This window comes from Saccopteryx bilineata, chromosome 2 (assembly GCF_036850765.1).
Source record: "Saccopteryx bilineata isolate mSacBil1 chromosome 2, mSacBil1_pri_phased_curated, whole genome shotgun sequence".
Lineage (NCBI taxonomy): Eukaryota > Metazoa > Chordata > Mammalia > Chiroptera > Emballonuridae > Saccopteryx > Saccopteryx bilineata.
The window spans coordinates 154,035,932-154,177,573 of record NC_089491.1 but is presented as its reverse complement, the minus strand read 5'-3'; the positions used below and the strand labels follow the sequence as shown (position 1 = coordinate 154,177,573).

The following is a 141,642-nucleotide window of genomic DNA, read 5'->3' as shown; positions in this document are numbered from 1 at the left end:
AATTATTATAGTGGAAAAGGTTGGGGTCTCGTTATTACTAATGTAATAGATGTGTTACCATGTGCTCGCCTACCATGTGCCAGGCAGGAAGATGAATGGAGAAAAAGGAAACAAAAAATTTGCAGTTTAATGGGATAGGCATAATATTTTATATATATATATTTATTCCGAAGATAATCTCCCTCACTACTTTTTTTCCTATTTATCTGAAACAGAACCATCTGCCATTTAATCTCTCCTGGTTTGTTTGTTTTTTGTTTTTGTTTTTTTTTTGTATTTTTCTGAAGCTGGAAACGGGGAGAGACAGTCAGACAGACTCCCGCATGCGCCCCACCGGGATCCACCCAGCACGCCCACCAGGGGCGACGCTCTGCCCACCAGGGGGCGATGCTCTGCCCCCCCCAGGGCGTCGCTCTGCCGCAAGCAGAGCCACTCTAGTGCCTGGGGCAGAGGCCAAGGAGCCATCCCCAGCGCCCGGGCCATCTTTGCTCCAATGGAGCCTCGCTGCGGGAGGGGAAGAGAGAGACAGAGAGGAAGGAGGGGTGGGGGTGGAGAAGCAAATGGGCGTTTCTCCTATGTGCCCTGGCTGGGAATCGAACCCGGGTCCCCCGCACGCCAGGCTGATGCTCTACCACTGAGCCAACCGGCCAGGGCCTCTCTCCTGTTTTTTAAGCCTAGCTTTGACTAGTTTTTTTTTATCACTGTACACTTCCTATTTCTATTTCTGCTCATTGCATTTAGCTTTTATACCCATCAATAAAACTTTTCACATTGCCAAATCCTTGAGATCTTTTCAGACCTCTATTTTCTTTTCTTTTGACAGCTCTGCTACCATTTGACAAAGTTGAACAATTTTATTTATTATTGAAATTCACTTATTTGTGGCTTCAATGACACAACTCTTCCCAAAGGTTTTCAAAGGTTTGCCTTTGAAATCTCTGGCCACCAAATCTTTTTCCACCAGCTTATGAAATGTTGAGATTCTCAAAAGTTTTATACTCAAGCTCACTTTAAACCTTTCTCAGTGTCTCCATTGCAACCCAACCACCCCAAATAAAAACTCCATGGTGACTTATAATGTTTTCTCTCCTAATCCCTACATTCTTGACTGTATGTCCCACATACAAGTACAATATGTATTTACTTGCAAAACCTGTTTCTCCTCCTGTGTTCTCCTCCAAGACAGTACCATTTATCTATTTATTTGTGCTTGAACCTGAGATTCAACCTCTAAAACAATTCACATCTCACCTATTTCCCATAAAAACTTTTATGGAACTAGGTTCCATAAAAGTCACCTTCTAAATAGTTCTCACATATGTCCTTCCATCTCCAGTCCTACTAACATAATTCTAGTTCAGGCTCTTGACATTTTTTTTTGAATACTTTATTTTGTTTTATTTTTCAAAAAATTTTAGGTTCATAGCAAAAGTGAGAGGAAGGTACAGACATTCCCCATATATTCTCTATGCCCTCAAAGGCAGAACCTCCCTCATTATCAACATCCCCCATCAAAGTGGTACATTTTTCACAATTAGTAAACCTACACTGACACATCATAATTACCCCAAGCCAATACTTTACACTGGGGTTCACTCAGTGTTGTGCATTTTAAAGGGTTGGACAAATGAAGGTCTACTGGAAAGTTCTGTCCGTTTCTATCACAACAAGTTTCAACACATAAGCACATGTTAATTTGGCGCATGTGTGCCTCTCTATTTTTATCACTTAATGTATACATACTGACATAGCAAATTAACTAAAACAAAGTTGATTCACATTAGTCTTATGTGTGAAGTGATAGTGTACCCATGGCTACTGATAAAGTTCATTTACGCCACTGTATTGTACAAGAATTTCAACAAGGAAAAAATGCTACAGAGCATGTAGAAATTTATTGAAAGTGTTTGGTGAAGGTACAGTTTCTGATAGGACATGCAGAAGATGGTTCGAAAAATTCAAAACAGGTGATTTCGACCTTTCTGATAAGCCACGTTCTAGGCGACCATCTTTGATCAATGACGATGTTGTTAAGACCGTGTTGGAGCAAGATCCTTTTCTGACAACATCGGAGATCGCAGAAAGGCTTAATTCAGCTCAGCAAACCATTTCGGACCATATTCGGAAGATAGGATTGGTGTGGAAATATATTATTTAATAAAGTTTATTGACGGTAAGAAAAATTTGTATTTTGTTTTATTCCAAAAACGGACAGAACTTTCTGGTAGACCTTATATAATGACACTTATTCATCAATACTGGTATTATAAAGAATATTTTCACTCCCGCAAATATCCTCTGTGCTCTGCCAATTCATCAAGTCTCACACCATACAGCTCTGACAAATACTGATAATTTCTCTAAATAATTTTGTCTTTTCCAGAATATCATGTAGCTGGAACCATACAGTAAATACACTTTTTGGATTGGCTTCTTTCACTTAGTAATATGCATTTAAGATTCCTCTATGTCGTTTTATGGCTTGATAACTCATTGATTTTTAGCACTGAGTAATATTCCACTGTCTGGATGGACCACAGTTTATCCACTCACCTACTGAAGGACATCTGGGTTGCTTCACAGTTTTGGAAACTATGAATAAAGCTTCTATAAATATTCACATGCTGGTTTTTGTGTGTGAACATAGATTTCCAGCTCTGTTGGGTAAAGACCATGGAGCATGGCTGCTACATCTTATGTAAAGTAAAGGCTTGTTAATGTTGTAAGAAACTGCCAACCTGTCTTCCACAGTGTCTGTACCATTTTGCATTCCCACCAGCAATGAGTGGGAGTTCTTGTTGCTCCATATCCTCCCCAACAATTGGTGTTGACAGTGTTCTTGGTTTTTGCAAAATAGTTGTACAGTGGTATCTTGTTATTGTTTTAACTTGCATTTCCCTGCTGACATTTGATGTAAAGCATCTTTTCATATGCTCATTTTCCATCTGTACATCTTCTTTGGTGAGATGCTTATTATGGTATTTGGCCAATTTTTAAAGTCAAGTTGTTTGTTTAATTTCTCAATGTACAGAATGTAGGGCGATGGATTTTTTCCTAAACACTTTCAACATTTTACTCCACTCTCTCTTGCTTGCACGATTTCTGAGTAGAATTCAGATAGAATTCTTACCTCTGTTCCTCTATGGGTAAGGTGTTTTTTCCTCTGATTTTCTTCAGGGTTTTTTTTCTTTATTTTTATATTTTGTTTAATTTTCAAATTACGAGCCTATTTACTTTGGAAAGGATATGCCTAGGTATAGTTTTGTTTTTGTCTTGGCATTTCCCCTACTTGGTGTTCTCAGAGCTTCCAGGAGCTGTGGTTTGTATCTGACATTAACTGGGAGAAAATTCTCAATCACTATTGTTCAAATAGTTGGGAATGCATATGTTACATCTTTTGTGGTTGTCCCATAGTCCTTGAATATTCTGGGTTTTCTTTTCTCAGTCTTTGTTCTCCTGGTTTCTCAGTTTGGGAGGTTTCCACTGAGATATTCTCAAGCTCAGAGAGTCTTTCCTCAGCTGTGTCCAGTCTGTTAATAAGCCCATCAAAGTCATTCTTCATTCTGTTACCGTGTTTTTAATCTCTAGCACTTCTTTTTGGTTCTTTCTTAGGATTTTCATCTCTGCTTACATGGCCCATCACTTCTAGCATACTGGCTAATTTTCTTTATTATTGTTATTATTATTATTATTATTATTTTTCTTATTTGAAGCTGGAAACGGGGAGAGACAGTCAGACAGACTCCCGCATGCGCCCAACCGGGATCCACCCAGCACGCCCACCAGGGGCGACGCTCTGCCCACCAGGTGGCGATGCTCTGCCCCTCCGGGGCGTCGCTCTGCCGCGACCAGAGCCACTCTAGCGCCTGGGGCAGAGGCCAAGGAGCCATCCCCAGCGCCCGGGCCATCTTTGCTCCAATGGAGCCTTGGCTGCGGGAGGGGAAGAGAGAGACAGAGAGGAAGGGGGGGGGGCGGGGGTGGAGAAGCAAATGGGCGCTTCTCCTATGTGCCCTGGCCGGGAATCGAACCCGGGTCCCCCGCACGCCAGGCCGATGCTCTACCGCTGAGCCAACCGGTCAGGGCCTATTATTATTATTATTATTAAGTGAGAGGTGGGGAGGCAGAGAGACAGACTCTCACATGTGCCCCGACTGGGATCAACCCAGCAAGCCCCCTATGGGGTAATGCTTTGCCCATCTTGGACCATTGCTCGGCAACTGAGCTATTTTAGCACCTGAGGCAAGGCCATGGTGCCATCCTTAGTGCCTGGGGCCAACTTCCTTGAATGAGCCATGGCTGCAGGAGGAAGAGAGGGGGTGGGGAGAGGTGGAGAAACAGATGGTTGCTTCCCTTATGTGCCCTGACCAGGAATCAAACACAGGACTTCCACACGCTTGCTCTGCTACTGAGCAAACCAGCCAGGGCTGCGTGCTGTCTACTTTATCCATGAGACCTCCTAACATATTAATCATAGTGGGTTTACGTTCCAGCTCTGAAAATTTGGACATCCCTACTTTGTCTGTGTAATGTTAGTGGCCAAGGCTAGGCAGGTCCACAATGGATTGGGGCAAATGGTAAAGAAACTGCAGAGCCGGAAAGGGTTGGGCCATTACCACTTGATAAAGTCTCACAGTGGTGGATGAGCACACAGGCAGGGGAAAACCTCTTCTCCAGCACACAAACAGCAAGAATCACCCCTCACAGTGGCAGGCAAGCAACCTGCCATCTACAGTCACCCATCTCTCTCGAGCATAAGCACCCATAGCCTTATATAGGTCATATACATGTGGCACAGCCATCACTCACACACCAATCAAGCAAAGTGCTTGCAGCTGGTAACCCCGCAAGCAAGCCTAACACAGCTGCCCCACATTCCACCCCTTTAGGTTTGCTCACCTCACAGTAAGTACATTATATACATTCCAAAAATGACCATTACAAAGGTGCCCTTCACAATGTCTCCCTGAGCACTCTGCCCAGGGAGTAACTGGAGGCCCACCTCCAACTCCCCACCCCACGGTGCCAACAAGGCCACTCATCATAGGTGGGGGGCCTGTATAGTCCAGGGCCATGTCCATTAAAACCAAAAAGTGTCCTTGGTGCATCTCTGCAACTGGGTGAGAGCAGCTTCCCAGTGCAGAAGAGCGTCCACCAGAGCTGCCCCTCCCCATTAGGGTCTCTCATGGTTGCAGTCCAAGATTAGTCCATGATAGACAGCCCAGCTGTCTGTACAAATCACCAAGGTAAAGCTCCATTACAGGCAACTAGGATCACATAAAGCCTCAGGCCTCCCCTCTCATTCCTGCTGTCATGGCAGCTCTGAAGACGTTGCCCCAAGAAGGAGCATGTGGCAACAGTGACAAACCTCTCCATCTCTGCCCCAGAGAGCATGATGCCATATACCCCTATGCCCATTAATTGCAGCAAACCTGCCAGGGGCTCAGTAGGTACTCTTTGCTGCTGGATTTTTTTGCATTCTGGACGACCACTGGCCAAGCTCTGAGTGTGCAGATGGCAGTTTCAGCCCAAGATTCCTCATCCTCAGAAGTGGAGCTGGAAACTCCTGCTCCTGCCAACTCAAAGCCACTCTGCCGGCACAGATCCATCTTCAGCTCCTGTGGCTGCTGGCTCTCGGCCTGAAGCTGAACATGCAATTTTTCCTCCAATAACTGCTGTTGTGTGATGCCAGTGGCCAAGGCCAGGCAGGTTCACATTGAATTTGGGCAGACGGTAGAGAAACTGTGGAACCTAAAAGGGTTGGGCTATTCCATTTAATAAAGTCTCACATGGTGGACAAGCACACAGGCAGGGGAAATGCAAACAAACAGCAAAATGGCCCCTCACAGTGGTGGGCAGGCAATCTGCACATCCACAATCCCCTGAGCACAAGCATCCATAGCCTTTTATACAGGCCACATACATGTAGTGCTGCCACATGCTCAGGCACTAATCAGGCAAAGGGCTTGCAGCCGGTAAACCAGCAAGCAAGCTTAACACAGCTGCCCCACATTCCACCCCTTTAGAGTTGCTGGTTTCACAATTTACATGCCAGGAAACAGAGACTACAGCAACAGCAAAAGTTACACAGTAATTACAATAATTACAAAGATGCCTTTCACAATGTCTCCCTGAGCACTTTGCCCGGGGTGTCACCTCCAGGTCTACCTCCAACTCCCTGCCCCATGGTAGGTAGGAGAGCCTGTATAGTCCAGGGCTGAGTCCATGGAAACTGTAAAGTGTCCTTGGTGCAGCTCTGCAACTGGATGAGAACCAGTGCAGGAGGGCCTCCACAGGTGCCATGCCCCCCCCCCATCAGGGTCTCTCATAGTACTGTCCACGAGCGACATTTCCATCCATCAAGGGAGCCGGTGCCCCCCTCTGCTTGCAGTCCATAAGTCAGTCCATGATAGACAGCCCAGCTGTCTGTGCAAATCACCAAGGTGAAGGTCCATTACAGGCAACTAGCCATACAGCTCTTTATTAATGGACCTCAGTGCCTTTCCATAAGTGCTCTGTCCATTGCCACAAGCCCCATCCAAACCCCTCAACAAGCTCATAGGACCTGGTGGGGTCAAAACATTCAATGCCTGTGTTACCTTAACAGTTCTTTTAGTTGCTGCTGCGATATATAAAACATCTATTACCTTCTAATGCCAACACCTGCTGCACAATAGAGGGGACCAGTGGATTGCCAATCTCACATGGGGCTTCTGGCCCCCGCCAATCCCTGTCAGATGGGTCCCTCAGCCTTCTCCCTAATCAAACTGGGACAAGGGCTTTTGGGGATCCTGTAACCTGAACACCAGCCATTTTCCTGGCAGATGCCAGGGCCACTGGCTTAACCCACTTTTTCAGCAGCTGGAAACTCTGTTCTGACTTAAGCTGCCACCAAAGCTCCAAAAAGACTTTTTTAGGCTTGCTATCTAACTTCTATCTTCCCCAGCCGCAATCAAATCTACCCACATCTGTGTTTGGGTAACTTTCAAAGGCCTGTTTCTCTTGTTAAGTCGGGGATGGGGGCAGCATGGGTAGCAGCCCTCACAGCCTTACAGTCCATCTCTGTTCTGGAGAGCATGATGCCATCACCCCCTATGTCCCACAATCACAGCAAGCAGGCAGACAGGGGCTCAGTGGCTTTCTGCCTGAATTTCACCCCCAACTCCATCAGCTCTTCCTGGGTGTAGGGCTGGACCACAGAGAGCTCCACTACCTGGGAAGGAGGCTATATGGTCTTTACCTTCTTGGTGACCACTGGCCAAGCTACATAATCTGCGCACAGCAGTTGGAGCCTGAATCTCCCCCTCAGAAGAGTCAGAAACACCTGATGCTGCCAATTCAGAGCCGCTCCACTGACAGGAATGCAGCTCATCTTCTGCACTGGCTTCAGCTCCTGTAGCTTCCAGCTCTCAGCCTGAAGCTGACTCTCAAGCTCCTGAACCCACAGTTGTTTCTCCAACAGCTCTCACTGCTAACGTTCAACTTCCAGAGCAAACTGCAACTCATGAACCCATAACTCTTTGTCCAGAGACCACTCCAGTTCCAGGCGTCATTGATGCTCAGCCTGCACATCACACTGCAACTCTTGGACCCAGTTAGCCTCCTTCTCCAATGTTTGCTCCAGTTCAAGCCATTGTTGGTGGTCAGTATGCAGCTTATCCTGGAGCTTTTGACCTCACTTAGCTTCTCACACAGAGTTCTTGGTTTCTTTTTGCAAGATTGTAAAAGACACCCAGCCCACAATTCCCAACAGGAGAGCCACCAGGAACAGCCACTCCTCTATTACAACCCTCAAGGGTGTTGGTGGCTCCATTCCAATCTGCTTCGAATCCTGCCCACTACACCAGATGTAATGCCGGTGGCCGAAGCCAGGCAGGTTCACACTGGATTTGGGCAGACAGTAGAAAAACTGCAGAGCCAAAAAGGGTTGGGCCATTCCATTTAATAAAGTATCACAATGGCAGATGAGCACATAAGCAGGAGAAAACCTTTTCTCCAGCACACAAACAGCAAAAATGGCCCCTCGCAATGGCAGGTAGGCAATCTGCCATCTACAATGCCCCATCTCTCTGGAGCACAAGCACTCATAGCTTTACATAGGCCATATACATTTGGTGCAGCCATGCACTCATGCACCAATCAGGCAAAGTGCTTACAACCAGTAACCCCATGAGTAAGCCTAACACAACTGCCACACAGTCTGGTTCTGAAGTTTTGCTCTGTCTCTTCAAATTGTGTGGGGGTAGTTTTTGGTTCGTTTGTCTTTTGGTGTGTCTTGTAATTTTTTCTCAATAGCTGTGCACAATAGACCAGGTCAATTGAACTGCTGTTAACAGGCCTTTTTAATGTAGCTGTGAGGGGGAGGGGAGTGCTCCAAAGTCCCGCAATTATCGTATTTCCCCATGTATAAGATGCATCTTAATTTTGGGGCCCAACATTTGAAAAAAATTTATTACATAATGTTATTGAACTCAAGTTTTATTTATCATAAAATTCATACAACTCACCACTGTCAGAACTCCCATCCATTAGCTTGTCCTCATTGTGTCTAATGACAAATCACTGTCTTCATATATTGCCTGGTCCTCAGTTCCATCTATGGCATTTGAAATGCCACACTTCTTAAATGACTTGACAATGATCTCATCTTGATATTATCTTAGGATCTTTCCACCAAGGTACAAACTTCTCCTTTAGTTGATTTCTTCACTCTTCCTGCTGGTGTCAAATTGTCCCCAGAAGGCTTCATCCATTGGTTCTATTCGTCTCTCATGGCAGCTTTGAAGGGTTTGTTAATGCTGACATCAAGTGGTTGGAGCTGGATGTCAAGCCTCCAGGTATGACAGCAAGTTTTGTTTTTTGCTCTGCAGCAATCTTCTTTGTGTTTTTTGTTATGTGTGCTCTGAACTGGATCAAGCACCAAGAGGGCAGGTTTGCATAAGAGCCACCTGGTCTCCTTCTCCAAACTTTCTCAAACCAGATCATCCCATCCTGATCCATCCAACCCTTGTCATGAATGTGGACAATCACTCCTCGAGGAATGCCTTTCTTTAGCATTGTTTTGCATTTAAAATCAGCATAGGAAGCAGCTTGGTTCCGTGGGCACAACAAGCTAGAACAACTGTAGAATGGCTCTTTTGATGTCCACTTGTCTTCAGTTACAGTTTTCACCCCCTTCTTATCAACAGTTCTGTTACTTGGGACATCAAATTGAAGGGGGACTTCATCTATATTTGCAATCTGCCCCAATTCAAACTGATGTGTCTTCTGACATTGAATGGCAAAAAGATGAAATTCAAGGACCTGCTGCTCATAGCTTTCAGGCATCTTTTGGGCAAGTCTGGTGTGTGTACTCATGCTTAGTCCATTCTGTTTCATGAACCTGAAGCATCAATTGTGTCCTCCTTTGAAGTCAGTAACTTCTTTTTCATCAGCAATTCTTGCCTCATGCTGAACCATCTTTGTGGACACAGGAGTTCCAATTGCCCTTTGCTCTTCAATCCCTATCTTCAATTCCCTCTCTAAATCAGGCCATTTTTCTGACTTGCCTCTCATGGTTTTCTTTTGTCGTGGTGTTTTCAGTAGGGTTTCTTCTTCCCGTAGCCAGTCTCAGATTGATTTCTCAGCTGGAGGAGGACCAAAGTTATGTTTAGCAGCATGATTTCCACTCACTTTTGCAAACTGGGTCACTTTTAACTTGAATTCAGCACTGTCCAAAAATCTTTTCTGAGCCATTTCTGGGCAGAACATAGCTAAATGTAACTTACATAATATACAAAGTAACAAGTGCGAAACAATGAGTGCAAAGACAACAAGCTGGAAAAGTGGGAAATGCAAGTAAAAAAATCTACAACCACACCGACTTTTTAGACCCCAATTTTTAAAAAAAATTTTCCCCATCTTATACATGGGGAAATATGGTAGGTCTCAGTCTTTTATTGAGCCTATGCCTCTGGACCAGGGGTCCCCAAACTACGGCCCCCGTGGGCCGCATGCGGCCCCCTGAGGCCATTTATCCGGCCCCCGCCATACTTCCGGAAAGGGCACCTCTTTCATTGGTGGTCAGTGAGAGGAGCTTCCGCATCCTGTGCTCCTGAAGTACTGTATGTGGAGGCGCCGCAAAGCACGGCATCATTCACATACAGTACTACTTCCAGTGACGCGTCACAGTTCTGGAAGCACGTCATATCACTTGTTACGGGTAGCAGTGCCAAATATGGAACCAAACATTGACCATCTCATTAGCCAAAAGCAGGCCCATAGTTTCTATTGAAATACTGGTCAGTTTGTTGATTTAAATTTACCTGTTCTTTATTTTAAATATTGTATTTGTTCCCGTTTTATTTTTTTACTTTAAAATAAGATATGTGCAGTGAGCATAGGGATTTGTTCATAGTTTTTTTTTTTATAGTCCAGCCCTCCAACGGTCTGAGGGACAGTGAACTGGCCCCCTATGTAAAAAGTTTGGGGACTCCTGCTCTGGACTGTGAAACTGTTTGTTAGTTTTTTCTCCCTTCAGGTGGGACAGGATGGCTAAATTGGGCTAATGTTGAGTGTTTCCTTTCCCCTAGGCCAGTTAGGCTCTGAAAATACAGCAGGAGAGGCCCTGGTTAGTTTCCCCTTAGGGTAGGCCTCACTAAGAAGAACAGGGCGCTCTGGCATATCTCAGAATGGCTCCTTTCCCCTCACCCTGCTGGCAGCTGGAGAGTCTTCTCCCATAGTTACTGTGAGAAACTCCCATGTTTCCTGGAGATAAAACTCACAAAACTGTGGGTCCCCCTTTTTTGACTGGGTCCTCCTAAAGTTTTTAACTCTCAGAGCTGTCCCCACGGACTGAGTCTCCAGCAATTCCTCAATCACAGCTCAGGTTTACCCATCCAAGTGCTGGTCCCCAGGGGTTTCCCCTCGTCTCTGGCCCTGTAAGCTAGCAGTCCCTGTGTTCGCCGGTCTCTGCAGTTCTGGGGAGCGCTGCGCCCTGCCTTCTCCCTCACCTGCCGTTGCCAGAAGACCTGTTGATTCCTCAGTGTGTTTAGCTTTTCACTGCAGGCCCTTCCCTTGTCAGTTTTCATCTGGTCTGCTAAAATGGGTCCTCTGGTTGCCCTTTGTCCCATATTGTCTCTTCCCTATCTATCTTTTCACATTCTGCAATTTAGCTTTCCTTTTATTCCTCCATGCTCTTGTATGTGCTATTTTCATTGGCCATTACTTCCACTTCTCACCTGACAAAACCTTATTGTACGAGTTAAGATTCTAGTAGTTACAAATGGGAGAAAAGAGAACTCAAGCTGGCTTAAGTGTATAAAGGAAACTGATTGACTCATGGAGCTAAATTTCCAAGGTAAGATGGCTTTGAGACTAACTAGATCCATGGATCAATATTTGTCATTGAAACTCTGTTTTTCTCTATCTCTTTGCTTATCATGCTTTTTGACATGTTTTGACTTAATTCTTAGTGTCATTGCAGTGATAAGTGGCTGTGATGATTCCAACCTCATATTCTTGAGGTTCAAGTGCAGCTAGGATGAGAGAATACTGGCACACCTCGAAGCTATTGTGGGTTCAGATTCTAACCACCACAATAAAGCAAGTATCATAATAAAGTGAGTCATAAATCTTTTTGCTGGTGGAGGGTCTTGCCTTTAATCTGTAGAAAAGGCAACATCTGGACAGTCCAATAAAACGAAGTATGCCTGTAACTCTTTCTAGGCTTCTAAGCCTCTCTAATTGACTTAAGTCATATGAACAATTCTGACCTAATTACTGTGCCCCCAAAAAAGGAAAACATTTTTTGGCTTAGATCTGGGTTACACACATTTGTCGTCCATGAGTCCATCCCACTGTGTTCACCAGGCCACAGGCCTGAGAATGGCAGAGGAATGGATTCCCTGATGAAAATCAGAGACTGTTACCCTACGGAGGGTAAATGGCTGCTTGGGTGCCTAAAACACAATGATCCACTATATTCATTTTTTAAGACTCAGCTTCAGCACCCCAATAGACTGAGATATTTGAGGGCAGGGACTATAGCTGTTTTTTTATCTTGTTACCTTAATGCCTTAAATATTAAGCACTCAGTACATACTGAAGGAAGAACGTGCCTACAGGAAAGCAGTAAAGGTGGAAAATAACTGCTAAGTTGGGGATGTTTCAGAGAAGCGGCAGCACTTCAGCCATGCCTAGCCAGTGAGCCTGGATGCACCAGCAGTGGGGGAAGCAGCAAGAAGGGCATCCCAAAGAAGTAATAACATGGAAATGCATAGATCAGCAGGGAACACTTAAGCCGAAATCACTCAGCTTAGGAGAAGTGGGAGATACCATGGCAGAAGTAATGGACAGGACAGAGAGATGGGGGAAGTTTATAAAACAAAACCAAAAAAATAAAAACATAAAGATTTTATTTATTACTAAACAATGGAGAATTACTGAAAGATTTTAAATGTGCAATTAGGCTCTGGCTGGGTGGGTCAGTGAATAAAGCATTACCTGGCACACCAGCGATCACTGGTTCTACCTCTGGTCAGGTCACATACGAGAGGCAGTGAGTACACAACTAAGTGATACAATGGTTGATGTTCCTTTCTCTCTCTCGCTCTTCAAAAGTCAAGGGAGAGCCCTGGCCGGTTGGCTCAGCGGTAGAGCGTGCGGAGGACCCGGGTTCGATTCCCGGCCAGGGCACACAGGAGAAGCGCCCATTTGCTTCTCTACCCCTCCGCCGCGCTTTCCTCTCTGTCTCTCTCGTCCCCTCCCGCAGCCAAGGCTCCATTGGAGCAAAGATGGCCCGGGCCTGGGGATGGCTCTGTGGCCTCTGCCTCAGGCGCTAGAGTGGCTCTGGTCGCAACATGGCGACGCCCAGAATGGGCAGAGCATCGCCCCCTGGTGGGCAGAGCGTCGCCCATGGTGGGCGTGCCGGGTGGATCCCGGTCGGGCGCATGCGGGAGTCTGTCTGACTGTCTCTCCCCATTTCCAGCTTCAGAAAAATACAAAAAAAAAAAAAAAAAAAGTCAAGGGAAAAAATTTTAAATGAGGGATTAATATATTCAAGTATTTTACTTTAGAAAGACAACATTCTTTCTTCTGCCAATCTATCCTATTCTCTGCTGTGAGAGTCAGAAAACTAATTAGGTCCCCTCCAATTAGATCCACATTGTAAAGTATATGATTGTCTAGCCACTATGTTGTACACTGGAAATATAAACTATAATACTGAATGTAAACTGTAATTGAAAAATTTTAAAAAGATACCGCTTAGAATACTGTTACCCAATCAGACCAGAGACTCTGAGGGAAATCAAGAGAGGTATTTTTAGGAGGTAAAATTAAGAACTGATAGTGATCCCATTCTATTTTAGATATGGAGGCATGAGAGAATGGGGGTAGATCAGGTTGTCTGACCAAGCAGATGGCAATGCCAGGGACAAAGACCAGGAACGAAGGGAAATGGAGGCATGCTGAAATATCCCACTTCTTCTTCTTTGCTGTGCTCTTCTGTGCTGTTTTGCTTTGCAATCCAAAAATAAACAAACAAACAAAAAAACTCTCAAAACATTTAACCCATACTTTATGCAACACAGGCATGCTCTCCCCCAAATTAGTAACTATCTTGCCAAAGCTCTAAGAACAAAGATAGGGTCATATTTCTAGAAACCTGTAGAGAGGGGTTCTGGCATGAATTCACCGCATAGTTATAATTTTCCCCATGTGAGCATGACAGGAAATAGAGAGTTTGAGAAATCTAGCCATAGACCCAGTGGGGCAATGAAGAAGCTGATGGAGAGAAGGGGCAGGGATAGTTCTACTCCTGCACTCACTGACAGTAACAGCCGCCCCTAGTCTTTCTGAGAAACAATTGATACATCACTGTATAAGTCTAAGGAGTACAGCATGATGGCTTGATTTGCATATATTGTGAAATGATTACCACAGTAAAGATAGATACAGTAAAAATAAAATTTCTCTTCGTGATGAGAACTCTGAGGATCGTCTCTCTTTACAACTTTCCTGTGTATCATACAGCGTGTTAGCTATATCACCACGCGTACATTACATCCCTAGTACTTATTTTTCTTATAACTGGACGTTTGTACCTTTTGACCATCTTCCTCCAGTTCTCTCTTCCTCCGGCCTCCTTCCTCTAGTAACCACAAATCCCATCTCTTTTTCTGTGAATTTGGAAGGTTTTGTTTTTGTGTTTGTTTTATTAAGAGTCTACAGATAAGTGAGATTGTGCTGTATCTGTCTTTCCTTGTCTGACTTATTTTACTTACCATAATGCCTTCAAATGTTAGGTTTCAGTTCAGGGCTCCTTTAAATCCAGAGCCCCTCTAAAACTCAAATTCCCCTCACCCAACCTCCCCTTCCCGTTAAGCCCCCCCCCCCCCCCCACACACCCTGGGAAGGTTCTGGGAAATGTCCTTGGAGCAAGACCATCATGAGGGACCTGAGAAAGGGAGAGAGTCTGTAACCAAGGCCACAAACCAGGATATGCTAATCTGGGCATGTCCAGGTGCAGGCAACCCCATGCCAGCAAATGCCTGCAGTAACCCCTACATCTAACGCTCCCTCCTCCCTTAGCTCGGCACTGACACCCTTTGCTGGTCTCAGCCCACTTGCATCCAGGTGCTTTTAAAATAAACTATCCTTTTGGAACACATTAGCCTTGTGTATTTGGTTCTTCCATGGTTTCTGGTGCTGAAATCCAGGAGCTGTGTGTGTGTGCTGGAGACAAGTCGAGGGTCTAACCTCAACCCCGGGAGGGGTGAGGTTCACTCCCAAGGAGCGGTAAGCAGCATCAGCTCATCTCAGCCTAACCCCCTGATCCTGCCTCCCTTGCCTGAAGAGTGAGGGACTAATCTCCTTGACCCTCTGGCCACATCTCCTAAACCCACCTATAAGGGAAACTTCCTTTCCCTGCATGGAGACAAACTGAAAACAGATCACTGGGATCCGTCCTCTCATTTCACCTTGCCACATCCACACCAGGCACCAATCACGTTTGGTTGAGTGAATCTAGCAGCCCTATAATTGGGAACTTCCCGGCCCCTCTGCAGCTCTAATTCCACTGTCCAGCACAGTCTGTTCCCTCCTTGTAGACGGCTAGACGCTCACCCCCCACACATGGGGAACTCTCAGTCAGCCAACGCCTCTAGGCTTTCTCCTAAAAAGCCTCCGGACCCTGAGTTTAGCCCAGGATCTCAGGCCAAAGCGCTTTTTCTACCGCAACACCGCTTGGCCTCAGTATAAACTGGACAAGTGGCCTGGAAACGGGACTTTTGATTTTAATATCCTGACTGACCTTAATAATTTCTGCTGGTAAAACAAAAAGTGGTCTGAGATCCCCGATGTCCAGGCCTTTTTTGCATTCAGGTCACAACCCACTCTCTGTCACTCTTGCTCTTCCTCTCAAATATTTCTTCTCTACTTAAAACCGAAGGATCCGGCCCTGGCCGGTTGGCTCAGTGGTAGAGCGTCGGCCTGGCGTGCAGAAGTCCCAGGTTGGATTCCCGGCCAGGACACACAGGAGAAGCGCCCATGTGCTTCTCCACCCCTCCCCTTCTCCTTCCTCTCTGTCTCTCTCTTCCCCTCCCGCAGCCAAGGCTCCATTGGAGCAAAGATGGCCCGGGCGCTGGGGATGGCTCTGTGGCCTCTGCCCCAGGCGCTAGAGTGGCTCTGGTCGCGACAGAGCGACGCCCCTTGGTGGGCGTGCCGGGTGGATCCCGGTGGGGCCCATGTGGGAGTCTGTCTGACTGTCTCTCCCTGTTTCCAGCTTCAGAAAATTACAAAACAAACAAACAAACAAAAAACAAAACAAAAAACAACAACAACGAAGGATCCCCCTGCTCTGGAGGACTCTTCTAGTGTTTCTCCCTTTGATCCTGCCAGCCACACCCCCAGCCTTGCCTCCTCCTCCTGCTCCCCAAGCTCCTGATTCCCAGAACGCACCGGACACAGCCAGAGCCCCTCCCTATTCAGTGCCGCCACACCCCCCCCCCCATATTTTTTTCCCTCCGCCACCGACCCTTTTTTCGCCAGTGCATATCTGCTCTGGGACAGTCTTCAGCCCTGCTCCCTGCCCTACTTCAGCCCCCATCTTAGAGTGCCCTTTATGGAGGGTAGCTGGGGTCGAGGGCATTGTCCAAGTCCATGTCCCTTTTCCCATAACTGACTTATTGGCGAGATATACCACCCTAGACCCCTCTAGCGCAGAAGGGCAACTAACTAGTCCTTAACGTGAATTTCATTTCCCAGTCAGCACCCGACATCAGGCACAAGCAGAAAAGGCTGAAAAACAGCCCTCAGATTCCCCAACGAGACATTTTAAACCTGGTCTTAAGGTCATTAGCAATAGGAACAAAAAAGCCCCCAAACAGAAACCAGCTCACTTTCAAATGCTAGCCTCTGCCATCCAGGACCTGAGGACCCAACCCCGGAGCACTAAGAGTGTTCCAAAAGGCAAAAACCATCCTATTAACACCCCGCCAGGTGCTTGCTTTAAGTGCGGCAACGAAGGTCACTGGGCCAGCAAGTGCCCTGATCCAGGCAAACCTCGCAAGCCATGTCCCCTCTGCGGAAGACTGCATTGGAAGTCGGACTGTGCGTGGACCCCTCAAAGCAAATCCCCATCATTTCCCAAGGCAGCCAGTCCGTCTCACCCCTGCAGACTGACAGTACCTGGGGACAAACACCCACATCTTCTGAGTCTTGGGCAAAACTTCATGGTGGCAGGTAGGCCAATTTTTTTCCTTATAAATACCGAGGCAATTCACTCTGCCTTACTGGGGTATGAAGGTCCCCTGCGACAGTCTGGGGTCTCTGTTGTGGGGATTGACGGCCAAATTTCCCAGCCCATGTGCACCACACTCCTACGATGCACACTAGGATCCCTCACTTTCACACACACCTTTTTACTTCTCCCCTCCGGTCAAACCCTGTTACTGTGCCGAGATAGTTTCTCAAAATTAAATACACCCTAACTTCCCATAACCTCCAGAATCCTCTTAACCCCTCCTGGATTCAGCTCACGCTTCCCTCCTACTTCTACAAAGCTCAGAGGAAAAAGATCTCACCGCCCCGCTTCCAGACAGTAAAACTCAGAAAAATACAGGAAAAATCCAAGGTATTTAAATATCTTAAAACCTCTTCCTGGAGGTCTGAAAGCTGCTATAGTTCTGAGAACAATTAACATTTCTTCAAACTCTGTGCAAACTGTGCAAGTGGGAGGGGTCCGCCGGAGCCTCAGGGTCAAGGGGGGAAAAGGAGCACTTTTAAAGTCCAAGCGGCCCCATCTCCTCCCCTCTTTTCAGTCATCCCAGGAGGCTGCCAAAAACACATAAAGAAACTACCTCCCTAAAATATGCCTTCCCACCATAAACTGCTTTTAGCTGGAAAGGTTTGATTTAGACCATCCCGAGTGTTTACTTTGGGTCTCTAAGTTTGCAGGGTCCCTGTGCAGGGCTCATCTGGGCTTGTTGGGTTTAGTTCGTGACCCTGTCTTTTATTTTTGTCCACAGTTTATAAAAGTGTCAAGCTAAAATGGCTAATTACTGACTTAGTCCTCACTGAAAGTTAAGGTTTTTGGAAACAGATTTCTGATTAATTGGAAAGAAATTGTATGGTTTTAATGATAGAAGGTATAAGGTACGGAGATTCTTTTGAAAGGACAAGAAAGTAAGTTGTTCTGAAAGACGATTATTTCTGAATAGAGAAGTTCTGTGTAAGCTGCAGACGGTTTATGTAAGTTGTAGAAGGTTTGTGTAAGTTGCAGAAGGTTTGTAGGTTATAGAAGACTTGTGCAGAAGGAGGAGTATTGCATGCCAGCTTTATCGATTACAATTAGAAACATATCATATATCATTTTACTCCACTTCCCCAGAACCACAAATAATCACAACCTGTTCTTCCCTTATATTTACACAGATCCATGATGCATTTCTTATTTTGTCTAAGTGTTATCCTCTCTATAACTTCCATAAATTCCTGGTCCCCATTGTTTCCTCTCCACCCATGGAGAAATAATTCCTTATTTGTCACCACAATAATTCTTAGTCACCAAACCTTTCCTGCCTTAAATTCCAGCCATTGGATATACCATGATCATCCAATGCCCTCCAATTCTCCATATTTAATGGGGGCCCCTGTAATCTCACAGATAAACTTGGGCTACAACCATATTGGACTAGTCCAGAATCCCCTAATATTAGACACAATCCAGCAAACCCTGTTACTGTAATGCCTGCTAATATTAATTACCATCTCTGTTTTGACCCATTTTATACTCTTTGGTACACATGACAAATCCCAACTTACTTCAACTACAGTCATACCCTACATACATTAAATCTAGACACTGCTGCCTGACCAGGCGGTGGCGCAGTGGATAGAGCGTCGGACTGGGATGCGAAAGGACCCAGGTTCGAGACCCCGAGGTTGCCAGCTTGAGTGTGGGCTCATCTGGTTTGAGCAAAAAGCTCACCAGCTTGGACCCAAGGTCACTGGCTCAAGCAGGGGGTTACTCAGTCTGCTGAAGGCCCGCGGTCATGGCACATATGAGAAAGCAATCAATGAACAACTATGGTGTCGCAACGAAAAACTGATGATTGATGCTTCTCATCTCTCTCCATTCCTGTCTGTCTGTCCCTGTCTATCCCTCTATCTGACTCTCTCTCTGTCCCTATAAAACAAACAAACAAACAAACAAACAGACACTGCTGGTTTTAAAATTAAGTGTTGGCCTGGCTGGAACACTACCTGCTGGGACACTTCTGGCCATTCCTCTACCAACTTCAACTTTACCTATAATGGCAATCTTAATGTAGTCCCCTTCTCCTCTAACCCCAACATTATATTTGTAGTAAAACTAACCCTTCCCCAGGGGCCTCCTTTAAATGCAGACAGGAGGCACACTGGAGCTGCTCCTGACCTAATCCCAGGCCACCAGCCAGACCATGCGCTCTCTATGGTGTCTGGGCCATTAGAAATCAGACTGCCCACAGCCCCTCAAGACACAAGAGCCATCCCTTCTTGCCCTGGCCTCTCCCCAGCACCGGCCTGGATGCAGAAGCACTTCTTCTCATCCTGGGGGAAAGAAGAATACTGATGGGGCTCAGCCTCACCACAGGCCCCCACCTCCACCATCTGAATGGCATAGCCTCGGGGAACTCTACAGGTCACCTGTAAGGCCATTTCTTTCCTATTAGATATGAAAGCCACTTATTTGACACTCTTTAAATTTTCAGGACTACTGTTTCCTTCTTCCATATCAATTACTGGGGACCACAGTATCCCTCCAGCCCACTGATCACCCCTCTCCTCTGCTGTCTAGGAAATCACCCCATTACCCACTTCTTCCTCATTATTCCCAGCTGACCAAGCCCCATCCTAGGACAAGATAAGAGAGCAAAAAACCTCACTTTTAAACAGTCAACAACAGTTCTTTCCTCCCAGAATCTTTCTAATTTACTATCTCACAAAACTATACAAACTCTCCCTCCCTCCTGAATTCAAGCCTTTTCCTCCACCAAACTATCAAGGGAAAATCCCTCCCCCTAGAAACCACATCCCAACAAGCTGAATTAGTAGCTCTCACCAGAGCACTCACTCTGGCCCAGGGATATGAAATTAACATGTACACTGACTGCAAATGCACCTTTAACATCACACACTCACATGACAGTTTAAAAACGCTCACCCCTACCCCTCACAATAAAAGACTCTGTTGCTCTACACACTCCCTTACTAACTCAAGCCCCCTTATATTTCACCAGGACCTCAGGGAACACTTCACTTGGCTATCTGCCAATAACAGCATGCAACTTCACTGTCACTCTGCAGTTTCCAAACACACATTAGTCTCAAAAAATAGACCACCAGGTCCCTCCTAAGACAAACAGCCGCCTTCCCCAGCCAGTCTGGTTCTCCTCTTTTCCCACATTACAAGCTTCTTCTTTTAGTTGCTGTTATCCCTCTCTCTCCCTTTTCCCTTGGATCACCTCTCAACCAATGTTTCCTCTCATTTTCACTTACCTGATGCAACAACTACTTATCTCACCCTTTATTGGGGCTGCAATGACATCTACATTATCAGTCTGGACAGCAGAACCCCAAGAAAGGAGCACACCTCCTTATTCTCTTTCTACCTCTTCTCAATTCGTTTCTCTTGCTGCCTAACACAACAGGGAATATTCTTCCTCTGCAGCAAGGATGCCCACCTCTGCGTTCCTAGGAACAGGACAGAAACCTGTTCTCTAGCATACCTCTCTCCCAGTGTTGATCCAGCCCCCAACAACCAGTTCCTGCCTATTCCAGTGACTCAGCAAGTCCAGCAGAGGAGGGCAGTGCAGCTCATCCCTCTCTCAGTAACTCTCCACATAACTTCGGGAGTTGGGACAGATATAGGGGGACTAGTCACAGCTCTACAGTACTTCAAAACCCTATCAGAGAGTCTACAAGAGAGCCTAGATAATACTGCAAAAAGCTTAGTCAATTTACAGGACCAAATAGACTCTTGCAGCTGTTGCCTTACAAAACAGGCGAGGACTAGATCTTCTTTCTCAAAGCCTAAAAAGGAAGACTTTGCCTCTTCCTAGGAGAGGAATGTTGCTCCTATGTCAATTCAACCACACCTAGTTAGAAATGCGACTCATAAGCTAACTGAAAAGGCAGCTAAGATAGGAAAATGTCAATACAATACCTGGGACACTTGGCTAAACAAGATTAATTGGTATGCGTGACTACTCCCTTTCATAGGTCCCATATTTCTCCTCATACTTACTCTAATTTTTGAAGCATGCTGACTCCCATCTGTCACCCTCCCCATAAATACTTCACTGATGTTAACCAGCAGGAAGTAGCTACGGAAGAAGAACCTTTGCCCCTTCACCTTAAACAACAAAAGGCTCGAATGTTAGGTTTAGTTTCAGGGCTCCTTTAAATCCAGAGCCCCTTTAAACCTCAAATTCCCTTCTTCCAACTTCCCACTAGCACTAGGATGACTTCTTCAGTAAGCATCACCCTCACCCAACCTCCCTCACCCCTTAAGCAAGCTCCCCCCTCCCCCTTCCACCCTGGGAAGGTTCTGGGAAATGTCCTTGGGACAAGACCATCATGAGGGACCTGAGGGTTGAGAAAGGGAGACAGTCTGTAACCAAGGCCACAAACCAAGATATGCTAATCTGGGCATGTCCAGGTGCAGGCAATCCCATGCCAGCAAATGCCTGCAGTAACCCCTATATCTAGCACTCCCTCCCTTAGCTCGGCACTGACACCCTTTGCTGGTCTCAGCCCACTCGCATCCGGGTGCTTTTAAAATAAACTTTCCTTTTGGAACACACTAGCCTTGTGTTTTCAGTTCATCTCACAGTTTCTGCCTTTCATCAAGGTCCAGCCATGTTGTCATAAATGGTAGGATGTCTTAATTTTTTATGACTTAATAATATTCCAATGTACGTATTAGAATATATTGGAATATATATATATTGGATATATATATAAAATTCTTTTATATACTGTACTAGTTTATTGACATATGATTTAATCTTCAATTTCATGATTCTATCCTTTTTTAAAAGATTTTAATTATTCATTTTTATTAGAGAGAGAAGAGAGAGGGGGGAGAGAGAGAGAGAGAGAGAGAGAGAGAGAGAGGAAAAAGAGAGAGAACAGGGGAGGAGCAGGAAGCATCAACTGCCATATTTGCCTTGACCAGACAAGCCTGGGGTTTCGAACCAGCGACCTCAGCATTCCAGGTTGATGCTTTATCCACTGCACCACCACAGGTCAGGCCTCATGATTCTATCCTTTTTAAAATTTATTTTCTAATTATAGTTGTCATATAATATTATATTAAATTTGGGTATACAACAGTGATTCAACATTTATATAACTTACAAAGTGATCACCACAATAAGTCTAGTAAACATCTATTACTGTAGTTATGATAATTTTGACTATATTTTTTTAGGCTATACATTATATTCTTGTGACTTATTTAATAACTGAAAGTTTGTACTCCTTAATCCCATTTTCTTTTTCTGCCCATCCCACCACCCTTCTCTCTGGCAAACATCACTGTATCTATGAGTTTCTTTCTGTTTTGTTTAGTTTTTTAGATTTTATATACAAGCAGTCCCCAGGTTATGAACAAGATGGGTTTTGTGGGTTTGAAAATGTTTAAGCATTTATGTGCACAGAAAGGTAAAAATAAATAATGTACTATGTTAAGACAAACATTTTTCTAAGTTGCATTTAATAAGGAAATGTACCTGTTCCAGTGTCGGTCAGATAAGTGGTTTATGCTCACTCTGTTAAAGATGGCTGCTGCTCTCACGTGGTCATGCTCTCATGTGATACAGCTAATTGCCTTTCATGTTTGGGGAGGAGTTTGGTTATGCTAATGTGTGTTGGGGGAGGAACTTTTACATGAAAAGTTTTAAAAGGAGGAGCTAAGAGGCCATTTGGGGGAGAGAGAGAAAAAGGAGGAGCCCATGTTGTAGCAGGGCAGAGAGGAAATGTGGAGGAGAGGAGCCATCCAAAATGGTAGAGTGCTGAAGGAGAAGCCAGTTTGTACAGGAGAAGGAGATGGGGAACAGAGGTGAATAAGACTGGTGGGGACTTTGAATCTTGGAAAACCAGAAAGATTCTGCTGGTTGTGGATGTAAGGTGGTGGGCAATAGGGGAAGATCACATGAGAAACCAGACCTGGGAACTTTGGCTAGAACCGCTCACACCCATGTGCACCAAAAAGAAACTTCCCAGGAGTCCTTGGGAAAAGAGCAACTATCCGTCAGCCAGTGAGATTTTGCCACGTCATATCAACTTGACCACTCTAGCGACCCTTTAAATATCCCCCATGCAATTTAATCCATGTGACTTCTCTGGTCTCTGTCCCAGGACCAGAGAATATCATCCAGGAAGAACTGTACTAAAGAAAGCTTTTATTATTCCACACTTCATGGCTACACCCTTCCTTCTTCCTCAATGGGGAAAAATACCTTACATTTGGTGCTGAAATCCACAAGGACTGCTCCTCTCCCCTTCCCTTCCAAGGAAGAACCAGGATCTCCAACTTTCCACCTTTCCACCCACTTCGGCACACAGTGTGGTAAGTCCCCTACCTCCAGCCTCCCCTCAGTTCTTTCCACCGAGACTCCCTGTCCATAATCGCAACTGTGTCAGGGACCTCTTTTCTGTTCTGAGTGCATGTATGCCTGTGGAGATGTCCTGGGCACATCCACTTTACTTAACCATCCGGTGGCCAGAGCTTGAGTTGTGAGACGCCAATTCTCATCTCTGACCACTCCAAGGACTGAAGGCAGCTATAGAGGCACAGGCTCCTGGAGTACCTTCCCTCCCTAAAGAAGAAGAAACTGTTCTTCTTCTCCACTGTGGCCAGGACACAGAACCTACTGGATAATCAAACCAGGTGACCTCCTAAAGGGACTTTCAGTTTTAACATCTTCACCAATTTAACTATCGCCAAAAGAAGCTGAGATCTGCTTGGAGATCCCCTACATTCAGGGCTTCTAGTTATTCGCACTCTTGTCCTAATCTCTGTGCTGCTTGTTCTACCATGTAGGCCCTTTTTGGCCAGAGAAACCTCACCTAAACCCTCCACTCCTGATATTTCTTCCTTCGCCCAACCCCCAACTCTCTCCCCCTCCTGTCTGAGCCCCGGGGGTGCCCCTCTCTCAGGACCCCTCTCTGGTCCCTCTGAGGACCTCTTTCACTCGAGTCTCTTTCCTCCAGAGATCCCCCTCCCCTCCCTTCGCAGGATCCTGTTTCTCATTCATCTGCAAATACCATTCTCTCTTTCCCCTCCCCTGCTGGCCAGAGGTCCCGCCCTTCTCCACTATGTTCGTAAGCCCCTCCTCCGTCAGGTCATTCTCCACTGGGCCATTGGCTCTCACGCAGATTTGCAGGAATCCTGACCCCATGGCCCAGCCCCGGTCTTCTTGCAGGAAGACCTGGCCTTGTCCTGCCTCTGGCTCCAGCGTTTCTGGCTGGATCTGGATGCTGAGCTCCCCAGAAGCCCCCCTCCTCTTATTCTCAACCCCTATCCAGGACCTGTGAACATGGCATTTAAAGTTTTTAATGGTTGCAACTAGTAGAAAAAGGCCGAGGCTGTTCGCCAGGCTTGAATGCAGCAGAAGGTAACTCCCCAAACCCAGGCTCTTGTGGCAGCCCTGAGGCCAGCAGAGCAACAGGGTAAAGGCACAGGAAGTGCCCACCCAAGTCCAGGCCACAAAGAGAATCCCCACCAGGAGCTTGCTTTAAGTGTGGCAAGGAGGGTCACTGGTCCCGACAGTGCCCCTGCCCCAACTGCAAGCAGCTCAGTCACTGGTGGAGCGATTGCCCCTTTGGGCAACAGGTTTTTCCTCAGTGCCAAATGGGAACCAAGCCAGCCAGGTGAGACCCACATCACCCTCACCAAACCCAGGGTAATGCTGTTACTAGCGGGTAAGTCCATCTCATTTCTTGTGGACACGGGGGCTACCTTCTCTGTTTTGCCATCACACTCTGGGTCTCTAGTTCCCTCACAGGTCTCGGTTATAGGAGTGAATGGGACCCTTTCCTTTCCCCTTCGTACACCACTCCTGACATGCAGTTTTGCCTCAAGCTTGCCCCCATGCAGGACTGCTGGCAGTCGGAACCACTGGGCCCTACCCATCTCCGGCTCACAAAAGGATGGACCCTGAAAATCCTCCTATTGCTCCTCTTTTTTTTTTTTAAATCCTGACAGGACTGCATCCACGAAGTTTCTTGAGTCACAGTCAAACAGATGTTCCTCCTGACTCCCCTCAAAGCCACCTTTCGATCTCCCCTCCCCACGATGCCCCAAACCAGCAGGAAGTAGCCAGACGAATAATGGCACCCCTATTTAACACAAAAGGTCGGAATGTAAGGTGGTGGGCCATGGGGGAAGGTCACATGAGAAACCAGACCCAGGAACTTTGGCTAGAACTGCCCGCAGCCATGCGCACCAAAAGGAACTTCCCAGGAAACCTTGGGAAAAGAGCAACTGTCCATCAGCCAGTGAGATTTTGCCACATCATATCAACTCGACCACCCTAGAGACCCTTTAAATATCCCCCATGTGTTTTAATCTGCACGACTTCTCTGGTCTCTGACCCTGGGACCAGAGAATATCATCCTGGAAGCGCTGTACTAAATAAAGCTTTTATTATTCCACACTTTGTGGCTACACCCTTCCTTCATCCTCAGCAGGGAAAAATACGTTACAGTGGAAACAGAAAAACATGTGAGTGGGTTTTGGTGCCCTGTGTGTTTGTTTTTAACTCCTTGGCCGGTAAGAATCTAGAACAGGGGTAGTTAACCTTTTTATACCTACCGCCCACTTTTGTATCTCTGTTAGTAGTAAAATTTTCTAACCGCCCACTGGTTCCACACTAATGGTGATTTATAAAGTAGGGAAGTAACTTTACTTTATAAAATTTATAAAGCAGAGTTACAGCAAGTTAAAGCATATAATAATAATTACTTACCAAGTAATTTATGTCAGATTTTTGCTAAATTTGGCAGAATAAATCTTTATAAAACAACTTACTATAGTTAACTTTATCTTTTTATTTATACTTTGGTTGCTCCACTACCGCCCACCATGAAAGCTGGAACGACCAGGTTGACTACCACTGGTCTAGAATAAAGAAAAATGGTCCCCCAGTTTTTGGCTCTGTTGATTCTCTATGATCGCCTGGATTAAATGCAAACCTGTGTTGGCCAGGTGGCTGTAATGGTGGCTGCGGCTACTGGTTTTACATCCAGTTTGCATGCAAATTCAACAAACCTACAGAATCTATCTTTTATTTATTTATTTATTTATTTATTTATTTATTTTTGGTATTTTTCTGAAGCTGGAAACGGGGAGAGACAGCCAGACAGACTCCCGCATGTGCCCGACCGGGATCCACCTGGCACGTCCACCAGGGGCGAAGCTCTGCCCACCAGGGGGGATGCTCTGCCCCTCTGGGGCATCGCTCTGCCGCGACCAGAGCCACTCTAGCACCTGGGGCAGAGGCCAAGGAGCCATCCCCAGCACCCGGGCCATCTTTGCTCCAATGGAGCCTTGGCTGCGGGAGGGGAAGAGAGAGACAGAGAGGAAGGAGGGGGTGGGGGTGGAGAAGCAAATGGGCGCTTCTCCTATGTGCCCTGGCTGGGAATCGAACCTGGGTCCCCCGCACGCCAGGCCGACGCTCTACCGCTGAGTCAACTGGCCAGGGCCTCTATCTTATTTTTAACCACAGGGACTGCCTGTAGAAGTGAAATTATATGGTATTTGTCTTTCTGTCTGACTTATTTCACTTAACATAATTCTCTCTAGGTCTGTCTATGTTGTCACAAATGGCAAAATTTTATTATTTTTTGTAGATAAGTAATATTCCACTGTATACATAAACCACATCTTCTGTATCTATTCACTTATTGATGGACACTTTCCATATTTTGGCTATTGTAAATCATGCTGCAATGAAAATAGGGATATATATCTCTCTTCAAATTAATGCTTTGGGTGTCTTCAGATAAATACCCAGAAGTAGAATTACTAGTGTAGTGGCCCTGAATAGGAACTTAAAACAGGGACATAGTTCAGTGCCTTGAGGCAAAGGCCAGGCTACAATGGCTTTATTGACAAAAGTACTGAACACAGTACTGTGCTGAATGCAGCACAATATGGATAGAATTAGCAATTCTGATTAATCAATAAGTGGAGACATTTGAGCTACTTCTCTAACCCTTTAACTTGCTCTAAAGAAGTTCCCCTTCTTGACTTCGTCATTCTCTTCTCTGCTTCCTGACTTCCTCATTCCTGCCCTTGCTTCTATTTGTATGTATCATTAAATACTCCTAAGAACTGGGAGTCTCATGAAACCTGTATAGGAGGGGATTGTGAGGCAGTCTTCCCTAGGTCCCTTGGTACACACCATGTAGTCTTCGAGTAGTCATTGTCTCCACAACATACTGAGTCATATGGTATTTCTATTGTATTTTTAACTTTTTTTTATAAATAAATTTTTATTTTAATGGGGTGACATCAATAAATCAGGGTACATATATTCAAAGAAAACATTTCCAGGTTATCTTGTCGTTTAGTTCTGTTGCATACCCATCACCCAAAGAGAGATCGTCCTCCGTCACCCTCTATCCAGTTTTCTTTGTAACCCTGCCCCTCCCCCTCCCTCTCCCCTCCTCCCTCCTTCCCCCCCCCCCATAGCCACCACACTCCTGTCCATGTCTCTTAGTCTCACTTTTATGTCCCACCAATGTATGGAATCCTGCAGTTCTTGTTTTTTTCTGATTCACTTATTTCACTCTGCATAATGTTATCAAAATTCCACCATTCTGCTGTAAGTGATCCGATGTCATCATTTCTTCTAGCTGACTAGTATACCATGGTGTATATGTGCCCCATCTTCTTTATCCAGCCTTCTATTTTTTTTACAGTGATTAAAAGCCTTTAAGCAAACTCTTGGCCAATACAGCAAGAATCCATAAAAGAGTAGTGTCCTTAGCATGTTCACCAAGTCCAAGTTGGCCCCATCACCATGCCAAATCCCTGAAAAATGCAACCCAACTACAGTTCAGTCTGTTAGGATCTGTCACAGGGAGCAGGAGTCCAGGAAAAGTCCACATCCAGGAAAAGTCCGCATGGCACTGGAATTGTTGTCACCATTCTATACTTTGCAGCTCATGTCCAAGTCCCAATAACCGCTGCTTCTAGCTGGACTAATTTTTAACTTTTTTGAGCAATTGCCACACTTTTCCATAGTAGCTACACCAATTTACAATCCTACCAACAGTGCATGAGGGTTCCCTTTTCTTCACCAACATTTGTTCTTCGTTGATTTATTGATAATAGCCATACTGACAAGGGTGAGGTGTTATCTCATTGTGATTTTAACTTGCACTTCCCTGATGATTAGTGATGTTGAGCATTTTTTCATGTGTCTTTCAGCCATCTGTATGTACCCTCTGCTCATTTTTTAAATTAAATTGTTTGCTTTTGGGGGTTTTTTTTGGGGGGGGGTTGTTTTGTTTTCTTTTGGTGTCAAGTTATACGGGTTCTTTACATATTTGGGGCATTAATTCCTTATCATTCACAAATATCTTCCCCCATTCAGTAAGTTGTCTCTTTACTTGTTGATCATTATTTTTACTGTTCAAAAACTTTTTAGCTTGAGGTAGTCTCATTTGTATATATATATTTTAGATTTTATTTATTCATTTTTATTAGAGAGAGAGGAGGAGAGAGAGAGAGAAAAGAGAGAGAGAAAGGGAGAGAAGAGATAGAACAGGGGCAGGAAGCATCAAGTCCCATATGTGCCTTGACCAGGCAAGCCCAGGGTTTCGAACTGGCGACCTCAGCATTCCTGAGCCACCACAGGTCAGGATCATTTGTATATTTTTACTTTTTGGGTTTTGTTGTTGTTTTTGGTGTCTGGTTAAAAAATTCATCAAGACTCATGTCATGGAGCTTAACACCTATATTTTATTTGAGGAGTTTTATGGTTTGGGGTCATACAAATGAGTCTTTAATCTATTTTGGGTTAAATTTTATGTATGATGTAAGATATTTATTCTTTTGCATATGGCTGTTTAATTTTCCCAATACCATTTATTGAAGAGACTGTTCTTTTCCCATTAATATTGTTGGTTTCATTGTCATAAATTAATTGACCATATATTTGTGGTTTATTTCTGGGCACTCTATTCTGTTCCATTGATCTATGTGTCTCTTTTTATGCCAATACCATACTATTTTGATTACTATAGTTTGTAATATAGTTTGAAATCAGGGAGCATGATCCATCCAGCTTTGTTCCTCTTTCTCAAAATTTCTTTGGCTATTCAGGGTTTTTGTGGTTTTATACAATTATTAGAATTATTTGTTCTATTTCTGTAGACAATGTCATTGGAATTTTGATAGGGATTGCATTGAATCTGTAGATTGCTTTGAATAGTATAATATTTTACCAATATTCTTTCAATCCATGAGCACAAAATACCTTTCCATTTACTTCAATCTTCTTTAATTTCTTTTATTGATGTCTTACTGTTTTCAACACACAGGGCTTTCACCTCTTTGGTTAAATATATTCCTGAATGTTTTATTCTTTCAATTCTGTAAATGAGATTGTAGTCTCAATTTCTGTTTTTGATAGTTCATCAGTATATAAAAATGCAACAGGTTTTTGTGTATTGATTTTGTATCCTGCTGTTAGAATTAATCGGAGTTCAAAAAGATCAGTGTAACAGGCTTTTTTTTTTTTTTTTTTACCAACTATTTGCTTTTATTATTTTCTATTCCAAGAAGTATTTAAGGCAAATGAAGTTTTGAAACTATGTGCATGATTTGTTTATTGAATATTATTTTTTATGATAAAAGTAACAAATCTGTAACATATTTAAATAATTGAGAAATATGCTTGCTGTAAAAGTATATACCGTGCCCTGGCCGGTTGGCTCAGCGGTAGAGCGTCGGCCTAGCGTGCGGAGGACCCAGGTTTGATTCCCGGCCAGGGCACACAGGAGAAGCGCCCATTTGCTTCTCCACCCCTCCGCCGCGCTTTCCTCTCTGTCTCTCTCTTCCCCTCCCGCAGCCAAGGCTCCATTGGAGCAAAGATGGCCCGGGCGCTGGGGATGGCTCCTTGGCCTCTGCCCCAGGCGCTAGAGTGGCTCTGGTCGCAATATGGCGACGCCCAGGATGGGCAGAGCATCGCCCCCTGGTGGGCAGAGCGTCGCCCCTGGTGGGCTTGCCGGGTGGATCCCGGTGGGGCGCATGCGGGAGTCTGTCTGACTGTCTCTCCCTGTTTCCAGCTTCAGAAAAATGAAAAAAAAAAAAAAAGTATATACCTCCACAGTCCCATTCTACAGTAATATTATTGTTAGCAGATTCACATATATCTTTTCAACTATTACTTTCTTTTTTTTTCTTTTACTTTTTTTTAAATTAATTTTAATGGGGTGACATTGATAAATCAGGGTACATATGTTCAGAGAAAACATCTCTAGGTTATTTTGACATTTGATTATGCTGCATTTCCATCACCCAAAGTCTTCTGTCACCTTCTAACTGGTTTTCTTTGTGCCCCTCCCCTTCCCCAACCCCCTCTTTCTCCTACCCCACACCCTGTAACTGCCACACTCTTGTCCATGTCTCTCACTCTCATTTTTTTTTTTTTTTTTGTATTTCTCTGAAGCTGGAAATGGGGAGAGACAGTCAGACAGACTCCCGCATGCGCCCGACCGGGATCCACCTGGCACGCCCACCAGGGGCGAAGCTCTGCCCACCAGGGGGCGATGCTCTGCCCCTCCAGGGCATCGCTCTGCCGCAACCAGAGCCACTCTAGCGCCTGGGGCAGAGGCCAAGGAGCCATCCCCAGCGCCTGGGCCATCCTTGCTCTAATGGAGCCTCGGCTGCGGGAGGGGAAGAGAGAGACAGAGAAGAAGGAGGGGGGGTGGAGAAGCAAATGGGCGCTTCTCCTATGTGCCCTGGCCGGGAATCGAACCCAGGTCCCCCGCATGCCAGGCCGATGCTCTACCACTGAGCCAACCGGCCAGAGCCTCTCAGTCTCATTTTTATGTCCCACCTATGTATGGAGTCATATAGTTCTTAGTTTTTTCTGATTTACTTATTTCACTCAGTATAATGTTATCAAGGTTCATCCATGTTGTTGTAATGTAAATGATCCGATGTCATCATTTCTTATGGCTGAGTAGTATTCCATAGTATATATGTACTAAAGCTTTTTAATCCACTCGTCCACTGATGGACACTTGGGCTGTTTCCAGATCTTCACTATTGTGAACAATGCTGCCATAAACATGGGAGTGCATTTCTTCTTTTCAAACAGTGCTATGGTGTTCTTGGGGTATATTCCTAAAAGTGGTATAGCTGGGTCAAAAGGCAGTTTGATTTTTACTTTCTTGAGGAGTCTCCATACTGTTTTCCACAGTGGCTGCACCAGTCTGCATTCCCACCAGCAGTGCAGGAGGGTTCCCTTTTCTCCACATCCTCGCCAGCACTTATTCTGTGTTGTTTTGTTGATGAGCGCCATTCTGACTGGTGTGAGGTGATATCCCATTGTGGTTTTAATTTGCATTTCTCTAATGATTAGTGATGTTGAGCATTTTTTCATATGCCTATTGGCCATCTGTATGTCCTCTTTAGAGAAATGATTATTCATTTCTTTTGCCCATTTTTTGATTGGATTGTTTGTCTTTCTGGTATTGAGTTTTACAAGATCTTTATAAATTTTAGTTATTAACCCCTTATCAGACGTATTGTCAAATATATTCTCCCATTGTGTAGTTTGTCTTTTTATTCTGTTCTTATTGTCTTTAGATATGCAGAAGCTTTTTAGATTGATATAGTCCCATTTGTTTATCCTGTCTTTTATTTCACTTGCCCGTGGAGATAAATCGGCAAATATATTGCTGTGTGAAATGTCAGAGAGTTTACTGCCTATGTTTTCTACTAAGATGTTTATGGTTTCAAGGCTTACATTTAAGTCTTTTATCCATTTTGAGTTTATTTTTGTGAATGGTGTAAGTTGGTGGTCTAGTTTCATTTTTTTGCAAGTAGCTGTCCAATTTTCCCAACACCATTTGGGAAACTGTATGTTGAAGAGCCTGTCATTACTCCAATGTATACTCTTACCTTTTTTGTCAAATATCAGTTGTCCATAAAAGTGTGGGTTTATTTCTGGGTTCTCAGTTCTGTTCCATTGATCTATATGCCTGTTCTTCTGCCAATACCAGGCTGTTTTGAGTACAATGGCCTTGTAGTATAACTTGATATCCGGAAGTGTGATACCTCCCACTTTATTCTTCTTTTTCAAGATTGCAGAGGATATTTGTGTTCACTTTTGGTTTCATATAAATTTTTGGAATATGTGTTCTATATCTTTGAAGTAAGTCATTGGTATTTTAATCGGTATCGCATTGAATTTATAAATTGCTTCGGGTAATATAGACATTTTAATGATGCTTATTCTTCCTAACCATGAGCACAGTATATGCTCCCACTTGTTTATCAATATTTTATCATTTTCTGAGTACAAGTCTTTAATCTCCCTGGTTAAATTTATTCCTAGGTACTTTACTTTTTTGGCTGCAATGGTAAGGAGGATTGCTTCCTTAATTTCTCTTTCTGACAGTTCAGTGTTAGTGTATAAAAATGCCTCTGATTTCTGAGTATTAATTTTATATCCTGCCACCTTGCCAAATTCATTTATCAGGTCTAGCAGTTTTTTGACTGAGACTTTAGGGTTTTCTATATACAATATCATATCATCTGCAAATAATGATAGTTTTACTTCTTCTTTTCCAATTTGGATGCCTTTTCTTTCTTTTTCTTGTCTGAATGCTATGGCTAGGACTTCCAGAACTATGTTGAATAAGAGTGGTGAAAGGGGGCATGCCTGCTTTGTTCCTGATCTTAAAAGAATTGCTTTTAATTTTTGCCCATTGAGTATGATGTTGGCTGTGGGTTTGTCATAGATAGCCTTTATCATGTTGAGGTATGTTACCTGTATTCCCACTTTGCTGAGAGTTTTGATCATGAATGGGTGCTCGATTTTATCAAATGCTTTTTCTGCATCTATTGAAATTATCATGTGGTTTTTCTCCTTCTTTTTGTTTATGTGATGAATCACATTGATTGATTTGCGAATATTGTACCATCCTTGCCTCCCAAGAATAAAACCCACTTGATCATGGTGTATGATTTTCTCATATATTGCTGGATCCGGTTTCCTAATATTTTGTTGAGGATTTTAGCATCTAAATTCATCAAGGATATTGGCCTATAATTTACTTTCTTTGTGTTGTCTTTGCCTGGTTTTGGAATCAGAATTATACTTGCCTCATAAAAGGAGCTTGGAAGTTTTCCTTCCTCTTGAATTTTTTGAAATAGCTTGAGAAGGATAGGAGTTAGTTCCTCTTTGAATATTTGGTACAATTCACTTGTGAAGCCATCAGGCCCAGGACTTTTCTTTTTTGGGAGTTTTTTGATAACCGTTTCAATCTCATTTGTTGTAATCGGTGTGTTTAAATTTTCTGATTCTTTCAGATTAATTTTTGGAAGATTATATGTTTCAAGGAATTTGTCCATTTCATCTAGGTTATCTAGTTTTTTTGGCATACAGTTCTTCATAGTATTTTCTTACAATATTTTGTATTTCTGTTGTGTCAGTTGTTATATCTCCACTCTCACTTCTAATTTTATTTATTTGAGTCCTCTCTCTTTTTTTCTTGGTGAGTCTGGTTAAAGGTTTGTCGATCTTGTTTATCTTTTCAAAGAACCAGCTCCTGGTTTCATTGATCCTTTGTATTGTTTATTTAGCCTCTATGTCATTTATTTTTGCTCTGATCTTTATTATTTCCTTCCTTCTACTACCTCTGGGCTTTACTTGTTGTTGTTTTTCTAGTTCTTTTAGATGCAGGGTCAAGTTGTTTATTTGAGCTTTTTCTAGCTTCTTGAGGTATGCTTGTAATGTTATGAACTTCCCTCTCAGGACTGCTTTTGCTGTGTCCCATAAATTTTGAGTTGATGTATACTCATTATCATTTGTTTCTAGGAATTTTTTAATTTATTCTTTGATCTCATTGTTAACTCATGTGTTATTTAATAACATGCTATTTAGTTTCCAAGTGTTTGAATATTTTTCAATTTTTCTGTTGTGGTTGATTTCCAGTTTCATGCCATTTTGATCAGAGAAAGTGCTCAATATTATTTCAATCTTCTTAAATTTGTTGAGAATGCTTTTGTGCCCTAACATGTGGTCTATCCTAGAGAATGTACCATGAGCACTTGAAAAGAATATATATTCTGCTGCTTTAGGGTGAAAGGTTTTGATGATATTTATTAAATTGAGTTGATCTAATATGTCCTTTAAGTCTGCTGTTTCTTTGTTAATTTTCTTTCTTGAGAATCTATCTAGTGATGTTAGTGAGGTATTGAAATCCCCTACTACTATAGTATTGCTGTTGATCTCGCCCTTTAAATCCATCAAAGTCTGCTTTATATATTTAGGTGCTGCTATATTAGGTGTGTAGATATTTATGATGGTTATATCTTCCTATTGGATTGCTCCCTTTATCATTATATAGTGACCTTCTTTATCTCTTTGTTTTAAAGTCCATTTTGTCTGATATAAGTATTGCTACCCCAGCTTTTTTTCATTTCCATTTACGTGAAATATTTTTTAATCCTTTTATCTTCAGTCTATGTGCATCTTTTGTTTTAAGGTGTGTCTGTTGTAGAGAGCATATGTATGGGTCCCGTTTTCTTATCTATGGAACTACCCTATGTCTTTTGATCAAATCATTTAATCCATTTACATTTAAGGTTATTATTGATATGTAATTGTTTATTGCCATTTTATTCTTTAAAACTGTATTCCTCTTTTGCTATATTCTTTTTCTCTTTTGATCTGTTTACAATAGGCACCTTAGCATTTCTTGCAGCCTTGGTTTTGTTGTAGTGAATTCTTTGAGTTTTTTTTTTTTGTCTGTAAAGCTTTTTATTTCTCCTTCAATTTTAAACAATAGCCTTGCTGGATAAAGTAGTCTTGGTTGTAGGCTCTTGTTCTGCATTACTTTGAATATTTCTTGCCATTCCCTTCTGGCCTCAAGTGTTTCTGTTGAGAAGTCAGAAGTCATCCTTATGGAGGCTCCTTTGTAGGTGATAGTCTTTTTTTCTCTAGCAGCTTTTAATATTTCCTCTTTATCACTTAGCTTTAGTATTTTAATTATTATGTGTCTTGGTGTAGATTTCCTTGGGTTTCTCTTTAATGGAGTTCTCTGTGCTTCTTGAACTTGTGAGATGTTTTTCTGCCTTAATTGAGGGAAGTTTTCCGCTATGATATGTTTGAACAAAGTCTCTATCCCTTGTTCTTTCTCTTCTTATTCAGGAACCCCTATGATGTGGATGTTATTTCTCTTCATGTTGTCACAGAGTTCTCTTAGAGTTTCCTCAGACTTTTTGAGTCTCTTTTTTTTTTCTGCTCTGAGTCTCTTTTTTTTTCTGCTCTGCTTCTGTGCCTTTATTTATCTTGTCCTGTAACTTGCTGATTCGATTCTCAGCTTCATCCATCCTACTTTTAATTCCTTCCATTGTGTTCTTCATTTCTGATATTGTATTTGTTATTTCTGACTGATTCTTTTTTATTATTTCAATGTCCTTTTTTATATTTGCTATCTCTTTATTTAGGTGTTCATAATGACCATCTATTGTTGTTCTAATATCTTTGAGCATCCTAACAATCATTACTTTAAACTCTGCATCTGGTAATTTGGTTATATCTGACTCATTCAGGTCCTTTTCTGGGGATTTCTCTTGATTCATTTGTGTTGCATTTCTCTGCTTTTTCATTTTTTCTGTGTAAAAGAAGATTTTGGCCACTGGATTCCACCCAGTGTGACCTCTGTGTTCTCTAAGTGTGGTCTGTCTGCAGCCCCGCCACCCCCTCTGCTGCTGCTGCCTAAGGCATTCGGGTATTGACGTTGCCGGTGCCTGCCCACTGGGGCTGTTGCTGTGGTTTCTGCCTCTCCTTCATGGGAGTGGCTGTGATCATGTGCTCAGGTGTACAAGCCTCAGTGGCCTTGGCCTTCACCCCGCCCCCACAGGTGGCATTATACTTGGCCCTGAGGGCAGGGGTGAGCACTTTTGCTCAGCTGAGGGTTTCTGCCTGATTTCGGGCTTTCGCCCTGCCGTTGCAGGAGAAGATCGTTTGTGGGATGACTGTAAGCTTTGGCTCCACAGGCTGGGCGGGACTGCATGCCTACGCTCAGTAGCAGGACTCTGCCTGTTCTGGGCTTTGGGCTCCCAAGTCAGGCCACAAACCTCGGTTCCGTGGGCGGGGCAAGGCTGTGCTCCTGCACCCTTGCTCAAGGGCGGGTCTCCACCCATTCTGGGGCTCCTGTCCTTCCCCCACAGGTGAATTGCAGGCAGCCCGCAGCTGGGCTTGACCATTTTTGCACATCCCCTCTTCCCCAGCTGGGCAAGACTGAGCTCATTCCTGGGCCTCAGTGTTGGTCAGCCAGCTTCCGCCCTTGCTGACAGAAACACGCTTTTGTGTCCCACCGCCGCCTGCCCTCAGGCGAGCCCTCAGCCATATGGGTGGGGATGCTGCAGCTCAGACCCTACCACTCAATACTGTAGTCCCCAAAGCTCCCTCCTTCCAAGCGCCTCTGCTCTGAGTGCTGTGGGAGAGCTTGTTTGGCTGGTGTCCTGCTTCCCTTTGCTGGTATTGCTGTTTCCAGGGGAAATATTCACTTCAGATTTGGGGAGTGACTCATCCCAGAGGTTAGGGTGGCTGTCTCTCAAAATGTTTCTCCCTGTGCCTCCTAGATTATACTCTCTTTTTGCTACTCTGGTCCTCTCTTTTCTCCCTGTATCTCAGAGCCCCATGTGAGTGATTGTGAGAGAGGTTTACTGCGCAGTCCCTTTAAGAAGAATCCTGGGTCTGAGAAATCAGTCTCTTTCTCACAAACAGTATCCTGTCTTGTTTCCAGCGAAATACTGTCCATATGCCTCTTCTAGGCTCTGGGGCTTCAGGCTGGGGCTCTGTTCCTGGGACTCAGGACCCTCCCCTCTCTGCTAAACTCACTTCCCACCACACGAGTCTCTCTGGCTGCCATTTGCTCTGGGGAGTTGGGCAGCCCTCTCCACATTTCCGCTTTTCCTACCAGTCTCGGTGTGGTTTCTTCAGTGTTCCTTGGTTGAAGAGTCCTCTTAGTTTAGTCCAAAGTTGGTTTTTCCAGATGATAGTTCTTAAAATTAGTTTGTAATCCACTTTGGTTCTGGGAGGTGGAAGTTGGTACGTCCTCCTACTCCATCGCCATCTTGTCTTCTCCTGTAACAGGCTTTATTGAAAGGAAACATGCCGGGTTGGCTTGTAAGGGAGAATTGCGTGTCAGGCCCAGGCTAAGACCACACTTTTTAAGGGAAGGGTGGTGGGGCATCATCTGATTGGCTGCTGGACAAAGGATGGTCTTTTATGTAAGTTTGAGTATGTTTAACTTTTAGCAGTTTTCAATCATCCAGGACTTCTCGGCTTGTGACATCAGACATTCCTTTGCAGTTGGTCATCTGCTGCAAGCCCTGAAATGAGACTTACTGGCAGGGTTAAAGAAATGAAACCTAAGACCTGCAACTTATCTAAATTTATTTAGTTATACCTCTTCTTGATGGAGTCTTTAAAGTTCTCTCTACATAATATCATACATCTGCAGATAATGAGTTTTACTTCTTTTACAATTTGAATGCTTTTTATTTCTTGCCTAATTGCTTTATGATTTCTAATACAATGTTGAATAAAAGTGGTGAGATGTTGAATTTTGTCAAATGCCTTTTCTGACTCTATTGAGATGATCTTATCATTTTTATCCTTGATTGTGTTGATATAATGAATCACATTAATTGTTTTGTGGATATTGAACTGTTATAAAGTACCGCACCCCAGATTCTGAAAGGCACTGTACCTCACTTCATCGAGTTCACATAGAGACACCCAGTTCAGATGAATTTTGAAGAGTTTTATTAAAGGAGATTTATTAAGTATGCTGGCTGCATATAGCTGACATGGGCAGCAGACCTGTTGGGCAGATAAAATATATTATGCTCACTTTGTTAAAAATGGCATAGCCCACGTGGAAGCCTGTCGACCAGGTGATGATATTAGTTTCCCTTCTTGCTTTTGTGATGGGTGTGATTATGTTAATGTGTGTTGAGGGAGGGCTCTCACGCCAAAAGGTTTGAAAAAGAAGATTGATTACGTTCTAGGAGGAGCCCATACTGTAGGAGAGCAGAGAAAGGCCACGTGGAGGAGGCCAGGAGAAGCAGCCAAAATGGCAGAATGCTGAAGGAGAAGCCAGTTTGTGCAGAGTTTGTGCAGAGAGAAGGAGATGGAAAACAGAGGTGAATAAGGCTAGTGAGCTAGAAACCTTTGATTCTAGGAAACTCAGATAAATCAGTAGCTTTGTGAGCACTGAATGAGTGGGTTTTGGAGCCCAGTGTGTGTTTTTACTTGCCCGCCAGGTGCAAGCTAGGATTAAAGCTAATGGCCCACCAGTTCTTGGCTTCATTGTTTCTTTACCGACTGTCCGAATCCAATGCAAACCTGCACTGACCAGGCGGCTGTGATGGTGGCCGTGGCTACTGGCTTTAGAAGACCCAAATTGTGCAGTCCCCAAAAATAGTTCAGGGGCTGCTTATATACCCTTGATCACACACGAGCGGGGGAGAGCATGACATTAATGGCACAAACTGACAACATTTGTTTAGGGGATACACAGAAACATTAAGACTTTCAAGGTAACACAATCAAAGATGGTTACAAATCTTTTAGGGTTCATCTTCCCTCACTAGCCTAGAGGCATTTTACTCTCAAGATTCCATAAAGGGGGAGGAACTACAGTCAATGCAAAGTGGTATGTAAATTCTGCTTTCTGTTGAAAGAGAAGAAGTTTCTCAGTTAACCTTTATTTTAGATTTAAAACTAAATGACTCATTGTTCTTGCAAGCCAAAAACTTCTACATTCTTCTACCTCCCCTCCCCAAAAGAGGGACGGGACAGGAAAGCCTGACAGGAAAGCCTGACCTTTCCTGTCAGGATATCAATATTAATTTTCAGCTTTTTGGTACCTTATAAGAGAACCACTCTTGCATTACTGGTAAACATTCCACTTGATTATGGTGTATAATTTTTTTTAAATGTACTCTTAAAATTGGCTATACATGTTTCTTCAGGTGTTTTTTTGTTTGTTTGTTTGTTTGTTTGTTTTTACAGGGACAGAGAGAGAGTCAGAGAGAGGGACAGATAGGGACAGACAGACAGGAACGGAGAGAGATGAGAAGCATCAATCATCAGTTTTTCATTGTGACACCTTAGTTGTTCATTGATTGCTTTCTCATATGTGCCTTGACCAGGGGGCTACAGCAGACTGAGTGACCCCTTGCGTGAGCTGGTGACCTTGGGGTCTCGAACCTGGGTCCTTCTGCATCCCAGTCCAACACTCTATCTACTGCGCCACCGCCTGGCCAGGCCAGGTGGTTTTTTATTGTTATGAACTTCCCTCTTAGAACTGCTTTGATTGTATCCCATAAATTTTGGGGTTTTTTCTTTCTTTTTTTTTTTTTTGTCTCAAGGTATTATTTTATTTTTCTTAACCTTTGTGAAAGGCCACGTGGAGGAGGCCAGGAGAAGCAGCCAAAATGGCAGAATGCTGAAGGAGAAGCCAGTTTGTACAGAGTTTGTGCAGAGAGAAGGAGATGGAAAACAGAGGTGAATAAGGCTAGTGAGCTAGAAACCTTTGATTCTAGGAAACTCAGATAAATCAGTAGCTTTGTGAGCACTGAATGAGTGGGTTTTGGAGCCCAACACTCTATCTACTGCGCCACCGCCTGGCCAGGCCAGGTGGTTTTTTATTGTTATGAACTTCCCTCTTAGAACTGCTTTGATTGTATCCCATAAATTTTGGGGTTTTTTTCTTTTTCTTTTTTTTTGTCCCAAGGTATTATTTTATTTTTCTTAACCTTTGTGATTGTCCAAACAGTTGTTTTATTCTTAATCACTCTCCTTTTTTAAGAGTGTGGCAAGACCTGTCTGTGTCCCATTGGAAGGGGTATTCTCGGTCAGCACCTAAATCCAGGCTGAAAGGAAGCTGGACCCTCAGACAGCAGCTTTTAAAGTAGACAGATGTATACAGTCCTATGGGTCCACAAATATAAGCCTTCCTGGCCACAAAAGCAGGCAACACGGAGGTGTCCCCTTGCTGACAGTTGCATAAAACAAGGCTCTGGGTGAGTGTAAACCCCTAACTGGGAGATACCAGCAAGTGTAGTGAGGCAGAGGGAGAGAGAAAAAAATGGATTCCTCCATCCTGTGTTCCCTGGGAAGTACAGTTGTAGGCCTTTAGATGTGTGCCAACTAGAAGCTTGCTCCTGAGGCTAAAGCTCCAGCACAGCAAGTAGACCTCTTCCAGAGAAACAAAGACTGAGAATGTATTTTAATCTATAGATAATGCAGTGCCTTGGACATGGTAGCCTGCCTAGAACTATCTCTCCAGTCATTCCAGGCCCTTGGCAGGAACACAGGCACCTCCTAACTACCAGGAAGAGGTGTTCAAGGAATGTCCCTTGGGTAGCAGCCACAAAAATCAGGGCACCAGACATAAAAATTGGGGCACTAAAAGTATATAAGAGCTCCCCTCCCAGAGATACTTGTGCTCTGATGCACTACAGAGAGCCACGCAGGGAGGACTTGCCCTCTGAGGTCTCTGGTAATGTTTGCAGTCAGCCTTCAGGTGTGTGTTTAGTGACAAGCTTGACTCTCAGGCTTCAGATATAAAAAGAATCTTATAGGCTCTTTCATAGAAAGTCTGAGCTCTGAGCTATTTCCTCTTGCTGTGCCCTGGAGGTGGTAGTTGTTTAAGAACTTTTTCTCCATTGGTTACAGTCCTGTTGGACCCGTAAGCATAACCCCAACTGGGGAAGCCAGGCAATGGAGAGGCCCCCTGGAAGCAGCTGGAAAAAGTAGGGTGCCACACAAGGGTATAATCTCCTTCCTGGGAGATATCAAGGAGGTAGAGCAACGCAGAGAGGGAGAGTGTAAAGACTGTGTCCACTGACCTCTGTTCTTTGCGTGCACCTCCATGGGCCTCTAAGATGAGTGCTGGGGCCCTGGCCGGTTGGCTCAGTGATAGAGCATCGGCCTGGCGTGCAGGAGTACCGGGTTCGATTCCTGGCCAGGGCACACAGGAGAAGCGCCCATCTGCTTCTCCACCCCTCCCCTTCTCCTTCCCCTCTGTCTCTCTCTTCCCCTCCCGCAGCCAAGGCTCCATTGGAGCAAAGGTGGCCCGGGCACTGAGGATGGCTCTATGGCCTCTGCCTTAGGTGCTAGAATGGCTCTGGTTGCAACAGAGCAACGCCCCAGATGGGCAGAGCATCGCCCCCTGGTGGGCATGCTGGGTGGATCCCGGTCGGGCGCATGCGGGAGTCTGTCTGACTGCCTCCCCGTTTCCAACTTCAGAAAAATACAAAAAAAAAAAAAAAAAAAGATGAATGCTGGACCAGAATCCTGCCCTGCAGGCTGAGGCTCCTGGAAAAGCAAATAGGCTTTTTTCTGGGTCTTGGGTTGTGTTTCACAAAGCTGTCAGTGCAGTGCCCTGGGGGGTGGTACAGTCTCCCAAGAACTGTCTCTGATTGTGACCGTCCTGTGGGACCCAGGAATATAAGACCCCTGGCTTCCAGAGCCTGGAGATATAAGGCATCCCTTGGGCTGAAGCCAGAAAAATCAGGGCATCAGACATGTATAAAAACTCCCCTCCAAGAGCTACTGGTGCTGTGGAGCATGGCAGACGTAGAGTGCAAAGATGGCATCCACTAAGGAAAAAGAAAAAAAAAAAAGCCACCCACAGGTTTAAGCAAATTAGACAAAGAGCAGAGCATGAAAGTGGCACCCACCAGTGCTCCATCCCCAAGAGTATCCCAACAGGCCCGGTGCCTCCAGCCAATGCCTGGAGATTAGCAAGTGAATCTCTTTCCCATAAAGTCTGGGTACTTTTCAAAGGCTGCCTCTGCACAGGCCCCTGGGGAATGTGATTGCGCTGGAACCCTTTAAAAGATATTTGCCAATTTGCCACAGCCCTTTGGGCCTCACGGATGTGAGTCCTATTGGTTTTCAAAGCCAGATGTTTTGAGTGCTCATCTCTCAGGTTCAGATCTTAAAAGCTGGGGTGCCTGATGTGGGGTACAAATCCTTTGCTCTTAGAAGTTCCTCCTGATTTCGGGTTGTTGCACCTGGGGTGGGGTTTATGGTAGACCTCGTCTCAGCCTCTCTGACCCACCTTGCTCTGGCCCTTTCCTCATTTGCTGATGTAAAATACTTGCTCAGCTAGTTTTTAGGTCTTTTCCAGAGAAAAATGCTCCACCTGTGTCCATCACAGGAGGCGAGTTCAGGATCCCAGGTGATCATGTTGGACTGTCTTCCCAGTTTTCTAACTCATATCATTAATTATCTTTTCTTGCTTTGTTCCCTATTTTGAAAACTTCAAAGATAATGATATATAATAATGCTAGTAGTCTAGCACCTATCTTTAAATCAAATTGCTTTCATGTCTCATCATTTAGGATATTATTTGTTATTGGTGTAGGATGACTAGACTTTACAGTTTTATTGTTTTACTTTACTAATGTAATGTTTATGCTGATAGAGTTCCTAATATTGAGCCATCCTAGCATTCTTAAAATATGTGGTAAAAATTTCCCTCAAAGTACACTTCATTACATTTCTCTTGCCCTTACTTGAAAAACCCAATTAATCAGCAGTGAAAGGAACAGGAAAAACCCGAGGGGACTGTGAAGTTCCTAAGCCCTGTGGTCAGTCATGCATGAATGAATATATCTCTCAAATGTATTTGAGTGCCTACTACATACCAAACACTATGTTTTATGTGTGCATGTTAACCTTCTTAACAATTCTTTGAGGGTGCTACACACAACTCCATTTTACTGAGGAAACAGGCTTAAGATATTAGTGATTTTTCCCAAATCTCACAACTAATTAGTGGTAGAAGCAGATTTGAGCTGACCTCTTAACAACGATGCAATGCTGTTTCTCAGGAGAGCATTATGAGAAGACCTAGAAATAACAGAAATTTCAAGATGGCAGACAAATCTCATGTGCTATTTATTCAGTCTCAAAATTCTACTTAAGTGACAGTAAACATTTGTAAAAGGGAGTAAATCCAACACAGTATATAGAATAGATGGAAAAACCCAAGTATTTCAGGAATCCTGACAAATCTCTAAAAGACAGAAAGCAAGGGGCATCAGAGTAGAGGAAGTCACAAATCCCTTTGGGGATTTAGTCCAGCCAAACCCCTAAAGGACTCTAAGCTGTGAAATATTTTGTAGAGTGGTACTGGGTAGCTGGCAGTATTCAATTTTACATAAAGGTCCATCTGTGAACAGATGGTCCAATTGGCTTGTTCCATTACCCACTCAGCAACCCATTGGTGACGGCGTGGGGAATAGCAGTATGTGTACAATGTTACCAGAAAGGTGCTTTTTAAAGTGATAGGACTATCTTAGACACATGGATATGTGACCAGGCTCTTACATGGTAGTTGCCCCCTAGATGATGCCCTCTTAGTTATTTGGCAGCAGAAACAACTTCCTGGAATTCTTGACTCAGATTACAAACAAAGAGAAGAGAAGGCAAGATATTCTGGGCAAAAGACATAACTTTAACTTGAATAAAGTTATGAAAGCAAGGAACAGCATAGTGGCTGAAGAAAATACTTTGTTCCCTCAGAGGATAAAAGTTAGTCATAGGTGTGACAGATACTGATGCCAGCGGTGCAGACAGGAGCCAGATCTGAGCTTGTACTTTCCCTATAGGCAAGGGAAACATTGGAGGACATAGTGCAAGGATGTGAAATGGTTAGGACAAGTTTTGGCAGTTGTGTAAAGAGACTTGGGAAGGAGTGCTCTTTGGGTATCTTAATGCTGTGATCCCCAAAGTGTAATCTGGGGGAGGGGTCAGGATCAAGACTAGGAGATTTATGAGAAATGTAAATTAAATTATTGGGACCTACTCCAACCTACTAAATCAGACCCTTTGGAGGTGGGGCCCAGTAAAGTTTTAACAAGCCATCCAGGTGGTAAGATGCATACTAGTTTGAAAACCACTCTTCTAAGGAATACCTCTTCTCTCAAGACATTTCATCTCTTTTATAAACCTTTTCTGCCCAACCAAAGCAGAATGGATCAGATCCTTCATGTTCACCCCCTCTGTCCGTTGTATGTTTGTCATATGGTAGACTTTCTCGGTGCTTTCTTATGTCAGTATTCTCATGGTGACCAGCACGCTTCTTTCTATCAGGTACTCTCTCCTGCCTTTGCAGCCCTTGCAGGACCTAGAAAAATGCTTAGTAAATTAACATGCTAAAAGAATGAACACAGAATACCAACTGGGAGTCAGTCATCTGCAGTGGTCCAATTATAGATAAGGAGAAAATGAGATCTTTAACCAAAAGAGTAGTGGGGAGGAACCTGAGAAGTATTTAGGAAATTGAATGGGTGGAATGCTAGTAAGAGCTAACAATTCTATAGTACTTATGTGCAGGCAATTTTGTTTTGCAAGTATCCCTATTAAATCCTTGAAATAACTCTAAGTTAAGAAGTGAAACAAAGGTAAAAAATGGAAAAGCAAATCAACAAAGATGGCAACTAGTGGAATTCAATAAAATGTTGACTATTATAACCATGTATAAGACTCACCTTTTTTTGAAAAATTTGGGGATCTAAAACCGGGTGCATCTTATACAGTGGTTGCAGATTTTTTTACTTGCTTTTCCTGCTTTTTTGCGTTTGTTTTTGTGCTCATTGTTTTGCACTTGTTTCTGGTATATTGTACAGTAGGTTACGTTTGCCACGTTCTGCTCAGAAATAGCTCAGAAAAGATTTTCGTACAGTGCTGAATTCAAGTTAAAAGTGATCCAGTTTGCAAAAGTGAATGGAAATAGTGCTGCTAAATGTAAGTTTGGCCCTCCTCCAACTGAGAAATCAATCCAAGACTGGCTACGGGAAGAAGAAACCCTATTGAAAATGCCACGACAGAAGGCGGCCATGAGAGGCAAGTCAGAAAAATGGCCTGATTTAGAGAGGAAATTGAAGATAGGGATTGAAGAGAAAAGGGCAATTGGAACTCCTGTGTCCACAAAGATGGTTCAGCATGAGGCAAGAATTGCTGATGAAAAAGAAGTTACTGACTTCAAAGGAGGACACAATTGATGCTTCAGGTTCATGAAACAGAATGGACTAAGCATGAGTACACACACCAGACTTGCCCAAAAGATGCCTGAAAGCTATGAGCAGCAGGTCCTTGAATTTCATCTTTTTGCCATTCAATGTCAGAAGACACATCAGTTTGAATTGGGGCAGATTGCAAATATAGATGAAGTCCCCCTTCAATTTGATGTCCCAAGTAACAGAACTGTTGATAAGAAGGGGGTGAAAACTGTAACTGAAGACAAGTGGACATGAATGAAGACAAGAGTGATTATACAGTTGTTCTAGCTTGTTGTGCCCACGGAACCAAGCTGCCTTCTATGCTGATTTTCAAACACAAAACAATGCCAAAGGAAGACATTCCTCGAGGAGTGATTGTCCACATTCATGACAAGGGTTGGATAAATCAGGGTGAGATGATATGGTTTGAGAAAGTCTGGAGGAGACCAGATGGGCTCTTATGCAAACCTCCCCTAGTGGTACTTGATCAATTCAGGGCACACATCACAAAAAACACAAGATTGCTGCAGAGCAAACAAAACTTGCCATCATACCTGGAGGCTTGACATCCCAGCTCCAACCACTTGATGTCAGCATTAACAAACCCTTCAAATCTGCTATGAGAGACAAATAGAACCAATGGATGAAATCTTCTGGGGATAATTTGACACCAGCAGGAAGAGTGAAGAAACCAACTCTAGGAGAAGTTTGTACCTGGGTGAAAAGATACTGGGATAATATCAAGATTGAGATCGTTGTCAAGTCATTTAAGAAGTGTGGCATTTCAAATGTCATAGATGGAACTGAGGACGAGGCAATATATGAAAACAGTGATTCGTCATCAGACACAGATGAGGACAAGCTAATGGATGGGAGTTCTGACAATGATGAGGAGCTATATAAATTTTGTGAATAAAACTTCAGTTCAATAACTTTATGTAAATTATTTTTTCATATTTCAGGCCCCCAAATTAAGGTGCGTCTTACACATGGGAGCATCTTATACACGGGGAAATACGGTAGATTTTTTTCTATAAGACTTCAAGTATATTTTGACAATCTAGCAGGTGGAACCAGTGAAAGTGGTGTTAAAATGAAAAGGAAGAGATGAAGACCAACTTAACTGAAACCTGGGTCAAAGGCTGGTTTTGAGCTAAAGGATAATTCAGTTTCTGAGATGAGGATATGAGGATGAGAATGGATAGATGAGATTTTTAGGTGGAAGGACAGGAATAATGGCCTTAATTGAATTGATGAAATGAGTCTGTTGGGTAAGTGGGTAAGGGTTAACTGTTCTTAACACTTAAAAAACGATTTAGGGAATGACAGACGGATTGTCTCTAAATGCAATAAAAGGACAAATCATTTTATAAAATCAATCAGGAGCCCAAGACTGGGTAAAGACAGAAGGCTAGGAGGAATGGAGAGAAAACAGTGGAATATATAAACTGCAGGACTAAGATCAGTTTATAGCGAGTGAGAGATTGATGGTTAGGTTATTGTTAGATCAGGATATTAGAATTTAAGTTCAAACAGCTCTGGATGAAAATATCCAAGCTGTAGCTTTCAGTGGCCTGGATGAAATGGTAGAGATGAAGGTTGGTAAAAGCAACAATGATGGGACTGGGATATTAAATGAGTATCTACATATCAGAAAACATTTAAATTGTTGGCACTCTTAGGGAGACTGCGTTTTTGCTTGGAAAAAAATGCACTTAAAATGTGAAAGGGTGAAAAATGCTTAAGATGATTTATGGCTCTGGATGCCACAACATAAAAAGGTAACAAAATCTGTCACTCTGGAAGGAGTGAGGGTGTTGAGAGGGAAGAAAGATCAAGGGAGGAGGGAGAAAAGTCAGACACTGGCACTAAGTAGAGGAAGAGTTTAGGAAGGTGGTTGAAAATAACTTTTAAGAATAGGAACATCTAATTCTGAATTGTTTGTGGTGAAGTGTGCAACGTGATGTAACTCCTCCACTCCCCCGTCCCTAAAAAAACGATCACTACACAGCTCAGCGGAGCTTACTATTTTCACCAGTCTTGCAAATGGTGTTTAGCTGTTAGATGTGACCATGACTTCTTGTCCACCAAACTGTGATCAGAAGTGGTGAATATCATTGTCAGGAGAAAACACTAGAAGACAGCTGATTCTATACTCACTTTTTTTGTCACAGTAGTGACATTCCAAATGGTAGCTCGGCCGAAGAGATGGGAAGCAGACTCCATGCTATGCACAATGTAGAATTATGTTTTTCTAAACTACCTATTTGGGAGTTTGTATTGCAGGATAGTATATAATTCCAATATATGATTCCAATATTCAATCAATTGTTGTCTTGCCCATTTTATCTGACACCCTGAGCAGAACTCCTGCTCACCTGTTACCCTAGTAATATCTTAACTCATCAGCAAATGGCTTTCCTTCCTACCTAAATTGCAGATCTTTCAAAAGTACTAATCTGATCACATGGCTGCTGGCTGTCTCCATGGCTTGCCATCATCCCAGAAATGAAATCCCAACTGTTTATAGGCACCCTATCACCAGCCCTTCCTAGCCTCTTCTTATATCCCAAGATACAGCTATTCTCAGTGTCTGAATACACCATGACCCCATCACTATGCTTTTGCCAATTCTGTTCCCACTTCCTTGGCTTATGTTTGTCCAGATTGCCAGACTGAGAACCCCTGTGCCACAAATCACACAGTATCATGTATTGCCCTATCACATTATTTAACAGTACTTATCTAGTGTGTTTTTCTCCGACATTGTCCCCGATGTCAAATACATGGTACTAAAGAATAGGAGGTACCAAAGGAAGATGGAAAAAGGAAACTAGCTTTGCCTTTGTAGATCCAGTTACATGAATGGAGGCATGGCAATCAATTCTGTATCCATCTTGACACGTAGAGCACTGCGCACAGGCTGTGGCAGTGCACAGACCACAACAGGGCCTCTCATTTCAGCAGCCACATGTCATTTGATATTTGATTGTAGTCATGGGGCCGTTGATGCTGAAATAAATTTCTAAATCTTTTAAAAAAGTAGATTTTAAAGACTGGGGTTCCAAAATCAGCATTCTGAACTTAAACTGCTGACAAGCCTCATTAATGTTTCAGTAACATCATGTAAAAGGAAATAAACTTATTTTTGCTCATGCCAATTCTCTCAAATTGGACTGAAATGGTTCAGAAGTTTGAAAAACAACTGATTCGCTCAATGGTCTTGTTCCAAATAGGCAATTTGTGGTAACACTTCTGCCACATGCTAGTAACCATCAGTAAATTCTCATGACTGGGCATCAAGAGTCATAAAGAAGCACTTTATTGTCTCCAAACATCAACTAATTTTAGGGAAATGGCAAAAATCTGCTATAGTCAGCTTAATTTTAATAGTTGCCCACAAAGTTCAAATGTATGTTTAGGAATTACACAAAAACATCACCATTTGGCATGTCTTTATAGCTAAATAGGAAATTACCCTTTCTAGTTCAAGAAAATAAATTAGTAGACAAACTTTTCTTGGAGAAAATGTAAATGAATAATTTTTACATCTATTTACTCCTTTTATAAGAATTCAAGTAAAATACACTAGTTGCTCATGGCTACTGTTCTTCAACTTTTAAATCTAGAATCTTGATGTGAAAGCACTCAAACTGCTTCCTACTTCCCTATATAGCAGTAGCCGCTTTATAATCATATTTCTGTTAATATGCAGAGCGTTTTATACCCAAGAATAACATTATGGTAAAGAATTTTGTAAGGACCATCCATTTCAGTCAGAGGAGGTAATAGAAACCTATTTTCACTAAATCATGACAGTTCTAAATAATCTGTGGAAGAGGCTGACTAGAACAGTACTTGGGAAACTAAAGAACCGACACTCAAAAATGTCTGAAAGCTTTTCTATATAATTAATCTCAGTAGCTGCTAGCAGTAAGAAAACGCTCTCTAAAACTGGTTCTCAACGGAGGCAATTCTCCTCTGGGGACATTTGGCAATAGCTGGAGACACTTTTGGTTGTCACAGTCGGGGTGAGCGATGGTACCACTGGAATCTAGGTGGGTAGAGGACAGGGAAGAGGATACCTCATAACGCACAGGGCAGCAGCATCCCATGACACAGAACTATCCAGTCCGAAACGTCAACAGTGCCAAGGGTGAGAAACTTTCACCTAAAAAGAACGTGCACTTTTCTATTAAATTATAAATTCTGGAGGAAAAATGGGTTTTTACTTCTAGAATAAGGAACCAGGCGTTTATTTCAATATCATTTCAATATCTTTTAGGAAGGCCTAACTTATCTCATGGATGGTTAATAATTCCAAGCAAGATGCACATTTGTTTTTTAAAATTACGCCAAGTTCACAGTAAGCTACCGCCACACACATTTATGTTGCCCTTACCTACTAAGTAAGCAGTGGATTTATATTAAATGTGAGGAAGAAGGAAATCTTACCTTTTGTGACAACATGGATGGACCTGTAAATTATCAGGCTAAGTGAAATAAGCCAGGCAGAGAAAGAAAAATATCGTATGACCTCACTCATTTGAGAAATCCAATGAACAATGTGAATTGAGGAACGAAACAGAGGCAGAGGTGGGATCAAAGGGATCAGAAGGAAAGCGGACAGGGGAAAAGTAGAAGATGGGATCAGAGAAGGGAAAGAGATGAGTGAAATTATATATACATAATACAGCATTACAGAGAACAGGACAGTAAATGCTGGAGGGAAGGGGGGAAGGCATTGGGAGAGGAGGAAAGGGGGGGTGCTGAGGGGAACACGGGGGTGGGGGAGATATATTCGGTGGGACACTTGAATCTATATAAACACAATAAATTAAAAATCATTAAAAATAAAAGTGAACATCTATGAAACAAAGAGAAACACCTTTGCCAAGTAATAGCATTCTTATAGGCTATTAAAACATAAGGTTGTCATAGCATTATATATTAATCAATTCTGGAGTACAATTCTTTAGACTTCTCTGGTTGTGAGAGCATTCTAGAATAAAATCATTCATTGTGCATTTAGTTACTGATAATGGCTAAATCGACCAATTCTATACTTCCTAATCCAGAAAGAATTTCAATTCACAGAATATAATCTTTTTCTCCTCTAAAACCTAAATGAAGCAATTCAACTTGCCAAAATATCCACTGATAATCATTTGAGATCGGAATAGAAAGGTGTGGAGAGGAAGGTATGAAGACTCCCTCTCCTAAAAATCGTTCTGAGTCCCGACACACACAATGTGATCTAACAAAGTAAAATCACTGCAATATCCCCTCAGGAGTTTTAATTGAAGTTGGTTTTTAGGGTGTTATAAAAAACAAATCCCATTTTGATCTCAGAGCTAACTTTCTAAGCTACAAAGAACAAAAATGTGTACCTGATAGACCTTGCCCTAAATTACAAGTGTTCACAAGTCTTATTTTTCTAGAATAGAAAAAGCAATTTACTGTATCGTAAAAGGAAAAATAATTTCAGTATGCACCTTTCCAAATGGCCTTATCTGGCAAGCCCATGCAGCCTGCCACTAAATATGTTCTTGAACCGTGTTCCATTTTTGCACTAAAGGTGTCAAAGTTCTATTTAATTAACTCAGTTAAATCCAGAATATCCTTTTTCCAAACAGTAAAATGAACGTTGTAGTGTCCATTTTCCATTCCAGAGAGAACCGAATTAGGATTTCAAAAACAGGTATGAATCTGGGGTGGTAGTTATTTAAAAGCTAGAATTCAATTTAAGATTGAGCTAGAACCCAAAATTTGCTGAAAGTTTTAAGCTCTTTATTAAAAATTTATTAAGCATATTATATCTAGAGATTGGCGGTTAATTTTAACAATTTAAGTTTTGGGTAAATTTTAAAGTGATCAGAAATGTTCAACTTTTTATATTGTGCGAGATTACTATGTACTTTGTTGTTTGCTTAATTACAAGGCCTCTTAACCACTTCACTGAATTTTTTAATGACAGAATTTTGTATATTTTATAATTCTGAACTTCAATCATGCCTATATAATCATATTCATACAGTATCTGAGACTGAGCTAAAAACAGAGGTATCAGAACATCCTCGAATTGGTTAAATTAGATATACCCATTAATTCTTTACCCATTTACCCAACAAAAGTATAAAAAAGTGATTAACAGGTTATTTTAACTATGGTTTCATAAAAAATATGTAAATATTCAAACATTTGATTAAGTCATTGTACTCCAACCTTTTAAGAATTCTAATTCCCAGTAGTTAGGAAGCTTTAGATATAATAAATATATGACCACCATTTTAAAAATTATCATTCGGTGCTATCAATCTTATATTTAGGTTAGATCTTGCCATACCAAAATTTCTTCTCAGCCTTAGTTTCACAAAATAACCTAACCTCAAAAACAACACATTTGAGCTTTCTTTAAAGAGGAATCAGGTAGAGCTAAACCACTTAAACATCCTCCAGAAAATCAATAAACAGCTGTTTTCTTACTATTAATTTCTAGATCTCCTGAAGAACTTCCATATGTAGAGATGCTAAGTTGGACTTGCTAGTAATACTGAAAGGACCAGTAAGCAGTGTCCGTGGCGGACTGTGTCTGGGCCTCACACCTTGCAATCTCCACACCGGTATCAGGACACCACCAATAGAGGTATGGAGTTAATCAGTGTGAATTGGCATTTAAAATCTGAGTGTTCTATCGCTTCTCAGCCTTTTGGCTACGATCAAGTGTAAAATCTGAGTGTTCTTCAGTTACTTATTTTATGTATGTGAATATACATTATACATGTAAACCACACTTCCTACTAAAAAGAATTTTTTTTTGTATTAAAAGGCAGAACTTCAGCCATATTAAAAAAAATAGCCATCTTGCAAAAAACAAACAAAAAAACCCCCTTAAAACAAAAGTGCATCTTGGAAGGTTAAAAAGAAGAGAAATCAAATACATAAAAAGTATTCAAATTTAACTTTAGATAATTAACTAAGACATTCACACAACATATGCATGTCAGTCTCCTATTTGGTCCTAGAGCCTGCAGTATTGTTATTTATTGTGAAACCATGTAACCAAATACTTAAATATATCCACAACATCTATATCATCACGGTAATGTATAGTACACATCTCAAAATAAATTTCTATTAGTTTTATGCAAATTATGGTAAAAGATTACCACCTGCCACATTATAAAATGGCACCAACTTCATGTAATGTTCCATGTCAATGTACTAGTCAAAATCCTTATTGGTAATGGTGTTTTACGCATTATCATCTTAATATTCAAAAGTAAGCTGTAAGCTAATAACCACAGTATGTTACTAATTCATATCACTGCATATTTGGACATTAAAGCAGGTAAATAATACAGAAGGAAAAGTATTTCTAATTCACAGTTTCAAAAATAAAGGGTGCAGTTTTCAAATATCTGATTGCTTGAAATTGGTCACTAAATTTAACTACTGCCTCCTTCAATTCATGTAAACTATGTTTGCACAGCATGAGGAGATGTCTTTATTTCAGAAGTTAGTTCTTACTGTTACAGGAGCACCACAAATTTGAAGGAAGAGGCTACAGTGTGAAATGAATTCACTGAAGGACATGTTAAATAAAACTTTAACTATAAGGTACCACAATGCTTTGTTTCCCTCTGCACAGACCCCCTGAATTAGGAAAAGTTTCCCAAATACGATATGTAAATTAGCTCTACAAGAGAGGGGAAAAGCTCTAACCCAACTAAAAGAAAATGCTAATGATTAGCTAACCAACCTAAGATAGCCGGTTTCAGACATTTCCTAAGGCTAAAAGGTAAAAAGCATATACAGTATTTGTATCCTTCAATAAAGGGATGTAGAGAGCCAAAGGGAATGAAAGATAAAACTGGCCTTAAGAATTTACTTTCTAAGTGGCAACACACACACACACAAATGGATGGGTAACTGAGAAAAACTGTATACTTAAAATATTCAAAATTTTAAACGTGTAACAAAATTTATAATAGAAAAAAGTGGCAAACTGTTATTGTGACTTGATTTGTTGGAAACATCTGCAAATTAACACTGGCATTAAGAAAACCAAAGTTTCAACAATTTACTCCCCGCTCTCTCTCCAGGTATGTTTTCTGTGCAAAAATAAATATCTGCAAATTGCACTAATACAATACTTATTTAACTTTTGTATTATGAATAATCTGCACATGCTGCTTTACAGACAATACATATTTGTAAACTTGTTCATGCAAAATTAGTGTGCGCAACAGGGATATTGTTAATCCCTACACTTCAAAAAAAGATACCTTATTATCTTTTTTAAATTGTCAAATCCTCTGAAATTTAACAAATCTTACAGATATTCTTATCTGCCAGCTAAAAGTCAATTTATGTTGCTGAAACAAAGTTATATAAGAAAAATGGTTTTTGTCTTGCAGAATTTTTGATTTTTAAATATGAGAAATTTTATAAAAGAAAGAAATTCATGGTCACAAAATTTTAACACTTTAATCCTAAACATTACAGGGTAAATAGATCCTGGACCCTATCTCCATATTCCATAAATCCTAACTTTTAGTTTCCATTTTAAATGTTGCCTTCACCACTAAAACATTTGTGGTTTTACAACCTCTGGATTATGGAAATACATATTTCTGAAACAAATGTTACAAAAACAAAAATGGAAGAAAGCCAAACTGCCTCCATGAAGGGAAAAAAAGTGGAACATTTTGAAGCTTTCAGACACTTCTCTTTCCATGTCTTTAACGATTAACCTGTCGATTCAGTGCATCATGTGGTCAATGTCATGGTCCCCATATTGAACAAACATCTAACTAGTGTCCATTGATTCCAAGTTGGTGGATGATGAATCTTTTTGGATACTTTCAAAGATGGCTGCCAGCTCAGGGTTAGAGCTGATCTGAGACTGGAATTCACTCATCAGCGGACTCTTCTCTGCTTCTGGAATGGTCAGCAGGGCTGCTACCGCTCTCATGGCAGATCGTTTCAGTTCGTCTTGCTTTTCAAACTCCTGCTTTACTGAGTTTGCCTTTACCTGTAACATTGAGTAAGGTTTTATTATATGCTATAAAAGACAAGCTCTTACACAAAATTTAAGCACCAAAAAATTTCTGGGAAAATAAAGCAAAGCTGCTCTTTCATTAGTCCAATAGTCACCTTGTATTCTAACCACAGTTGTATCTAAACTACTTTTTAGCAATGGGATGTCTCCTTTTCTTCTGAGGGATTATTTTACACATAGCCCCTTACGAGAACAAAATCCAGAGCCACGATGGTTGAAAGAGTGAGAACCTGATTGACCTACTTTGGCCTCCACCAAGAAACACATCATGTACTGACATCTCTGTGTCTTAATTCATATAATTATTTTTATATAAAAGCTTTGTTTCACCTTCTCAATCTAAAAAGACTCTTTAAGGTCCATTTTAAATGTCATCACGTTCAAATGAAGTTTCCCTATGATTACCACCCCTGCCACCTCCACCAGAATTAAACATTTCCTTTTTTGTGAACTTCTTTCATTTTATTCTATATCAGTACTTCAAACTATATGTCATATTGTTAAATAAAAACTAAAAAAAAAAAAAGCATTAAGATGTTTTCTAAAACATCCACATTCAATAAGTTAACTTTTAAAACCTACTGCTAGTGTGGTTAAATTAGGAAAACTACAGTATAAAATCAATGAGAAATTCTGAATACACCCAGTGTGGCCAAAGTTGATGTCTTCAACGATTACCTTAGTTGTACACGTGGCGCGTAATGGCTCAACAAGCCGGTCCAACCTCTGCAGTACTGCACTTGGACAAAGGGTGGAAAGTCTCACCAACATTAAAAATGTTAGCATCTATTATGAATAAAAAAAGACAAAACTTAGACCCTGTATTATTTTCTAAAGAAAGTTCCAAATTCTAACAAAGCTTTTAAAAGGAAAATTACTAGCATGCACCATAAAGTTTCATTTTAATTTAATATGTCACAAAGAGTTACCACAAACCTTAACTGAAGAATTTTAGTTATAAGTACTACAGAGACCTTACCTATAATGTGGTCCTAGAGCACAAAACTAGAAAAGTGGTTCTCAAGCTTGGCCATACACAGAAGTAGGAATTTTGTCCCATTCCCAGAGACTTTTACTTAACCTATTAGAATGGGGCTATAGTTTTAGAATATTTTAAACTCATGTGCTCAAAAATGGAAAACCACTGAATAAGTGAAGTAGTAGAAAAGCTTAAGTTTCTACTTAGATTCTCCTTAAAAAAAAAAAAGACACACACACACACACACACACAACTGGTTATTCAGATTAATCCACATAAAGCCTGATAACCCATATTTTTTTTGTCTCTTGAACTATAAACTGTAGAATTAAAAAAGGAAGAATCTAGCCTGAACAGACGGTGGCACAGTGGATAAGAGCATCAGACTGGGACGTGGGGGACCCAGGTTATAAACCCCAAAATGGCTGGCTTGGGCTCATATGGCTTGAGCAAGGGGTCACTCGGTCTGCTGTAGCCCCTGGGTCAAGGCACATATGAGAAACAGTAAGTGAACAATGAAGGTGCTGCAACGAAGAATTTATGCTTCTCATCTCTCTCCCTTCCTGTCTGTACCTCTCGCTATCTGTCTCTGTCACACACACACACACACACACACACACACACACACACACACACACACACAAAGGAAGAATCTATTATATACTTTCTTGGAAGATCTTTTTAACGGATTGTGGGAGCAGGCAGGTCACTACCACATATTAAAACAAGAAAGTTAAGAGTTCTTAGTCTGGTGACCAAAGGCTATGAATTGAAGGGAAAGAGACTGCACTTACTTTCTATTTTTCAACTCACGTATTAACAGTTCATATTTAAAACAGACATCAGCAAATAAAACAAAGAGCAGTCATGAACAAAGTTCATGCTCTAAACACAAAAAGTGTGATTTGTCTTCAATTTCCTTCTACATACCCATTTCTCCGAAAATAAGACCTAGTGCAATTTTTTTCAAGCTTAGAAATATAAAGCTTTCCCTGAAAATAAGACCTAGTAAGTCTTTAGGAGCAAAACTTATTATTAGACACTGTCTTATTTTCGGAGAAACAGGGTAGTATCTGAAAACAGTTCTTCCATGTTATCACTGAACAAAACTCATGATATAAACCCAGTATATTAGACTGGAAAATAAAAATCTCTCATTGATATAAATATGGCTAACATGCAGAACAGCCCCAAAGACAGCCAAAGAGAATTCGCTAAAATAATGACAGGGAACAAAGAAAACCTTCCATGGGTAATAAATAACTACAGTAAACTCTTAAGACAGGCAAAACAGAGCACAGATTATATTTTGAAAAATAAAACCTGCCTGTACTCTTCTTTGGAGGGAAATCATCTAGGGACTATACACTAAGCTGGCACAGAATTTCTTGGAATTTTCCATCCACTTAGACTGCACTTCCTCCTCAAAAGAAAAGGCTTCTGGATTTTTTTCTATATATGTCAACTGAAGTTATAATTGCTTTTGTATATTATAGTTCGTTGACAAGCAAATCAGTTTTTCTCTTAATATACAAAAAAGTAAATCACAAGGGTAAAATTCACTGCAGCTAAGTCTTCTAAAACATTCTATAAACAGGAACAAACATCTTACCTTAATATCATAATGGTCCTTCAAACCATCTTCAACATGATTTAGAAATTCAAAGATATCTAGTCTATCAAGACAACTGTCTAGAAGTGTGTACATACATTCAAAAGCTGCCTTTCTAATATCCAGGCCGTCATCAACTGTATGCTTAAATGGACCCATTTCTACCTGTTGAAACACAAAAGAATGTATGTATATATTTAAAAGTAAAAACAATCTTAGCGAGAGTATAACCTAGCTAACTAGCTTACCTCTCTTATAAGCTCTTTTCTAACTTTTGTTTCATTGTAAAGATGCGGAAGAACAGTGTCTAGAAGATCCCTTATTAAAGATGGCTTATTATGTGCTGCTGAATTGAATGTGACCAAGGCTACTCTTCTTACATTCAAGTCTGGATCTTCCAACGTTTTTAGGAAATCACCTGAAAAATTGTAACAGAAGCAACATACAATTAAGTAAGCTTAAAATAAAATATACATTATTCTTCCTAAATTGACAGTTTATTTGCTGTTGGTATTGTTATTTCTTTAGGCCAGGTCCGGGAAGAACATGATGGAATGCTACGTAAACTGTAAAGTTTCTTTTTGGCAGCAGGTAAACCATCACATCTCAATGTGAATGGACTTAACTGATACCTATTCTCAAGCACCTATAATACGGAGGATACACAGTGAGAGTCCAGAAAGCTCCCTAATTACTTTTATAGACACATTATAAAAAGGTGAGTTGCAAAGAGAAGTGTTGGGGCCAGTAGGCACAGACTCTAAAAACTTGAATGGCTAAAATTCAAAATAAGATAAACAAGGTGAAGATAGATCCATTGCTTGATAAAGATGAAATACTGCTAACAAGCATACAATATATCCAATGACAAAGAGAAATGTGCCTCCAAAAGTCCATTTTTATTTTTATCTTTATCTTTAATGAGAAACACAATAATTGGTAAGAGGATAAGATACAAAAGGAGGAAACAGAAACCCAACAGGATGAAAAGCTAAAAAGAGCACCAGGGCACTTTAAAACAAATATAAACCTGGTTTTCTAATAAACGTGGGAAAGAAATTATAGCACAAAATCTTTGAAGTCATATAGATGATCCAAATTTCTTCTTTTGTCAACTCTAGGACTTTGGCAAGTTACTTTAGGCAAGAGCCTCGGTTTCTCAATTTATAAAATGAGATTTATAAACCTCTGAGGGTTACTGAGCAAAATAAATATCATGTATACTTTTGAACAGTGTCTGATACATCTGGTATTCACACGAAGCTATTATTGTGTAACCTCAACCAGCAACCTTTTAGAATACACAGGGAGAAAGTGCCAGAGACTTAAATATATGACAATTAGAAAAAAATGGGAGGAAAGAAATACTTCAGACACCACAGATTGGTAAACACAACGTTGACCATTGATTACAGGAAAGTGCTGATTACAAAAAAATATTAGGAGTTAGCTTGGATTTAAAAGAATTTAAATGTACCAGATTAAACCTCCTCACCCACCCACCCTTGTCTGTTTAGAGTTATTAAGATGGTAAATTAGAATACTATTCGAATAAAGACTCTTTCAGTAAAGCATCTAAAATACTGCTATTATAATGGACAAATGGTGACATGGACTAAAAAATCATTGATCCCCAACTCTTTGGTCTAGGAATTTCAGTTTTTAAAAAGCTTCCTAAGTGATTTTAAGATGTTCATATAATCACAACACTGAACTAAACCTTAATTCAATTAGAATGATAATCATCTGATTGAATAATTATACCAATGATGAACAATGACTTGTCAACCTGGAAAGATGTCTTAGAGATGTGGCACAGGTCTTTTCCTTTGTCCTATCTTATACAGTATCAAACATGAATACATATACAAAAGACCAAAAAAAAAAAAAAAAAAAAAAAAAAAAAAAAAAAAAAAAAAAGGTAAAAGGTAAGGGAACAAAGGTAGGACTCTTCTGATAGAGAATTTCTTTAAATTAGTTGTAGGTTCCAGCAATAGTACACCCATTTATCCCTGTGTTCTCCCCCTCCACTCTGAACTGATAAATCGTTTCTGTAGTTCTTTTACATTGTGTGTTTTCCCTGTCTGGTGCATGCAGAATAACCTGACACTGCAAAGCTTCTTCCCCACATCCTTCCCATCCTCTCTGCTGCTATCTCCATTCCTCAAGAAAGCAGAAAAGTGAGTTCTGAGGGCTTCCAGCTACTACTACCAACTCTAGGAAAACTGATGATAAAACAACACAGGGAAGTGATGACATCACAGAGAAACAATCCCAAAAGCTAATTCTTATCTTCACTGATACAGACAGCCCTAGTCTCTCTGGGGTGTTTCCTCTTAATTCTGTGGTAATTATCTTTTTTATTCTAAGGTTGTTCACACCTTGCATATGGAAGTCTCAACAGATCCCTTTGGGAGCTGAAGGATTAAATTAATTACAGAAAATTGGGACCCTAGCAGCTCAAGTTCAGATTCATTTATCTGGAAGGAAACTTTTTCCCCTTATCCATTAGTTATTTTACTCCATCCCCAAAATATGATTATCAAATGTGTAGCTAACTCTAAAGACATCCTTCGTGTGTTTATTAATTTCAGTAGTTTGCAAAATGACATGGTAATATATTCAAACTAAGGGATGAGGGAAAGACAAGATGGCGATGGAGTAGGCGGACGTACCAACTTCCACCTCCCAGAACCAAAGTGGATTACAAATGAATTTTAAGAACCATCATCTGGAAAAACCAACTTTGGACTAAACTAAGAGGACTCTTCAACCAAGGAACACTGAAGAAGCCACACCAAGACTGGTAGGAAAAGCAGAAACGCGGAGAGGGCTGCCCAGCTCTCTGGAGCGAATGGCAGCCAAGAGAGACTTGCATGGCAAGAAATGAGTTTAGCAGAGAGGGGAGGGTCCTGGGCCCCAGGAACAAAGCCCCAGCCTGCAGCCCCAGAGCCCAGAAGAGGCGTAAGGGCAGTATTTAGCTGGAAACAAGTCAGGATACTGTTTGTGTGAACGAGACTGATTTCTCAGACCCCAGATTCTTCTTAAAGGGGCCGCGCAGAAAACCTCTCTCACAACCACCCTCCCAGGACTCCGGGGGACATAGAGAGAGGAGAGGTCCAGAGCAGCAGGAAGAGAGTGTAATCTAGGAGGCACAGGGAGAAACACTTTGAGGGACAGCCACCCTAACCTGTGGGCTGAGTCACTCCCCAAATCTGAGGTGAATATTTCCCCTGGAAACAGCAATACCAGCAAAGGGAAGCAGGACACCAGCCAAACGAGCTCTCCTACGGTACTTAGAGCAGAGTCCTTTAGAAGGAGGGAGCTTTTGGGACTACAGTAGTGAGTATTAAGGTCTGAACTGCAGCGCCCCCACCCACACAGCTGAGGGCTGGCCAGAGCGTGGGTGGCAGTGGGACGCAGAAGCCCGGTTCTGTCGGCAAGGGCAGAAACCAGCTGGCCACCACTGAAGCCTAGGTGTGAGCTCAGTCTTGCCCAGCTGGAGCGAGGGGAGACACGCGAAAGTGGTCAAGCCCAGCTGCGGGCCACCTGCAATCCAGCCTGCAGGGGAAGGGCAGGAGCCCCTGAAGGGGCGGAGACCAGCCCTTGAGCAAGGGCGCAGGAGCACAGCCTGGCTCGGCCATGGAACCGAAGCTTGCGGCCGGACACAGGAGCTGGCTCCTCCCACAGGGGTGGAGTGAAAGCCCAGAACAGGCGGAGTCCTGGCGACTGAGCAAGGGCATGCAGCCCCACCCAGCTGGTGGAGCCAAGGCTTGCAGTCATCCCGCAAGCAGGCTCCTCCTGCAGGGGTGGGGTGAAAGCCCGAAATCAGGCAGAGATCCACAGCTGAGCAAAGGTGCTCACCCCTGCCCTCAGGGGCAAGGCTTGTGGCCAGGTGTGGAGCATAACCCCACCCGCAGGGGCTGGGTGAAGGCCAAGGCCACCAAGGCTTGTATACCCGAGCATGTGATCACAGCCCCTCCTGGGAAGGAGAGGCGGAAACCACAGCAACCCCCATACTCAAACGCCCTAGGCAGCAGCAGCAGAGGGGGTGGCGGGCCTGCAGAGAGAGCACAGCTAGGGAACACAGAGGCCACACCCAGTGGACTCCAGTGGCCAAAACCTTCTTTTAAACAGACAAAATGAGAAGGCAGAGAAACGCAACACAAATGAATCAAGAGAAATCCCTAGAAAAGGACCTGAATGAGTCAGATATAACCAAATTAACAGATGCAGAGTTTAAAATAACGATTGTTAGGATGCTCAAAGAACAACAGATGGTCATTACGAACACCTAAATAAAGAGATAGCAAATATAAAAAAGGACATTGAAATAATAAAAAAGAGCCCTGGCCGGTTGGCTCAGCGGTAGAGCGTCGGCCTAGCGTGCAGAGGACCCGGGTTCGATTCCCGGCCAGGGCACACAGGAGAAGCGCCCATTTGCTTCTCCACCCCTCTGTCTCTCTCTTCCCCTCCCGCAGCCAAGGCTCCATTGGAGCAAAGATGGCCCGGGCGCTGGGGATGGCTCTGTGGCCTCTGCCTCAGGCGCTAGAGTGGCTCTGGTCGCAACATGGCGACGCCCAGGATGGGCAGAGCATCGTCCCCTGGTGGGCAGAGCGTCGCCCCTGGTGGGTGTGCCGGGTGGATCCTGGTTGGGCGCATGCGGGAGTCTGTCTGACTGTCTCTCCCTGTTTCCAGCTTCAGAAAAATGAAAAAAAAAAAAATAATAATAAAAAAGAATCAGTCAGAAATGACAAATACAGTATCAGAAATAAAGAACATAATGGAAGGAATTAAAAGCAGGATGGATGAAGCTGAGAGTCGAATCAGCAAATTAGAGGACAAGATAAATGAAGGCATGAAATCAGAGCAGAAAAAAGAAAAGAGACTCAAAAAGTCTGAGGAAACTCTAAGAGAGTTCTGTGACAACATGGAGAGAAATAACATCCACATCATAGGGGTTCCTGAAGAAGAGAAAGAACAAGGCATAGAGACTGTTCAAACATATCATAGTTGAAAACTTCCTTCAATTAAGGCAGGAAAATGTCTCACAAGTTCAAGAAGCACAGAGAACTCCATTAAAGAGAAACCCAAGGAAAGACACAAGACACATCATACATCTACACCAAGACACATCATAATTAAAATATCAAAGCTAAGTGATAAAGAGAAAATATTAAAAGCTGCTAGAGAAAAAAGGCTATCACCTACAAAGGAGCCCCCATAAAGATGACTTCTGACTTCTCAACAGAAACACTTGAGGCCAGAAGAGAATGGCAAAAAATATTCAAAGCCATGCAGAACAAGAGCCTACAACCAAGACTACTTTATCCAGCCAGGCTATCGTTTAAAAGCTTTCCAGACAAAAAAACTTAAGGAATTCACTACAACTAAACCAAGGCTGCAAGAAATGCTAAGGGGCCTGTTGTAAACAGATCAAAGGGGAAAAGAATACAGCAGAAGAGAAATACAGCTTTAAAGAATAAAATGGCAATAAACAACTACATATCAATAATAACCTTAAATGTAAATGGATTAAATGATCCGATCAAAAGACATAGGGTAGCTGCGTGCATAAGAGAACAGGACCCATACATATGCTGTCTACAAGAGACAAACTAAGGGATGACAGAATGTTAAGTATATAAGATTATACATTATCAATATCTTTCTAATGAAACAATTGCCAGACCCTTAAAAGTATTTTAGTTCCTAGGTAATATTTTTAGTTACTAAAGTGATTCATTTTTTCACAATTAACTATTAAACAGTCAGGATGTTTATCTTTGTTTCCACTTACCTATGCAGTTCTTTAACAGTGGATCAATAGGTTGTGGATGATCAGAAATAGTAAACTTCACAGCTGTGACCACTGAGCTTCGGGCATATGATGAGCCTAATTAAAAATAAATTTAAGTCTACTGATATATAAGCCTATTAAAATCCATACATATCTTTATAATTTTTCAAACCACTTCAAATAATACTAGTGTCTGAATTTTTCCAAATTCTCTTGGGCCACGAAGGGTGTTGCTATCAGAATACTAATGGATCAGGAGCAAAATTTACTCATAAAACATATTCCCATTATATATATTTCAAAAGAAACAATTTCTTCTGGGAAGGAGGAGGCCTGGGAGAGCAGCAGTGGAGGATTTAGCCCTCACAAAAGGGAACTGGTAAAATCCATAAATAGCTTCTATTTGGTCTAAAGGGATTTACACTGGTAAATCTGAAAATTCTTCTAGGATCTTTGATTTGAACTAAAGTTAAGTGCACCAATTTCAGTAGTATAACTTACTACTAGTAAGCTCCTCAGAAGATATTAATTCAAGAGACATCTATCTTTTCCATATTTTAAGACAAAAGAGTAACATTAGAACATAATGAATACTAGAACAGATTTATTTAACCATTATTTAATTACACTCTCTTTATCCTTTTAAACAACACAATGTCACTCAAATATGGGCCCATATTATATATCATAAGGCAATGGGGTCTATATGTTAATAAGATACAGAAATGTTTTCACTTCTGCTTTAAGTATCTTTTAAGACAATCAACTGCTAATAATTAAAAATTTTTTAAATAAGAAATCCTAGGTACGCACCTGATATCAAGTACCCTTTAAGGCGTGGAAGGAGGGTTTCTGGATCAATTAGAGTGAGCTTGCCTAAACATTCAGCAACAACATTTCTGGTTCCTTCTTCTGCACATTCACAGTGCTTTAGCAATAAGGCCCAGATGTTTTCAACATATGGTTTAAGGCCTACCACTGATGCAGAGCTAATAATTTCCTTCAAGGAATGAAGCAGAAGATACTGCCTTTTGGGTTGACTGGTTATTTCTTGTAAGACAAATGGTAGATATTCAGGAAGGTTGCCCACACTAATGCTGCCTAATGCATAAGATGCAGCCGATTTGACTTCTTCACTAGGAGATGAGAAAGCTTCTAATATTACAGATTTTAGTTCCAGCTGCCCACTTAAGTCAATATGATGCCCAACTTCTCCAAGAGAAAGTAGAGCTAATAGACGAATAGAATCTGTAGACCTTGAGTTCTTGACATCTTGAATAAACTGACCTACTACAGCTGGTCCTTCTTTAGGACAAGCTCGAGTAAGGGCAGCTACACATTTGGCAATGGAATAATAAGACTGCTTGTGGGTAAGAGCTGTGCTCTGAGAATAAACTGGACCAGTCAGCATGCGCAACAAATCCATGTATCCTAGATTATTTGTTCCAGTGACAACCAGAGCCTGGAAAAAGTCTAGCATGGCACTGAGAGCACCCCCCTGCAATAAAGGTGATCTCACAAGTCCAATAAGCTCATTGAGAATGGATCCACTTATCTTTGAAAGGGAGGAGGGATACACTTTTGCCAGTGTGGTAAGAAAACTAATAGCCATCTGTGAAACATGCATATCACTTTCACTGATAAGAGGTGGGAGCTCATCTAGAACTGCATCAATCATGGCAGCTGTCAAGCTGTCGCTATAGTTTTTAATTAGAATATCTAGGGCAGAAAGAGTCCCCAGTTTCAAAGCTCTCTGGTTTTTCCTGAGAAATGAAGCAAGGATAGGAACCCCTTCTCCCAGGACAGGCCTCAAATCTATCTTCAGAGGTGACCCAGCAATTAGTGTCAACGCCTTCACTGTAGTTAACCGAGTAATTTCATTCTTTAGTCTCTCCAAGAAAATATGAAGTGTATTAGACAAATCAGAACCCAAATTGTCTCCAAGGTTGCAAATAATTTGTCCCATACAGGAAATAGCCCTTTCCTTGACTTCCTGATCAATATCAGCTGCTTTTAACCTCTTAATGGTACAAGTAAATAGATCTTTGATGTAAGGAGTTGCGTCAAACGAGGAAGGCTGATCTAAGGGGCGAATTACTTTGACAAGCTGTTGAGTAACAAGAAGTGCTTCAGATGTAATCTTGTAAAATGGGTCTCCAACACAAGCCACCACTGGAGGGACCAAAGCCTGAACATGTGGATGGAAGACTTGAGGAGAGTGGTTACAGAGGATTACATATAGACAGGACAAAGCATCAATCTTCAAATTTGATGAGCTTGATTTATCATTCAATGAGAAAATGATTCCTAAAAAGAGAATTAAAAAAATGCAATTTTATGCATAGTTTTATGAAAGAAAAAATTAAAAACTCATCCCTAGAATACTGCTAGGTTCCTGTTTCATCACATTTTCCCTAAACTAGAAATTCCACAATCTATGATAATGGAACCAAAAATTTTAGGATAAGATTTAACTTTTACTTGCAAATTTCTAAGGTATTCAAGATGGCTCTATACCAAAGTTAGTTCTATGTACAAATTAAGTTGTTATAAATTATTTTTGGAGGAAATATTTAAGTTTATCTAAGTCTTAATAAAGTCTAAATTAAGTTCCAACAATGATTTACTATTTCTTTCATACCTGGTACAAGAACAGGAATGTGCTGTGTTAGGGCCCCAGGTAATACATTTACCAGTTCAGTTAACATGTTAAAACAACACTGTCGGGTCTTCACACTTTTTTCTTTCATCTGTTTGTGCAGAGCTTTAACAATGTTGGGAACCTGTAATTATCACACACTCATTAGCTGCCTCAGCTATTGCTATTTCTTTAGTACACTTAACACAAATTACAGGGGATGAAGACAAAAGGAAGAACTCAACGTTTTTTTGTTAAATTCCTAATTCCTTTAACTGCTAACAAGTTAGATATAAAATTCATTGCATCAATTCCGTTCTCTTGTAACTATACTTGCTTGATACCGATAAATAACAGTTATTAATTTTCTACAGAGCAACAAGTCTTTTTTGATTAATTTTTAATTATGAAATTCACAAAATTAAACAAATCTAACAAAATAAAATTTTTAACCAAAAATTTCAGAGCATAATTTATAAATGACTTTTATAAACATAAATAGCACAAATAAGCATTAAAGGGAAAAAGGTAAATTATGGAAAATAAACCATTAAATGATTTCCCTTTTTGCTTTTAGTTGGTTGTTACAATTAAATCAGCCTCATTTCAAATGTTGCTACAAGCAGCAGGGGTATGATTCAAAAATGTATGCATCTAAATTTTATATTCTAATATTCTTTTAGTTAAACCTAAATAGGATATTTACTAGTAAACCTTATCAATGCCAGCATATAAACACATATATCAAAAAATGACCTGAGAACTATAGACCAAAGAAAACACCTACTCATCACAACATCATCAGAATTTCCTGTGATTTACCCAACTTTGATATACTTATTCGACTGCTTATGTCACCCATATACTTTACCTTACTTCTTTATACAATTAATCTTCAATGATCACCTTTAAGTTTACCATAAAAATTTTAAATTGTACTACTTAAAAACTAAATAGATATGGTATGTACACCTCGCCCCAAGTCTTGCTGTTTAGTGTGGCTCACATGTTTTGTAATCTATAAACATGGGCAAATATGCAACCCAATGGGCTGCATAAAGATTACATATATGATGGAAAAATGCCTAGCATGTACCAAATGGGAACTATATAGCTGTAATGTTTAGAATCTTAGAAAAGATGTCCTAAAACAAATACGTGGATTTTATTAACAATAAGGTGCCATTTATAAGTACTTACTATGTACAAGGCACTACGTTAAATGTTTACATATATCATCTTTTCTATCACTACCTTCGGCAGACAGTTCTAAGTAAATCCTTATTACAAATGAAAAGAGTGAGGTTTAATAAATGAATAAATAATCTCTCCAAGATCAAATAGCTAAATTAGTAGTGAAGCCAGTTATGAACGTAAGTAGTCTGTTTCCACAATTCTAAGACTTTTTCACTAATATTAAAGATAAAAATTATTATACTGAATCATAAAATTATTTTAATATAGTTTGTCCAGAAAAATCAAGAATACTTCAATCAGAATAAACTATTTACAAATAACCTAATATGAACATATATAAATTACTATACAAATATATCCCAGAAATTTGTTTCTCTAAAGATGACCTAGAACTCAAATTTCCACATTTAAAATACAATTTTAAAAGTTCAAATGTACTAGCATGACTTTCAAAACCATACTTTTAATCCGACCTGACTCTGAAGCATTGTTAAAGGTGTTTCTCCCTGTTCCATTGCATCAGGGTCACACAGCCAACTTTGCACAGGACGAGTTTGCTTCAAAAGAGAAAGGTATGCATGAAAAACATCTGCCTTTACATTCTCTTCACGCTCTTTAAATCTGGTTATCAGTGCAGGAGAAACAGTCTTGTAGAATTCTGGAAGCATTTCATGCCTTGTGCTAACTACAGCATCCAAGCACTTAGCAGCTGCACGTCTCACTTTCCAGCTCATGTCATCATCATCACTGTATTCATCATCACTCCCTAAAGAGAAGTTTTAATGTTAAGCTATTAATCATAGGAAAAGTTTATCATTTATATTGGAAATAAATTCATAATTAAGATAGTTTTCTAAGTTTTCATGAACATATACAGCAGTGGATAAGTTTATAAAAAACTAGAACTTAAAATCAGATGCAGTTAAATTTACACATAAATTAACCTCTAATAAAAAGAAATCATGATTGTGCTTTTATTTTGTTAAACATTTTCTCATTTATAGTGAGTTATGAGCTGCTTACTAACCTTTTGAAATCATTAACACATTAAACTTCTTTAGGATATACATATTTGTATAGTAAATATCTCAGTCTTTTAAACAATATAAATAACAGTTTGGCCCTGGCCAGTTGGCTCAGCAGTAGAGCGTCTCCCCAGTGTGTTGAAGTCCCGGGTTTGATTCCCAGTCGGGGCACACAGAAGCAGCAACCATCTGCTTCTCCACCCCTCCCCTTCTCCTTTCTTTTCCTTTCTTCCCCTCCCACAGCCACAGCTTGAAAGATTCAAGCAAGTTGGCGCCTGGCACTGAGGATGGCTCCATGGCCTCACCTCAGGCCCTAAAATAGCTCAGTTGCTGAGCAACAAAGCACTGGCCCCAGATGCGCAGAGCATCACCCTGTAGGGAGCTTGCCGGGTGGATCCCAGGCAGAGTGCATGTGGGAGTGTTTCTATCTGCTTCCCTGCCTCTCACTTAATTAAAAAAAAAAAAAAAAGAGTAACAGTTCAATTCAAAGAAATCACTTGACACTATAGAAAAATCAAATCAAATACTTGAGTTTATAAGATAATCCATGAAATAGATGTATGGCTATAGATGATGTGATCAACTTTTCACTGAATTTGTTAATAGGGGGCTACTAGAAACAAATATGCATATTCTCAACCTTCTAAGATACTGTCTTTTAAAATAGATTGGTTGATTTTAGAGAGAGGAAAGGGGAAAGAAAGAGAAGGAAATATCAAATTGCTGTTCCATTTATTTATGCATTCATTGGTTCTTATATGTGCCCTGACTGGGAATTGAACCCGTAATCTTGGCATTTTGGAATAATGTTCTAACCAACTAAGAAACCCGGTCAGGGCTCAAGATACTGTCTTAATATAAACTACACTGTCTCAATTATAACAAGAAAATTCTGCCCATGTAACAACAAAGGATCATCTTCACCAAACTCTTATTATTAAGTCTTAAAACAATACTCCAACCATAAGCATTAACAATTGTCTCATTTATGTATACTTGATTACTTTTGTGTGTGTGAAATCTCTGAAAATTATTTCCTTCTAATACCATCAGATGAATCAGTTGGGTAACATGAAGTCAGGAGGGTGGCCAAAATATTAGCAGTTCTTGGGGCAGTAAAAAATTATCTAACAATAAATGTTATTCTTAGATAAGACTAAAGCCCTGAAAAAATTCCTCAGTAGGGGGAAAGATATCATCTCTTCCTTGATTTATATCCCAATTCGTTAGTGAAAACTAAATGTAGCCAGCTATGCCTTAGAAAATCCTTGGATACACAAAAAAAAGTCCAATCTCCAAAAGGTTTACTTAATTTCCTGTTGAAGACCCAAACAAACACTGCTAAACCTAAGGTATTGATTCATTCACTAATATCTATTTGAATAAAAATTATAAGGTATTATCAAAATAGATTATTTAAAAATAAGTGAAGTTTTTCTCATGGCAACTCAACTATGGGAGTAACTGTGCAGAAATATACTTTATTTTTATAAAAATTCAAACATCCTAATCACTGAAATTATAGTATGTATCGATAAAGCAACTAAAATTGGTTTTTCAATGTAAGTACACTGAAAAGCCAGCAATCAAAACCTGGAACAGCCCTGGCCGGTTGGCTCAGCAGTAGAGCGTCAGCCTGGCGTGCGGGGGACCCAGGTTCGATTCCCGGCCAGGGCACATAGGAGAAGCGCCCATTTGCTTCTCCACCCCTCCGCCGCGCTTTCCTCTCTGTCTCTCTCTTCCCCTCCCGCAGCCAAGGCTCCACTGGAGCAAAGATGGCCCGGGCGCTGGGGATGGCTCCTTGGCCTCTGCCCCAGGCGCTAGAGGGGCTTTGGTCGCAGCAGACCCACGCCCCGGAGGGGCAGAGCATCGCCCCTGGTGGGCGTGCCAGGTGGATCCCTGTCGGTCGGGCGCATGCGGGAGTCTGACTGTCTCTTCTCGTTTCCAGCTTCAGAAAAATACAAAACAAACAAACAAACAAACAAACAAAAAAAACCCTGGAACATACTGCTAAAGCTTTTTTTAAAGGATATTCCTATTAGAAGCTACTATTTCCCTTTATTACTACAACACACTTATTGAGTGCTTACTGTGAGTCAAGAACTGTCCTGGGCACTGGGATAAAGCCGTTAGTAAAACTAACATTAAAATCTCTGCCTTCATGAAGCTTACATCCTATTAGGTAGAAAATAACTCCAAAATGTCAGAAAGTAAGTGTATAAAGAAAATAAAAATTGTGAAGAGAGAGACAAGAGTATAAAAAAAGGGAAAAGCCTGAGACTGGGGACAGGAGGGAATGAGAAAAAGTAATCAGGTATAACCCCAAAGCTTTTGGCCTAAAAAACTAAAAAAGAAAAGAAGGTGCCATTTTGAGATGGAAAAGGCTAAAGAAACAGGTTAAGCAGGAAACAGAAGAAGGTACTTTAGACATCTAAGCAGTAAATCAATTAACACTAGCAAAGAACAAAACATGAGCAACCCCTATGTCCCTTTAAGTGCTATTTCTTTCCAGAGTAAATATCACAAATCATAGATGACTTCAATCTGAAGGGACTTGGAAATGTTTAGGCTATTCATAAATAATCTAAAGTTAAGTGGAGCCTCAAACAATATTTAGGATTTTTCATGAAAGTAATTATTTATAAAACCAACTAAACTGCTCTGAATATGTATCCACGGGTATAGTCATAAAAATAACATTTATTTTCCTCCTTACCAAAATGCTTTTGAGAAAACTTGAAGAAAAAAAAAATCATTTATAACTACTAGCCATGAGAAAAACACGACGTTACATTTTTTTCCTCTGTATTTTTTAAAAAACTGTTTAAAAAACTGCCCAAATGGCATCACTGGTGCTAAAAGCCCATGATACCAACCCTAAATGTAATATCTAATCTAACTGCAGTTTCAACATCTTCCAGAAACATAATCTTAACCAGGTAGTCTGGAATATTTTGGTCAAGCATCAGTAAGGTAATCAACCACATAGGCCCTTTCCATCCTCTAGAGAAAGAATTTGCATAAATAAAACCCCTTTCCCTAAGAAAATAAGTCCAGACCCCAAACAATCCTCCTTTTCTTTCCTTTCACTAATAATTCCCTTGCCCGACCCGTCTTCCTGTGAAAAATCCTTCTACTTTATACAACTCTCATAGAGCCCTTCTAGCTGCCAGATGGGGATACCTTTATTAAAGCCAATTATTTTCAAATGTGCAGAGCTGAATTATGTTTTTTAATGAAATAAAAAAAGACACAGTAATTTCTGTTACCCATTTTTTCACCCAACGTATCAATTGCTTTAATAAACATTTTTCTAGAACATGATTTTTAAAATGTTGCATAGCAGCTCAATGCATGGATGCCCCATAATTTAATCAATTTGATATTATTGCATATTGAGGCCATTTCTATTTTCACTATTTAAATAATGAAGAAACAAACAGTGAAATTTGGGGTAAGAATCAACTCTATTTAAACACTGGGTCCTTCGTGAAAATTTAACCAACAAATTTCTTCTATTTTATCTGCAATACCTTGGTCATCATCATCACCACCATCCGCATCCATGGCATTTTCATCTTCATCTTCATCATCATAATTATAATTTGGATCATAAGTGAGATATTTAAGACAAATATTTATAATGGTAGAAACATGAGGATATACTTCCTTAGGACATCTGAAGAAAGAAACAAAAGCTGTCTAGAGTAATTGTATTTTTCTCCTTGATTCAGTATCTGCCACATTTTGCTTTGTTCCCAGATTTTCCCTCTTTTAATATAGTATAGGAAAGTGGTTCCCAGCCCTTCTAACACCCATGAACCTATATCTTTCTCTCCCTCTGGCTCCACTTTTAAGAGATTTATTTTACTTAAATGATATGGTTAACGTGGGGTAGTACACAGAGAAATCTGTATATAGTAGTCCCCCTTATCCATGGATTATACATTACAAGCCCTCACCAGTGGGTACTGTGGACAGTACCATACCCTATCATACTCTTTCACATATCGTAATAGCCAGCATTACAATTCTTACATTTGGGGGCCAGTACAGTCATATGCTGCATAACCTCTTTTCAGTTGGTAATGGACCTCATGTAGTCTCATAAGATTATTTAATAGAGTTGAAAAATTCCTATCACCTAGTGATGTAAGGTCTCAATGCACTGCACTGCACAAACACCACTGTGTTACAACTGCTTACAGGTATTTGGTAACATGCTATGTAAGTTTGTAGCCTAGGTGCTGTAGGGGAACAGAATTTGTCACCCCAAAATGTCTCTTTGGCATAAGGATTATATTAGGCCGGTTAATTTTAAGGAAAAAAAGAAAAGACATGAGAGAAGCTCTGAAGACAAAATACAGTGTGTCTGTAAAGTCATGGTGCACTTTTGACCGGTCACAGGAAAGCAACAAAAGACGATAGAAATGTGAAATCTGCACCAAATAAAAGGAAAACCCTCCCAGTTTCTGTAGAATGATGTGGCAGCATGTGCACATGCGCAGATGATGACGTAACACCGTGTATACAGCGGAGCAGCCCACGGCCATGCCAGTCGAGATGTGGACGGTAGAGGAAAGTTCAGTGTGTTCTGTGGCTCGCTAAATTAGAATCCGTGACCAGTGCAATGTGAATAGCGGCGCGTTTATAACAAAGCGCCACCACATAGGAATAACATCACTTGGTGGGATAAGCAGTTGAAGGAAACCGGCAGTTTGGTGGAGAAACCTCGTTCCAATAGGCCATCAGTCAGTGATGAGTCTGTAGAGGTTACACGGGATAGCTACCTAAGGAGCCTTAAAAAAACTGTGTGTGTGTGTACTTGACAATTACACCTAAGCAAGACTACAGTTCATAAGGTGTTAAAGAAACGTCTCTGTTTTATGGGGTACAAATTGCGGCTGTTGCACACTCTCAAACCAGCGGATAGTCCCACATGCGTGTTTGCTACAGATATGCTTCATGAAATTGACAATGATGCAAGATTTTTGCAGAAGATTGTGTTTAGTGATGAGGCGACGCTCCATATCTGTGGACATGTTCATCACCATAACGTCTGAATCCGGGCTGCCGAACATCCCCATGCCTACGCTGAGTACGAACGTAACACCCCTAAAGGGAACGTGTGGTGTGGCCTGATGCATAAGGTGATAGGCCCATATTTTTTCACGGAGCAGTCTGTGACAGCAAAGTCCTATCTTGACATGTTGGAATTGTATGCAGTGCCACAATTTCCGGAAGGTGTCATCTTTCAACAGGATGGCGCTTCTCCACACTACACCACCATTGTTCATGAGTTTCTGGATAGAACATTCCCCCAACAGTGGATAGGCAGGGGTTCTGTCAAGCCATGGCCACCACAATCCACGGATCTGATGCCCTTAGACTTTTACTTTTGGGGTTATGTGAAGCAACATGTGTACACTGAATGTATCAACGACATTAATCACTTAAAACAGAGAATCACAGACGTTATGCACTCTGTTACACCAGACGTCCTTACCCGTGTGTGGCAAGAACTTCACTATTGTTTGGATGTGTGTAGGGCAACAAATGGAGCCCACATCGAACTGCACTGAATAGGTATGAAACTGGGAGGGTTTTCCTTTTATTTGGTGCAGATTGCACATTTCTATCGTCTTTTGTTGCTTTCCTGTGACCAGTCAAAAGTGCACCATGACTTTACGGATACACAGTATAAGTTATCCTTAGTAAAAGACATCTACATTTATAAGAGAAATCTCTACTTGTAATGGTTTTTCCTGCTGTACTAGGAAGAGGGGGTGACTGTATCCCTAAAAACTTGTATCAGTGAAGAAGGCTAGGAATAAAATTTGTGTAACAACCTTACCCTTGTTTACTGTGCTTTTCCTGGTAACCTCCCATAAACTGACTTACGCCACCCTTAACACATTGTTGAGTGCTCATGAGTTAGCTCCCTTAACACATTGTTGAGCGCTCATGAGTTAACTCATGTTTGCACTTGCATTAGCTATTTCAATTTTTGAAATTCAGGGTAATAAAGGATTATTGTATTTGTGACTCTTTGCCCTGAGGGTCACAGAAAAACAGCACACACCATTCTATATTCTCATGTGGACTCCTTTTCTTCTCACTCTTCCAGGCTCGAGACCACAAAAACGAAGGTACGATAAACAAAAACAACCAGAGTTGAGCTGTCTAAACTTGGACTATCTTCTAACCCAGGCATGGTCGGATCTGGCCCGTGTAATGAGTTTATGTGGCCCATGATTAAATTTTTAATATTCTCCGCTACTTTAAAATCTCAGCTACTCAGAAGCGGAAGCATCTTTGATTATTGAAAATTGAGATATTGAAGAAGGTAGTGATACGCAGAAAAGAATTCTGCGTGTAACTAATCTAGGATTAACTTCCAATTGGTTGAATGAATTCACGATACTTCTTTATTTTTTATAAAATTCCATTATAAAGATTTACAACTTTTGTACTTGTCTGTACTCGATATGAACTGTTTGACGTTTAGCAGTGATGTGAAACCCACATTCTTTTAGGCGAAGTTTGCCAGTGCGTACCCAAGGTCAAACAATTCGTTATTTTTGTGGTCAAGTGTGCTGAATCAAGTGGCACTGTACATAGACAATAGCTGCAGTTGATAACTGAAAACGTGTCCAGGCTGTTTGTAAAATGAAATAATTGTTTTATTTGCGATATAACCCTTTCAAGCTCATTCTATTAATTAAATATTGTTTCAATTGATTGCAATAGTTGGGATATTTACACAGTATGCAATTATATTTTTATTAAAGTGTACTTTTATTAAAATAATATTGTATATTAAAATTTTTTTCACTCACATTTATTCATAAACAAATACATAATAAAATTTTGTTTATTTAAATCATTTTTGTATTTAACGTTTTAAAATTTTAATATTTCATCCGGTCCGTGAAAAAAGTTCTTTCCAATCTGGCCCGGGGGCAAAAACAGTTGGCCACACTGTCCTAACTGCACACCTGTTCTAACATACATATCAAGGATACTGTAAAATCTTTCTTCGTTGTATTTAGTTTATTATAAAAAAAAGTGACTTTTCTTGATATTTAGGTTTTAAAAGGAAAGCACAACGAAACCAGATATATTTGCAAAACATGTTGTGTAGCATTATGCATAGGTGATTGCTATATAGTATACCACACCAAAAAAAGTACTAAAATATGTAATATGTATAAAATACAATATGTAGCAGATATGTACAAAGTTTCATTTAAATTCATTATGTATAAAGTATACTGAAGTTTATTTAGATTGTTTTACTTTCATACTCAATTATGAAAAATTAGCCGGTGATAAAACTTCTGTGAAAAACTACTGGTCAACAATGTTATCATCTTTTCTCTTCAATTGAAGATGGTATTTAAAGGTTGGTTTCAGTCATTTTGACAAGGAGTTAGTTTTCATTAGTCTCTCTCATGCAGACACAAGGTATACATGTTATTAAACTTGTTTTTTTCTTGTTACATCTGTCTTGTTACAAGAGATCTCAACCAAGAACACATAAGGGTAGAGATAAAATTTTTCTTCCTCCCCTACAGAGTAACAGGCTTTATAAATGATATGGCCTAGGTATATACACTCTATGATGTTTGCACAAGGAGGAAATCACCTAGTAAGAAATATCTCAGAGTATATGCCTGTCATTAGGCAGCACAGGACTGTAATAAGTAAAACACAAGCACTGTAATACTGCAACATGCAACAGTGGATCTGGTAACAGAAGGCTATTAATCAAAGGTATGCCAGCACATACAGCATGGATATGCTGGGCAAAGGGAAGATTTACACTACTGCAGAATGGTGCCAGATTTCATCTGGCTACTCAAAAAAGGGTGTTTACAACTTATAAATTGTTTGCAATTTGAAACTTATAAATTGTTTGTTTCTGGAATTTTCCATTTAATATTTTCAGACCAGTTAACAGCAGTTAACTGAAACCTCAGAAAGAGAAACTATAGATAAGGTGGGCTCTACTATATGCTCAAGTTTTTCAAAATATGACTAGAAGACTGAGTCTACATGAACTTGCTCTTTAACAATAATGGTTATTAGTGAAAATGCCAGTGCACATTCATCTAGACTTGGGTCTTCTAGCTCCATGTTAAGCAGACAGAATGGCCAATAATAGAGGAATGACTTATTTCTCAATTAAAAGCATGAAAATGAACCCCACAATTTCTGATTTTAACAATTTGATATGACTTATAATATTACTTAAAATCATGAGTGGCAAAAGACTGCTGCAGATACCAACCAGTGAAGTCTCCAGACATGGAGCTGTGCTCCTACACTGTCAAATTCTAGCCAAAGAAGGAAAAATCCAGTACATGGCCACTTCTAGTACATACTTGCAGTTTTTATTACTAGAATCAAGGTTTCCAAACTGAGAACTGCCCTAGCAAAATGGATGTGATAGACCTCAAAAACTGTTAAAAAGATATGAAATTTACTATACATTTATGGCCAGATTTCTAGCTGTCAATAATATAACCCATTTCTCCTTACTTACCTAGTCTAGATCTTATTGTTCTATTTTTAAGAAAAATTTTATTTGAAAATATAGAGATCTTAAGAACGTACCTTCTCACAAACGATTCAAAGGCTTGAATGCAGTACTCTCTTAATTCATCATCATCTACATTACAAAATTTTACCACCAAAGGAATTATTTTCTCAAGGTATTCACCTAAGAAAAGCATATTGGTTCTTAAAAACACTCATTAATACCTTTTTTAAAAGAAAACTTGAAAATATTTAAACATTTCTTACCTATTCTATGACCAGCTTGCCTACTAATAGCAGCAATACATTGTATGTAGGTTCTTGTTGTTGACATGGAATCATTTTTGGACAATTCTGACAAAAGATGTTCAATAAGATCTACAAAAACTATATTTCCACAGCTCATAACCAGATGGCCAAGAGCAATAATGGTTCTTTTCCTCACTGCAAGTCTAGGGCTGGTCAACTGGGGGAGTAGACAGGTCAGAATCGAAGGATGAAAATTAACAAGAAGTCCTCCTTGCCTTAAAATAAAATTAAAAAGAAAGAAAATGACAAATAAATTCAAGATGTCTGGTAACTACTGAAATGTCTGGCCTCTGAACTAAATGTATTCAAAGACTAAAAATTGACATGATATAATCCAAAGTTAGAATAAAAGGAACCTGAATTCTTACTATCTCTACCAATATAACTGAAAACTTGAGCTAAGTGAATGAGTTTCAAAATTTGTATCGTTAAATTACTTTCTGAAACCTAGACCTATAGTTTCATTTATAGGCTATCCAACTAATATACTGGAGTATAAAAACAACAAAAACACGATGATCTTATAATTTTCCCTTTCCCAAGTCTCTAAATTATCTTTACCTATTGATAGCTTTTACTCTATTTCATCTCTTTCAGGGTTCACAACTCAAAATATCAGCATTTCCTGACTACCCACCCCCTTCTCCTTATTGTCTTTCCTCTAAACATCTATACCCTAAATTTCAATTATCCTCTTGTTCAACCCTCTCTTTAAAATAAGTTTACATACTTACTATAGTTCAATGAATGAACAGCAGTCAAATATTTATATGCAAAAACAATGCTAGTAAAGGCACAAAGGACAAAAAGTAACTGAATTTTCAATACTTATCATATTAAGTATAAATTCATCACCCTTCTAAACATGACTCCAATCTATCAGAATGACTTTCTTCTACTTTTCTACTCATTCTATATCCTGGAAAACTAGAATACAATGTTCCCCAAGTCCAAGGCTAATGCTGATATATCCTATACTTGAGCATATACATCTGTGCCTTAACCACTATACAAAACTAAATTCAAATGTCACTCTTTCCATAACAAACTTTCTTGGATCCTCCCATTTTAAACCCCCAAACACACTACACTCACAGACAGTATTTAGTCTTATTCTGCATTATAGCCATTTGTGTCCTAATCTCTTATATCTCCTATAGTAATGTATCAGTTATTTGTGTGCCAGGATGATAGCTCTTCTGTATATACCACCTGAAGGCATTCAATTATTTATTTTCAAGTTGAAGTGCACTGGCTACAAATAACAACATATAATGATTATGAAAATCAGGATATACTGAAATTGATAGGTCTTTAAGTTTTTTTTCTCTAGTTGTTTAGCTCAATGTTTTCAACTGCTGTTCCGCGGATAATCTTCATACAACATCAGGGTGATTAACTCATTCGCAGACCAGCATGAAAACTTCTGGTGGACTGATCTCTGTAACTTCCCAAGTTTGATTTCCAGAGGAAAACAGAAAAACAAGAAATGTATAAAGACAAGTTTCTTCGTCCTCAAAATTATACAGCATAAATATGGTTGCTTAAGTTTACTAACAGCACTATATTACTATATTAAGTGGAAAATCTGCCACGCCTACAGGTACACCTTATCTAAGTAGATCATTGTATTCAAGAATATAAAAAACAAAACTGTCAAATATTTAAATCATAAATTTTATTTTTTATTTCTCAAAACTATATAGAACATGCTTGCTATGCAGTAATGCATAATAAATATAATTAGCTTATTTTTCTCCTCACTAAGCAAAAATATTTATAAAATAATCACAATTTAAACATGGATTTTAGACCAAGTTTTATTATACTTATCAGAAGGGATTTTTTAATAAATGCACATAATATTTATATTATAAACAACACATATAGGCATGTTTACCTGCTCAACATATCAGCCATAATATCCAAGGCTTCTAGCTGAACAGAGACATCTTCCTGCTTTGCTATTGCACTGGTGAGACGCCCAGTAATCTTTTTACACACATTAGCAGCTAATGCAGAGCCTGCAATGAGTAAGAAACCAATAATACTTTCAAGGCAAATATGGCATACCTGATATTCATGAAAGTTGCCAAATATTCAACAACTTTTAACTTGATTATAAGAATGATTCAAGAGATCTGTGTCACAAAAATATGTATTTCAAAACAGGTTGTTTCTCAATAAAATAATTTATTAGATATTAACAAAAATTAGAACTGCAGAAGAAGTACGCGATCTAGGGAAAACAGTACCAATTCAGAGAGGCTCCATTGGTCAACTATCCTATGCATGGCATGAATGCCAACTATGGAGTTAGTAATAGCTGCAAGTACTTGAAAATTGGCAATGACATTTTTCTCTACTGAAGTCCTCTTTACCAGTAACCTGTACTTTTACATTTCAGTGAATTTAAAACCAATGATTGGCATGGTTTCTTTAAAAATAAAGTAATAATCGTAACCTTTAATAAAATCCATTCCAATCCAAAGATTCCATAACATAATTACAAAGTAAAAATGTTCCAAAGAACTCATAAATTAAAGTTTACTATTTTGTGTTATTAAAAAAATGAGAAAAAATAAATTTGAAATGAAAAACCTGAATGGTTACCAAGCAGAAATCAGCTAAAAACAAACATGTTTCAATGAGAGAAAAAAAATGAGGAAATAATATAACTAATACAATTATAAATAACATACTTCAAAGTTGGTGAAATATTTTATTGAAATAACTAATAAGGTTAAAATAATATTGGTATAAAAAAAAGAAACAGTTTTGGTTTAAAAGACAATAGATTTACATCTTCGCCCAACTAGATAATAAAATAATTTGGGGTAAATTAACATAATCTCCCTGAATTACAGTTCACTCATCAATCAACTAGGAATATTAAGAACTTCCATATGGCTGACATTTACACTAAGTGAAATAATATACATGTACCATCTAACATGGTAACTAGCATAATGAATGATTGATTAATAAATATTTATTAATTAAGTAAATGAGTGAAGCGAAGCTTGAGTCTAGCACCTTGGACCACTCGGCCATCCTGATACCCTTAGTAAATGAGTAAAAACTATATACCCAGACTACAATACCAGTCTACATCTTTCCATGATATAGGGAAATAATTTCACTTCATTTGCAGAAGAGACAAAAATATTTAGCCTGTTAATTTTAACTAGTAGGTTAGCAGTTAAAAACAATTCTATAAAAATTACATTAGCTAAATATTTCTGTCATAGGGCAAAAATTGACAAATTCATTAATTGTAGTTTTAAATATTTTAAAATTACCAAGTAGATATAAGAGGCTCAATCTCAAAGATACTAACTAGACTAGTAAACTGAACTATTTCACAGTTGTCTTAAATGTTAAAAGTTTTATATCATAAATGCTAATGTAAAGCAAAATATTGAAAATAAAGAGCTAATCAGAAATAACTCATAGTTTTGGTTTTCTTTTTCCTCATTGCATAGGAGAGCATAACTGTATTCTGTAGTCATAGCACACATATTAAATCTTGCTCCAATATAAGAATCCTTCAAAACTGGTATTCCTATGAGTTAAAATTTAATAAAAACGTTTATTTAAAACTGAATTTATTTTGAAGCAAAAATAAAACTCCAGACTTTTTTCTTAGTTGTTCAAAGGGATGTTTACCAAAGGCCTCTTAGGATAAACAACTCTCTTTCTCCCTGGTCAGAAGGAAAAATTAAGAGGAGAGGAGCAATACCTCCAAAGACAAATAGGAAGAAAAATGTGATCTTGCTTACTTACCACTGGAAGCTGGAGGAAGTTCTCCAATTACTGTTTTAAGGCCAATACTTGAAATATCTCGAAGTTGTTCTTTATCAGAAAGCATGTTAGTGCAGAGGGTATCTACAATGGTCTCTACTTGGTATTCCTTCACTTTACTCACTAAAGGGCCAAGGCTATAATATAAAAAAGAAAAAAATTTAAATCTAGATAAATACAAAAACAGAGAAATTAACAAACAAAAATCTGCCTAGCACCATCAACATAAAGTAAACACACTATGCCTGTATCATAAATAGTCTATAAATAAGGGCATCTCATATAAAAAGATCAGAGACTAGAATAAGTGGCATGCATATTAAGAGAAATGAGAGTAAAGAACTGTCTGATACAAAAGGTAAACAAAAACATAATAGGAAACTGGGCCCCTGGAACATTATGGAGAGCCTTTCAAGTTAGATCAATGAATTTAAATAAGATGTAGTAAAATTGGGAGTCAATGAATTTTCTCAAGCGTGACACAAAAATAGTTTACGATAAATGCTTGGATCAATGTTTCACCTATAAATGCTCAATAATTAAATGCTGCTGATTGCTTGAGTAGTGTAGTAGTAGAAAGAGAAATCTGGGGAATTAAGAGGAGAAAAGAAGTTAAATTCAATTTCAAAAAAAACAACAAAAGGAGAAAAAGAAAAAAAAATGGTTAAAGAAAGCCAAGACTAGCCCAATCCACAATGATGGCAATGACAACAAAGACATGGCATATATGTAGAGAGAGCTAAAGTGAAATAATGAAAATTAGAAGTGAAAATAAAAGGAATTCAAATATGAATTTAAAGAGTTCTAGCTTCCATTTATGACAAAATAGCTTTGCTAGACTAACCATCCTATAAACAAATGTAAGATATCTAAAACAATTATTTTAGAAAACAATTTAAATGCCTGATAAAAATGAAACTAAAACCAGAGAAAACCTACCTAGATTCCATATCCAGTAAAATTACCCTTTAATAATAATAAATTAAGACAATTCAGTTAAAAGCTGAGAATATATTGCCACCAGACCTACAGGAACTGCCAAAGAAAATTCTCAAGGCTAAAGAAACATTAAACCAGATGGTAACTTGGATTTACAGAAAGGAATAAAAATCACCAGAAATGATAAATGTGTATGTATATATATATAGCTATATTTTAAAATTTATAAATATTTTGCAATTATAGACATAAGCAGACACAAATATATAATAAACAATAGCACAAAATCAGGAGAAAGAAACAATATGTTTCTGCAAGGTTTATGTAATTTATATCACATAGTACATTAACTTTTAATAGATTGTGTGTGATAAATTTAAGATGCAATTTATAATCCCTAGCCTAGCATGACAATTCAAAAAAGGAATGCAAACAGATATATCTAAAAAGTCAACAGAGGAAATAAAAATTAAATATTTTAATACAATTCCCAACTTTTTGGTTTTAGAAACCATTTTAACACTTCTAAAAGCAATGAAAACCCCAAAAAACTTTTCTTTACATGGGTTGTATCTGTCAATATTTACCATATTAAAAATTAAAAGTAACAATAAACCACTGGATATTAACATAATTAACATTTTAAAGAAAAATAATTATATTCCCCTAAAAAATAAGTGAGAAAATTTTACATTTTTGCAAATTAATTTTTGGGCTTAAAAGAAAACTGGATTCAAGCTATTGTAGTATCACATATCATGTGGCCTCTGGAAAATTATACTGTATCTTTATGAGAAAAAGAGAGTCAAAGGGAAAATAACCCTAGTATTATTCATATTATTCATATAATGTATTATTCATAGAATAGTTTTGACACATGGGATGTCCCAGGGCCCCTCAAATCAAACTTTGAGAATTGCTGCTATTAAATATTTGATTAACTTAAAGGGAGGGAAAATAAACCAACAAGCAAAAAAGCCGTAACAACAAAAAGAGAAAACAAGAAGCAAAATGACACCTAAATCCAACCGTATCAATATTTACAATAAATATCAATGGACCAATTATCTGCTGTCTATAAGACACATAATTTTAAAATAACAGGTTAAAATTAAAGTAATATAAAGAGATACACTAAGCAAACACAAATCTTAAAAAAGTTGGGAGTGGCTATATAAGAGAAAATATAGTCCAAGATACAGTATATTTAAAGAGAAATATTTTGTAAAACATCAAAAAGATATAAGTATAGTGGTGTATGTACCGTCAAACAGCTTTAAAGTTCATGAACAAAATCAACATTAAAGAGAAAAAGGGATAAACTGACAATCATAGCTAAAAATTTTAACATCCCTCTTTCAGTATTTAATAACAAAAGAAAAAATATCACTAAGGATATAAATCCAAACACTATCAACTACCTTGACATAACTGACATTTCTAAAACACCATACTCAACTACTACTGAATACACTTTCTTTTCAGTGTACATTCACCAAGAATGGATCATAGGCTACATTCATCAAACCTACCATATGCTAAACCAGGGGTCCCCAAACTTTTTACACAGAGGGCCAGTTCACTGTCTCTCAGACCACTGAAGGGCCAGACTATAAAAAAAACTAAGAACAAATCCCTATGCACACTGCACATATAGTATTTTAAAGTAAAAAAACAAAACGGGAACAAATAACAATATTAAAATAAGGAACAAGTAAATTTTTTTTTTTTTTTTTTTTTTTTTTTTTTACAGAGACAGAGTCAGAGAGAGGGATAGACAGACAGGAATGAAGAGATGAGAAGCATCAACCATTAGTTTTTCGTTGCGCGTTGCGACTCCTTAGTTGTTCATTGATTGCTTTCTCATATGTGCTTTGACCGAGGGCCTTCAGCAGACTGAGTAACCCCTTGCTGGAGCCAGCGACCCTGGGTCCAAGCTGGTGAGCTTTTTGCTCAAGCCAGATGAGCCCGTGCTCAAGCTGGCAACCTCGGGGTCTCGAACCTGGGTCCTTCCACATCCCAGTCCAACACTCTATCCACTGCGCCACCGATGGGTCAGGCAAGAACAAGTAAATTTAAATCAACAAACTGATCAGTTTTTCAATGGGAACTATGGGCCTGCTTTTGGCTAATGAGATGGTCAAGGTCCGGTTCCATATTTGTCACTGCTAGCCCTAACAAGTGATATGACGTGCTTCCGGAGCTGTGACGCATGCGTCCCGCATCACGGAAGTAGTACTGTACGTGGCGGCACCGCAAAGCGCAGATGCATCCTGTGCTCCTCTCACTGACCACCAATGAAAGAGGTGCCCCTTCCGGAAGTGCGGTGGGGGCCGGATAAATGGCCTCAGGGGGCCGCATGCAGCCAACGGGCCGTAGTTTGGGGACCCCTATGCCAAACCGTAAAACAAATATAAGTAAACAAAACAAAACAAACAAAAAAACCCCACACTGAAATCTTAAAGAATATGGTTTTCTGCCTACAATGGAATTAAATTAGAAACCAGTAAAAATAAAAATAAACATCTAGATAACCTTCAAACATTTGAAAATTGCTTCTAAAATAATTCATGCATCAAAAAAAAAAAAATCACAGTAAAGATTAAAACTATTTCAAATTGAATAATTAAAATACCAAAATTTATAGGATGTAGCTCAGAAAAGTACTTAAGAGAAAAATACATGTCTTTAAATGATTAAGAATTAGAAAGGAAGAAAATAATTAAGTAAAGGTAAAAGTATGATTAACAAGGAGAAGAAGTCAATGAAATAGGCAAAAATAATAGAAAATTAACAAACCATAAAATCAGTTCTTTGATATGAGTGGTAAAGATGGTAAATCTCTAATTAGAGGAATTAAGGGAAAAAAAAGAAAACACAAATTAAATTAAGATAAAAGATGGGGATATTTACTGATAATATTTAGGTAGAAAATACTGAGGAGGAGGCCCTGGCCGGTTGGCTCAGTGGTAGAGCATCGGCCTGGCGTGCAGAAGTCCCGGGTTCGATTCCCGGCCAGGGCACACAGGAGAAGCGCCCATCTGCTTCTCCACCCCTCCCCTTCTCCTTCCTCTCTGTCTCTCTCTTTCCCTCCTGCAGCCAAGGCTCCATTGGAGCAAAGATGGCCCGGGAGCTGGGGATGGCTCCTTGGCCTCTGCCCCAGGTGCTAGAGTGGCTCTGGTCGCGACAGAGCAACGCACAGGAGGGGCAGAGCGTCGCCCCCTGGTGGGCGTGCCGGGTGGATCCCAATCGGGCGCATGTGGGAGTCTGTCTGACTGTCTCTCCCCATTTCCAGCTTAAGAAAAATACCAAAAAAAAAAAAAAAAGAAAATACTGAGGAATCAACAAAAAAGCATGAGTCACTACAATTCATGGTTAAAAGACTCATTCTTGTTAAGATGTTGATTCTCTTCAAATTCTTCTATAGCTTCAACAGTCCCAATCAAAATTTGAGAAAGCACATTTATAAAAAAGAAAAAGTCAATCTAAGTCTACAATTTACATGGAAATACAAAGAACCTAAAACATCAAAATACTTTACAAAAAGGAGGAATGAAGCTAGGAAACTTATATTACATTACTTCAGACTTCTACAGATCTACCCCAGCATCTCTCAACCGTGAGTGATTCTTACCCTCCAGCAGACATCTGGCACTGTCTACAGACATTTTTAGTTGTCAATAACTACTGAAGGAAGAAGGACTGCTATTGGCAAATAGTGGGTAAAGGCCAAGGTGCTGCTAAACAATGTACAATACACAGAATACACAAGGTAACTCCTCACAACAAAGAATTATTTGGCTCCAAAAATCAACAGTGCCAAGGTTAAAAAAGCCAGAGCTATGCTATTAAAACAGTATTGCAGTGGCATTAGAATAGACAAACAGATCAACAGAACAGAATAAACCAGAAACAAAATTAGTTGATTTCTGACAAAAATGCCAATACAATTCAGTAAGGAGAAAAGGTGTTTTCAGTAAATAGTATTTCAACAACTGGATATCTTTTCAGAAAAAATAACTTATTTCCTAATTCATAAGAATTAATTCAAGATAGATTTCAGAACTAAAAGTAAAAGCTGAAACTATAAGGCTTTTAGAAGAAACTAGGAGAAAATCTTTGTTAACTAAGGTAAACAAAGATTTCTAGGACAAAGTAATAACCATAAAAGAAAAGCTTAAATTAATTTTTTTTAAATTTATTTGAGAGCAAGAGAAAAACGGGGAGAGAGAGGGAGAGGGAAAAAAAGAGAGGGAGAAAGGAAAAGGGAAGAGGGAAAGAAACACTGATTTGATGTACCACCTATTCATGCATTCATTGGTTGTATGTGGCCAGACCAGAGATCAAACCCACCTTGCAGTGTAGGAATGACACTCTAACCAACTGAGTACATAGCCAGAGTAAAACTAATTTTTAAATAAAACTAAATTTAAAACTAAAATAAAAAACTTAAGCTCATAAAATTGAGAGAAAATATTTACAAAACATAGTGTCAAAGGACTTATATCCAGAATATACAAAAAACTCCTACAATTTGATAATAAAAACAATCTCAATTTTAAAAATTGGGAAAATTCCAAAAAAATAAACAAATGGCTAATACAAAATAGCACTGGGCATTATTATCAATAGTTATCAGGCAAATATAAATTAAAACTATATTGACACACCCACTGGAATGCTAAAATTAAAAAGTGACACAACCAAGTGTTGGTGAGGATAAGGAGTAATTGGTCCTTTCATGTAAAATGGTATAAATATTTGGGAAAATAATCTGGCAGTCTCTTAAAAAAAACCTAAATGGACAACAGTAATGACATACTTGGTATTTATCCATAAGCAATAGACACATGGCCCTGGCTGGTTGGTTCAGTGGTAGAGTGTAGGTCCAGCGTATGGATATTCTGGGTTCGATTCCCGGCCAGGGAACCCAGGAGAAGCGCCCATCTGCTTCTCCACCCCTTTCCCTCTTCTTCCTCTCTGTCTCTCTCTTCCCCTCCCGCAGCCAAGGCTCCACTGGAGCAAAGTTGGCCCAGCACTGAGGATGGCTCTATGGCCTCTGCCTCAGGCGCTAGAATGGCTCCGGTTGCAACGCAGCAACACCCCAGATGGACTGAGCATTGCTCTCTAGTGGGAATGCTTGGTGGATCCCAGTCGGGCTAATGTGGGAGTTTGTTTCTCTGCCTCCCTGCTTCTCACTTCAGAAAAATACAAAAAGAAATAGACACATGTACTGAATTAAAAAGGACTCATACAAAAATGTTCATTTTATCTTTATTCATAATAGCCAAACCCTAGAAAGAAATCAATGAACTATTAATCAGTAAGAAACTCATGAAACACTAATACACAGATGTTATGAGAGTGAAAAAAGCCAGACACAAAAGTGCATATACTTGTATAACTCCATTTAAATGAAGTTCTACAGCAGGCAAAACTAAGTTAAGGTAAAGTAGGGATGCTGTACATGAGGTAAGAATACAATTTTTTTGAAATGATTCCGACTATTGAAAAGGTCATCATTTCACCAATGATGCCCTTCATCATGTATTTTCCACTCTATTTTCCTTCTCTGGTCTCTTAATGCCTCATTACTTCACTGCTTTGATTAGAGAACTATAACAGTAAAAAATTTCCTCACTTGTCAACACCCCCACTCCCACCCCAACTCCAGCAACTGTTTATTTTTTTTATAAGATTTTCTTGGCTATCTTGAGCAAACACCCTACTCCATTCTTCTTCCCACCAAAATTTACTTTAGATCCAACTTTTCCAGTGGGAGGGGGGAATTACAGATTTTTATATTTACGTCAGCATTAAGTTAACCTGGAGAAATTGAGTTATCCTAATCCAAGAACATGGGATGTCTTTCCATTTGTTCCAAAGTACAGTTGTTTCCAAGTACATTTTTGTTATCCATTGGAAGTATTTTTAAGTTTTCCTTCATACAAGTTTTGAACAACTAAAACTGTGTTGGCCAGTAGTGGGCAGTGGAAAGGGCGTCAACCTAGGACATTGAGGTCCCAGGTTTGAAACCCTGAGGTCGCCGGCTTGAGTATGGGATCATCGACATGATCCCATGGTCACTGGCTCAGCTTGAGCCCCCCCAGTCAAGGTATATATGAGAAGTAATCAATGAACAATTAAAGTGAGCAACTATGAGTTGGTTCTTCTCATCTCTCTACCTTCCTTTCTCTCTCTCTCTCTCACACACACAACAAAACACACACAATTTGTTATATCACACAATACCCTCACTCAAGGTCACCATTTGTAACATTTCTTGTTACATTTATTCTGAGGCATTTTGTCTTTCCATTGCTATAATAATAAATAAATGCACATTTGCTTCCATACCTTCCAACTGGTTATGGGCTTATATGAAGGCTATTGATTTTTGTTCATTAATTTTACATCCTGTTACTTCACTAAATTCTTGTTTACATAAACTTGTTTTATTGACTGACTTAATTTTCACCATGTACCTTTTTCAATTCTTCATTTGTTTGTTTTTTTAGGTGAGATGAGGGAAGATAGTGAGGCAGACTTCTGCATGCACCCAACCAGGATCACCCGGCAACCTTGTCTTGGGCTGATGCTCCAGTACTGATCTATTTTTAGTGTCTGAAGCTGATATGTTCAGACCAATCAACCTATCCTCAGTGCCCAGGGCCACGCTGGAACCATGAGGCTGATGGAGGGGTAGAGGAAAAGAAGGGGGTGTGGGAAGTAGATGGTCGCTTCTCCTGTGTGCCCTGACTGAGAATCAAACCCGGGACATCCAACACCAGGCCAATGCTCTATGCACTGAGCCACCTTTTTCAATTCTTACACATCTCATTTTTCCCTTGTCTTATAGTGGCCAATATTATCAAAAGAAATGTAGCAGGGACAGAGACACATCTTTGCCTTGTTCCTGGCTTTTGTGTGAAGGTATCTGGTAATTTATTGGAATTTGTGTTGAGGTATAAAAGCATATGTGAACTTTTATTTTTATTTTTTATTTTTGTATTTTTCTGAAGCTGGAAACGGGGAGAGTCAGTCAGACAGACTCCCGCATGCGCCCGACCGGGATCCACCCAGCACGCCCACCAGGGGGCGACGCTCTGCCCACCAGGGGGCGATGCTCTGCCCCTCCAGGGTGTCGCTATGTTGCGACCAGAGCCACTCTAGCGCCTGAGGCAGAGGCCACAGAGCCATCCCCAGCGCCCGGGCCATCTTTGCTCCAATGGAGCCTTGGCTGCGGGAAGGGAAGAGACAGACAGAGAGGAAGGAGAAGGGGAGGGGTGGAGAAGCAGATGGGCGCTTCTCCTGTGTGCCCTGGCTGGGAATCGAACCCGGGACTTCTGCACGCCAGGCCGACGCTCTACCACTGAGCCAACAGGCCAGGGCTTTATGTGAACTTTTAGTGTTAAAATGTTACTATAGATTCTATGTCATTATATGTTTCACTTCACACAGGTGATGAATTTCTCTAATGAGACAAAGAATCCCTGACCTGTTCTTCCCCCTAATGACACGTTAAATATGCTGGTCTTTGGAAGGTACTTCATTCCTCTTTTTATCCAAATTAGCCTAAGTGTTAGGTTTGTTTGTTTTTTAAAATCAAAATCAAGGTACAGTCTTACAGTGCCTTGACAACCAGTACTCTCCTTTCTCTGATCTATTAACATGACAAAATAAACTATTAATAAAGCATAAAATACTGAACTGCTGTATATTCTTGGGATGAACCTCCTTTGATCATGGTATGCTTCACTTAATGTATTATTTAAATTTTTTTAGCATTTAAATGAACATGGTCTGTAGTTTTCTAGTATTATTTGTTATTAGTATGTAGTTTAAACAGAACACTGGAAGGAAAATTTTCATATTTATGCTCTGGAATAGTATTAGATCTGTATGTACTGGAATTGCACATTTCTTTGTGTTTCAAAGAGTATGTGTAAGATTTCTAGGTCTGAATTTCTTTTGGATGATAAGTTCTTTGACAAGTTTCCCAATTTCTTGATCATGCTACTTAGTAATTTATGTGTCTACTAGGATTTTCCCTCCTCCAAGAATCAGATCTTGAGTTTTATCTCCTTATTAGTATTTATATCTTAATTCCTTTCTTTTTTTGTATTTTTCTGAAGTTGGAAACGGGGAGGCAGTCAAACAGACTCCCGCATGCGCCCGAACGGGATCCACCCAGCATGCCCACCAGGGGGCAATGCTCTGCCTATCTCGGGCATCACTCTGTTGCAACCAGAGCCATTCTAGCGCCTGAGGCAGAGGCCTCAGAGCCATCCTTAGCGCCCGGGCCAACTCTGCTCCAATGGAGCCTTGGCTGCGGGAGGGGAAGAGAGAGACAGAGAGGAAGGAGAGGGGCAGGGGTAGAGAAGCAGATGGGCGCTACTCCTGTGTGCCCTGGCCGGAAATCGAACCTGGCACTCCTGCACGCCAGGCTGATGCTCTACCACTGAGTCAACCGGCCAGGGCTTATATCTTAATTCTTATTTTCTTAAATATGTTGTGTTGTTTCTCCACCAATCCATTTATAAAGGATCAAAAATTCTGGTTCCTAAGAGTTAAGATTTATACTCAAGTGATTCAGACATACATACCTCTAGACTCTCAATCTGGAGCAAAGAATACTTTCTCTATTGTATTTAAAGACTGGTAAATGTTCAGCATATATTTTGAAAAAAAAATTACTTATTAAGCACATGGCAAAAGAATTAAAAGATAAAAAATAAAGTAAAATTATAGACTCATTTGCTTTATTCTGCAACTTACATTTTTTAAAGACCCATTTTAAGATTGCAAATGTCCCAAGTTAAAGAAATATATATAAAAGAAAGTTGTACTGCATGTCTAGGAATTTTATGCTAATAATAATTTCTCATATTTTAACCTGCTCTTACAGCAAGTATGTACAGGCTTAACTCAAAACAAATTTGAAACCTTTATAAGAAAAACCAATAAAGAAGTATTGAGAAAATGCTTCATTTAAATTGGTATCCACAGCTCTATGGACAACTGATATTTGACAAACAAGGTAAGGGCATACAATGGAGTAAAGACAGCCTCTTTAATAAATGGTGTTGGGAGAATTGGACGGCTACCTGCAAAAAAATGAAACTAGACCACCAACTTACACCATTCACAAAAATAAACTCAAAATGGATAAAAGACTTAAATGTAAGCTGTGAAACCATAAGCATCTTAGAATAAAACATAGGCAGTAAGCTCTCTGACATCTCTCGCAGCAATATATTTGCTGATTTATCTCCACGGGCAAGTGAAATAGAACACAGGATAAACAAATGGGACTATATCAAACTAAAAAGCTTTTGCACAGCTTTAGCACAATAAGAACACAATAAAAAGACAAACTACACAACGGGAGAATATATTTGACAATAAGTCTGATAAGGGGTTAATAACCAAAATTTATGAAGAACTTGTAAATCTCAATCAACACCAGGAAGATAAACAATCCAATCCAAAAATAGGCAAAAGAAATGAATAGACACTTCTCCAAAGAGAACAGACAGATGGCCAATAGGCATATGAAAAAATGCTCAACATCACTAATCATTAGAGAAATGCAAATTAAAACCACAATGAGATATCACCTCACACCAGTCAGAATGGTGCTCATCAAAAAAACAACACAGAGAAAGTGCTGGCGAGGATGTGGAGAAAAGGGAACCCTCCTGCACTGCTGGTGGGAATGCAGACTGGCGCAGCCACTGTGGAAAACAGTATGGAGATTCCTCAAAAAATTAAAAATCGAATTGCCTTTTGACCCAGTTATCCCACTTTTAGGAATATACCTTAAGAACACCATAGAACGGCTCCAAAAGGAGAAATGCACCCCCATGTTTATGGCAGCATTGTTCACAATAGCGAAGATCTGGAAACAGCCCAAGTGTCCGTCAGTGGACGAGTGGATTAAAAGCTTTGGTACATATATAATATGGAATACTACTCAGCCATAAGAAATGATAACATCGGATCATTTATAGTAACATGGATGGACCTTGATAATATTATACAAAGTGAAATAAGTAAATCAGAAAAAACTAAGAACTATATGAATCCATACATAGATGGGACATAAAAATGAGACTCAGAGACATGGACAAGAATGTGATGGTAACGGGAGGGGGTTTGGGGGGGCGAGGAAGGAGAGAGGGTGGGGGTGAGGATGGGGCACAAAGAAAACCAGATAGAAGGTGACGGAAGACAATTTAACTTTGGGTGAGGGGTATGCAACATAATCAAATGTCAAAATTATCTGGAGATGTTTTCTCTGAACATATGTACCCTGATTTATCAATGTCACTGCATTAAAATTAATTTAAAAAAATGAAAAAAAATAAATTGGTATCAAATATTATGACATACAAAATGATATAAAATACCATACTTTAATTTTTATATAAAATTAAAGGTTACACTAATAACTTATGGAAACATTGTTAAAGATTTCTAATATTTGGTATGTTTAAATTAAATAGATGCATTAACAGAGTCTAACTTCCAAGTTTTCTTGGTAGCATCATGCCTAACAAGACGCTTCTACTGCACAGTATGCACAGACAAATGGAATTACCACAGCATTATTTTTTATTTAGACAATTTTAGAGGTGACATTGATCAATTAGCGTACATAGTTTCAGAGAAAACATCTCTAGATCATTTTGACATTTGATTATGTGCTATACCCAACACCCAAAGTCAAACTGACCTTCGTCACCTTTTTTTGGTTTTATATGCCCCTATCCCCTCCTCCTCCTCCCACTGGTAACCACTGCACTCTTATCCATGTCCATGAGTCTCAATTATGTCCCACCTATGTATGAAATCATACAGTTATTAGTTTTTTTCTGATTTACTTATTTCACTCAGTATGTTATCAAGGTCCATCCATTTTGTTGTAAACGATCCAATGTCATCATTTCTTATGGCTGAGTAGTATTCCATAGTATATATGTACCACATCTTCTTTATCCAGTCATCTATTGAAGGGCTTTTTGGTTGTTTCCATGTCTTGGCCACTGTGAAAAATGCAGCAATGAACATGGGGCTGCATGTGTCTTTACATACCAATGTTTTTGAGTTTTGGGGGTATATACCCAGTAGAGGGATTGCTGGGTCATATGGTAGTTCTATTCTTAATTTTTTGATGAACCACCATACTTTCTTCCATAATGGTTGTACTACTTTACATTCCTACCAACAGTGAATGAGGGTTCCTTTTTCTCCACAGCCTTTCCAACACTTATTACCTGTCCTGTTGATAATAGTCAATCTAACAGGTGTGAGGTGATATCTCATTGTAGTTTTGATTGGCATTTCTCTAATAGCTAGTGAAGATGAGCATCTTTCCATGTATCTATTGGCCATTTGTATTACTTCATGGGAGAAGTGTCTGTTTATGTCCGCTTCTTAAATTTATTGGATTGTTTGCTTACTTGTTGAGTGCTGTGAGTTCTTTATATATTTTGGTTATTAGGCCCTTTTCTGGGCTGTTGTTTGCAAATATCATCTCACATTCAGTTGGCTGTCTATTTTGTTGTCAGTGTCTTTTGCTGTGTAAAAGTTTCTTAGTCTGATGGAGTCCCATTCATTTATTTTTGCCTTCACTTCCCTTGCCTTTGGAGTCAAATTCATAAAATGTTCTTTATCGTCAAGGTCCATGAGCTTAGTACCTATGTTTTCTTCTATGTAATTTATTGTTTCATATCTTATATTTAGGTCTTTGATCCATTTTGAATTAATTTTGGTACAAGGAAACATACTGTAGTGGAGCTTCATTCTTTGGCATGTGCCTCTCCAGTTTTCCCAGCACCATTTATTGAAGAGGCTTTCTTTTCTCCATTGTGTTTTTGGCTCCATAATCAAAGATGATTTGACCATATTTATGTGATTTTATTTCAGGGCTCTCTATTCTGTTCCATTGGTCTGAGTGTCTGTTTTTCTGACAATACCATGCTGTTTTGATTATCATGGCTCTATAATATAATTTGAAGTCAAATATTGTAATGCCCCCAGTTTCATTCTTTTTCCTTAGGATTACTTTGGCTATTTGGGGTTTTTATTTTTTTATTTTCATTTTTCCGAAGCTGGAAACGGGGAGGCAGTCAGACAGACTCCCGCATGCGCCCAACCGGGATCCACCCGGCATGCCCACCAGGGGGCAATGTTCTGCCCATCTGGGGCGTCGCTCTGTTGCATCCAGAGCCATTCTAGCACCTGAGGCAGAGGCCACAGAGCCATCCCCAGCGCCCGAGCCATCTTTGCTCCAATGGAGCCTTGGCTGCGGGAGGGGAAGAGAGAGACAGAGAGGAAGGAGAGGGGGAGGGGTGGAGAAGCAGATGGGCGCTTCTCCTGTGTGCCCTGGCTGGGAATCGAACCCGGGACTCCTGCAAGCCAGGCCGACGCTCTACGCTGATCCAACCGGCCAGGGACTATTTGGTGTTTTTAATAGTTCCATATAAACTTGATGATTTTTTGTTCCATTTCTTTAAAAAATGACATTGGAATTTTGATGGAAATTACATTCAATTTGTATATTGCTTTGGGTAATGTGGTTATTTTAACTATATTTATTCTTCCTATCCAAGAACAAGGAATATTTTTCCATTTCATTGTATATTTTTCAATTTCCCTTAACAATGCTTTGTAGCTTTCAGTATATAGGTCCTTTACATTCTTTGTTATGTTTATTCCTAGGTATTTTATTTTTTTGTTGGAACCATAAAAGGGATTATTTTTTTGAGATCATTTTCTGAAGTTTCATTGTGTGCATATATGAAAGCAATAGACTTCTGTATATTTTTTTGGTATCCTGTGACCTTACTGTATTGGTTTATTGCTTCTAAGTCTTTTTGTGGAGTCTTTGGGGTTTTCAATGTACAGGATCATATCATCTGCAAAAAGTGAAACTTTTATTCTTCTTTCCCAATATGAATGCCTTTTATTTCTTTCTCTTGTCTGATTACTCTGGCTAGAACTTCCAGCACTACATTGAATAAGAGTGGAGAGAATGGGCAGCCTTGTCTTGTTACTGATTTTAGAGGAAAGGTTTTCGGTTTTATACCATTTAAAGTTGTTAGTTGATGGTTTGTCATAAATGGCCTTTATTGTGTTGAGATATATTCCTTCTAACCATTTTGTTGAGTGTTTTAAACATAAAATGTTGTATTTTATTGAATGCCTTTTCTGCATCTATTGATAGGATTATAAGGTTTTTGTTCTTTGTTTTGTTGATATGGTGTATTATATTAACTGTTTCACATATGTTGAACCATCCTTGTGATTCCAGGATGAATCCCATTTGATCATGATGAATTATTTTTTTAATATGTTGTTGTGTTCGATTTGCTAGTATTTTGTTTAGGATTTTAGCATCTGTATTCATTTGAGCAGTAGTCAGCAAACTCATTAGTCAACAGAGCCAAATATCAACAGTACTACGATTGAAATTTCTTTAGAGAGCCAAATGTTTTAAACTTAAACTACATAGGTAGGTACATTCCTTATTGAGGTAGTGCCTGCACCTGGTATTTTGTGGAAGAGCCATATTCAAGGGGCCAAAGAGCCGCATGTAGCTCACAAGCCATAATTTGCCAACCAGGGCATTAGATACTGGTCTGTCGTTTTCTTTCTTTGTGTTGTCCTTGCTAAGTTTTGGTATGAAGGTTACGTTGGCCTCATAAAATGTGTTTGAAAGTATTGCTTCTTCTTCAATGTTTTGGAAGACTTTGAGTAGAATAGAAACTAAATCTTCTTTGAATGTTTGATAGATTTCACTAGTATAACCGTCTGGGCCTGGACTTTTATTTTGGGGGAGGTTTTTAATAGTTTTTTCTATTTCCTCCCTGCTAATTGGTCTGTTTAGGCTTTCTGCTTCTTCTTGATTCAGTCTAGGAAGGTTGTATTGTTCTAGGAATTTACCCATTTCTTCTAGATTGTTGAATTTGGTGGCATATAGTTTTTCATAGTATTCTACAATAATTCTTTGTATATCTATGATGTCTGTGGTGATTTCTCCTTTCATTTTGGATTTTGTTTATATGAGTCCTTTCTCTTTTTTCCTTGGTGAGTCTTGCCAAGGGAGTGTCAATTTTGTTGACCTTTTCAAAGCAGCAGCTCCTTGTTTTATTGATACTTTCTATAGTATTTCTGTTCTCTATTTTGTTTATTTCTGCTCTGATTTTTATTATTTCCTTTCTTCTGCTGGTTTTGGGTTGTCTTTGTTCTCCTTTTTCTAGTTCCTTAAGATGTGATGTTAAGCTGTTTAATTGGGCTCTCTATTGTTTGTTCATATAAGCCTGTATTGATATGAACCTCCCTCTTATTACTGCTTTTGCTGCATCCCAGAGATTCTGGTATGTCATACTGTCATTTTCGTTTGTATATATCTTTTGATCTCTGCTTTTATTCTTTGACCTACTCATTTTTTAGAAGTATGTTGTTTAATTTCCACATTTTTAGGGGTTAGTTTACTTTTTTTTTTACAGTTGAATTCTAGTTTCAAAGCTTTATGGTCAGGGAATATGCTTGGATAATTTCAATCTTTCTGAATTTGTTGATGTTATTTTTGTGGCCCAACATATGGTCAATTCTTGAGAATGTTCCATGTACACTGGAGAAAAATGTATATTCCAGCATTTTGGGATGAAATGTTCTGTAGATATCTATCGTATGCAATTTTTCTAGTGTTTCATTTAAGGCCAATATTTCTTTATTGATTTTCCGTTTGGATAAATAATCTAGAGCCGTCAGCGGTGTACTGAGGTCTCCAAGTATGATTGTATTTCTGTCCGTTTGTATTTTTAGATCTACTGACAGGGGTCTCAAACTCAACTCAGCATGTGGGCCGCAGAGCAAGATCACAGCCGTTCGGTGGGCCGCACTAGGTCTACAAAAGGCAACTGTTACGCAACACTTTTCTTACTGCAGTTGAAAACAAAAAAATCAGTACAACAAGCACAATCGTACATGCAGTTTACTCAGTGTCACAAAACGACCGGAAACTGTAGTTCGCATCACAACTGCTGTTAACTAAGCTAATATCTAGCTAGGATGCTAGAGAAATGAAAAATACAAGTAGGCCCCTAGGCTTACTTAATTTTATCCAAAATATTTTGAACTTCGTGGATTAGTCTGCGGGCTGCACAAAATTGTTCGGCGGGCCGCGAGTTTGAGACCCCTGAGTTAGTAGATGTCTTATAAACTTTGGTGCTCCTTGGTTTGATAATATATTAAGAAGCAGTGTGTCTTCTTCATTCAATTTCCCTTTTATAATTATAAGATGACCACCTTCATCTCTGATTATCTTTGTTTTGTAGTCAGTATTGTTACATATCAGTATGACTACACCTCCTTTTCTTTGGATATTATTTGCTTGGAGAATCATTTTCCAACCTTTCATTTTGAATTTGTTTTTATCCTTGTAACTTACATGTGTTTCTTGAAGGCAGCATACAGTTGGATTTCTTTTTTGATCCACTCTGCTACTCTTTTTATTGGTGAGTTCAATCCATTTACATTTAATGTAATTATTGACACTTGAGGTTTTCCTATTGCCATTTTATATATTGCTTTCAAATAGCTCTATCTTGTATGGTTCTTCTCTTTTGTTTTTCTGTCACTTGTTCTTGTTTGGCTGTATTCCATACTTCTTTCCCCTGTTTCTTCTTTTTTTAAGCCATGTTTTTCTTTAGTGGCTTTTTTCAGGGGTGGTTACCATTAGGTAGTAAAAAGGATATGTATCATATTCATTGTAGTACATTATCTCATGAGTGATTCTGGACTCCATCCTCCTTTTCTACTGTTAATCTTTGTTTTCTCCCCTTTTTTGTTTTTGTTGTTACAGATTAATCTTTTTATTGTAATTTTCTTGGAGCTTTTACTTGTGATTTTGTTGTTTTGTTCTTTGTTTCTAGTTGGATAACCCCCTTCAGTATTTTCTGAAGTGGAGGTTTTCTGGTGATAAATTCCCTCATCTTTTCTGTATCTGTGGATGTTTTTATTTCCCCTTTGTATTTGAAGGATAGCTTTGATGGATATAGCATTCTTGGCTGGAAGTTCCTCTCTTTCAGAACTTAAAAATTGGGGTCCACTCTCTTCTGGCTTGTACAGTTTCTGCTGAAAAATCTGATGAGAGCATAATGGGCCTTCCTTTATCGTTGTATTCTTCTTTTCCCTGGCTGCCTTGAGGAATTTTTCTTTGCCATTGGTTTGTGATAATTCCATTATGATGTGCCTTGGAGTAGCTCTGTTTGGGTTAAGATAACTTGGTATTCTGTTTGCTTCTTGGATTTGAGGCTCTAATTCTTTCCACAGGCTTGGGAAGTTCTCATCAATTATTTGTTTGAATATGTTCTCCATTCCATTTTCTCTCCTCCTTTTGATATACCCATTATTCTTAGGTTGCTCTTTCTAATGGACTCAAGACATTTCCTGTAGGGCTTTCTCATTTTTTAAAATTTGTGAATGTCTCTCCTCTTCTCCGCTGTAGTATCTCTAGTTGCCTGTCTTCTGTCACTAATTCTCTATCTGGTCTGTTCTATTAGCTAAGCTTGTTACCACACTTTTCAGTTCATGTATCGAGCTTTTCCTCTCTGTTTGGTTTCTTTTTATAGTTTCAATTTCCTTCGTGAAATATTCTTCTCATTAAATTGTTTTTTGAGCTCTCTAAATTGCCTTTCCATGCTCTGTTGTATTTCTGATTATTTGTAGGACTTCAATTTTTAATTCTGTCATTTAATTCCAAAGTTTCCAAGCAATTAAAATATTTTAGAGATTTTTTATCATCAATTTGAGCTACATCTCCGTCTTTTTGTATCCATGATATTTGATTTCTTTTTCCTTAATGGCATTTGATAGTGGTATTGTTAATAACATTAATAGTAAAAAAATTAAAAAAATAAAAATTGTATAGTGATAAGTGGAACAAAAACTACAGAGAACAAGGAGCAGGAACTGAGGAAAAATGACAAAAGATATAAAAAACGAAGTGAATAACATGCAAAATGCCACAAAGAAAAATATGAATCCAAAATATAATAATTAGTTGATAAATGATAATTGAATGAGAAAAAGAAAATAAAGTAATGGTTTTTGAAATGAAGCCCTCACAAAAAACAAGAATGAAAAATATAAGTATGGATAATGAGGTTCAAAAGGAAAAGGAAAGCATTAAAAGGAGGTTTTGAGAGGTAGCTTCTTTTTATTGGCAGGTGGCGCTATACTACTGTTTTGCACCTGTGGGGCTCTTGGATAGAGGTTTGCTATTGTGTCGCTACGGCAATGACATTGGCTGGGCCTCAGTCTCGTTGGTAGACAGGGCTTGTTAAGGGCTTGGAGGCTCTGACAATGGGAATCTCAATTTTCCAGGTGCCTTTCCCCATGTCTCTCCCAGCTGAGCTAGCATCCTGGGGACTTAGCTGTGAGGTTTGCACTAGCCACTGCTAGCAGAGCAAGAGGCTCTAAGAACAGCCAGGTCCTTCCTCCAGTATCGCTCAAAGCACAGTTCTGGTTAAGGCTGTGCCAACAAGAGCTGCCAGCAAGAGAAGGCAGGGCTGGGAGCCGAATGCAGATCTAGCACCTTTCTAAGGGCGGGTGGACAGATCTAGCACATCTCAGCGTGCCACAAGCTGGGAGCTGATTGCAAATAAAGTACCTTTCGAAGGGCCCCTGGGCATGTCTAGTATGCCTCAGTGCTCTGTGACTCTAATCTCCACAGGCTTCTCCCTTGTGCACTGTTTGGTAGCCTGCAGAAACTGTGCTACCTCAAACCCCACGCCCAATGTGCACGCCCAACTCCCACGACTTCAGCAGTGCACACAGAGGCCTGCACCCACCCACTCAGGTGCACAGCGCTTGTGATCTCAGTCAGAGCTGGGAATGTAGGGATACCCTCAGAAAACTGTATTGGCTCCGCGGAGGCATCCCACCCGGGCAGTCCTAAGTCCAGGGATCCTGGCCCTTGTGCATGTTCCATGCTGGCAGTCGTGGAGCTGGGAATGCACAAAGACACTGGCAATAGCCCACGCAGATGTCTATCGCTGATAAACCTGGGCTAACCCCTCCAACCTGTGTGTGAGTGTGTGCGTACACGCCAGTGGTGCCAGGTGAAGCCACTCGCACACTGCCTGTGATCGCAGGGCCAGGAGTGTACAAAGCTGCTGGCGCCAGCGCCCACAGGCACCCCACCCCGGTAACCTTTGTCAGAGCCTGCCGCCCTTGTGCGCCCCTTGTCCACGATCTCAGGCAGAGCTGGTGTGTTCTTTCTTCTGCTTGATCATACACCCTCACCTAGCTCCTTCCCTCTGCCTCTGACCCTCTGCTTCACTCGGCTCCAGACAAAAGCGCCCCTTCCTCAGTTCAGTAACGAAAGCGAAATACCTCGTTCTCCATTTTATTTTCTTCAGAGTAGATTATATATTCAGCTACCTTTTTGCACAACCATACCTTTGTCTGGTGTATATATCAGTTGCTCCTGAGATTTTTTCTGTTTTTAGTCGTTGAATTTGTTGAAATTTAAAGGGGAGATATTGGGAGCAGCCCTCACGGAGCCATTTCTCTGATGTCACTGAATTACCATAACTTTTAAGGGTTCTTTGTAATCATTTTATCATTCATGTTGATTTGCATTAACTATAGTTTTAACTGCTGCTATTCTTTAAGTTTTACTATTATTTTTTTTGTTTTCACTTCCCCACACTGGAATATAGAGATGGATAGAGGTAAGTAGGCCTTTTAATAAAGATTAAAAGTTAGGTCAAACAAGGCCCTGGCTGGTTTGCTCAGTGGTAGAGCATCAGACGGTGTGTGGACATCCTGGGTTTGATTCCTAGTCAGGGCACACAGGAGAAGTGAATATCTGTTTCTCTACCCCTCCCTTCTTTTTCTGTCCCCTTTTCCCTCTTGCAGCCATGTCTCGATTGGTCTGAGTGAGGTGGCCTTGGGCACTGAGGATGGCTTGTGGCCTCTGCTTCAGAAGCTAAAAAAAAAGGTTCCTTGCTGAACAATGGAGCAATGGCCCCAGATAGGCAGAGCATCGCCCCCTAGTGGGCTTGGTGGGTGGATTTCTCTCCCAACACATGTGGAAGCCTGTCTCTCTGCCTACCCTCCTCTCACTGAATAAAAAATAAAAAGATGGAAGGTCAAACAAGTGAGAGTAGTACTACTTTTGGAGTTTCCTATATGTACTTCTTAAGAAGATAAAGCTACATTTAGTCAATATAGAAATTATAAGGAAATGTATCACATGTACAAAGTATAAATACCATTCTGAAGTCACCTGCTCCAGAAAGACATTAACACAAGACTAAGATAATTTACCATTACATATTTTAAATGAAGAGCATAGTAAGCAAGTAAATAAACCACTTACCATTTGACAGCTAAATTCTGTACCTCTCCATTTTTATCTTCCAGTAACTTCAAAATCATTTTCACTACTTTCCTTTCACTATCATCATCCAATTTGATGGAATCTTTCTGCAGTTCTGTCATCAAATCATTTGTAGCCATAAACCTATCAAAAAATGAAATTTTGTTGGTAATTTAAATAAGGTATCATTACCCAAAATTATCTTTCCTGGATTAGTCTTGATTTCTAATAACTGGCAGGACCTACAGTACATCATCTTTCATTGTAATCGCATCACTGCTTTTAGGGGAAGAAAAGATCCTTTTAACTTCTTCTTTGCATGTGATTTGAATTTTACCTAGGAAGTGTTTATAAACATTAAGAATACCTTCCTAAGTAATATTATGTGTTGGACTGAGGTCATATATTATAAATTACTAGAAAGTTTCCAAAATAAAAATTATCACCTCCACCCCAACTCCGACTACTAGGTATCAGGTGTCTTTTCGAAATGATAGTAAGATGACTCTAGAAAGTTGTTCTATTTGACATCCCTCCCCTTAAGAACCACTGCCAAAGGAAGGTTTAATAGCCCAAACAAAACTCCAAAAATAAAAAAATCAGATTGATCAACTGTTTAATCTTAGTTTTCAGTGAAAGGGTTGAACAGAAGATAAAAATAAACAGACTTGCAGATTTTTCCTTATACCTTACCAGACAATTCACTGTTTTAAAAGAAATTTCTCAGATTAGATAATCACACTGTAATAAAGCCCTTAAATCTGTTTAAGTACCAAATGAAAAACTTCCCATATTCTTGGCTCCCCTCCACCTATTAAAATAATCTGAATTAACCGTTTAATGCCTTTTTCTTTTATTTAAACCAGATCTGTGAGAGCAGAAATTCAATATTCTATGTTACATGCAGAGATGTCAAAATCCATGCCTAAATCAACAATTAAATAAAAACTATTAGAGCTGAATGATAAACCACTATCAGATAATCTGGCAACGTGGGCAATAAACTACATATGTGCGAAGGATTTAACACTTACTAATTTAGCAATAAGAGAATACTAATAAGAGAATCACTAATTTACCTATAAGAGAATTTTAAGGATAATTACAGTAATTAGTATGTTCTTTTAATGCTGCTTTCACAAAGTTTTAAACTACAGGCAAGCTCAATTCTTACAAAATTTTATAAAACTGCTTTTTTATAAAGAAAAGTTTATGTTTAAATTGGTTCTTTTTAAAAATAGACATAATTCTAACTGGAAGCCCCTTTTTACAACAAAAATAAATTTAAACCACACAATATTCTGGAAAGTAAAAAAACCAAACTGAACAGCATATAAATACTATAGGCATTTATATGCAGGCATTAAGTATCTTAACCATTTAACTTAGAAAGAATTCATTAAGTAACCATAAGTTAAGACTTCTTAGAATCCCTGAAATGCTAATCATCGGGTAAAGAAAAACAATGATTAATTTCAGTAAAAAAGTAGATAATCCCAATGTAAAAAATTGTTTGATGGTTCTGAAGTGATTCTATTAGCACACAGATTCATTCTTTTATCCACTACCTATTATGCTCATATGCCTAAAGGCAAAGGCCAGATAAATAAACAAATTTTGGCTCCTAACCTCAAAGATTTTATTTAATAGTCTATTGATTTTCAAAAAACAGTGGTTAAACAAATTATTTAAAAGTTAAAATAAATATCAGCAAAACTAGCAATAGATAATATTTTTAAAGATCAGAAGAACTGGACTGATATAGTATGAGATTATAATAAGAGTTACTTTGTAATGATGACCCCCAAATCCAGAAAATTCTGAGAAATTCTTTCTTCTGTTAATTTGATATAAAAAAACTGCACTATAAATCTTATTAGGAAACTGACCATTTTGAAAACTATCCACAGCAGTTTCAAGAGCTAAATGGTAAAATATCTCTTGAGCATTTACTCTTCTAGGTACAGTGCTAATGGCTAAGGGAAACATAACTCAGTGCCTTTCCCTTAACATTTTCATCTACTCTGGCAAACAGATAAATGAACAAATCTCAAGCTTACAAATTTTTTTAAATAATACTCAGCCCTGGCCAGGTAGCTCAACTGGTTCGAGTATCATCCCAATGCGCCAAGCTTGCAGGTTCGATCCCTGGTAATGGCACATACAAGAAACAACCAATGATGGCATGACTAAGTGGAACAACAAATTGATGTGTCGCTCTAAAAATCAATTTAAAAAGTACTCAAGGGCATTTGGCAATGATCACACCAAAGAACTGATGGTTAGAGTCTCAAAGGATTTAATAGGGGCTTGCATTGGGAAAGTTGTTTGAAATTTTAAATGTTGTTATCTCCATGTGGGGGGTGATGGTGGTGAGAGGCATGGAAACTCAGAGTAAAGAACTAAGGAGCAGTTTAGTGGAAAGTCAATCTGATAACCAAGAAGGCAGGTAGCACATATAGTGTGCATATGCTGGAGAGAGAAGATTCATGTCCCAGGTGAGAAAGAGTGGGACAGCAGAGAGTTCAAAACAGTGCTCAATTTAAAATGTATTAACTATTTATTTCTGGAATTTTCCATTTAACATTTTAGAACCACAGCTGACTAGGTAACTGAAACTGCAGAAAGCAAAGCCGTGGATAAAGAAGTACTACTGCATTCTTTTCTCAGTTTATTTAGTGTCATGATTTATGCACATTTTGTTGGTTTATGCTTTCTGTTATTTGAAATGACCCCTAAGCATAGTGCGAAAGTGCTGTCTAGTTTTCCTAAGTACAAGAAAGCTGTGAGGTGTCTTCCAGAGAAAAATACATGTGTTAGATAAGATTTGTTTAGGTATGAGTTATAGTGCTGTCAGCCTTGAATTCAATGCTAATAAATCAACAACATATATTAAATAAAATGTTTTTAAACAGAAACACATATAAAACAACGTCACAAACTGATCAACTAATGAAAATTCTGTGACTTGCTCATAGGAATCTAACCCTAGAAGTTATGGTTCACTATCACTAATTGAATGTTCATGGTAACGTTGAATAATGAGAACCAACTCTGATATTTACAAGTTTAAAATTAATAGGTCTTCGAAATGGATTGGAAATGGAGATGTTAAGAGCTGAATTAGGAAATAGACAAAGAAGTAAAAGGCCATAGACTCAGGTGTTACAGTTAAGTATGCATCCTGCCTGGAGTCTCCATGTTATTGAACAGCCACTGTCACATCAAGTAGTTCAACCACTCATCTTACAACAGAAGAAAGGGTTAATAAATCTCATTCAACTACAGACTACAATGAATGGCCACTCCTCTGATCTGAAACAATAAAATATCACCAATAGTGAAGATGTGAATGCCATTAATTAATGTTCTGCAGCCCAAATTCACCTGCCTTTGGCCAAAAGCAAGGACTGAGAAGAGAAAGGAGGAGAGGGGGAAGGGGAAAAGGGGAAAGAGAAAAGGAAAGGTGAAGAGGTAGGGGAAAGGGAAGGGAAAGGTGAAGAGGTGGGGGAAAGGAAAGAAGAGAGAAGAGAAGAGAAGAGAAGAGAAGAGAAGAGAAGAGAAGAGAAGAGAAGAGAAGAGAAGAGAAGACCAGCAGCCCCTTAAGTCCAGGAACTGATTTGAGGATCATACCTAAACCTCAATGTTATCCAAACTGATGTGGTGTTTACAACTAAAGCATATTGTATCCTGGACACAAACAATCTCATAAAACAACCATATTAGACAAGTACACTTAGCAACATAAAATATCAAACTTCCTCCTGAGTGCTACATCCTTACTGCTCATCAACTTTAGTCAGCCCTACCTGTAACATTAAGATGTCAAATGACAGAACTGCCCCCAGTTTTAGATATCCTCTCTAAAGCAAATCTCCACTTCCTTAGAAGCTTCCCCAAATTACCCAAATAAATAGGTCCCAACCTTCTTGCTGAGCTATCCCAGTTTCTGTGCTCCCTTACTATAATGGTAAAAAACCAAGATGTGTCAGGGATACCTATATAAAAGAATTTCAAGAAGGAAAAAGTGGCAAACTATTCACATCAAACAGATGAGTAAAGAAAACAACCACTAAATTATGTAGTTACATGAAGATGGTGAGGGATTTGGGGAAAAGCAATTTCAGTGAGCTTAGGTGGGCAACAGATAAGTTTAGTTTATCTTGTAGTCAATGGGAATTAGTAGGGAAGGCAATGATTGGCTGTGATATTAAGGAAGAATATTCTAATGAAAGAGTTACCAACAGGTTGAATTTAAAAAAGGCCTGAGATAGGGAGAGTAATTTGAGAAATACTCATCAGGGAACCAAAGAAGAAAAGAAAAGGTAAAAGGGTGACATCAAGGTTTTCCAACTGTGATATCTAGTGGATGGCAATGTAATATGACAAATAAGGTTTTAAAAAAGGCTTAACTTAAGGTGGGAGGGGGAATTAATATGTTAACTTTCATTCCTTTTTTTTTTTCTTTTACAGGGACAGAGAGAGAGTCAGAGAGAGGGATAAACAGGGACAGACAAGAACGGAGAAAGTTGAGAAGCATCAATCATCAGTTTTTCGTTGCACGTTGCAACACCTTAGTTGTTCATTGATTGCTTTCTCATATGTGCCTTGACTGCGGGCCTTCAGCAGACTGAGTAACCCCTTGCTTGAGCCAGCGACCTTGGATCTAAGCTGGTGAGCTTTTTTCTCAAGCCAGATGAGCCCGCACTCAAGCTGGCAACCTCGGGGTCTCGAACCTGGGTCCTCCGCATCCCAGTCCGACGCTCTATCCACTGCGCCACCACCTGGTCAGGCAATATGTTAATTTTCAGACTCCTGTGGGAAGTCCCACATGGATATAACTTACAGGCAGTGCCATTCATTCATTTATTCAACAAATATTTGGTGGGTACTATTGCTAGGAACTGTGCTAGGTTCTGCGAAGAGTTATGAACAAGACAGTCATAGTCTGGAATTTATACACCTGGCTTATTCTACTGAACTGAAAGCTACTTGCAAGGAGAACTTACTCACCTTTGGTAAATCCAATGCAGAAAAGCATAAATAATGGTAGAAATAAAACTGCACAATGAGTAACTCTCACCACAACCTCACAACCTTTCCCCTCATATATAAACACAATTTCACCTTTGTTTCTAAATGATATGGGTCAACTGTATCAAAAATAAATGGTATGGGCCAAATGTATCACCCAGTGAACCAATAATCTATCAAAGATCTTGTACACATACCACTGCTATCTCACTTTTTCTCATTTATACCCTTTGAGCTATGAATTAACTCAGGACAGCCGTAATATTGTTCATGTAAACAGAACTAATTTTTAGTCATATTTCTTCTTCCCAGTTTCCTCAATGAGGTCCCTTTCTCCTCTTTTTCAGAGCTATAATCATTGCTGAATTAGTGTTACCAGTATACCTATATGAAGAAAAAGCACATTAAGTGAAATCAAGTAATTTTCTGCCAACAACCTGCAAAGTACTTAAAAATGCCCCCAAATCACCTTCTTAATCTCTGCAAATCAATTTCTTCTGATTAAACCTATACTTTTCAAGCACAAGTAATCCAGGTAACTTCATTTAGTACTTCCTATTACATTACTGTAAATGACCACATAGTACTCTCAGTTATGTTATAGGATCTCTAATATCCTTCCAGCTCTGCAAATCTATGATTTTATTGAACAGGACTGAGATTTTTATTAGCCTTTTCAACAGCTTTCAAGAGAAAATGACTTCCAATATCCAAAACATAAATATGCTGGGTAACACAACCATTATCAAGCTAGAAAATTCAACAATACAATCAATTTTTAAAGATTGTCTCAAATGGTTATTTTTTAAAAAGACTGGTAGGTTTTACACTGGCTTCTGGAGGAAACTTCCCCTAATCCTTACATGCTTTTTCTTAACCCTGGAACTAAAATACAATTCAACAAAAAGAAGCATCTATTGAGAACCCACATGATCAAGTCACTAAACAGAGTAAAGGATTCAATTATGTAAGACAAGGTTCGTACCCTCAAAGAGTTTCCACAACAATACCTCCAGTTAGCCAACATTATCTACTCCCTCTCCTCCAATGAAACTCTGTATTATTGTGGTTTCATATTGTTTTCTCTACCCAGAATTTAAAGACCTAGCTCAGACACCCCACAAACATGAATCTCCCTGCTTCTCTGCCACTTAAGCCTGATAACTATATTGCTATAAGTTATGTATCTTTTTACAATAGTGTCTTAACCATTCAACAAGCACGCAGATACTACTAAGAGCAAGCACTACAACTTTAACTTTTTCTAGTCCTTAGGGAATTATTAAAAGCGTCTTTCAGCACAAAATATTCCATAAGCCTAACTTAGAAGGAACTGAAATTTAAGGTCTTAACTCTTACTGTCCCCTAGTCATTCTGCTTTATGTGGTAGTTACGAGTTCATGCTCTGGGGGTATCTGGATAGTCCAGATCAGAGGTCCCAAACTTTTTACACAGGGGGCCAGTTCACTGTCCCTCAGACCGCTGGAGGGCAGGACTATAAAAAAAACTATGAACAAATCCCTATGCACACTGCACATATCTTATTTTAAAGTAAAAAAACAAAACGGGGAACAAATACAATATTTAAAATAAAGAACAAGTAAATTTAGATCAACACACTGACCAGTATTTCAATGGGAACTATGGGCCTGTTTTTGGCTAATGAGATGGTCAATGTCTGGTTCCGTATTTGTCACTGCTAGCCGTAACAAGTGATATGACGTGCTTCCGCAGCCATGATGCATGCATCCCACGTCACCAGAAAAGTAGTAGTGTACGTGAGCGTGAGCAACGCCGCGCTTTGCGGTGCCGCCACATACAGTACTCCAGGAGCACAGAATGCATTCACATCCTGTGCTCCTCTCACTGACCACCAATGAAAGAGGTGTCCCTTCTGGAAGTGCAGCGGAGGCTCGATAAATGGCCTCAGGGGGCCGCGTGCAGCCCGCAGGCTGTAGTTTGGGGACCCCCGGTCCAGATCTACTACTGTCAAACTGACCTTGGGCAAGTAACATCACCATTTCAGTTTCCTCAGCTGTAACAGATTGTTGGTATTCACTTAACTAGAGTTGTAAGAATAAATAGGATTAAATGCATAAACTCCACACTAACTGTTAATATTAACTATTATGTACACAGAGAGAAAAATAATGGCAAATTCTTTCTGTAGCTCTTGATTCTTTGTAATACTTTAATTTAGTTGGGGGTGAAGTATATAAAAATAAAAGCAGAACTTTGTTACCTCAACCCACTGAATATTCAATATTAATATTCATAGTGGAGCATTCACTTTTCTTGCACACTAAAGTTTTCATTGTATCTACAGTCACTAAACCTTATACCCCACCCTCAAAGAATACAAAAATCTAAACTCTAAACACAAAAGAAAAGGAGCATTAGTTTTTTCTCCCAATAAATTGAGCCTGTTATTTAAGTCCTACAGAACAATTTTTTTAAAGTACTGACATTTCAAAACATTGAAACCTACACCCATTTATTTACTTTCTTTGCATTAATGGACGATGTAGTTACCCAGAAACCTGAAATTTCAGGCCTATAAGTGACTTTTGTAATTATCCATGTACAAGCCTCTCAAATGAAAATTTAATCCCAAATTAAGTATCCTGACCAAGATCTCACAGATATTTCACAACAAAAAATCCTTCATGACTAGAACTCACATGAGAGTGGTTTGCACATGTTAGATGCGCTATAATGTTAAGTAGTCTTTTCCTCTCAATATCCTTGGCACTAGGTATTTTAAAACATGTAGCAGAGTCTGATCAGGTGGTGGTGCAATGGACAGAACGTGGGACGGGGACACAGAAGACCCAGGTTCAAAAACCCGAGGTTGCTACTTTGAGCGCACGCTTATCCGGCTTGAGCACAGGCTCAGCAGCTTGAGTGAGGGATCGCTGGCTTGAGCCTAAAGGTCGCTAGCTTGAGCAAGGGGTCCCTCACTCTGCTGTAACCCCCCCCCCCAGGTCAAGGTACACATGAGAAAGCAATCACTGAACAACTAAGAAGCTGCAACAAAGAATTGATGCTTTGCATCTCTCCCCCTCCTGTCTGTCCCTCTCTGTTTCTGTCTCTGTCAAAACAAAAGAACCCCAAGAAAACATAGCAAAACAACTGTGACATTTACAGCAAAATAAATAAATACATTTCTAATGAGAAATTAGAAAGTGTCCTTTTAAGTAGAACACATGTATTAAAGTAAATGCTTGCACTGAAAATATACAGAAAAATCTTCAAACTACTTGACCTCAAATGCTATTTTAATTAAGCTCTTAAATGTCTACAATTTAATTAATACAAAATGCTTTAGTTGCAGACTTGTCTGTTAACTGGATGGCTTTACTGTATCACAAGTTTTTATTTTTTATTATTTATTTATTTATTTGTATTTTTCTGAAGCTGGAAACGGGGAGGCAGTCAGACAGACTCCCGCATGTGCCCGACCGGGATCCACCCGGCACGCCCACCAGGGGGCAATGCTCTGCCCATCCGGGGCGTTGCTCTGTCACGACCAGAGCCACTCTAGCGCCTGGGGCAGAGGCCAAGGAGCCATCCCCAGCGCCCGGGCCATCTTTTGCTCCAATGGAGCTTCGGCTGCGGGAGGGGAAGAGAGAGACAGAGAGGAAGGTGAGGGGGAGGGGTGGAAAGGCAGATGGGCGCCTCTCCTGTGCGTCTTCCGCACGCCAGGCTGACGCTCTACCACTGAGCAAACCGGCCAGGACCACATCACAAGTCTTTAAAATGGAGTTAATAAAAATTCTTTTTTTTTTGGACTTTTAGCCCTCTAACAATTTTTTTAATTTTAATTCTTATTTTTATTTATTTATTCATTTTAGAGGAGAGAGGAGAGGGGAGGAACAGGAAGCATCAACTCCCATATATGCCCTGACCAGGCAAGCCCTGGGCTTTGTATATGTGCTGCCCAAGCGAGGACAAGCCCCGGGCTTTGAACTGGTGACCTCAGCATTGCAGTTCAATGCTTGATCCACTGCGCCACCACAGGCCAGGTGGCAATAAAAATTCTTAATGATGTCAAATTACTGGAAGTCACTTACTGTTCCTAAACATATCTCTACCTAAAAGTATCTTCTACAATACTCACCAACTATTAGAAATATTTCAATATTGCACTTTTAGGAGAATAATCCTCCAAAGTAATGTTTTTATTCCAACCAAACTGCTAAAACACTCTTAATCAAATTCAACACTGACTATAGCTTAACATCAGAGCATTATTTTTCTCTTATAGTTTAAAAAACAAAAACCCAAGCATGTGTATACTTTTGCCTTTACAAACAATTTAAGAAAGCTTCAATAATCATATATGCATATCGTCGTATTATCTTATTTTTTATTCCAAACATATTACCCATACACAAGTCTGACTAGTTGAACAAACTGTAGTATTATAAAGTGCTATCTTTAGACTGAAACTGAACACAATTAAAATTAAATTTCACACTTTTACAAAATGAGAAAAACTGACAAATGGGAGGAAGGGAATCAAACCATACACTCTACAAGCTGAAAGTTAGTGTTATATATAGGTATGTTCCATTCAGAAGTTTATTTAAATTTCAATGGCTTGTAGTGGGAGCAAGCAATGATCCTAATGGAAGTAACCACTCTAATCGTGCTTAAAAAAAAAAACACAAGAAAACCCCCCACAACACTTATTTCCCCCAATAATATAGATTTTGGCCCTACCTACAAATCTAAAATATCAAAATACTCCAAAAAAATATACTCCTCCAAAATCACAACAGTAAAATTTTTAGTATTAGCAATATGGATTTTAAAAGTTTCAAAGGCAATACTAAAAACAAAAACCTTCCTAGGTAGCAAATGCTTGTGAAAATCATTTGGCTTTGAAACCATTGAACTACCACTGTATTTATACATTTTTATATGCCAGCACATAAATTTAATTAGAAACACGAGCTCTACATTTTTCATGGTTGTTGTTTCACAAATCGGGAGATTACTTCTTGTTACATAAGGTTTGGACACGTTTTCAGATGTTAAATCATATAATTCATACAATTAAATAAATAAAAAATAAATAAATGCGCACTTCAGCCACAATTTTAATAGAAAACTGTGTTTTCTTTTAAAATGCACACAATCGATCCCGAGGGTATTGACTCCATGCAGAGGGTACCAGCTCAATCCCCGAGGTCACTGGTTGGAGTTCCGGTCAGGGCACATATGAGAAGCAATCAATAGCACAACTAAGTGGAATCAGTTGATGCTTCTCTCTCTCCTTCACTCTCAAAAAAAAAAAAAACTATTTTAAAAACGATTACGTTAAGATGCACACAATAAACAACCTCTATGCCTTAGACAACAAAACAAGCATGAAGCTTTTTTAGATCGAAAGCTTTCTTAGCTTGTGATGGGATAGGAGGCGGGAAGAAAAGAATGCAACTATTACAGTAGTGCAAAAGAATAAAAATAAAAAAAAGAACCAAGATAGCCCATGAAAAGATAATTCTACAATACACATGTAACCAAGGTCTGGAGCAGGCAGTACAAGTCTCCTGGAACAGCACTGCTAACATATTTACCATCCGCATATTATAAAATTACTCCTTCCAATAAAACCCGTCTGTGCTTGGTTTACTTTTCTGTGTAATGTTGAGCAATTTAACTTTCTGAGGGTATATTCTGGTTATAAAAAAATAAAACTGAAACCCCAAGTTCCTGCTTAGGTTTTACCTGCCAAGGGAAAATGACAGAGATGCTGGCGGGAAAACCCTACGAGTCAAGTTTCCTCCATCCTGGCTGCCCTCCCCCTTCTTCCCACTTTCACGAATGAGATAATCCAAAGAAAAAGTTTACAACCTAATCCGAGAAGAGCTCAAAAAAACCAAATTGTTCAAAATGAATGCACCTAGGCCCTCTTCCAGTTATGGGAAAAGAGACAGCGAGGCCCCCGAATGGGCAGCAGCTCGGTCAGCAAGGAGGGCGGCCTAGCGCCTCCAGTGGGCCGGCGGGTAGGCCCGGCCTCCAGATCCCCCAAGCAGAAGCCCCTTCTCCACAAGAGTGGGTGACTTCTCCCTTTTCCCCACCTGGGACCCGGAAATCATGTCGGGGGGAGGCGGGGAAGAGTAGCACAGACGCGGTAGGAACGTTTGCGGACGCAGAAGGGAGCCGAGGCCAGCGGCAGACAGCCGCCTGGAGAAGAATGGGGGAGGGGGTCGCACGGTGGGAAAGGAAGTGGAGCGCCGGGATCGGGGACAGAAGTGGTGGGCCGGGGACCCCGGGAAAGCGGAGGAGCCAGTTAAGGCTAAAGGGGTGGGGCAAGGCCTATGTGAGGGCCGACGCCGCAGATGGGGGACCCCGAGGTATGTTTAGGGTCGAATTCCGGCCTTACCTGAAGTCCTTGTCACTGGATGTCATTTTTTCCAGCAGATTGGAAATGTGGTACGAGGCGCTCGCCATGTTGACGGCCTTGATCCCGCCCGCCGGCCCTGCTGATGCTGCTGTCCGCTGCCGCCGCCGCTGCTGCTCCTCCTCTCGCTCCTGGCGGTCCCGCTTCCAGGGTCGCAGCGCGACGCCTACACAGACTAGGGAGGCGCCTCCACGGGTTGCCCCCGCCCCGGCGAGGCGTGGGCCTGTCCCGGGGAAAGCAGAGGCTACAAGGCCGCCCTAACGACGGCGCTGCTCGCCGAAAAACGAGCTCATGGGAAGCAAGGAGTACAGCAGGGCCTCTCCCGGGAGCCAGACACTTCCACTGGGGCTCGTCTCGCTCCCACTCCCTCCGCACTCTCTCCCTAGGGCAAAGGGCCAAAACCCGCCTCCTACGCTCCGGGGACAGTTGCGGCAGACGCGGGACGCAACGGAAAGCTGAGGTCAGGGTTCACGGAGGTCTCCCCACGCACGCTTAGAGACGCTAGTTAAAGGACAATCCTGTTGGCTGAGGCTTGTGTCAGTCTGCACGGGTACCGCCCTTCAGGAGGCAAGACCACGATCAAAACGGGCTGTTCTCGCGGGACTTAAAAGCGACGGTTAAAGGATTGGGGGCGGGGGGGGGGGTGCGAGTGGGACAAATGTGCTTTAATCTGAAAATAACTTGATTTTTTTTTTTTGTATGGTAGAAAAAAATGTATGACTTTTAAGGGATATAAGGACTGGACCTAATGCTATTTAAGAGGTTAGCCTGCAGACCAGCTGAAGAATTATTAAAAACAGCTTTCCTTTCAAATCGGATGCGTGGCCTACATTGCCTTTAACCACGATGGTATATTGTTGCCACGTGAAAACCACAAACCCCAGAATTCAGTTGGGTGGGTGGGTTTACAGAGGACCAGGATATCATTGGCTGAAGGAATTCTCTTTATTGGCTCCCTTGGAAGGAAGGAATATTGGGATTTGCAGTCTGGCAAAGCATCTACGGTGAAGAGAACCTTTATATCTGCGTGTTTGGTTTCTGCAGCTGATTCGGATACTCTCTGCTTTTGTTATGATGGGATGTCCGCCGATAGGCTACTGCGGTTTGGGCAGGTGCATTGCGGATCAGTTGGTGTTCTTAGGAAAGGCCTAGGAGCGATTTAACACTAATCCTTGAGAGTGATAGTGGCTTCCTTCTTTAAAGACAGCAGATCATCTGCTGGCCACGCTCTTTCCTTCTGAGCGTTGAAGAGCCAGCTTCCTAAAGCAAGAAGGACTGTCGTAAGATTAATGGGCCAACGACTAGTTATTTTATTTAGGGCCTACTGGTTTTAGTCAGAATAGCTAAATGACTACCTTCTCTAGACAGTTTTTGTGGACTTGATAATCCTACCACTGTGTATTTTATTGTGCCGAGACATATACACACAGCAATAATAGATTAGATATCAAATCACTTGTTTTAGTATCCATGTTTTTTATATACTTAGTTAAAACTAGCTACAAGCCTTTTTGAAAGCAAAAAATAAAAATAAAAAATCCCAGTCAAGCAGCAAGGAAAATTCAATTGCAATCTGTTACTGCTCCTATTAAAAAAAGAAAAACGAACTTTAGCTACTTTCTTCCAAGCAGTAAATCTGACCTTTCCCTACTATTCTTTCCTATAGCCACCAAATGTTATTCCGTGTCCTCTAAAAGCAAGGCACTGTTCGCAATAACAGTTAAAACCAGTGAGGTCGGCCCTGGCCGGTTAGCTCAGTGGTAGAGTGTCGGCCTGGCGTGCAGGAGTCCCTGGTTCGATTCCCGACCAGAGCACACAGGAGAAGCGCCCATCTGCTTCTCCACCCCTCCCCCTCTCCTTCCTCTCTGTCTCTCTCTTCCCCTCCCGCAGCCGAGGCTCCATTGGAGCAAAAGTTTGCCGGGGCGCTGAGGATGGCTCTGTGGCCTCTGCCTCAGGTGCTAGAATGGCTCTGATTGTGGCAGAGCATCGCCCCCTGGTGGGCATGCCGGGTGGATCTCGGTGGGGCGCGTGCGGAAGTCTGTCTGACTGCCTCCCCTTTCCGAACTTAGAAAACAAAACAACAACAACAAAAAAAGTGAGGTCATCTGACCACTTAATCCATACTCAAGTTTCCCCTTATTTCTCTTCTTTACCTCTCTTTTACACTGTTTTTTTTCTCCCCAGTAGTACCACATCACTTTTCCCATTATACCCATCAGCCATCATTAGTTACCCTGAACACTTCAGCCACAATGAATTCCCTTCTGCTCTGAACAAACTTTCCTCAATAATTAATATAAACTATACACATCCCACACAAATAATCCAGTCATTTATCTTGTGTAGACCCTAGGGTTTAAAATCTGCCATCTGGTGATAACCCTTTCTTTTAGCCTGAATCCAAACTGTGTCTAAATCCTTTCATTTATCAGTTTCCAGACAGCTTGAGTATAAATCCTGTTTACTGCCACTTATTAGCTGTCTTATGCAGTTCAGTTTAGCTCAGCCTGGGTTTCTTTGTAACAGATGACCTTCAGAGTATCATTCCATGGAGCTATTTTAAGAGTCAAATGAGCTTAGTCTGCTTGAGCTACTGACTAAGTGATTAAACAACAAAAGAGTATTTTTTCATACTTCTTGTGGCTAGAAGTCCAAGACCAATGTGCCAACAAAGTTGGTTTCTCCGAAGGCCGTGCCTTGCAGGTGTCTGCCTTCTCATTGTGTCCTCACACAGACTTTTCTCTGTGGTGTTCTCACCTCTGGTATCTTATTCTCTTCTGTTAAGAAAACTAGTCCTACTAGATTAGGGCCCCACCCTTTAAACCTAATTTAACCTTAATTGTGTTCTCATTTAACCCCAATTACCTCTTTAAAGCTCTAATCTCCACATAAATTCACATTGAAGGTTAGGGGTTCAATAAATGAATTTTGGGGGAACACAATTCAGTCCATAACAGATATTGCATATAAAGTACTCAGCACATTGTCTGGAACATAATAATAATGTTTATAACTAATATTTCTTGCATACTTATAAAGGTCATGCTAAGTATCTAATAAAAGTTGGCCATTGTATATTCTTTCAGTCTTTTGCTTGCCCCTATCCCAAACTATTCTACATAGCCAGTTTTCCAAAACATTGTTTTTATAGTTACCGATTTTATAAGATCAGTGACTCTATTGCTAAATAAAATACAGATGTTTTGTTAATCAGTGGTCTCTTTCTTCTGTCACTATTCCTTTCTTTTCTGACCTTTCTCCCACTATTCTAATATAGGAATTGCTCCCATCAATTTCTTTGTTGAGTCTCTCAAAGAACCAACTGCAAGTACATCATCATCATATGCACTTACTTATAGATCAGGTGCTGCACTAACTCATTTAACCCACATTTTAAGTATGAGAGACACAGAGAAGTTAAGCAACTTGCTAACGTTCACCAATAAGTTGCAGTCAGATTAAAACCCAGGCAGTGTTGCTTCAGACCCTATATTCCAAGCCTTTACACTGGAATGCTTCTCCCCACCTAGAATGCCTTTCACATCCCATCTTCCTTTAGAAGATCTTGAACCTGACCATAGTGTTTATATGCTAGCCTCCAATAGCTCCTGAAGAGCACATATCACCAACTTTAAACCACATATGTTTCTTTCAAGTAATAGCCCATGCCAAATTCACAATAGGCACTCAATAGTACTTTATTTTATATTCTTGACCATTTAGAGACTTGATTTGTATATCACTCAATATAACTTGTTTCTAAACAGTGGGAAAATACTTTCCTTTAAGGATCTGTAAGTGCTAAAATAACTTTTTAAAGATTTTTATTGATTTTAGAGAGAGGAGAGAGAGAGAGTGAAAGGCAGGGGGAGAAGCAGGAAGCATCAACTCATAGTTGCTTCTCATATGAACCTCTACCCGGCAAGCCTGGGGTTTCAAACTGGCGACTTCAGCATTGCAGGTTCATGCTTTATCTACTGCACCACCACAGTTCAAGGAATGCTACATTAATTTAAATACAAAAGGAAACAAATGTAGTAAATAAGACTATCTTCTCAAACATTTTTTTTTCTAGTCAGTGGTCATAAAGTCAAAGGAGAAATTTGAAGGAGGAAGAAAAAATGGAGCTGTTCAAGCTGTTGAAGATTCTTAAAATATCAATTAGTAGTTTAGCTTAATTCATAAAAATTTATTTTGTGCCTACACTATGCCAGGCACGCGATATTGGGGGTGCAAAGATGAGCAAGACATGTTTCTCAGTCTTGAGGAGCATTCATGTTGACCAAATCTTAAATTTTATATCAATTTCTTGGTATTTTAGGCAAAATTGAGGAAGTTGATTAAGATAAATATAGAATTAAAATAAATTGATATTTATATTCAATATTTGTCATGAAAAATAGATCCTGAAATTTTCTTTAAAGTGTTTAAATAAAGTCTGGGATGAATTAAGTATTTAGAGATAAATATCAATTAAGAGGGAACAGCAGAAACATTATTATATCACTGATTTATTGAGTCATATAAAGTTGTGGGGTACCAGCATGAAATGTTCTTTGTTTTGTTTTTTAAACACACTCTGTTGAATACTTTCCATGACTCAATGACATATTGAACAGACCCATAACTTACCTTTGAAGTCTTAAAAGTCCAATCTAATTTAGTACAACGTCCATCCTGATATCCTATATTGATTCTAGATACCATAAGGTTAAGGAGGATGACAAAAGATAAGAGGAAAGAAGCAAATATTCTTTCTTTAATTGTTATTGTTATACGTCTCTGACTGTAGATGCCATCTGTCAGACCGATTCCACATTCTCTCTTGTGAGGGTCAAAATTGTGACACCTGACCTGTGGTGGCGCAGTGGATAAAGCGTCAACCTGGAACAGTGAGGTCACCTGTTTGAATCCTGGGCTTGCCAGGTCAAGGCATATACAGGAAGCAACTACTATGAGTTGATGCTTCCTGCTTCTCCCCCTTCTCTCTCTCTCTCTTTCTCTCTCTCTCTCTCTCGCCCTCCTTTTTCTAAAAAAAAATCAATAAATAAAATCTTAAAAAAAGAGATTGTGACTTATTTAAGGTGTCTCTCAGAGGCTTTTCCCCTGCACGCTTCCATGACTTAGAATGTTTGAACCCTCCTTAGCTCTCTAGGTAGCAGGTAGTACTCATAGATGGGATACTTCAACAAGGCTCAAGCCAAGCTTATTTCAGAGAGAGTATTCACTGGGCCAGCTGGAAACTCATGCGCCCTTGCCACACTAAATAGAAGGTGTGCAGGCCTGTGCACTGCAATACCTCTATCCCGCCACTTCTCTCCTTTTCTCTTCTTCCCTCCCCCAGCTTGCACAGATCAGTAGGCGGCCAACCGAGAAATGAATATTCTGAAGTTTGAGGAGTACTAATATGAAATATTTCATAATTACAGTACTTTGTTTTTCTAATAATCACTTCTTCCAAACATACCTTGTCAAACATTTTTCTTCACCTTTAATAACATCTTGGGCAGACCTCAAAGTTTTCTAGGCCCTGCCTTTCGTGCAGGAATTCTCATTTCCTCCGAAGGGTGGGGGTTTTTGTTTGGTTGATTTGGGGTTTTTTAGAGTGGGAACAGAATGAAAGGCTCAGCATGCAACACTATGTCAACTTATCTCCTTAAATCCTTTATAGTCATCTTACAGAATGGAAGGTGTTGGGATCGTGGTAAGATTGCCCCCCTTGGTGGATCTCTTTAAAATCAGGATATTTTACACCTAACATTTCATCTTGGGAATTTCTAAGACAATAGGAAATATCTCGTTTTATACATATATGGAAGGAATGTGAAGAAAGAGATCTCTAAGAATGTGGAAGGGCAATAAAGAGGTCTGAGTTTAGAGTGACAATTACTCGTGTAGAGAAAGGGGAAAGATCTGGAGTGATATGACAAAGAACAAGATTTTCTGTGTTGTTTTTATGGCTTTTGAAGCCTAAGTAGGTAACATACAATTCCCCAGTGATTTGAGAGGAATATTACTGAGTCCAGGTTATTTTCCCCAAACAGGCTTGAGGCTTTGTATCAATTTCCATCTTTCTTCATTATTATTACAAGGAGGCTCCATGGTAGCATTTCCCAAACTGTGTACTAGTCCAAAACACTAGTTCCATAAGATGTCAATAGAAGCACACACTTTTGCGAAGGGTGGGGAAGGTGAAGGGAAGAGTTGTAGTTAAGAAAAACAGTTTAGAACAGTTTTCCTAACTGCAAAACATCTCAGAACATTTTATCTACTATTATCCTGTCAATCCCCAAGAGGAACATATAGAATCCCTATGAGCTGAATTGTGTTTCATTTCCCTTTCTTTTACTGTGTTGCTACTTGACACATTTGAAAAATTTTAAAAGGCTCTCAAGGGATCAGAGTACCATGAAATATAATTTGGATATTGTTGTTACATTGGTTATTTTATTTTCTGCATTGAATGCTCGTGGGTGATGGGAAAAGGGAGTCTTGATAGAAAATGAGTTTACTTGACATTAATTTTAAAACAGCCTTCTGCCAAGTAAATGTGGACTGTGCTTAATTTATACATTTGTAGTCATTTGAGTTAAAGGAAGTAAAGAAAATAGAGCTATATTTATTCAACCAGTCATTAATTTCTGAAATACAACTCTTGGTTGAATGTCAAAGCTGATCTGTTAATAGAGGAGGAAAAGGGAAGTTCTGATTTGTGTTTCAGTGTAGGCAGTTTGGCATGCAAAAGAAAGATACAAAATGCTTCCTGTTTTAGATGATTTGTCAATACTGAATTCAGCTTAGATGCAAAAGAAAGTAAATGCTGCATACAATTAATTTTAAAATTTATATTCAATTGGAAACCATCCAAAAGCTAGAGTTTTTCTTATGATCTACTCTCTTCTAAACAACTGCTAGAAGCTCTTTGTTAATTTTTAGTGGCACTCTAAATCAAACTTTATTGTTATTCTGTGAAGGGATTATTCTTTTAGAGTTAGAAATACATTTGCAACATATTAAAGAAAATTACAAAGATTATTTATGTTACAAAGGTACTGCCTTTAGAATATCTACCATTTCATTCTTACTTTTGACTTTTATAATATTAACCATTATCTGGCATTTAAAAATTACAGTTTTCTGATATAAATTTATAAGACTATTGTCCATGATTTTCAGGCAACTAAAAACATAACTTTATAAATGTAAAAGCTGGTTATCAGTTTTGACAGAAGAATGCAGAAGAAAGAATCAGAACTAGCAAATGCTGCATTTTACCTCAAATATAGTTGTGCTGATGATGTCTTGTCCCATTGCTTAGAAAGGTATATGCTTAATACCAGGTACAAGTTTTTATTTTTAAAAAATTTTTTATTTATTCATTTTAGAGAGAAGAGGGAGAGACAGAGAGAGAGAAGGGGGGGGAGGAGCTGGAAGCATCAACTCCCATATGTGCCTTGACCAGGCAAGCCCAGGGTTTCGAACCGGCGACCTCAGCATTTCCAGGTCGACACTTTATCCACTGCGCCACCACAGGTCAGGCATAAGTTTTCATTTTTGAAAAAAGTGTGGAAAAGTAATTAAAGACAAATGAGCTCATAGGAGTGGAGATTTTCTATTTTATTTAAAGTACAATGAGCACAGATAATGGGTCTCCCCTTGAAAAGCTGGAGCTAGAAAAACAAAGAAAAAAAGAAAAAAATTTACAGTAAAATGAGTCAAAGAGATAGTAATTTTAGTGAAAATACGCTTAATGAAATGGTGCTGATATTCTTTCAACAATAGATATTCATGCAATGGAATCAGTCCATCATTATTACTTTACAAATAGGTAAAGTGTTTAAACATTCTGGAAAAGAATTGCTCATTAGATGAAATATGTGTTTTCAGTTTTTTCCTAACTTTGGAAAATACAAACATTTCTCTATAATTAAAGTTTAAAATTTAAGTAAACTCTGTATTTTAAGGTAAATACAATAAAAAAAATTTTCATTGATTCTTAAGAGCTTTGTTAAAAAGTATGTAGTTATTAACAATTAAGCTATGTCACAATCTAGAATTGTTTTAGAAGAAAATGTTTACTGATTGGAGCAAACTGTTAGTGTTAACAGTATAAACAAGGCTTAAAACAGAAAAAAAAAGTATCTGCAGAACATGTATTTATATTTGACAAAGGACTTGTATTCAAAACTCATAGAACTCAGTAATAATAAAACAGAACTTCTTATTTTAACATGGGCACAATATTTGACCAAACACTTCACCAAAGAAGCTACAGGATGACAAGCACATGAAAAGGTGCTAAATATCATTAGTATCAGGGAAAGAAAAATTAAAGCTATAGCGAGACAACACTACAGATTTATTAGAAGAGTTAAAATAAAAAAGACTGATTAGAGTAAGTATTGGTGAGGATGTGGAGCAACATTACTGGTGGAAAACAGTCTTAAAAAGCTAAATATACAGCCTGACCAAGCGGTGGCACAGTGGATAGAGTGTTGGACTGGGATGCGGAGGACCCAGGTTCGAGACTCCACAGTCGCCAGATTGAGCGCGGGCTCATCTGGTTTGAGCAAAGTTCACCAGCTTGGACCCAAGGTTGCTGGCTTGAGCAAGAGGTTACTCGGTCTGCTGAAGGCCCACGGTCAAGGCACATATGAGAAAGCAATCAATGAACAACTAAGGTGTCGCAACGAAAAACTGATGATTGATGCTTCTCATCTCTCTCTGTTCCTGTCTGTCTGTCCCTTTCTATCCCTCTCTCTGTCTCTCTGTCTTTGAGAAAAAAAAAAGCTAAATATACATTTACCATATTCCAACCATTCTGTTTCTAAGTCTATCCCAATGAAATTAAAACCTTTGTCTACTCAAAGACAAAGAATATTAATGTTCATATTGCATTTATTTGTAGTAGAGCCAAACTGGAAATTATCCTAATGTCCACCAATAGATGAACAGATAAACAAATTGTGATGTATCCATAGAACAGAATACTTCCTAAAGAGGAGAGAACCATTGATACACACAGCATGAGTGACTCTCAAAATCATTATAGAAGTGAAGGAAATCAGAGAAAGAAAAAGTACAAAAGCTGTGACTTTATTTATATATAATTTTAGAAATAGCCAACTAACCTGTAGGGATGCAAAGCAGATCAGTGATGCAGAGGAATGAGAATGGAGACAAGACAGTTTTGGAATTGATGGAAATATTTGTTATTTTAATTGTGGTAATGACTTTACAGGTGTATACATGTGTCACAACTCATCAGTGTGTACACTTTAAATATTTACTGTTTATTTGATATCAGTTACACCTCAATAAAGATGCCAAAATGATTATAAAAATGGAAACCAAGTTAGCTAAAAACAAACTTAGGATACAAGTGTCAAAATAACTTCTAGTATTCTTTCATGAATTTTCCTCAAAAGGGAGTACTTGATCTAAGACATAAAAAGAATAACTCAAAATTGTTGTAGAGCAAGAGATATTAACTAGAAAGGAGGAAATAGTAATTGTATAAAAGAGAGTATATATTTCCTATATATATCTACAGTCTTAATAACAATTTTTAGAAACTAATGATACTATATTTAGGACAAATAAAAATGTGTATGTGCTAATACTTCATTTAAAATCACTTGGTAAGTGGCACTGGCCAGGACGCTCAGTGGACAGAGCATCAGCCCAGCATATGGATGTCCCAGGTTTGATTCCAGATCAGGGCATACATAAGAAGCAATAATCTGCTTCTCTATCCCTCCTTCTCCTTCTCTACCTTCTTTCCCTCTTTCCCTCCCACAGCCAGGGCTTGACTGGTTCCAGCATGGCCCTGGGTGTTGAGGATAGATTGGTTGATTCAAGCATCAGCCCCAGATGGGAATTGCTGGGTGGATCCCGGTGGGGGCGCATGCAGGAGTCTGTCTCACTATCTCCACTTCTTTCATCTAAAATATCATATTGGGAATAATGATATCTCCCTCCTAGAATTTGTGTGAGGATTAAACTATATAATGTATGAAAAATCCCTTTTAGTGTGCTTGATGCAAGAGTAATTGCTTGACAAATGGGAGTTACTATAACACTTCCTAATTGCCTGTTCAATATTTACAATTTAAGATCATTTTAGCTTTTTCAGTTGTCATGCCTCTCTGTTGCTTCATTGTTCTTTTGGCCCCCAGAATCCTCTAAACATATTCATACTTGCGCTGGGATTGGTTACTCCACTTCTACCCCCTCCTCTAAGTTCATTGTTAGGGTACTGCAAGTGATCCCCAGCTCCAGCTGAGCTCAGAATCCCGTGGAATGCTTCTAAAAAATATTGGTACTTAGACTGCTCCCAGACCAATGAAATAAAAATTTGCTCAGGTAATTCCACTGTACAATGAGCGTTGAAACCATATTTTGTTTTGTTTTCACATTTGGGGAGGGAGGTTGGTTTGTTGGGCATGTTTTGCTTGGGAGCCGATTGTAGAATCTTGCTTCAATTTCTGAAGATATTTTTGCATTATGACTTCGTTATGAGACATGCTAGCTACCCCTTACTGTTACTGAGTTTCTGCAAATTTAAGCATCATGTCAGCTCTATCCTTAACCAAATCATGTAATAAAAAAAATAGAAATATAATAACAGACCCCTGAAGAATTCTTCATGACTTTGCTTTGATCCATTAATCAGCCCTTTGGTGAATGTCATTAATCAAGTACTCCAAATACAGATCACATAACTGCACTTATTATACTTCTTAAGCTGCAAACATTTCTTCTAAATTTTCTACAGAGGATATTATGAGAGAACATATCAAATGAGTTTCTTAAAACAAGATATATGTTATGATCCTATCAAAAATATTATGAGGTTTATCTGGCATGAATTTTTAATGAGCCTGATCAAAAAATTCCTTTCTCAGTTCTTAGACTCAACTATTCATTATGGAGTCTTTCTGGTAGCCATAGCAATCTCTTAATCTCATAGTTTACAGCATCTTTTTCTTTTTTTAATTTGAGGCTTTATTTGTTTATTTATTTTAAAAGATTTTTATTTATTCAATTGAGAGAGAAGAGAGAGAGAGAAAAGGGAGACACAAGGGGGGAGGAGCAGGAAGCATCAACTCCCATATGTGCCTTGACCAGGCAAGCCCAGGGTTTCGAACCGGCAACCTCAGCTTTCCAGGTCGACACTTTATCTACTGCGCCACCACAGGTTGACACTTTATTTTGCTAACTAAATTTAAACAATTTTCCACTTGTCTCCAAATTTTGAAGATTATCAATAGCCACTTAGTGATAGTTAATAGCTTTTAGATAGATTGAGATGATGGTATCCTTCTGTATCCTGAGATATTATTCACCGAGGCCTGGAGGTGGACTAGGGTAGATGCATATTTCTTTACCATTTTACTCTCTTGATCTTTTTTTCTTATTATGCTATTTATTTTGTAATTGATGATAAATTTTCCAAATGATGATAAATTTTCACAGAAAAAATGGAAGGAAATACAGTTAAGGAGCTAGTAAAAAGAAAGTTAAATATTTCAAATTAGTTCCTTCTATTCAGCAGCATTGTGCTGTTCATCCCAAGTGGTAGCCTTATAAACCATTCTTGTTTCTTTACTCACAAAGTTATTTTTCTTGTTATTAATAATTTTCACAAGCCTGAGAATCTTCGGAATTTTTAATCTTGCTGATATCATTTCCATATAATCTTTGCTACTTTTCCAAATATTTCTTCTCTTTCTTCTCCTTTTCTCCCTCTTTCTTCTTCTCTTTTTCCTTTTTGTCCTTCTCCTTCTTTTTCTTCATGAGCTTTTCCCTCATATTTCTCTTCTCATTTCTTCAAGAGTCTTTTAAAGGTGAGCTCTCTAAATATTTCTCCATTCATTCATGTTTATCACTTTATATTTCTCCCCTTTTTGCCCTCATCACCATAGATCAGAGGTTGGTAAACTTTTCCTGTAAAGAGACGGACAGCAAAACTTTAGGCTTTGTGGGCCTGCAGTCTACATTGTCTTTACCCAACTCTGCCATTGTAGCACAAAAACAGCCGTAGATAATACATAAACAAATGACTGTGACAGTGTTCTGATAAAACTATAGATATGGATACCTAATTTGAGGTTTCATATACATTTCACATGTTATAAAATATCCTTCTTCTTTCATTTGTTTAAGACCATTTAAAAGTGTAAAAAATAATTTATAGCTGATGCGTCTTAGCAAAACCAAAAAAAAAAAAAAAAAAAAAGATAGGATGGAATTCGCCTGCAGTATACAGTTTTTCAGCCCTGCTTGAGAAGGGTGAAAACACACTATGATCAGTAGGAAAAAAATGATAATAATAAAAACAGTCACATCAATGAACTGAACTAGCTCTTAAATCCATGTTTTCACTGGGAATTGTTGTGGGTTGAATTATGTCCCCTCAAAAAATGTTAAGCACTAATGTCTGGTACTTATGAAATATAATGACTGTATTGGGCTTCCCAAAGGGCTGGCATGGCACTGTAACATCTAGCATAGCACCTTGCACAAAACATGGAATCACAGATGTTTGCTAATTTGAATCAATAAATGTAAAACAGTTACTTTGAATATATGTATTCAAATGATATATACATCCATAGAATTTAATTTTATTTCATTGGTCCTTAAATTCATATTGTTCTTTAAATATATTTTTGTTATTTTTTCATGGAAAAAAATATGGGAAGAAAACCAGTAGATTACAGTAACACACTATTCTAAAGAAAAGTATTAGAAAATAATAGAGTACAATTTAAGTGGAAAAATACTGAAAAGAAAATAAATTCAGTTCTTGACAGAGTAAACTTATTTTATATTATACATTTAAAAATTTTCTTCTTGGACTTTTCCCAATTCACAGTAGATGGTTAATGAAGCAGAAGAATCCCAAAGAGGAATTTCACTGCCACAAAATATTTGCATACCCTTCTCAAGAAACGCCAGGAAGCCTGACCAGGTGGTGGCGCAGTGGATAAAGCATCGGACTGGGATAACGAGGACCCAGGTTCCAGACCCCCGAGGTCACCAGCTTGAGCGCGGGTTCATCTGGTTTGAGCAAAGCTCACCAGCTTGGACCCAAGGTCGCTGGCTTGAGCAAGGGGTTACTCGGCCTACTGAAGGCCCATGGTCAAGGCACATATGAGAAAGCAGTCAATGAAAAACTAAGGTGTTGCAATGAAAAACTGATGATTGATGCTTCTCATCTCTCTCCGTTCCTGTCTGTCCCTATCTATCCCTCTCTCTGACTCTCTCTCTCTGTCCCTGTAAAAAAATAAAAGAAAAAAAAGAAATAAAAAAGAAACACCAGGGATTACTGGCAACCCCAAAAGGTAGGAGCGAGGCATAGAACAGATTTTCCCCCCGAGATTTCAGAGTGAATATTATACTGACACCTTAATTACACACTTCTAGCCTCCAGAACTGTGGGGGAATAAATTTCAGTTGTCTTGAGCCACCTAGTTTGTTGGTTTCTGTTATAGCAACCCTAAGAAACTAATACAGAGACAGAAAAACAGTTTACCATGCAAATAATATTATCTCAGTTTTCTTAAGTTTATGAAGTTTCTTAATTACCTTCTGGATAATTGTTTTTATTCCCTCGGAGATTTTCTCTCTTCTATCTTCTCCAGCTTCCCAAGATAACCTCTGGCCATACAGAAAGCTTTCATATATGTCATTAGGGAAGGAGTGTCTGATCTTCTATGGCCTGATTGACATTAGTTGAAATTTAGGAACCCACTTGGACTCTCAACCCTGCTGTCCAATCTCACTGCATCCACTATTGTGCAACTTAGTCTTCATTTGTGGGTACATTTGCTAGTATTGCCTGAGGTACAGCTGGTCCTACCTGCTGTTTTGGGTCATATGCTGGTACCCATTGTTGATAAACACGACCTTTCCCCTGACTCCTATTTCAAAGTCCCTGTTCCCCAAATGAGGCATGTTTTGTTATCATTGCTTTTTCTTTACTTACACTGTCTTCTTGTGTGAGCCCAGGGTCTCTCAATTAGTTACTTTCTCTGTACTAAACTGGATTGTGCAGAACCTTGAGAGACTGCACTCAGTCCCCCAATCTAAGGGTCCTCACTCAGTGGTCACTACTCTACCACTCCTCAGCCTACAGTCTGTATGCTATATTGACCATGGATTTTAATCTGAGAGGCATTAGAAACGTTCTGAGCCTGTATCTGAAGAAGTCAGCAAAAGCCTTCTGACCTGGCCTTCTCCTAAACACATCTGGGTGTTTCTATTTATGTGTCCTCCTCTGCAACTCCCTTCGAGGTAGGGAAACTTACCTCCAGGTATAGAATGAAGAAAGCCACTCTCTTTTGGTTCCACCCTTGTGTTTTGCAAGAACTTTTTCATACCTTATTCTCATTGTTTTCTTATTTATGAATTTCAAAATTAAATATACTTTATGATAAACTCTTCAAGCTTTGGTTCTAGAATGAAGTTCAAACTTTGATGATGATGATGAGAAAAATCTGTATTTTTTCAAGACTCTTGTCTTCTTATGAATTTTTAGAAGTCACAGTTTTAACTCAGGGCTGAGCAATGACTTTTTCATTCAAAGTTCTAGTCATCTTCTTTTCCCAGAGACAATGTGCCTCCTAATATGATGAACTCTTCCTGGCAGAGGTACTATGGAGGGTTAAGATAAATTGTGAAGAAAAAAAAATGCCAGATGACATTTCAAAACAGTGTTCTTCATATCAGAGTTGTTTGTGATTTTATTGTCAGAACTTTATTATTATTATTATTATTATTATTGAGAGAGAGGCAGGTGAGAGGGAAGGGAGGGGAGAGAGAGAGAGAGAGAAGCATCAACTCGTTCCACTTTAGTTGTGCATCCATTGATTGATTCTCATATGAGCCTTGATGGGGATCAAAACAGCGACCTCGGGATCAAGCTAGCTACCCCGGTCTCAAGCTGGTGAACTCAAGTTTCGAACCCATAACCTCAGTGCTCTGGGTTGGTGCTATATTCACTGTAGCACCACTGGCCAGGCTGACCTTCATTATTTTTTTGAGAGCTTTCCTATCCTGTTGAGCTTTGTGCCTTTCAATAAATTATTAAAGAATTACTTATTTTCTATTTTTCTTAGAAAATTTTGAATCGATTTTAAATGATGAATAGCTATTTTGGGCTCCAAAGCATAGCCCTACACTTTCAGCTTTAGAAGCTTCTCTATAGAAAATTTGGAACAATTTCACAAGAGCTGCCCCAGCAAAGCATTCAGAAACTCTCCAGAGCCATTCTCAAGAAGGCCCTTTTGTAGCCATGCTGGATAGCCTTCCAAGGACAGACTCACCTTCCATGATGACTTTAATTGTCTCAGGAGGCATTACCTGTCTTTCTCAGGCATCTGCTAGTACCTTACAATCCCCTCCATCAGCAGTCGCAAAGGTCTGGAGAAAGGAATCTTCACCTTTTTTTCTGGGAAACTCCGTCAAACAGGATTTCCAATAGCCTATTCTGACATCCTAGAATTCTTGAGAAGGGTATGTAAATACCATGATGTGGCAGTGAATTTCCTGTGTATAATTTTTCTATACTTTTAATGTACATCACTAACCAGCTACTGTGAATTGGAAACAGTTGAAGAACAAAAATTTTAGATATTGATTGGAAAATCAATCTCAAGTAATCAACTTATTTCCTTTTCAGTATATTTCCACTTAAATCATATTTTCTTATTTTCTAATATTTTTCTTTAGAATAGTACAGAATTATAATCCACTGGTTTTTCTCTATATATTTATTTCCATATTCTTTTCCTTAAAAATATATTTAAAGAACCATATAAATTCTAAGTGCCCTTAAAATTACTTATTAAATTATATGTTAATGTTATATATAATTTGAATACATACATGCAAAATAGTTGTTTTGCATTTATTGATTCAAATTACCAAATATTTTTGACTTCCCATTTCATATAAAGTTCTATGCTAGATGCTAAAATACCATGCCAGCCCTTTAGGGATGCCAATCTACCTATTATAATTCATAAGAAGCAGTATGGCAGAGGGACAAGGACTTTAATTCTGATAGACTTGAGCTCTTAGATCTGCCACTTACAACTTGTGAACTTGGACAAAATAGCTATTATTATTATTACTATTTAGACCAATGATGAAAAGTGACACAAATGTACAACATGTTAACAGGAGGGAAGTGATGTTCTGACTATTGTGAGAGTGAATTTCAAAATAGTTGGTAAAAAATGAAATTAGTGAGGAGTTTTGAAACATGGGTTAGATTGCCAAAGTGGAACTGGGTCAGGGCTCGGAGAACAAAACTATTTCTTGGTTTATAAATAAAACACCCAAAGTTTTAAAAGATTTATGTCTTATTATTTGACTTAAATATTTAATTAATATATATGTTATTTTATGACTATATGTAAATGTGCCATTTTGTTGTTTATATTTTATAAACTATCTAAATGAATATGTTGTGAAAATGTTATGATCTCATATAACCCAAAATATATACATTTTAAACTCACTATTATATATAATTAATAAAAAATGACTTTTAAAGTAAATAATTGAGGAATGCTACACATTAGTCCTACTTTTATCCAGTAATTTCTTTTGCAGGGGGGGGAGAGGAGAGAGAGAGAGAGAGAGAGAGAGAGAGAGAGAGAGAAAGGGGAGGAGGAACAGGAAGCATCAACTTGTAGTAGTTGCTTCACGTATGTTGCCTTGACTGGGCAAGCCTGGCATTTCAAACCAGTGACCTCAGTGTTCCAGATTGATGCTTTATCCACTGCACCACCACAAGTCAGGCTCCAGTAAATTCTTTTTACTAAACTTGAATTAAAGTCTTGCATAGCTTTAAGTCCATTTTACTAGCTTGTCTCAAACTGGGCTTAACTTTGCATCAAGCAGAACACTTCACAATAGGACAAACAGCTTAGACACCAGGGAAATTCTTTTTTACCACTGCTCACAATTTCTCTAGTTCCTGAGTAATGGTGTTCCAGAATAAATGTGGTATTTTTTCCCCCAAATATGTCTTAATCTTGTTCCTAAAAATTAAATACAATGAGATAGTTGCTAATCAGGGCACTTGTGGATTCAGAAGAAAAGACAAGCCAGCCTGTCCTTGTCCAGCCTAGATCAGCGGTGCACTAAGTGGGAGGAGGAAGGATTTAAGCACTCCAGGAGTTTCTCAAAACAACCCATTGAGAGAAAGCCCCAAAATATCAGAACTCTTGTTCACATATTAAAATTTTTTTTTAGAGAGAGAGAGGCACTAATGTCTTGTTCCACTTAGTTGTGTTACAATTGCTTCTAATATGTGCCCTGACCCAGGTTTGAACCGGTGACCTTGGGGGTCCAGTCAGAGAGGGCTGGATCGAGCCTGAGACCTTGGCACTGCAGGGAGATGTTCTATCCACTGCGCCACGGGCCAGGGCTACATATTTTAATTGTTCTTAAAAAGTTTATTTGTATAAGTCTATCTGTATAATATGTAAACAATTTATTAGAATAATAATATATGTATTCAATTTGTAAATAAATACATCTACAGATGCTGGGAAGATATGCTCAGTTATTTCTAAATGTTGGGGGTATGCATTAAAAACACTGCTCTGGGGGTGAAACACCATTCTCACTCCTTCCCACTTTTCAGAGTGCAGCATCACGTTGAAGAGAGCCTAGCTTTTCTCATCCTATGGACTGTGGGTAGCACCCCTAGTGCCCTTGACGGAAGCTGCTGCAGTCAAGGAGAAACACTGCACAAGGAGAATTAGTGCTCTTTAATCTTGTGCTCTGGGGTCTATGCTGGGGTTGGTTACATACCTGTAATGCCAGTGGCCGAGGCCAGGAGGGTCCACATTGGATTCAGGCAGACGGTAAAGAAACTGCAGAGCCAGAAATTGTCGGGCCATACCTGTTTATTGGAGGCTAGCAGAGACAGACGAGCATATAAACAACAAAAGGGAAAGAGCTAATAAACAAAGGAAAATCTGTTATTCTCAGTAAGGGCAAGGGAGCAAGGAAAACTTCACCTCATTGTGGCAGCGGGGAGAGCAATCCGGGAGAATCACCGGCCAGAGTAAGCACCCATAGCCTTATATAAGCTGTGCGCATGTGCCTCTGCTGTGTGCTCATGCACTAGTCAAGTAAAGTGATTGCAGCCGGTAAACCAGTGAGCAAGCCTAACGCAGCTGTCCCACAATACCCAAACCTACAAGGTCATTTAGCACATCTACGCTCAGAGACTAGATGAATTTATGAGCTAGATTTGGACTTTCTATTTGCTTCAGAGTTGTAGGTACTTAGACAAACAAACAGCCACCCAAAATGCTCCATATCCCTTGGCACTGGTTTTAGTATTATTATACTGTTTTGATTTATCAGCTTGAAATGGACATTATTAGTAAATAGTAGTAACTTCAAAATGAAATGAAGTGCACTGCTGTCATTTACTGAATAATTTGCATGTCACAGAAAATATAATGGATAATAGTAACAGATTTTTTTTACCTGTCTTGGTACCAGAAGAGGAAAATTTTAATTTTATATATAGAAACTATTAGCTAACTTTTCCTATGCATAGCCCCAGACCAACACCACCCCTTTTAGCAACCTCACCCAGTTAAGGGAATCCCCATTCAACTAGGGGAATGAAGGATGCTCTAGTTGATTTTATCCTGAGCAAATTTTGATTAATTAAAAGATTGTTTTAATCCATAATCATATTAAAAATGGCTTCAGGATGCTATAATGTATTTTATTACTATAAAGATGACTAAATCCCTCTTTTTTTGATAAAGAATTTTGTAAGGAGTTATGATTACTATTCTTTATACCAACTTCCAACCTCTGAAAGTGTAGCAACAGGAGAATAAATAATGTGTACTGACCTCAATAAAACACCTGACATTTAGGGATTATTTTCACAAAATACTGAAGTTGACATTTTTTTCTTGTCATTTACCCCTTTCTCTGAAAATATATCACTGCCAGACTATTTTGGTTAAATTGATGAATCTGGTCAATTGTGTGTGTGGGAGGGAGAAGTCACTTGTTCTATCATTATATAATGTCTAATTTTAGCTTAATGACTAGTGCCTTAAAAAATAAATCTTGGGAGCCTGACCGGTGTTCGCACATTGGATAGAACATTAACCAAAGATGCTGAGGACCCCGGTTTGAAACCCTGAGGTCACCAGCTTGAGTACAGGGAGGATGTACCTGTTGGAGGATGGGGTCACCAGCTTGCACCCAAAAGTCACTAACTTGAGCAAGTGGTCACTGGCTCAGCTAGAGGTCCCCAGTCAAAGCATGTATGAGAAGCAATCAATAAACTAAGGAGCCACAACTATGAGTTGATGCCTCTCATCTCTCTCCCTTCCTATCTTTCTGTCTCTATTTCTCTCTCTCTTAAAATAAATAAATAAATCATGGGAGAATCAAACATTTTGCCTAGTAAAACATTTAAAAGTCTTTCTGGTCCTGATTTCTGGCTTTTCTGTGTAAATTTAACACTCAGGACCGAGAATATTTCTCATATTCTTTTCATCAGAAAGGGTAGGAGTTCTCTAATATAGTAAAATAAATGTCCTACATCAACAAACATTTAGAAATCCTAGGTATAAAAAAAACAAATTTTCTTCTTGGTTTCCAATTTCTATCAACATATGTTATCAAGTTTGTTTTACATGCCCTGGCCGGTTGGCTCAGCGGTAGAGCGTCGGCCTAGCGTGCGGAGGACCCGGGTTCGATTCCCGGCCAGGGCACACAGGAGAAGCGCCCAGTTGCTTCTCCACCCCTCCGCCGCACTTTCCTCTCTGTCTCTCTCTTCCCCTCCTGCAGCCAAGGCTCCACTGGAGCAAAGATGGCCCGGGCGCTGGGGATGGCTCTGTGGCCTCTGCCTCAGGCGCTAGAGTGGCTCTGGTCGCAACATGGCGACGCCCAGGATGGGCAGAGCATCGCCCCCTGGTGGGCAGAGCATCGCCCCTGGTGGGCGTGCCGGGTGGATCCCGGTCGGGCGCATGCGGGAGTCTGTCTGACTGTCTCTCCCTGTTTCCAGCTTCAGAAAAATGAAAAAATAAAAATAAAAAAAAGTTTGTTTTACACAATAAACCACTGCCTGAGTACATATCATCTCAGAGATAAAGGGTTTGTCATCCACCCTCCAAGAGATAGAACACACAGTACTGCTTTTGTTGGGCCCTCAGCAGAGATAAGCCATGACACTGCTTCCAGGTTTTTCAGAAAGAAGCATTTGTACCTTAAAGGTGAACTCAAAGGAGGTAATTTATATTCTGGCATGGCATTGTTTGAGTGTTTGTTTGAGTGTTGTCTGACTCTAGTCTCTCCTAAAATTATTTATTGGTGAATAAGCCAAACTTAAGCACGGGGAGAAAAAAAATCACCTAATCATAAATATTTTTTCAAGAGCAGACACCAGTAGGACAAATTGTTAAGAAATGTGGTGCTTAACAAATTTTTGAGTAATACTATAAAATACTGCATTGACTTGCACAGCTTATAAATAATAGCTATGTGTACAAGATGGCCTTCCAACAAATACATAATTATATGTATGCATTTGATGGTCTTTTGATATAAACATCATCTTTAAGTTACTTAAAGTTTCTTAATTGTTTTTTGGTAGCATAGAGCATCCTAAGACATAGAAGTAAGATGCTATCAAGCTGCAGCATTGACAGTGATAAGGCTTGGAATTAGAAAACAGGATCCAGAGTTTAAGTAGCCATGTTTTATCAGTAACAACTTCCAGTTCATAGGTTTTGTATTGGTGAAGGCATAATGAAAATATGCAGATACAAATCTTCTTCACCCAGCATCTGGCACATAAATAAGCCCTCTATTGGAGGTGGCGATTAATAGAGATGCTGTATTAATCTGACTTCTTAAAACAGGATTGTACACTCTTTGGAGAGTGAGAGAAAGATTGTGAGAAACAAGCAATACAGTAACCCCTCTTTATTCTCAGGGGATATGTCCCAAGACTCTCAGTGGATGTTGGAAACCAAGGACAGAACCAAACCCTATGTATGTACTAAGCTTTTTTCTGTTTTAAACATACATATCTTTTCACTTAAAGGAAGCATTTTATGGCTTTTCTTTGGTATGTCTGAAGTCCCAGCATTTCTACTCTTGGGCTTTGGGGCCATTAATAAGTAAAAATAGGGTTACATGAACACAACTACTGAGATACCGAAACAGTTGATCTGATAACTGAGAAGGCAATGGAATGTCTCATAGGCAGGGACCATCTACAGTGTGACTACACTGACCAAGAGGATGATTCACGTCCTGAGCAGGATGCAGCAAAAAAGCGAGAGATTTAATCACACTACTCAGAATAGCGTGCAATTTAAAACTTACAAATTGTTTATTTCCAGAATTTTCCATTTAGTATTTTCAGACCAGAGTTGATCACAGGTAACTGAAACCACGAACAGTGAAAGCGTTGATAAGGGGTCTTTATATTTTGGAAAAGGACAGTTAATCTCCCTTCTGAATGTTTATTCTCCTCTCACCAGCCGATTTTAGCCTCATAGTTCAGGAAAGGAACAAGCTACTCTCAGAAGTTAAAACATCTTATTAATGTCATTCCCATGGGAGCTTCTGAAGAAAAAATGTCATGCTGATCAGTGGTAATTGATTATGTTACAATCAGATACGAAATCCAACGCTACCCGCTTCTCAGTCTATGTCTGCGTCTTTCACACTCACCGAGGGTTTGGCCAGGCCATTGCTTGTTCTGGCACGATTCCTAAGAAATAAGAAAGATACCTATTAGCTTATTTATGTTTCCATGCAGAATGTCTGTATTCCTACTAATTTTAACAAATCATTTCACAAAACTTCTTCATAACATACATAGATGCTTTTGCACTTGTAGTCAAGTTTCAGGCCGATAGAAAAGAAGTTCTTACCACAAATGTAATAATTGAATATAGCTTTGCCATTGTTTTCAGCAATCACAAGAAAATAAAATTTAAATGTATCAAATAGATAGCTTAGGGAGTGGTTGTTCACATCAGAATTCCTTTACCGTGAGCTTCTTCAAGAAAACAAAGGGCTGGCAGAAAAGTGTAAAGCTGAAATGGCAGGGGTTCTTGAACAGTGAAGCAATGGAAAAATAATCCAATTTATTAAACATTTCCCCCCAGGATTGTTTCTTAGGGCAGATTTAGCTCTGGATATTCTTGGGTGCGTTTATTTATTTATTCTAATAATATTAAAGGGTTTCTTTCTTCATCTACCCCCAAACAACTCAATATACAAATGAGATCATTGTGCCAAAAGAAGTGGTCTGAGCTGAGGTACCTTTATAATCTCTTTCATATATGAAGTAAAATTAACCCCTCTCCCATTAGGGACAAAGATAAACAGAAAACATTAAAATAGGAAGTTGTTGTAAAAAAGAGAAATGAGAAAGTTTATGAAAAGAAATGATGACGTTTCTGGCTTTTCAGTCAATGTGTGAGACTGGAGGTTGGGAACTTGATTAGTTCTCGAGTCTGGTGCAGTTAGCAGATTAGTCCTCAGGGAGCCTTGGCACAGAGCTTGCATTCAGGTGGGCTTCCACAGATCTTGGTTCAGCTGTGCTTCGCTTTGCCGCCTTTGGTCCAGACGAAAATAGCAGGGCAGAGTATCTCCTTGCTTAAGCTTAACGTCACCACAGATTTTTCTAGCTCATGCTGGTCAGGGAGCTATCCATTTGCTTCTGGGCCACCATTAAGTTATTGATTCAGATGAATTAGATCATAGGCTATGATATATCAGTCACACCAATATTTCTTTTTAAAATCAGAATATTTTTAATCAGTCACAAAAGTGAACATGTAATTATAGGCCTTTAACATGAATCTTACAGAGTACAGAAGAAAAATATCATCTAAAGCGGGGGTTTTCAGCATATTTTTCCATGGTACACATTAAGAAAAATGTTTTATATCACAATTCAGTACATGCAAATTAGTAGATATACACATACACATATGCATGTGTGATATACTGACTCATAATAAGAAATACATATATGGTCTTCATCCCCATTTTCTGAACAGAGATCCTTAAACCCTTGTGATTTCCCTAAGTATTGAAAGCAAGAAAGGTGTGTTTTGTCATGTGAATGAGGAGACTTTTGGAAAGCAACTAAGAATGGGAAGTGGTTGCCAACCAAGGAGAGGAGAGGGGCTGGAGGTTGAATCCATCACCAATGACGCAGAAAGTAACCATTCCTATTTATGTAATGAAGCCTCCAGAAAAACCCCAAAGAAAGGGTGAATAAATGAGGATTTGGAGAAAGAAGCACACCTGAGGAGGGCATGGAAGCTCCCTGCCCTTTCCCTATACCTTGCCCGATGCATCTTTTCTTTCTGGCTGTTTCTGAGCATATCCACTTATAGTAAATCTCTGATCTAATAACTTAAATTCTTCTTTGAGTTCTATGAGTCACTCTAGTAAATTAATTAAATCTAAGGAGAGTTATGGCAACCTCTGATTTACAGCCAGTTGGTCAGAACCACGGGTGCTATAACCTGGACTTACAACTGGTGTCTGAAAGGTTGGGGTGGGGCAATCTTGTAGAACTTTCCTGTGGGATCTGACACAATCTCTGGTAGACAGTATCAGATTGAGTTAAATTGTAAGACTCCCAGCTGGTGTGCCAAGAATTGATTGGTGATGGGAGTAAGCCCTTACCCCCTCCCCCTTCTCATGCACATTGGAATTGGGCCCAGAAACTCAAAAAGAACATGTATCCCCTACACACCCAGATAATATAAAACAAAGGTTTTACGAAACAGTACTTACTCTTACCATAGGCAAAGCATTCCAATGTTTTCTGACCTATTTTATTTCAACTTTCTCCTAGAATGGTTGGGAGTCACAAATGAATTGTGACCTGAAGTTTCCAAACTCACCTGCTCAGGAAAGTCCCTAGAACTTGCTTCTTTTTCTGAGAATGTGCTGAGTTTGTTACTGTTGGTACACAGGTTTAAAAGCTTTTTGTTCCATTAAACATCTATATACTTGCTGTCAGGAACCAGCAGGAAACAGATTTTTTTTTTATCTCTACAATAGTGAATATGTCCAGAGACTTCGGCTGAAGTCTGTATAAATGTATTCAAAAAATTATTACACCAATACTTTCTGACTACATTCTGAAGAACTTGTTAAATATACTGTGAGCTATGGGGAAAAAAGGGGGACAATTCAACGTGCTTTAAAATAAAAAATTTAACATGATCTCTGTTGCTTTCAGAATGACACTCGCAAACATTTTGCTTAGGGTAACAAACAGGACAGTGCCTCTTGTCTGGAAAAAAAGGATGCTGGTGACTTGTCTGATGTAATTAAACACAGCAATTGAAGGTGTACGATTCCCATTTTGTCCTACCATGAACAGGCAAGACTCCTCCCCAACCCCTGATTTTCTAGTTGCCTTTAATCTTGCAATCTATTTGTAGTTTATGGTTGGAAATAGGTTTTTTAATATAGCTGTGTGTGTGCAGTTGGCAACCAGAATTGGTAGACTTCTGTCTGCCACAGCAGAAATGCTGAGAGGCAGAAGTGGCAGTCAAACGAAGCTTAGATTCAGAACTGGGGTCTATGAGTTGCACTCTTTTTGAATTTTACTGCCTTGGAAAAAAAGCACGTAACTTCTCTGAGCCCCAGGTTGATAAACATATGGGGTGAGTATCATACACCAGGTATGGTGCTATTTTGGAAGACAAAAATATTAAAATACAATGCATACCCCTAAAATAAAGATGATAATACTCAATACTGTTCTCATAGTATTACTGTCAAAATTAAGATAGAACAAACAGGAAATATCCAGCACAATGTTTCACTCATGTTAGAATTATTTGTTTCTTTTTGTATTTGAAGCCATTATATTGTGAAACATAACACACATTTAGAAAAATGTAAAAGCACATATGTTCAGCTATATAAATTATTATTATTATTATTATTTTGACAGAGAGAAACAGAGAGAGAGACAAATAGTGACAGATAGACAGGAAGTGAAAGAGATGAGAAGCATCAGTTCTTCATTACAGCACCTTAGTTGTTCATTGATTGCTTTCTATTGATTGCTTTCTCATATGTGCCTTGACCAGGAGGCTATAGCAGAGCAAGTGACCCCTTGTTCAAGCCAGCAACCTTTGGGCTCAAGCCAGTGACCTTGGGCTTCAAGCCAGTGACCTTTGGCCTCAAGCCAGCAACCATGGGGTCATGTCTATGATTCCATGCTCAAGCCAGCGCCCCCTCATTCCAGCTGGTGAGCCCATGCTCAAGCCTGTGACCTCTGGGTTTTGAATCTGCATCCTCTGCATCCCAGTCCCATGCTCTATCCACTGTGCCACCACCTGGTCAGGCTACATGAATTATTTTAAAGCAAATACTCATGTAGCTGTCACCCAGATATAGAACTAGAATACACATTGTTATTTCCTCAGAAATTCCTGCTTGCTTTACCCCGTCAGAACCCTGTCTTCCCACTAAAGGTAGCCACTTGTTTGACTTTCAAAGTTAATACATTTTACTTTTCTTTATATATATTTTTTACCACTTAAGTATGCACACTAAGCATTACTGTTTGATTTAGCTTCCTTTTGCATTTATTTTTAAAGATTTTATTTATTGATTTTACAGAGAGAGGAGAAAGAGAGGTGAGGGAATGAGAAGTGTCAACTCAAAGTTGTTTCACTTTAGTTGCTCATTGATTTGCTTGTTGTATGTCATGTGCCTTGACCAAACAAGCCCAGGGTTTCGAACCGGCAACCTCAGCATTCCAGGTTGAAGCTCTATGCACTGTGCCACCACAGGTCAGGCTTGATTTTGCATTTTATATACAATCTGTTCTAGCTAACTTCTCTTATATATCATATTATTTTGTACATTGCTCACATTGTACATATGAATTGTAGTTAATTTGTTTCTGTGTAATATTTAATTGAATAAATATGTGACATTTTTATTTTTAACTTTATCATTGATAAACATTTCGTTTGTTTCCACTATGTGGCTATTACAAAAAATCCTGCTATGAAAATTCTTGTACATGTCTTTTGGTGCATCTAAGTCTGCATCTCTGTAGAGTATATACTTAGAAGAATTGCTGGGTCATAGAACACGTGTCTTCATTCCTGCTAGATAATGTCTAACTGTTTCCAAAGTGTTTGCACCAATTTACACTCTAATCAGCAGGGGGCACGAATTGCTTTTGCACCACTATTTACCAATTCTTAGTATTGTCAGATTTTAAATTTTAGTTATTCCATTGAGTATGTAGATCTCATTTTAGCTTAAATATCACATCCTTGATTACTAATAAAATTGAGCACGTCTAGCAGCAATTTGAATTTTCTTTTGTATAAAATATCTGTTTAAAATTTTGACCCTTCTATTTTCATTACAGTGTCTGCTTTCTTTAAATGTTCTAGATGTCTCTTTGTTAGTATATGTAATATAAATGTTATACAAATGACTTCTCCCAGTCTGTACCTTGTCTTTTAATCTCTTAGTGATGTTTTTTGATAAACAGATGTTCATAATTTTAATGTTAGTCTACTCTATTGATCTTTTTCTTTATTTTAAATTTTTCCTTTGTTCCAACAGTGTTTTCTGAAAAGATTTTTTAAACTCTTTTGTGATAAATTGAAAGTACATACATGTGTGCATCTGTTTGTGGGCTCTCTTGATGGTTCTGTTGATCTTTGCATCTACTTTACAACACTCGTACAAATTTTCTATCTCCTTACTAATTCTCATCTACTTATTGAATCACTTACTAAAAAATGTATATTACAGTTTCTCAATGATGAGGACTTGACCATTTCCTTTAGTAACTCTATCAATTTTTGCATTATGTATTTTGAGGTTATTAGATGCATACACTTTTTAATTTGTTTAATTTCTTGTGAATTCAAACTTTTAGTATACTGAAATGTCCTTTATTTTTAGTAATTGTTTTTATAGCTTCCATGTCGTTATTTCTTCAATGTGATTCTTATAAACAGCACCTAGTTGTAATTGTAATTTGAAAATCTTTGCCTTTTTTATTTTTTTATTTTTTTTTTTTCATTTTTCTGAAGCTGGAAACAGGGAGAGACAGTCAGACAGACTCCCGCATGCGCCCGACCGGGATCCACCCGGCACGCCCACCATGGGGTGACGCTCTGCCCACCAGGGGGCGATGCTCTGCCCACCCTGGGCGTCGCCATGTTGCGACCAGAGCCACTCTAGCGCCTGAGGCAGAGGCCACAGAGCCATCCTCAGCGCCCGGGCCATCTTTGCTCCAATGGAGCCTTGGCTGCGGGAGAAGAAGAGAGAGACAGAGAGGAAAGTGCGGCGGAGGGGTGGAGAAGCAACTGGGCGCTTCTCCTGTGTGCCCTGGCCGGGAATCGAACCCGGGTCCTCCTCACGCTAGGCCGACGGAAAATCTTTGCCTTTTAATTGGACCACTTAGTTTACTGGTTTACTTGCATTTAATGTAATTGTGGATACATTAGTTTATATCTTTATTAACCTATTGCCTCTATGCTCCAAATTCACCTTTTGCTGCTATGCTTGTGATACTGGAACATTTCTTCCTTGACAGCTGGCATGATGTTCAGCTTTATCAGTGGAGGTCCCTGGAGACACAAAGAAGAGGGATGCAGAAGACAAAACATTTAACATCCCTCTGTGGATAGCTCCTTCTGGCACTGAGAGGGAGGCTTCCAAGAGAGTTCTGTTTTTGGAGCACCTCACTCAACTCTCATTTTTTTTTTTTGTATTTTTCTGAAGCTGGAAATGTGGAGAGACAGTCAGACAGACTCCCGCATGCGCCCGACCGGGATCCACCGGTATGCCCACCAGGGAGTGATGCTCTGCCCCTCTGGGGCTTCGCTCTGTTGCATCCAGAGCCATCCCAGTGCCTGAGGCAGAGACCACAGAGCCATCCTCAGTGCCTGGGCCAAATTGCTCCAATGGAGCCTTGGCTGAGGGAGGGGAAGAGAGACAGAGCGGAAGGAGAGGGGGAGGGGTGGAGAAGCAGATGGGCGCTTCTCCTGTGTGCCCTGGCCAGGAATCGAACCCGGGACTTCTGCACGCCAGGCCGATGCTCTACCACTGAGCCAACCGCCAGGGCTCAACTCTCATTTTTAACCACTCTTTTCTCTATGCTCTTTCTAGTGTTGAGCTCTCATGTTACATTATAATTTATCTACGTGTCTGACTGTCTCTCTTCACTGCTAGGATAATAGTTCTTTAAGAATAGGGTTTATGGCTTGACCAGGTGGTGGCACAGTGGATAGAGCATTGGACTGGGATACAGAGGACCCAGGTTCGAAACCCCAAGGTTGCTGGCTTGAGAGTGGGCTCATCCAGCTTGAGCAAGGGGTTGCTGGCTTGAGCCCAAAATCGCTGGCTTGAAGCCCAAAGTTGTTGGCTTGAGCAAGGGGTCACTCTCTCTGCTGTAGCCCCTGGTAAAGGCACATATGGGAAAGCAGTCAATAAACAACTAAGGAACTGCAATCAAGAATTGATGCTTCTCATCTCTCTCCCTTCCTGTCTGTCTGTCCCTCTCTCTATCTCTGTCACACACACACACACAAAACAGGGTTTATGTATTTGTTATCTCTATTCCTCTGTGCTTAGCACTGTTCTGTGCAACAACAGTAGTTGCTACCATATTGTATGTTAAGACACCATCTCATGTATTTGAATATACAGTAATACCTCGGTTTTTGTTGTCATCGGTATCGGTTTTCGTCAATATTTTCTGAGAAATATTTGTCTCGGTTTTTGTTGGTTGCCTTGGATTTCGTCGGCGGGCCCACGTACCTTGCTGCTAATTTTACGAAAACAAAGGGTGACTCACATGTTCTCCTGCTCAGTGTGGCCTTGTTTCTCATTGTGTGAGCATCACTCAGTGTGTCTAGCCAAACAATTCCATTGCTTTCCAGTGTTTTTGTGCTTTTTTTTATTGATTGAGAGTGCTAATACTACAATTACATGTAAGTGATTACTGCATGTAGAGTATCTGCACCTCTTCCTCCCCTCCTCGCTGTCTTCTATACACCAAGAGGAGTCTTCAGAAAGGTAAATGCACCAAGAGGAGTCTTCAGAAAGGTAAATGCCATGTTAAGTGTTCATTTATTCTTAACGTTAGTCTTTTATGTTCATTTTATATTAATTTCTTATTGCTTTTAGTATTAAACACTACATTTATTCTCTATAAAATGTGATTTTGGTATGTATTTTTGAGTGTCTAGAATGAATTAATTGAGTTTACATTGATTCATACGGAAATGATTGCCTCGGTTTTTGTCGGTTTCGGAATTTGCCGATTGTTTTCGGATGGATTATCGACTAAAACCGAGGCATCACTGTAATAGATGTTCAGTCAATGTTTGTTGGCAAAATAGTAAATTATTATTCTCATTTAAAGATCACAAAAAGAAAATAACTTGCTGAAGGTCACATGACTAGTGACATGGTTAAAATTTAAACATAGATATGTCTCTCTCCTCTATTCTGTGCTCACTAAGATACAAGAATGGATCTTGCCAAGGGAGCAGTTATTATTTTGTTGCTTGTAATAGAATCTTCTGTTGGATTTGAACTCAATAGTAAGACATATGGAAGTATCTTACCTAGCATCGTCATGTTATACAGAAAGACACTGAAGCCCAAAGATGTTTAATGTAGCTTCTCATGTCCTACAGCTTCAAAATGGCAGAGACAAAATTCAACCCCAATTCCAAGCAACTCTTAAGTCTACACTCATGGTCATTAATATATTGACTGTTCAGATACCTAAAAAAGGTTATATATATATATATATATATATATATATATATCTTTTTCATATATATGTATATGACAAATATTTATGCACTTATTAATCAGCAAAAGAAATAGAATAGTATCCCATGTACTGATCACATTTTCCTGTATTTGATGGCTATCATTCATATGCATGTCTTTAGGGTTTTTAAATATATATTAAAATATTGTACAATGTACAGCATTATTTTTCATGTAGTCATATAAATACTATTCCTCAG

The 141,642-nt window shown here is 39.6% G+C and overlaps 1 protein-coding gene across 1 annotated transcript; it reads right to left on the bottom strand.

Annotated features, from left to right (window-relative positions):
• Positions 1–48,107: 48,107 nt before the first annotated feature.
• On the bottom strand, positions 48,108–112,049 carry CAND1 (cullin associated and neddylation dissociated 1). Its single transcript, XM_066258218.1, has 15 exons — positions 111,542–112,049; positions 100,114–100,257; positions 79,758–79,912; positions 77,872–77,995; positions 75,930–76,186; positions 75,741–75,846; positions 70,655–70,800; positions 66,570–66,862; positions 64,903–65,044; positions 63,075–64,568; positions 62,262–62,357; positions 56,710–56,879; positions 56,462–56,626; positions 54,549–54,656; positions 48,108–53,843 (listed from the first exon to the last, which is right to left on the bottom strand). Exons 1-15 carry the CDS (start codon positions 111,607–111,609, stop codon positions 53,619–53,621), a joined length of 3,693 nt encoding a protein of 1,230 aa, XP_066114315.1. The 5' UTR covers positions 111,610–112,049; the 3' UTR covers positions 48,108–53,618.
• Positions 112,050–141,642: the final 29,593 nt, after the last annotated feature.

Coding starts and splice junctions, on each gene's coding strand:
- CAND1 (XM_066258218.1), bottom strand. CDS start 111,609: ATGGCGAGCGCCTCGTACCACATTTCCAATCTGCTGGAAAAAATGACA. Junction 75,847..75,929: donor GCAAGCTGGTCATAGAATAG/GTAAGAAATGTT, acceptor TGCTTTTCTTAG/GTGAATACCTTGAGAAAATA. Junction 62,358..63,074: donor TAAAGGGTACTTGATATCAG/GTGCGTACCTAG, acceptor ATTTTTAATTAG/GCTCATCATATGCCCGAAGC.